General features: G+C 50.1%; 1 protein-coding gene and 1 non-coding gene across 6 annotated transcripts; both read left to right on the forward strand.

Moving 5' to 3' along the window:
• Positions 1-4,474: 4,474 nt before the first annotated feature.
• LOC133761359 (small nucleolar RNA U13) lies at positions 4,475-4,578 on the forward strand. Its single transcript, XR_009866157.1, has one exon. It is a non-coding gene; the product is annotated as a small nucleolar RNA U13 (small nucleolar RNA).
• A 4,515-nt stretch (positions 4,579-9,093) lies between these two features.
• On the forward strand, positions 9,094-72,312 carry SEC16B (SEC16 homolog B, endoplasmic reticulum export factor). Of its 5 annotated transcripts, none has more exons than XM_062192972.1 (27): positions 9,094-9,168; positions 27,369-27,478; positions 31,337-31,690; positions 33,327-33,424; positions 34,892-35,012; positions 36,012-36,123; positions 37,256-37,400; positions 38,306-38,457; positions 38,815-38,876; positions 40,509-40,644; positions 41,062-41,292; positions 47,614-47,711; positions 49,811-49,892; positions 54,095-54,212; positions 55,359-55,470; positions 56,602-56,707; positions 58,353-58,493; positions 60,249-60,362; positions 61,166-61,238; positions 62,345-62,605; positions 63,336-63,403; positions 66,111-66,263; positions 68,332-68,430; positions 68,834-68,945; positions 69,063-69,142; positions 70,396-70,494; positions 71,193-72,312. In XM_062192972.1, the coding sequence occupies exons 3-27, from the start codon at positions 31,395-31,397 to the stop codon at positions 71,262-71,264; spliced, it is 3,141 nt and encodes a 1,046-aa protein (XP_062048956.1). In that variant the 5' UTR covers positions 9,094-9,168; positions 27,369-27,478; positions 31,337-31,394; the 3' UTR covers positions 71,265-72,312. The 5 variants fall into 5 exon arrangements, with proteins under 5 accessions (XP_062048956.1, XP_062048958.1, XP_062048960.1 ...); XM_062192974.1 differs by having other exon boundaries at positions 68,837-68,945; XM_062192976.1 differs by lacking the exon at positions 68,834-68,945.
• The last annotated feature ends 69,500 nt before the right edge of the window (positions 72,313-141,812 follow it).

Genomic DNA, 141,812 nt, shown 5'->3' on the forward strand with positions numbered 1-141,812 from the left:
TTACAGAGCAGTATTTGCCAACCCAGAAATGAGACATGACGACGGACCGGGAGCAGTCTCTTGTCCAACTCCAGGAAGGCACAGTGAGCACAGACACCTCCACTCTCATCCCCAGCCCCTGTCTGGTGGGAGAGAACACAGCAAACACCTCTCCTCTCCTCTTCCTGGGATGTTTGGGGTAGCAACGTGGATGGAGAGTAATTGGGGCTTCTTGTGGATCTAGGAACCCCAAGAAGAGCCAGCACCAAGGCAGGCTGAGACCCTTACAGTGTCTCACAGGTTTCAGACGTAAGAGAGGAAGAAGAATGGGGTCTCCAGTTTCCCTTTCACGGTGGCTCTCGCGGTTCACTGTGGCAGGAAAGCTGGCGGAGAGGTGGGGTGAGAGGGTGCGCTGGCTGGAGGGCCCTCTGAGTGCCCGGAGTGTCTCCTGGGGATCTGACCTGGCACAGGGCGCTGCAGCCGCAGGAGGAGGGAACTGGAAACAGAGGACTTCCTGTATCTCCCAGAGCACGTAGGAACTGCTTCTCCTGGCTTTTGAGCTCTGCGTCCCTTGCCCTGCCCTTGGCCTTGTTATCGTGTGCTGGAGTGGAAGGAGAACAGCGCATGAGCCAGGCAGCCCTGGGTCTGAATTTTGCCTTCGCCACTAGTTATCCATGTGAGCCAGGTCCGGTTCCATAGGCTGGTGATGCTAGGCCCGCCCCCTTCTCAGTGAGGGTCAGATGGGATTGTGCAGGGCCAGTCTCTCATGACCCACCAGGTACCTGGGGCTTTAAGGAGACTGATTTCACTGTGAAGTCGTGCTACAATGGGGGCCCTGGATTAGAGATGCAATCAGGGAGCAAATTCCTTAGACCCGGGACCTACATACGGACACGTACCCCTGTTGCCTGGGGGGCCAAGGACAGGAGAGGGCGCCTCTGGCCTCGGACCGGAGAGAAAGTTCCTGCTCTCACACGGGACACGGTGGGATGCTCTGCTCAGCTTCTCACTTCCAGAGGTCCTCGGAGACCTACTCGTGGGTGCTAGAGTTCCTTGCTTGTTCCTGTGTCTTCGAGCTGATGATGAAGCAGCTGGGCAGGCATTTGTGTTATTGCTGATCTCTCCTAGAGACAGATGGCAGCCCTTGGATATCCTTCTTCTCAAGGAAAACAGCCTTCACCTGGCAGTGGGTGCTGCTCTCACGTAACAGGTTCATCACTGCGAGGTTCTCCTTCCTCTCCTTTGTTTCTCAGCTCTGCACAACCCGGTGGCAGGAACATGGATGGCTTTGCTTTCTCCTTCCTCCCGGAAGAGAGGAGCAAGGGCACTGCCTGTCCGAGGGCAGGTGTGGGGAAGTGCACCTGCACACCCGCTGCCTCCATTTCTGCTCCTGGCTCCGTCTCCTTTCTGATGGGGCCTGGAGCCACTGGGACCCCACCCTGCAGCTTCCAAGTCAAGGTCAGTAACCTAGGTCTCCCTAGGGGACAGTTCTCTTTGGACTTCAGCTCGCAGAATTTCCCGTTTATTTATTAGATTCTTGGAATTTTTATTCTCCTCTTTAAAGCTTATTTTTTTTTTTCATGTTAAAAATAATGACAGGAGGACTTGTGATCTCAGTGACCCAGATAGTTTAAGAGCAGATATTTTTAAGACATTGACAGCAGGTTCTCATCTGGGGATATAGGCCGGCTCTCCGGAGCCAAGGAGCTAAGCATAATAATAAAATATTAATCCTGTTTGCCACACGTGAAACGCTGCTCTTGCTTTTCCTTACCCGTCTAAGCCCTACTCATCCTTCAATGCATTGGAGAAGCAGCCTGGGACTTGAGGCTGGACTGCTGGGGTTCAGTTCCTGGTTTGGAAAGATACGAGCTCTCTGAGCTTGGATAAGTCACTTCACAGGACTGTCGGCTGTAGGGCAGGAAGGCAGAGAATCCCCAGGAGCCAGGGGGAGGGCTTAGGGTCTGTCAGCCTGGTGATTGCAGTGCACAGAACATGATCCCCAAAGACACACTCATCCAGCTCCAGAAATCCCAATTTGAGTCCTGGAATCATGAATCTCTTCCTCTTTTCTTTTCTTTTCTTTTTTTTTAAGACTTACTTATTTATTTTGAAAGTCAAACTTATAGAGAAGGAGGGACAGAGAGATCTTCTATCTGCTCGTTCACTCTGACAATGACCAGCACTGGGTCAGGCTGAAGCCAGAAACCAGAAACCAGGGGCTTCTTCTGGGTCTCTCACTTGGGTTGCAGGGGCCCAAACACTTGGGCCATCTTCTACTGCTTTTTCCAGGCCATTAGCAGGGAGCTGGATCAGCAGTGGAGCAGCCGGGACACCAACCAGCTCCCGTATAGGATGCTGGTGTCACAGGTGGTGGCTTACCCTGTGAAGTCGCAATGCCAGCCCCTCTTCCTTTTCTTGGAGTTCACATACTATTGAGTCTATCTCCAGCACAAACGTTAACAGTTCATTAAGCCTTGTCTTTAAGATGTGGGTCTAGTTTTTTTTTTTTTTTTTCATGTCCCGAGCAGATGGACAACTTCTTTGTGGAAGGTGCAGCACATTGAATCTTTCTTGTGTTAAACATTACAAGGCTAGGACCCTTGATCCTTGATGATTGGCTGGGGGAGTACATTATGTATTTAACTAAATGTGAGTTTTGTAGCACAGCACAGGGTTTTGTTTTTTTGGATCCTTTTCTCTCCAGTTTGACTGCTTGGTGCTGATGGTGAGATAGCGGGAAATCTTGCAGGCTTTCATTAGCTTGTCAGTTTGTGGCTTCTCATCGAGTATATACCACCTGTGTATTCAGATACTGCTGACTGGCTGCAAACACAAGTTTGGGTTCTTTATCCACTTTGAGGCTGGGTTTTCCCTGAGTTGGCTTTGTTTTCCCAGGCCCACCAAATAACTTTTTCTTATTCTTTGCACGGCTGTTCTGCAACGCGAGGACCTCTGGCCTTTTCACTCCTTAAGTGGCCTAAGTGCATTTCTGTGTCTGGACATGGACACTCGTGGTCACTCTGCCTCCCACACCTCTCCCCACCTCCTGCCCTGGGACACCCCTCCCTGGGCTCACCCTCCCCCAAGTCCTCTACCCAACATGGGCTCCTGTGCCAGCTGACATTCTGTAGCTTCAGGCTCTAACTTCATTTCTTTCTTTTTCAAAAAGATTTATTTTATTTATTGGAAAGGCCAAGTTATACACACACACACACACACATCTTCTATCCTCTGGTTTACTCCCCATTTGGGCCACGCCAAATCCAAGATCCAGGAGCTTCTTCTGGGTCTCCCATGTGGGTGGCAGGGACCCAAGGACTTGAGCCATCTTCTGCTGCTTTCCCGGGTGCAGGTTCCCCAGGTGCTTTCCCAGATTGGAAGTGGAATAGCTAGGACGCTAACCGTTGCCCGTATGGAATGCCAGTGCTGCAGGCAGTGGCTTAACCTGCTGTGCCACAGTGCCGGTCCCTAACTTTGTTTCTTTTTTAAAAGATTTACTTACTTGAAAAATGGATGGAGAGAGAAAGAGAAATGCACAGAGAGGGAGTGAGAGAGAACTTTCTTTTATCTGCTGGTTCCCTGCCCCCTAGGGCTGGGCAAGGCTGAACCTAGGAGCCAGGAACTCCACCATGGTCTCCTAAGTGCGTGGCAGAGACCCAAGGACTTCAGCCATCTTCTGTCGCTTTCCCAGGTGCATTGGTGGGAAGCTGGATTGGAAGTGGAGCAGCGATTTGAACCAGTGCTCCAGTATGGAATGCTGGGGTCACAAGGGGCAGCTTAACCTGCTGCCCCACAATGCCTGCCCCTCTAACGTACCAGCATGTGATGGGTTTGTTGGTGTTTGCTTGTCTCTGTGCCTCACTAGTGTGTGGAAGGCAGTTCCCTTTGGTCTGCCTGTTTCATCTCCACATCCCTGGCTCTATTCACATTGCTTGGCACACCCCAAGCTCTCAGTGAGTGAATGATCAAAGGAATGGGTCTATCTTGTGGATTTTGAGCTGTTTACTTGGGAGAAAGGATAAACAGTGATTCAGAATTCAAGGTCAGAGCAGGTGTTGGTCACAGCGGTCAAGTTGCCACGTGGGACCCCCACACAGCTTATCAGGGTGTCTGAGTCTGCGTCCCGGCTCTGCTTCAGACTCCAGCTTCCTGCTAATGTGCACCCTGGGAGGCAGCAGGTGCTGGCCCCATAAATGGGAGACCTGCCTGGATTGTGTTCTGGACACCCGCTTCACCCCAACTCTCGTGTGCTTTGGGGAGTGAATCAGCAGATGGGAGCCATTTGTCTCTCTGCCTCTCAGATAGTAATAATTAAAAAAAAAATTGAAGCTCTTGATCCAACTGGACCTGGATGCAAAAGTGGTAGTTTTACCCATGTTAGCAGTGGAATGTTGAACAAGCTATTCAGATCTCTGAACTTGAGTTTTCTCATCTATGAAAAAAGGAGCAGGCTATAGGAGCTACACCACAGGACATAAAATTCTGTAGCAAGCCCCTTATATGGTTCACAAGCATGGCGGCTGAGTTTGAACACCACTGTGTGAGATGTGCCTCCTTCAAACCTTGTCATGCCATTGGCACATTTCCCGTCTGGTATGAAAAGAAAAAAAAAAATTAGAAAGGAAAAACATTCAGCACACAACATGATTCACTGTAAATACTCAACAAATGTTAAATAATAGAACAACAATGATTAGAGATACAAACCATGGATTGTAGCATTTTCTTGTTTTTTGAAAAATTTTAAAAAATTATCTGAGAGATGAGAGAGTAAGACAGGCAGAGAGAGAGAGAGAGAGAGAGAGAGAGAGAGAGAGAGAGAAACACTCCTATTGGCTGGTTCACTCTACAAATGCCTGTGATGGGAGCCGGGAAGTCAGTCCTCCAGGAGTTGAACCCAGGTCCTCCAGTGTGGGGACATGGGCACCCTAACTGGTGGCTTAGCTGCCAAGCCAAGCATCACCCCCACTGCAGCATTTTCTAAGACTTTTCCCAGAGTTATTCAATTGCCCATCATCAGAACCCTCCAGGCCGATACTGTTGGCCCTGGTTTACCGATCAGGAAACCAGAATTCCGTGGTTGACCTTGTTAGGAAAACGGCACAGTTTTATCTATGGCCTGATCTACACCTTGATTTACATCCTATGCCCCGGCTCCCGCCACCGTTGTTGAAAGCCAGGTAGCCACATGGCCCAACTACCTGTGCCAAGCTCCACCCCCAACCTAATGGGATGGGCTAACTCCTACTTCCCTGCCCGCCCTCCGGCAAAGTTCTAAAAGGGCCTGTTCTTGAACATGTAGCTCTCTTGGCTCCTCTCCTCTGTTCTCCTCCTCTCGTCTCTCTTCTCTCTGCTCGCTCTCTCCTCTCCTTGCTAGCTCCTCTCCTCTCTGTCTCTCTCTCTTATACTCTCCTTCTCTCTCCTTTTTCCCTTCGTCGCCCCACTCCTCCAGTCTGCTGGGTTTTTCCCAATAAACCCTTTCCCTTACACCAGTGTTTGGTGTGTTTTGTGACGGCCTAACAGACCTGACATCAGGGAACTGGAGAGTGGCATAACCAGAGCCCCAGCCGGGCAGTGCGGCCTCGGAGTCCACGTGTGTGACTCGCTGGTACCCTGGCCCTGCTCTGAGGATGGACTGTCCACCTTTATACAGTTACTGTTTGGGAGCTCAAGACGTTTTGGTCTTGTGGTGGATAAACATGAGCTTTTTGGGTTTGTTGTAAATAAGTGACTGAGTTTAAGGAATACATTTCCTTCAAGGAGAAACGTTGTGACTTGTTATTTGTTGCTGTGGGTTTTGTTCAGCCAAGTCTGGGCTAATACTTCCAATCTGCTGATGATCTTGGAAAGGACTTGCCTATGAGACTCAGGTGTGTATCTGGGAACGTATTAGCCACTGCACTTCCCACTTTTTATTCAATTGCTTAGTTACAGCAGGCAAGTCTAGGAACTTCCTCAAGTTACCCAAGATGTCTGAGCCAAGGTAAATGCCAGGGCATGAATATGTATGTATATATGCTTTTTGTACATGGTCCAAATGTAGCTCTTTTTAAGTAAGAAAAATGTGTTGGGAATGAAATTGTGAATTGCCTTAGGAGCAAGATCACAAGTCCCTTGGGAACTAAGGCCCAGAATTGTTAATCCTGGCCTGGACAATAGGGGATTCTTGGCAAAGGTGTACTCTTCAGAGACAACATGCACCTCTCCTTTTAATTCCCTCCTCTTCCTTTCTCCATTGGCTTATTTTCTTCCCTTCTCTTCCTGAAATTAATTTGGGTTCCTCTCCGTCTCCTGACCTCTTATAGCAGTTACTGTGGACATCACACACGGAGCAATTCTTTGCACTCTGTTTTTATGGATAGCCTGTTTGTTTCCTTCATTTTTATCTGTTGAGTGGTTATTAACAAGATAAAGGAGAGACAGCAGATTGCCAGACAAGAGGGCAAATTACAGGTCGCATTTATCCTTTGTATAAATCTAAGGCTTAAGCGCTTTTTGCCCACAAAGCACGGGTATGTGTCTTTTCTAGTTATGATAAACCAGGTTCAGCAGGATCTGGTCTGAATATTTGCATTGCAATGTGAGTTGACCTCTGAGAGGCGGAAGCCCCACTGTGTGACCTTGAATTAGTTATCTAACCTCTCTGAATCTTCAGTTATTTCTATCTAAAATGATGGGCTGAAGTAGAGATCAATGCTGTGGGCTGAACATTTGTGTTCTTCCCGACTTTGTTGCAATCCTAACACCCAAGGTGACAGTGTTTGGAGGTGGAGCTCTCGTGAATGGGATCAGCGCCCTTACAGAATAGGTGGGGAGCCCCCAGCCCCACCCCCAGAGGTGCAGTGAACAGCAGCTGTCTCTGAAGGGGCTGAGCTCTTACAACACTTGGAATCTGCCAAAGCCTTGACCTAGAACTTCCAGCATCCAGGACTGTGAGAAAAAAAAAAAGATCTCTGTGGTTCATCAGCCACCCAGTCTAGGGTATTTTGTTGTAACAGCCTAAATGCACCAAGACAAGGTCCTGTTGGGATCCAAAACATGTTAGCACTCTACTTGGGGTTATTTTATAGTGGGAAGTAGAAGAGCATTTCTTTTTTAGAAAGTTGTTTTAGGAGTGCAGTGGTAAACCACCCCTGGGGACACTCACATCATGTATCAGACTTCCCGGGTCCTCTCCCACTTTGGCCCCCCACTCCAGCTTCCTGTTAATGCAGATCCCGGGAGGCAGCAGCCGAGGGCCCAAGTAGCTGGGTCCCTGCCACTCATGTAGGAGACGTGGGTAGGGTTCTTGGGTCCTGACTTTGGCCTGGTCCAGCCTCAACTGCTGTGGGCATTTGGGCATTGAAGCAGCAGATGGAAGCTTTCTGTCTGCCTGCCTCTCTTTGTCTCTCTGTGTCTGTATCTCTGCCTTTCAAAAAAAAAAAAAAAAAAAAGAAAAAGAAAAAGAAATTTTTAAAAAATGCTGCTTGAAAAGAATTATGTAATTCAGAAATTTTACTGAAGTCAGACCTTTTCCTCACTTATGTTTAAAACTGAGAGCTCCCTCTATTCCAGGGTGATAGACACATACAACATATACCTTCTGATTCACCAACCAAGGTGACTGCACATCTCAAATTTTCCCTGTCATAGTTAAAAAAATTCTCTGCTTTTTGTCCATGTGATTCAGATAATTTAACATCCAAGTATGCTCAAACATCTCTCTTCATTTTAAGTCAGAAAGTATGGCCAGGAAGTACACAGTGACCTTGCCTATATTCTACTTAGGAAAAATGTGTTGGTTACTTGGGCTTGTATTTTCCAGTCTCAGGCTGTGTTGTTGAAATGCAAATGTTGGTCGGCCAATTCCAAGTGGCTTCTTTTCCACAGTCCACATTTTCCCAGATGACTTGTGAGTCATCCCAAGAGGCACCCGCTGAGATGGAGTGGGAGGAAGTGCGCTGTCAGCACCATCCCTGTGTAGCCTGTGCCCTGGGTCCCTCCCTCCTGGGAGATGAGATGAGGTCCTGGGAGATGAGACCCACCTCTGACACAGTCTCAAAGCAGGGAGGGCTGTGGGAGGTCTGGGCTAGACGAGTGTTTACACACGGCCTGACTGTCTCAGATAAGCATAAGAACATCTTTAGAATCCTTGAGTGTGTTTGGAACAGAGAGAGGAAAAAATCCCGAGTCTATTTAAGATTCAACAGAGGGCTCAGACGCTCAAGAGCTTGGACATGTTGCCACTTGTCAGTGATTTTTTTTTTTTTTTTACATAAGAAAAACAGCTTTATTCTTTCTTCTGATTACAGGAAGTTCTTTCAGAACATTGAAATATACATCTGGAATCCCACCATTTAAGATATATAATTAACTTTTTTTAAACTTATACATAGTTATCCTGAAGCACACACACAACTCACGATGTTACAGGAATTAGATGCAGTGAATGCTATTTTATTGTGAAACCTTGAGAAAGGTTGCTTGCCTCCCTCGCTGCCGCCCTGCAAATCCTCTCCCCTCAAACAGAGGAAGTAGTATTAACTGCCAAATATGTATCTTTTATATACTTTTGGAACAGCTCGTATATAATATTATATAATTACATCTAATTGTATATACATAGGTATATGGGATAATTTAATTTTTTGCTCAACAATGTATTACAGAAACCTCTCAAACCAATTGGGGAAGCTTACATTTATTTTTTGTTATTAGATATTCTAATGTTTCACAAGGTAAATGTCTCATAGTTCATTCACCCATTTCCCTATTCATGAGCAAAAAGCTTTTCAATTTTTCACCACTCCAAAGTCCTAATATTTTCAATGAACTAATCACGCTAATAATAGTCCCTAAGTTTCCTTTTTTCTCTTTCCCAATTTCTAGTCCCGGTTTTTTCTTGGTCAATTATTAACCTGGAGTCATGATCGTTCAGAAGGTCAATGTTATGTTTGAGGTCTGCTTACACACCAGAAGGGATGTGTGTGGTTTCTTTTATTTGACCTTCCCAATATGGTGGGTAGATCATGTTTCCAGCCTCGGGACTACATACTGAACGTTCCGTTTGGAAACTCTAGCTGAAACAGAAAGGTTCCGGGAGGCTGACGTGGCATCACAGCAGCGCCTGCCAGCTCTCAGAGCAGGCTGTCACGATGGGCTGTAGCAGCAACAGCAGCAGCAGCTCCTGATGCAGGGACCAGAGATGTAAGTACTTATTTTCACCATTAACCAATTAACTCAAGCCAAACCCGAACTGGAGAATACCCAGCCAGAGTACAGTTCCCCCTGAGACCCTCCTGGCAGACTCCCTGGAGAAACATCTGGTCTCATGCAGAGTAGAAAGGCACGAAGCCAGCACATGGCTTCAGCAAACCGAAGAACTCTTGTGTGAAAAAACTAAGTTCCACGGTGACGAGGCCACTTTCAAACGCGAGCTCCTTGGAGAGCCTGTGAACCCCGGTGGGGGCTGTGCCCTGTGGGAAGGAGTGTGTTGCTAACGTGTGGGACGTCTGATTTCAACTTACGTCAAAGTTGTAGGCGCGTCGGATTGTGGTCAGATGAAAGGGGTCTGCATGACGGCAGCATTTAGGGAGAGCGGCTGTTAAATATTTCAGGGAGGACCCAAGTTGGTGAAAGCTGACGTAGAGGCAGCGTGGAAACGTCTGTTCTCAAGCTCTATGGTTGAGTAGGGGTGTGGTGCCTGCCAGCCCTACGACAAATGAAACCCTGGCCCCGGTCCCGTTAGCAGGAGATGGCTCCGTGGCTGCTGTTCCCAAGAATTCTAGGCTGGAAGTCACGTTCAGAGTGTTTTCAGGGTTCATCACCCACGTGTTTATGGGTTGGTGACTGTTTTTTCCCTTTCTGTTGAGACTTTTTACCATAAAGTTCAGCTCTCACACAGGACCAGTAGTGATCCACTCTGAGTGTGATGGACTTATCAACAGACAGACGTCTTTATGGCCACCTAAGTGGGGGTACCTAAGGGATCGAGATGGAGAAGTTGTCCCCCTGGGGAATCTTCCGCCAACAGGAAGAACAGGTGTTAGGAGAGGAGAGATGAGCACAGGCAAGTTGAGAGAAGTGGACCAGGTCCTGGCATCATTCCAGGGAACCATATGGCTCCGTGGGTTTCAGTTTATGTCTGTAAAATGAGTGCACTGGGGTGGATAAAGCTCTTCAGTCCTTGGCTCCTCACCTAGGGTGACTTCCTCCTGCTGAACAGCTTCTCCCCCAGCACTGTCTGGCTTCCCGTCAAATCAGGCCTGGTGCTTCCCGTATGAATGGATCTCACAGGGCACTGGCCAGGACTCATCAGATCCTGTAACACGGACCTGAAGGATCCTGGGTGGGTCCATGCGTGATGTAGTACTGACAGGGTGAAAGTTTGCTTTCAAGAAAGATTATTTTTTTTAAGATTTATTTATTTATTTCAAAGGCAGAGTTGCAGAGAGACAGAGGTCTTCCCATTCTGCTGGTTCACTCCTCCAGTGGCTACAACTGCCAGGGCTGGGCCAGGCAGAAGCCTGGAGCCAGGAGCTTCATCCCGGTCTCCCACGTGGGTGCAGGGGCCCAAGCACTTGTGCTATCCTCTGCTGCTTTCCCAGCAGGGAGCTGGATCAGAAGCGAAGCTGGGACAGGAACAGGTGCCCATATGGGATGCTGGTGTCACAGGCTGCAGCTTTACCTGCTGCAGTCGGTCCCCAAGAAAAGATTCATAAAGGCAGAGATTCTGGCCGGCGCCACGGCTCACTAGGCTAATCCTCTGACTGCGGCGCCGGCACCCCAGGTTCTAGTCCCGGTCGGGGTGCCGGATTCTGTCCTGGTTGCTCCTCTTCCAGTCCAGCTCTCTGCTGTGGCCCGGGAGTGCAGTGGAGGATGGCCCAGGTCCTTGGGCCCTGTATCCCCATGGGAGACCAGGAGGAAGCACCTGGCTCCTGGCTTCGGATCAGCGCCGTGCGCCGGCCGCAGCACGGCGGCCGTAGCGGCCATTAGGGGGTGAACCAATGGAAAAGGAAGACCTTTCTCTCTCTCTCTCTCTCTCACTGTCCACTCTGCTTGTAAAAAAAAAAAAAAAAAAAAAAAAAAAAAAAAAAAAAAAGCAGAGATTCTGCACAGACTCGTCCTAAATATCTGAGTTTCTGTTTTCAAATGGGACAAGTACCTTTCCAACTGCTGCTGACTTTTTGTTTTCATTTGGGGAAGAACAGAGGGAGGGAGGGTGGGAGGGAGGGAGGGAGAGAGAGAGAGAGAGAGAGAGAGAGAAATCCCATCTGCTGGTTCCCTCTCCAAATGTCCACATTGGCCCTGGGCCAGGCTGGAACCAGGAGCTGGAAACTCAGTCCGGGCCTCCCACATGGGTGTTAGAAACCGGGTTCCTTGAGCCATCAGCACTGCCCCTAGGGTCTGCATTAGCAGGAGGCTGGAGACAGGAGCTGGAGCTGGGATCTGAACTAGGCACCAATGAGGGACACAGGCGACTTAGCTGCTAGGCTCAGTGCCCACCCCTGTTGCTGTCTTTTGAGGGACAAAGACAACAGCTTGACACTAAGGAAAAGGAAATTGCTTGCAATAAGTGACCCACAGGATTATGGCTGGAAAGAACTTCAACTGAGTGGAGGAATAAGCCAGGCTGCGGTTTCAAACAGAACGGGAAACGTCCGCCATTGGTGACTGCGGCGGGTCCCAGTTTCCTGCAGCTCTTCACCATCAGCTCAGCCATTTGTGACGTTGCAAGTGTGGGAGTCTCCTAACGTGTTTGCATAGAATGGTGGATAAAATAGATTTTTAAAACATACTTAGGATATATACTTCCCGTCCATCTTGCCTAACTTCGCTCAAAAAAGTTATCTACACTGACACTGTTACATCGCTCCTGGCCTCCCTCCCTTCCCACAGTCAGGGGTGCACTTCCCGACCTGGGACCAACTTCTTCCCCTGGACTCTCCCTGTCCACCAGCCTCCTCGGGCCGCCATGGTCATCACTCAATTCCTTGATTCCCCCTGTGTCTTCAGCCTCTCTTTACTCTTTTTCCACCATGGGAAAAACGTGTTCAGGTGTCTCCTATTTTGTTCCAATCAACCGGCCCGAGACCCAACCCCATCCCTCCTCATGGCCCTCTTCGTTTTCTGATGATCCCACCCCTACGGAATCCGGTAGACACTTTTTTTTTTTTTTTAAAGATTTATTTATTTATTTGAAAGGCACAGTTTCAGAGAGAGAAAAGGACATCCGCTGGTTCACTCTCCAAATGGTTGCATGGCTGAAGCTGAGTCGATCCGAAGCCAGGAGCCAGGAGCTTCTTCCAGGTCTCCCACATGGGTGCAGGGGCCTAAGCACTTGGGCCATCTTCTGCTGCTTTCCCAGGCCATAGCAGAGAGCTGGATCAGAAGTGGAGCAACCAGAACTTGAACTGGACCCATTTGGGATGCTGGTGCTGCAGGCCGGGGCTTTGACCAGCTGCACCATAGCGCTGGCCCCCTGTAGACACTTTCCTGTTCTTCCAGTATTTGGTTCTCTCTGGCTTCCTGATACTGCTACAACCCCGCCTTCTCACTCTTCCTTTTCTCTGCCTTTTCCCTCATGCCGTTATCTTCTTTGGAAGTCCCTGTTGGGCTTGACAAACACATGCCTATGCAGGAAGTGACGACCCGTGTACTGATAACTCCCAGGCTGAAGCCCTCACTCATCTTCAGCTCTGGATAAACAAATGCACCCCGCCCACCACAGGCGCTGAGTATCTGCAGACTTTTCTGGAGGGCTCCTGACTCATAGTTGCTGCTTTCGGATCCCCCTGCGCGTTATCCGCAGGCAGCGCACCCACGTGTAGCCCAGAGGCAGCAGCCCTTTCCTTACTTTCCTTTAGTTCTCCCAGTGGAATGAATGCCTGTCTTGATCAGGAACATCACCATCCCCAGCCACCTGTTCCGGCTGTGTAAGCTTCAAGATCCTCTTCCCCTTACGTGTTGTGCCTCGTGCCTTCTCTTGAATCCGACACGCGCCCTGTGCTCACCCGCCCCTGCACCAGTGCCTCAGTTTGGCCTGCACTGTCTTGAGGACGAAGGTTCACCCTGCCTGCAGGCATACCCCCAACCGTTATCTGTATTGTGCCTTGCCTGGTTTCTAAGATGCCAACGTGGTGATGCTGTCCACTGGCTTTGAATCTTTCAGGAGCTCCTTGTGGTCTTCAGCGAAGATCCAAGGCCTGTACAAATCTCCCCAGCTTGACCGTCTCGCCTCCTCTTGCCCTCATTCCTGGATGGCACCCGCCTGCAGCGTGATTGACTATGCTGGGTCCCCAGAGCCTGCCTGCTGAGCCTCCCGCTGTGTTTCTGGAGTTACTGGTTCTCTCTGACCCTCCGCTTCCCTAAGTCACTTGGTTAAGGCCTCTGTTGAGATTCCACGAGTGCTTTCTCCCCCAGGGAGCCTTCTATGCATGGCTGTCCCTGAGCAGCCCTGGGATTCCTCCCATGCCCAAGATATGATCTGTGCGGGCTGGTGTTGTGGTGCAGTGGGTTAAGCCGCTGCCTGCGACACTGGCATCCCAAATCAGAGTACTGGTCGAGTTCTGGACACTCTGCTTCCAGTCTACATCCCTATCAATGCAGCTACGGAGGCTTGGGCCTCTGCCACACACGCGGGAAGAATACCAGGCTTCTAGCTTTGATCTGGCCTTGGCCTTTATGGTCACTTAGGCGTGAACCAGCAGATGGAAGATTTCCTTCTCTCTGTCTCTCCATCTCTCTCTGTCACTCTGCCTTTCAAACAAATAAATCAAATCCTTAAAATATATATATATATATATATATATATAATCTATATAACTTCTACCCTGACACATTTTATTGAAGTCATTATTTATTTGCCTCTCCAGTTGATAGTGAAAATCTAAGGAATAGAATCACATCTTTGAATTTTTGTTTGTGTGTTCCTAATGCTTTTCAACAATGTTATTCACTTAGTTAGTCTTATTTATTTGAAAGGCAGAGAGAGAAAGAGAGAAAATGAGATCTCTCTAGCACAATAGCTTAAGGCACATAATAGTTGTTCAATAAATTATTACTAAATGGAACAAATGATGGACAGATGGCTGCCTACAGCTCCTGGCTAATGTTCTATTATCTCAACCGACCCCCTGGAAGGCACCCTTCCTTCTCAGCAGTTCGAGCATGAGTTTTGGGTGCATGCTTCGTGGACCCATCTCTGGACATGTGCTGACTACTGAATTAACCACAGACAGAGAGATGCAAGGTTGGAGGAAGCAAGGAAGTTCATCAAAGGAAAATCAGTGTTTGTCACTAGAAGCCAGAGAACATGATGCTGGGTGGCAGACACAGCAGATGTCCATCAGCGGTGTGCACACAGCCTAGGTGTGGGGAGAGCTGGGGCCACACTCTCCTCTCTTCGGCTGGTCCAGGCAGCTGGGACTGGCTCTTCAGTCTCTCAACACGAGTCTCTGCATTCTAGGCTCAAGCCCCATTGAATGTAAAAGCCACAGTGGATGCTCTGTGTACACCAGGGCTTCCTTTCGTGTCCATCCAGCCTGGAACTCATTCTCTGTAGTTCTCCATCCCTGTTTCCAGCTCCCATGGAGACTGCTTTTCTGCTGGGCGGCCCTCTCTGCCTAGGGCTGATGGCTGTGCTGTCCATCCCATCTGCTTCTTACTGTTCTCTCCTGGCACATATCCTTGACATTGCATTTCACCTTGTCTGTGTGCCCAAGAGGCAATGAACTCCAGGAAGACAAGGAACAAGTTCACCTTGTTCACTTAGAGTGGCCTGAACTTTTAATAAATAAAATGATGCTTGGAACACAGTAGGACTCAATAAATACACAGTGAACAAAGTACACAGTGTTCCACTTTTTTTTTAATATATATTTTTTAATTTTTTTTTTTGACAGGCAGAGTGGACAGTGAGAGAGAGAGACAGAGAGAAAGGTCTTCCTTTTTGCCATTGGTTCACCCTCCAATGGCCGCCGTGGTAGGCGCACCGCGCTGATCCGATGGCAGGAGCCAGGTGCTTCTCCTGGTCTCCCATGGGGTGCAGGGCCCAAGGACTTGGGCCATCCTCCACTGCACTCCCTGGCCACAGCAGAGAGCTGGCCTGGAAGAGGGGCAACCGGGACAGGATCAGTGCCCCGACCGGGACTAGAACCCGGTGTGCCGGCTCCGCAAGGCGGAGGATTAGCCTAGTGAGCCGCAGCGCCGGCCTTTTTTTTTTTTTTTTTTTTTTTGAGATTTATTTGAAAGGCAGCATGAGAGAGAGAGAGAGAGAGAGAGAGAGAGAGAGAGAGATCTTCGATTTGCTGGTCTACTCCCCAAATTCCTGCAATGGCCAGGGCTGGGCCAGGTCAAAGCCAGGAGTCCAGAACTCCATTTGGTTGGTGGGGGCTCAAGCACTTGGGCCATCTTCTGCTGCCTTCCCAGGAACCTCAGCAGGGAGCTGGATCAGAGTGGAACAGCCGGGACTGGGATTGGAACTCATATCAGAAGCCAGCATCGTAGGTGACTGCCGAACCCTCTGTCCCATGGCACCGGCCCCCGGTGTCCCACTGCTAAACTGGAATTGTTAAGTAGGAAGATGATTTGCTTTGGGTCCCATACATACATTGCTGGGGCTTAGAACAGTGTTATTAGAGGAGCTATGGAGGGTCAGTTTATTTGGGAGAACTCCTCCCCCCCTTTATCACAATGACTAATGAATTAATATTTGTCTAAAACATTGTTAAATGAGGGAAATTGTTTTTCATCCTGGCAGGGGTGAAGTTATACCTGTCCTAGTGACATCGTTTATTCAGTGAGTGGCATCTGGACCAGCATCAGCACATGGTGCCGTAACGACATGATGTCATGGGGCGTACAAAGCATTGCATCCTTGGTGGAGAAGGGCACACCGTTAGCAAGCTTGCATAGAAACCACGTAACAGGGCCAGCGCTGTGGTGTAGCAGGTGAAGCTGCCACCTGCGGTGCCAGCATCCCATATGGGCATCGGCTCTAGTCCTGGTTGCTCCACTTCCAAATGCAGCTCTCTGCTATGGCCTGGGGAAGCAGTAGAGGATGGCACAAGTCCTTGGGCCTCTGCACCCACATGGGAGACCAGGAAGAAGCTCCTGGCTTCAGATTGGCGCAGCTCTGGCCGTTGTGGACAACTGGGGAGTGAACCAGCAGAAGGAAGACCTCTCTCTCTCTCTGCCTCTCCTTCTCTCTGTGTAACTCTGATTTTCAAATAGATAAATAATTTTTTTTTTTTAAAAGAAACCACATAACAGAAGCAGTGGTGGGAATGGCAGGGAGTGTTTACTTGGCATGCAGAGTTTGCAACACGCATTTATGGGAAGCTCCCAGCAAACAGCGAACACTGGCATCTCCCTTGTGATGACCAAGCCGTGTGTGCTGAGAGAAGCAACATCTCCGTCTTCTTGTCGTGTCCTTCCATGTCCTCCAGAACCTGAGGTTTGGACTTTGTGTTTCAGTGTCTTAATGGAATTTGTCCTGATGTGCTAAATTCAGCCTTGGAGCAGCACTCCTGGGAACTTTGCTGTATCTGCTGCCACTTATTCCAGACTGAGAGAACAAGGGATGCGAGTGCCCCTGAACACGGGGATGCATCGCACTGTGCACACGCTTGGGCTATTTCTGAACATGGAACAGTGGGCTGAGGAGCAGAACACTGCGAAGTGGGATGAGCCTTTATTGGCTGACAAATGGGACAAGGAGAAAATACAGAAAATAGTCTTTGAGTTTTTGCTACTATAATTAAATCTCTCTCTGTTCATTCTCTCCATCATCAGGTTGAATGAACCTTTTTCCTTCAAAGAGATGGTAACCTTAAAGGTGGCAGTCACTATATTCACATGGAATGGGTTTTGAAATAATTGATTTTTGTGTTAAATACGTACATGGCTATTACTAAGCAGTGTGCTTTTCTTAGCAAGGGCATTGAACTAGAGGTCCTGTGATGGATTTTGCTCCACTGGTGACTGACACTGGCACACAGTGTGAGTTTGGTGATGTCTCTTACCCTTTCTGCTCTTGCTTTTATTGCCTGTTACAGGGACAGACTCTCTGTTGATGCCACTGGTAATGAGCGCAGTGAGCCAGGGGCAGGCATCTGTGGGGGACACAAGCTGGGCATGCGGTGGATGACTGTGATGAGAAAGAGGGCAGAATGAAAATGGAGAACAAGAGTGTCGGATTAGCTTTACGCCAGTGATGAAGAACAGCTGAGGTCAAAGTTCAGGATGAGCTGATGCGGTGAGAGGTAAATAAGAACTCGAACCCTGAGCTACCTAGCAAGTAGGTCTTCTGCACGGCTCTTTTATTTATTTATTTATTTATTTTTTAAGATTTATTTTTATTTATTTGAAAGAGTTACAGAGAAAGGTAGAGACAGTGAGAGAGACAGAGAGGTCTTCCATCCGCTGGTTCACTTCCCAAAAGGTCTCAATGTCTGGAGCTGAACTGATCCAAAGCCAGGAGCTAGGAGCTTCTTCTGGGCCTCCCACGTGAGTGCAGGGGCCCATGCACTTGGGACATCCTCTGATGCCTTCCCAGGCACATTAGCAGGGAGCTGGATCGGAGTGGAGCAGCTGGGACTGGAACTGGTGCCCATCTGGGATGCCAGCACTGCAGGCCAGGGCTTTAATCCGATGCACCATAGGGCTGGCCCCATCTCAGCCCTTTTAGACAGCATTGACAACAGCTGTTTGTTGAACACCGACTACCTGCAGCCCGTGTGCCCAGTGCTTTTCCTAGATCACCCATTTATTTATTTATCAAATTGTTATTGAGTGTCCACACTCTGCCACAAACAGCGCATTATCTCTTTCATCCAACAGCAACCTCGGGAAGGTATCTGTCCCCAAGTGCACCTTTAACAAAGGGCGGTGCTCGGCTGGCGAGGAGAAATAACTTGCTCGATGGCTCACGGCTGATCGGCGGAGGCATTGGGACTCCCATCCAGTTCCAACCGCAAAGTCTGAACTCTTGGCCTCTGTACTCATTAGCCTAATAGAGGGGGCAGCTCATCCCACCTTGAAGAAAATGTAAGGGACCTGAGAGAGAAAGGCCAGTGATTTACTGAAAACCCACTCCTACACGAACAGACACTTCTGCTGGGGTTTCTCTTACCGCATCTCATTTCAGCCACATCACATTCCCAAGAGGTACTCTGCAGAGTTCATTTTAAAGCTGTGGCGTCTGTGGCTCGGAGAGAGTGGGTGATTTTTTCCAAAGGCACGTGGCTAGGGAATAGCACAGCTAAAACTCAATCCAGGTTTCAATTTCTGTTTTTCTTTCCCCTGGGCTTTTGCTAGTCCCCAAAATGATTAAGGGAGGGAAATTTTATATGGAAGCATAAACAAGATGGAGACTGCGCACCCTGGAGAGGAGGGGCTGGTGCCGAGGGCTGTTCTGCAGCTCGAAGAGTTGACGTGAGAGTCTGGGGCACTTATGTGTGTTATCCTAAGGGAAGGACAGCTTGACCCTGCAATACCAGGGTGGGTGTTCCGCAAAGGTGTCTGAGCAGCTAGCCTCACTCAGAACAGTCTCCGTCCCAGGTCAGCTGCGAGTCCCTGGACTCCTGGGGGACCCGTAGGGCCTTACATAATAGTGGATTTTATCTTTCAGAGGAGAGCCTGAAGTGCTGCGTGGGGGTCTGTGAATGAAAGCCAAATGCACACAAGGCCTTGGCTTCCGTCTTGCTGGCTCAGCCGCTGCTTCACCTGCAGGGTGGATTCTTGCCAAGATTCTTTGCAGCCCATCGTCGCTGAGTGTCTGAATGCCTGCTGGTGTTCACACTGTGTCTCAAACTCTGCCACTGAATGATGGGAGTGACGTTTGGGGGTGCAGGGTGTGTGTGTGTGTGCATCCATCCTGTGGCAAGTAGGGACAATGAATGCGGTGGGGGGTAGATGGAAACTCTTTGCACTACTTCAAAAATTTTGTTTTGTGAATTTAAAACTATTCCGAAATAAGAAGCTAAGGCAAATTTGAATTTCACTCCAAAATATGTGTTTGTTCAAATTAAATAAGATGTTGCTTGGGATATCTCTAAGCCATACTGGAGTGCCTGGGGTCAAGCCCCAGCTCCGCTTCCAATTCTAGTTTCCCACAACTTGCACCCTGGGAGGCAACAGGTGATGGCTTAAGTAGTTGGGTTCCTGCCAATGTGTGGGAGACCCGCATGGAGTTCCTGGCTCCTGGCTTTGTCCTGGTCATTGTGGGCATTTGGGGGGTGAACCAGCAGGTGAGAGATTTTTGTCTTTCTCTCTTCCTGAAACCTTATGAGAATTAGCTAATAAAAGAACATTGCTGCTCATGCAGGGATGACCTTCCTTGTCCTGAGGCTGCAAGTATTCCAAGGTGAGAAGAAAGCTTTAGGCTGTGCTATCTTAGTCTTCCTAATTCTGAGGTTCTCAATCATTCTTTGAAGTTATCATTATTACTATTGTTAGTTTTTACTTGAGAGGCAGAGAGACAAAGAGTTCCCATCCACTGGTTTACTCTCCAGATGTCCACAAGGGGTGAGACTGAGCTGGGTCAGAACCAGGGACTGAGGACTGAGTCGAGGTCTCCATGTGGGTGGCAGGAACCCGATTACTCGACCCGTCACCACTGCCTTCCCGGGTCTACATTAGCAGCAAGCTGGAACCAGGAGCCAGAGACAGCGATTGAAACCAGGTTCTCTGGTTCGGTACATGGGTGTCTGAACTGGAGTCCACTAGGCTGAGCACCTGCCCTAAGTCATTGCTTTTTTCTCCCTGTGTAGTCCTGTGACCCAGTTTCCCCTGGGTTTCCTGGCTGATGGTAGCACTGGATTATGTGTCAAGTGGAGTCATGGGTTGCCCAGGAGAAATGGATAATCAGTCAATCCCTTGCTGATACTGGCGCAGAATACCTTGTAAGCGCTTGGCTGTATTTCCAGGAACATGGCCACTGACATTTACTGAGCATTTATTATAGGCCAAGTAGTTTGTAGGTTTTAAATCTGGTTTTGCCCTTACAATAAGTTTGAAGTAGAAGGTTCCATTGTTATCCTTATTTCACAGAGGAAGCAAAGGAGACACAAAAGAACTTCCTTAAGTTCACACAGCCAGCAGATGGCGAGGCTGGGATCCATTCCCAGGTCTCCAAGTGGCATTGCTCCTCTGGGGGAACTTGCATCCCACTGGCGTGCAGCTGGGAGAGGGCTCCAAGCGCACTGCTGTCCTTTGTCTCGTTCCGGGGCGTGTGAGTCACCTCTGCCTGGCGGAGCTGGATGAGGAGTCGGAAGTCACAGCCGTCTGCCACTCTGCTCCTCCTGACTCGGGCTGTCACAGATGGAAGGCAGGGCCGCTGCTGCCAGGCCAGGCTCGTGGGGACGCCGGGAGCCCTTCTTCTTGGATGGTGTCTGTTGTGTGCCTTGGTGGCAGAGGTGGGAAGTAGGCAGATCTGCAGGCAGCCAGGTCAGTAGCCTTTTGGTCCGATAGGAAACTTGCACTGGGTTTAGATTCTCCATTCCGAAGGCTGAGGCTAGAGTAGCAATCACAGAACTGGCACTGGTGGCTTCTGGTGCTGCGCCAGGCTGATTGTCTCTGGCACAGGTACTGTTTTCCTGGCACTCCTCCTCCTGATGACTGGCACTGCCATCCAGGGCGTGCTGCCCTGCCTCATAGAGCCCGCACCGCTCCCCTGAAGGGAGGGGTCAGGCCGCCGGTGGCCAATCCCTGGCTGAAGCCACAAGTTGCAGATCCCCGAGGATGGCTCCAGGGGGCGGCGTTGTTGGACTTAAGTGACTGCTGTGCACTTAACCTCCAGCCCTTGACTCTCTCCGAGGCGGCGATGGCCAGGCCTGCGGCTAGCAGAGCCCCCGTGCGTCAGGTGTGCGCAGAGTATCCAGCCATCCCTATGTTGACTCGATTTATGGTGATGATTACCATGATTTAATGCTTCCTTTCTCTGTCCTGTTGGAGTGCGTCTGTAAGGTATAGTTAGGGACCTCAGTTTAATAAGGTAGGCAGAGAGTTTGTGTCTTCTGTCTCATTTATGTCCCATACGGCAGGCATCCTTTTTTTTTTTAATTTTTTTTTTTAATTTGAAAGGTGGAGTTACAGAGAAAGAGGAAGAGATGTGTGTGTGTGTGTATGTGTGTCCATATACAATCTTGCATTTACTGGTTCACTGTTCAGATTTTAAAATAAATTTATTTATTTATTTGAGAGGTAGAGTTTCAGAGAGGCAGAAAGAGGGAGAGACAGAGAGGAAGATCTTCCATCACTGGTTCACGCCCCAAACGGCTGCAACAGCCAGAGCTGAGCCAATCCGAAGCCAGGAGCCAGGAGCTTCTTCGTGTCTCCCACATGGGTGCAGAGGCCCAAGCACCTGAGTCGTCTTCTACTGCCTTCCCAAGCACAAATTAGGGAGCTGGATCAGAAGTGGAGCAACTGGGACTCAAACTGGCACCCATATGGGATGTTGGCACCGCAGGCGGCGGCGGCGGCTTTAGTGGCTGTGCCACAGCACCGGCCCAGGCAGGCCTTCTTTTATCTTTGATGCCCCCTTGATTCACTCTGTTCATTTGCGCAGGCAGACGCGCCTCTGGCATCGCAGGAGGAAAGCTCCAGGCTGCCTTCTTTCAGAGAGGAGGCCTGGCACTGCTGTAGACACTGCAGGCCTCGCTCAGACAGCACGAAGGTCAATGTCTCTGCAACCATTCAAGTCAGTCTCAGTGTGCAAAGAAGACACCTGCCCAGAGTCCACTCCCACTTTCCGTGCTGGCCGTTCCTAACTTCACCGAGTTGCTCTTAGCAAGTGCTTGCCCTGGGGGGAGGCAGTAGTAGGCAGAAAATTCTCAGGCCTCACCCCTGCCCGTCTTCGCCTCCTTCACCCCTTTCTCCAAGGACAAGGAGGCCCTTTCTCATAGTGAGGGGTAAACGTTGCTCCTCCACTTGCACTGAACCATCTCTTCCGAGGCTTGCCTCTTCCATAATCAGGTTTCTCTTCTCCATCTCCAGTCTCTTCATGGGGATCCGCGTGTGACTCTCTGGTCTTGCCCACCCCACGCCAGTTCTTCAGACCTGAGGGTCTCGCCACAGCCCCAGTCCTGTCTTCTCAGTTAGGCTTTCAGGACACTCACTGCTGTCTGCCTTTCCTTCCTCTCCCTTCGCTGTGGCGCTCGGGTCCACTGCCTCACTTCCTTGACCATCTTTCCTCTGCCGTGTCCAAGTTAAGGCCATCAAACCTCTTGTCAGACGCAGTGACCCAGAGAACATTCACTTGTTCTTGTTAGCCTGTGAAGAGTCCTCCTAAGTCTGGCATGGTTGACCACCTCCACTTTCTGGTTTCTTTTTTCTTTCTTTCTTTCTTTTTTTTTGACAGGCAGAGTAGACAGTGAGAGAGAGAGACAGAGAGAAAGGTCTTCCTTTACTGTTGGTTCACCCTCCAATGGCCGCTGCGGCTGGCACGCTGTGGCCGGCACGCTGTGGCTGGTGCACCGCGCTGATCCAAAGCCAGGAGCCAAGTGCTTCCTCCTGGTCTCGCATGGGGTGCAGGGCCCAAGCACTTGGGCCATCCTCCAGTGCACTCCAGGGCCACAGCAGAGAGCTGGCCTGGAAGAGGGGCAACCGGGACAGAATCCGGCGCCCCAACCGGGACTAGAACCCAAGGTGCTGGCACTGCAGGCAGAGGATTAGCCTAGTGAGCCGTGGCGCCGGCCCCACTCTCTGGGACAGCCTCCTCCCCTGGTCCTCCATCTATCTTTCTGGTACCTTCTTCATGTCTTTCATAAGGCTCATTTTTCGGCTGCTAAATGTTGGTGCCCTTCAGGGCTCCTTCCTCAGACTTGTAATTCTAAGCTTTTCTTCTGCAGTACTGTCCATGCCAGTGGCTTTGGCCATCACGTTTCTCTTCTCAGAGCTCTGGACAGTTGGAGCCAACTACTTATTGGCCATAGTTATGCATATGTCCCACAGGTTCCAAATTGACTTCACCATCTTCTCCACCAAACTGGCTCCTTTCCCAAGGTTCCTAACCCTGAAAAGGCAGTGTGGTTTCATCCCTACAGTCTGAACGTTTGGAATTGTCTTTGACTTCCCTTCTGCCTAATTTTCTACAGTTAACAGAGTATAAAATAGCATTTATTCTATTATATAAGTACATATGTCTACATATACATGCATGTATATGTGTGTATCTTCCTATCTACTGATCATCTATTTATCATCTGTCTATATCATCAGCCCACCTATCTCTATCATCTGTGTCTATCATCATCATCATCATCATCATCATCATCATCTGTCCATCCACCCATCCATCCATCCATCCCTCTATCCTACCTCCCGCAGTGCTGCTGTGGCTCAGCATCCATCTGTCTGGCCTGATCTGTGGAACAGTCTTGTCTTGAACAGCAGCTTCCCCATTTCTAGTCTTGTGCTTTCCCCTGCGCTTCCTTCCACCACAAATCAGTGATCTCCCCATTGGAATCATGAGTGCTATTGCAGTGTCTGGTGGTCCACTGGATTGGGAGATTCTTTAGGTAGGCCTAGGATAGTATGCTATCTTTGCATCCCATTGCATGTGATAATGCTGGGCAGAGAGTAGGTGTTCAATAAACCTGGCTTCATGAATGAATGATTTGAACTCTACCCAGAATAGTTAATTAGTATTGAAAGCTTTGGGGAGTCATTGCCCCATATTACCAACTGGATGCCTAATTAATTATTGATGTGACAACATACTTGGATATATTATTGATTAAAAACCAATGTTAGTTTGTTAAATCAACAACAGGAGTCACTGTGCAGTTGCTCCCTATGTAGAACCTCTGTCCTTAATGAGCTGTACTATGAGAATTAATGGTATAACTAGTCTTCATGTGTGTCTGAGTGGGTGCAAACTGTTGAAATCCTTATTTAGTATAGAGCTGATCTTCAGTATATAAAGATAATCAAAATTGAATCTTAATGAAAAATGGGGTAGGAGAGGGAGTAAGAGGTGGGATGGGAGTAGGGGTGGGAGGATGGGTATAGAGGAAGAACCGCTATATTCCAAAAGCTGTACCTCTGAAATTTATATTTATTAAATAAAAACTTTCTTTTTTTTTTTTGACAGGCAGAGTGGATAGTGTGAGAGAGAGACAGAGAGAAAGGTCTTCCTTTTTGCCATTGGTTCACCCTCCAATGGCCACTGTAGCCAGCGCATCTCGCTGATCCGAAGCCAGGAGCCAGGTGCTTCTCCTGGTCTCCCATGGGGTGCAGGGCCCAAAGACTTGGGCCATCCTCCACTGCCTTCCCGGGCCATAGCAGAGAGCTGGCCTGGAAGAGGGGCAACCGGGATAGAATCCGGCGCCCCAACCGGGACTAGAACCTGGTGTGCCGGCGCCGCAAGGCGGAGGATTAGCCTGTTAAGCCACGGTGCCGGCCCTAAATAAAAACTTTCTAAAAATAATATTAGTTGGGATGGGTACTATGGCATAGCAGGTGAAGCCACTGCTTGGGAGGCTGCAACCCATATAGCGGTGCCTAGAACTGAATCCTGACCCTACTTCTCATCCAGCTTCCTGCTAATGCACACTCTGAGGGGTATGAGATGATGGCCAAGTATTTGTGTCTGTGTCACCCATGTGCAAGACCCAGGTGGAATTCTTGGCTTCAGCCTGACACAGTCCTGGATGCCGCAGGCATCTGGGGAGTGAGACAGCAGATTCAAGATCTCTCTCTTTCTCTGTCTCTGCTTTCAAGTCAGTAAAAGTAAATCGACATTAAAAAGTAATGTATGTTGATTTTAATTTATAATTGTTGAAAACTTAGAAAAGTTAGAAAAGATGAACAAGCTAGAAGAGGAAACTAAAATCCCCCAAAGCTGCATTACGCAGGAGTTGGAACTACTGCCGACGCGTTGACGCAGAGCTTCTCAGTTTATTGTCTAAATCTTTACTTTCAGTAAAGGAATTGGGTCAAGCCCTGGGACGTCTCGTCTGCTGATGTGTCCCTTGCCAGAGTAGCCAGGCTTTACAGGGCAGTGCTCAAGGACTCAAGGCCAACCTGCCTGGATCTTAGTGCGTGTTCATATCCACCAGCATTAATCTACTGGCTAAAGATTGGGCAGTGATACAAGTTTTGCTAGATGTCAAATGAAGGCAATGTCTTAGTCCAGGCTGCCATAACAGAAAACCATAGACTGGGGCCTTACACAACAGACCTTTACTTCATACACTTCTGGAGGCTGGGAGATGCAAATCAAGGTGCTGTGGGATCTGGTATCTGAATGGGGTTTGCTGCCTGGTTTGTAGATGGCTTTCTTCTGCTCTATTCTTACATGGTGGAGAAGAGGGAAGGGGAGAGGAGAGGAGCATGGGAGAGGAGAGGAGAGGGGAGAGGAGGAGAGGAGAGGGGAGGGGAGGGGAGGAGAGGGGAGAAGAGGGGAGGGGAGGAGAAGAGGAGAAAGAGAGCGAGCGAGTTCTGTGTCTTTTTGTATGGGCACTAATCCCATACATGAGGGCCCTACTCTTGCGACCTAACAACCTCCCCAAAGTCCTGATCCTTAACACCATTGAATTGAGAATTGGGAATTCGGACATATGCATTCTGGGGGGACACACACTCAGTCCACAGCAGGAAGTTTCTCCTGTTTGAAGGAAGATCCTAGGCAGTGGTTGGGCACCTGTGGAGGAGGACAGGGACTGGGCCAGGAACTCGCGTGGGTTCGCAGGCTGCTGGGAGCCAATGCCGCGGCCAATTGGGAGGCAGAGCGGCAGTGAGGGGTGAGGAGGGCACTTGGGGCAGGGATTCTGTGAAGACTACAGCCGCTGGGGCATGAGGGAGTCTACAGGACTATCTGAGGGTGCCGCAACAGAACACAGTGTGGCGAGATGAGAATTGAGCTCCTCATATACTGTCTAGCTGGTTGAATTTGGTTTAGAAACCAGGAGGAGTTGAGCTGTCATGTTGAAAGACTTAGTAACTCTAGGTATGGGGGCTGGGGAAGGGAGGGACTGAGGGGTCCCAAACCCTTTGGGGTGGTGAGATCCCACCACAATCTATTTCATTCCGTGACCCATATAACTGCTGTATGCCATATGTCTATGAAAATAATTAAAGCTAATTAAAATTAATTTTGGTTGGTGAGTATTTGAAAAGTTTCTTAATAACTCTGGAGATAATTAGAGATGCTTTGGGATGTCTCAAAACAAGCATTTTGAGGGACAGAGAGAGATGTTTAAACCAGAGATGCGCAGTGCCGGCTGGTAACGGAACAACAATGCTGCAACTGAAGGAACAAGACGTGAGGAACTAAGAGTTTGGGTCTGAAGCAAGTAGGTTAGGAAACTGACTCTGAAACCAACCAACCAACCAACCACTGTGCTCTGCGTTTGCCATTTCTATGGTGTAAATTCCCTCACCATGGTGGACTTCAGATTACCCATGGCTTAACAACTAGTGCGCACAATTCCTGAACACTTATTTATTTTTAAGATTTATTGATTTATTCAAGAGGCAGAGTTGCAAACAGAGAGGGAGAGACAGAGGTCCTCCATCCACTGGTCTACTCCCCAAATGGCCACAATGGCTGGAGCTGGGCTGATCTGAAGCCAGGAGCCAGGAGCTTCCTCCGAGTTCCCCACGTGGGTGCTATCCTCCACTGCTCTCCCAGGCCATCAGCAGGGAACTGGATCAGAAGTGGAGCCGTCGGGACTCTGACTGGTGCCCATGTGGGATGCTGGCACCACAGGCAGAGGCCTAACCCACCATACCACAGTGCCAGCCCCAATTCCTGAACATTTAACAACAGCTCTTATAAGTCCCATGCAAGACAGCTAAAGCACACCATCTGTATTCCTCCCGGAACTTCTAGTTAGCTTTGCGATCTTGGGCAGATCATTTTAAATTCTGAATTTTAGTTTTATCATCAAAACATCCAATTGCTAGAGCTCTAGGGTCCTTTCTTTTTTTGTTTTTTTTTATTTTATTTTTGACAGGCAGAGTGGACAGTGAGAGAGAGACAGAGAGAAAGGTCTTCCTTTTGCCGTTGGTTCACCCTCCAATGGCCACCACGGTAGGCGTGCTGCGGCTGGCGCACCGCGCTGATCCGATGGCAGGAGCCAGGTGCTTCTCCTGGTCTCCCATGGGGTGCAGGGCCCAAGCACTTGGGCCATCCTCCACTGCACTCCCTGGCCACAGCAGAGAGCTGGCCTGGAAGAGGGGCAACCGGGACAGGATCCGGCTCCCCAACCGGGACTAGAACCCGGTGTGCTGGCGCCGCAAGGCGGAGGATTAGCCTAGTGAGCCGCAGCGCCGGCCTAGGGTCCTTTCTAAAGTTACCATTCCAGGAGCGAAGCTGGGTGAAGGGCAAGACTGATGTCATCTAACCGTCCAAGGGTGACACAGCAGAACACACAACTGGTATGGATTGTGTCTTCCTCCAGGTTCTCAATCCTGCTGGCCATGTGCGTGTCCTTCTCCACGGCCTTTTCTTGGGAAGACTGAAGACGACGGTGCAGCCGCCGTGAGCCGCGCTTCATGGAGCATTGGTGAGGTAAGAAGGCATTACCCACAGCCAAAACATCCCACAGTCAACTGTGAGGTCCCAGAACCCAGCCTAGAGAAAATTGTACAGCTTTAGAACATGACCCTACCCAAGCACAAGACCCAAAAGTGGTGGCCTTCCTTGCACTGGTAACCACAGGAGAGGATCATTTGCTTTAAGCGCTTTGAAACAGTAAGGACTGGTTCTGGCACTGTAGTACAGTGGGTGAAGCCCTTGCTTGTAGGGCCAGCATCCCTTTTGGACACTGGCTCGAGTCCCAGCTGCCCCACTTTCAATACAGCTCCCTGTTAATGCACCTTGGAAAGCAGTGGAAGATGGCCTCTATTGTTGTGGTCATTTGGGGAGTGAACCAGCAGATGGAAGATTTCTCTGTCTCTCCCTCTCTCTCTGTAGCTCTTTCAAATAAATAAACAAATCTTTAAAAAAAGAGAGATAATGCAGGGTCTGTGTATTTAAGATTTTTTTTAAAAAGATTTATTTTATTTACTTAAAAGACAGAATTACAGAAAAAGAGGGAGAGACAGAAGGAGAATCTTCCATCTGCTGGTTCACTCTCCAAATGGCTACAATGGCTGGGGCTGGGTGAGGCCAAAGCCAGGATCCAGGAGCTTCTTCCAGGTTTCCCACGTGGGTGCAGAGGCCCAAGCACTTTGGCCATCTTCTGCTGCTTTCCCAGTCGCATTAGCAGGGAGCCGGAGCAGAAGTGGAGCAGCCAGGACTTGAACCAGTGCTCATCTGGGATACCAGTACTGCAAGCAGAGACTTATCCTCCTACACCACAGAGCCAGCCCCCACGTCTTTCATATTGATGTGTGTCAGATCCTGGGACACATAGGAACTCAGCAAGCCTTTGCTGAAAGTAAGAGTTGGGATTTTTATAGAGCAAATGCTGAATTGTAGAATATTAATTCAAAGGAAAGACATGATTACCTTAACAATGGCCAAAGACGTATTTTCCAATGTGAGAGATTAGTTTTCTGTTGTAACAGAACCCATTTCCGTGCCTTCAGTTTAATGCTGGGCTTTTCAGTCTGTCTTCCAGCTGGAGAAGAGAATTGACGACACCCCCAGAGCCCAGTGGAGAGGAAACTGAAGGAGAAAACCCACACAGGCAGCTCGGGGTCCCTCCCCACCCGTGAGCACACCCCTTGCAGGGCAGTGGCCTGTATTGGTGCCTATCTTTGGAAAAGAAAAGATTGTTTATAGAGCATACTTATTTCTATATCATGTGTTACATGACCAACACTTAATCCTCATAATGACCCACCTGAGCTGGGTGTTGGCATTCCCATTTTAAAGAAAGAGAAACTGAGACTCAGAGAGGCTTGGCCACAGAGCCAGGCAGGGGCGGAGCCAGCAGTGCACACTATGGAGGTGGTGCTGCTTCAGGCCCGTGGGGCTGCCTCTCCCTCGTGCCTCTCTTCCGTGTTGGCAGTCGGGCTTTGGCTGCCTTGTGTGAGTGAACCTGGCTCGGCCCGCGGCCAGGCAAACAGAAGCACCGGCCTCCGACAGGGTTCTGAGCAAACACACCAAGTCAGAGCTGTCCCGGCCGAGGGAGCCGGCCTGTACTTTGTCCCAGTGAATCAGCTGCACGGAGGCCGGGCGGCTGCAAAGAGCAGCACCGGGCTGGAAGTGAGGGCCAGGTGAGCTGGTACATGTGGCACCTGGACTTTGGCAGCGTCCCGGGGGCCCGGAGGCAGTGCTGGGCCAGCTCCCCGGAGCAGCGCTGAAGGAAGGTGGAAGCCGTCCGAGCAGGTGTGTGGGGGCGCGAGTGCCCGTCTTTCCCTGCTTTGCACTGTGCTTGCTACGCTGTAGTTAGGAAAGGCAGCATGGCCCCTGCCTGGGGCCAGGGGAGCTCGTGCCTGGGATTTGGTGCCGTGGATGTCATCCTGGCCCTTGGGGAATCTTCAGTGCTGTCCTTAATTGTAACCTGAGCTCGGGCCGACTGGAGAGGGTGTCTCTTGGCCACAGAATGATCTGATTTTAGCGAAGGGCTTGGGTGCCGCGCTCTGTGCTGGGGGACGGGCTGCCCCCCAGCCGGGAAGTGCTCTGGGGACAACGTGACAGTGGCTCTGTTCCTGCTCGGCTTCGTTTGTGTCAGAGGCTGATGTTTCACGAGCTGTCCCAAAGGCCCTTCCACGGTGTCCGGGGCACCTGGCTTTCCTGGGAGTCGCTGGCAATGGTTCTCTTTGCAGCTGGCTTTTTCGGGGAAGTGAGCAGACTGTAGTGTAGGGGAAGGCCTGTCTTCCCCCAAGTGGAGACTGACTTAGAGGTCGAAGGCCCCTCTGTGCCCTGCTCGTCACGTCCATTCTGCTGTCTCACAGCTCCTGGCCCAGAGCTGTGATCTGGCCCCTTGACGTTCGAGCCGTGTGACATCCTGGTTTCGAAACACACACCCCTTTGACCTTTTGTCTGATATGAATATTCAGATGAAGCTGGGAGCTTCGGAGGTGGGGCTGGTTAAGGATGCAATCAGCATTTACAGCCTAAAATAGCTCCCAAGGAAGAACAAAGGTGGAGGCGGACATGGCCAGGGCGCTGGTGTCACAGGAGACTCCGTGGAGGGGAGTCAGGGCCAACGTGTGCTGTCCCTGAGCAGGCGCGCCTCGGTGCGGTGGGCAGAGGAGCGATTTTCCATTTTGAGGAATAAGCGGTGACAATGAGTGTGATGCAAGAGAGATGTTTAGGTTTTAAAATCTCTAGCCAGGAAGAACCTGGAGACCCGGCTCCCTGTATCCTCCTGTCAGCCACTCCAAATGTATATCTTCTTGGCTTGCTGGGAGGAGGGGTAGGCATGGGCACATCATAGGTCTAGTTCTTACCGAAGGTTAAGGTAAGGATTCAGCAAAAGTGGCTCTTTCTCTCTGTCTAAGAATTATTTATTTAAAAGCTAGGGTTACAGTGAGGAAGAAAGAGAAAGAGAGAGGGAGGGAGAGAGAGATCTTCCATCTTCTGGTTTACTCCTCGAATGGCCACAACAGCTGGGGCTGGGCCAAGCCAAAGCCAGGAGCCAGGAGCCAGGAGCCAGGAACTCTATCCCATATGTTTTCTGTGACTGCCAGATGGTAGCAATGGCCTCCAAATTACAGGTGGGAACCTAGGGCTGACACCTGTATCTGGTAAGTGGCAAAGTTAGGATTCGAACTCTGATCTAGCTCCCTCCAACGCCTGCTCTATCCATGTTGTTTTTAAGATTAGTTAATTTATTGGAAAGACAGATGACAGAGAGAGAGTGAGAGGGAGAGGGAAAGGGAGGGAGATCCTCCATCTGCTAGTTCATTTTCCAAATTGTCACATTGGCCGGGGCTAGCCCACACCAAAGCCAGGAGCCCAGAGCTCAATCCAGGTCTCCTGCGTGGGTGACAGGGAGCTGGATCAGAAGCAGAGCAGCTGGGACTTGAACCCATGCTCTGATACGGGAAGCCACGTCACAGCAGTGACCTAACCCATGGCACCACAGTGCCAGCCCTGCCCTGTACCATTTCTATGACGCCACGGGGGCATCCATAGTTGGTGTGAAATAAATATTTGCTGGTGGAATAAATAAACTGTAATTGGGATTCCTTATAGCATCTTGGCCACATCTATTGCTTTTATCTGTCTCCCACATCTGCTGTCCCATATGTGCTTCCTAGTTTTTAAAGCAGCATCAATATAATTGTCTAGCCTGTTATTAAGGTCACGTTTCTGCTGGAGATTTTAGACTTCTCTAGGCTGGGGCCCATTTGGTTGGTTTTAGATCGATTTGTGACGACCACCACTGCTCTTTTCATTGAACCAATTCAACCACTGTGTGTGCTCAGAGGCTTAAAATGCTGAGTTTTCCTTTTTTTGTTTGGTCTGCAGGAAGCTAAAATACCTACATAACTGACTCAAAACCCAAGGGAAATTCAGAGGGGCAGGAATGGAGCCGTGGGTTCCTCAGTGGCCCCCTCCATCACGGGGAAGGCCCAGGTCGCCAGCGCAGGACTCAGAGCGAGGACTTCAGAGAGACGGATACCATCGGCCTGCTCCACACTCTCGGCACAATGGAGAGGGGCTCCCCCAATGGCAAGACGTCCAGGGGAGCCCCCAGCCACAGCAGGACCCCAGGGCAGGTCCCCAGCGGCCCCAGCACGTGCCCAGGCTGGGGGCATGGCAGCAGCGTGCACCTGCGGTTGACTATTACGAAGGTGGTCATCGCGCTCAGTTGTATTCAAGGTATGGTTTTAGGGTCTGGCCTGAACGCGACTCTCCTTCACGCTTACAGACTCTCTTCCTTCTTCCTTCCTTTTCCTTTTATTTATCTTTCCTTCTCTACACTACTGCCCTGCCTTAGCTATAACCTATCCTTATCCATCCCAAAATGGTTTCTAGCAACCAAAGGCCATGTTTTCCTCCCCCGAATCTCTCCATGAAGCCTCCTAAAGAAGCCATCACAGTGGGAGCGGGTGTGAGGGAGGGGTGGGGGTAGAGAATCAGGAGCGCCAGGGAGGCAGACTATAGGAAAGCTTTGCTTAATGATTCCTGGAAGGAGTTCCTCACTATCACTGGCCCAGTCTGACCCAGAGTTAGCGTGACAACCACAGCTCCAAGAACAGTCTTTGTGCCTTGAGTAGCACCTGGTGTGCAGCAGGAGCCAACAGCCTGCACTGCGTGAAAGGGGGTTTCTGAAAGGGAAAGGGTTTCCCAAAAGGGAAAGCAGGTGTAGACTCGCAGGCTCCAAGCCCAGGAGGAAAAGGTCACGGCGAGGCCATTCTAGGCTGCAGAATCTGGAATTCCTGCTCCCTGGCGTTCTCATCGACAGGAACTCAACATTTGGAACGCTGGAAGCCATCCGTGTTCTCTTTAGCTTTTCCAGTTTGGATGACATTCACCGGCCTACAGATTGAAGGTTCAAATGGTGATAATTATTGCGAAGAATTTTGCCTGTATGAAGTATGAGCTATTATTGATAAAAATATTAACAATGTGATACTTCTTTCCCCAGTCTTTTTTGGATTGTTGAATTCTCAAGAGGATTTGTGTTAAGGACAGAGGCTGTAACGGTGATCAGATTCAAGATAGTCCAACTTGAGTTTTCTCATCTCATTTCTATCTGTAATGTGCATGAGAGTTAAAAATAATGTAATGGATCCTTACACAGCTATATAGGAAGGGCTTTTCTCTGCTGATGTTAAGATAGGGTTTTCTTTTTGTAGTATATTATTTATGTATTTATTTGAAAGGCAGAGAGAAAGAGAGCGAGAGAGAGAACACTCCCACCTGTTGGTTTACTCCCCAAATGCCTGCAACAAATAGGATTGGGCCAGGAACTCAATCCAGGTTTTCCAGGTTTGTGGGCGGCAAGGGCCCTGGCAACAGAGACATCACCTACTGCCTCCCAGGGTGTGCAGGATCAGCAGCTGAGCTGGGACGGGAAGCCCAGTACACTCCAACTTGGGGGGTGGACACCCCAAGCAGGGTCTTAATCATTGTGCCGAATGCCCACCCCCAGCACAGCACTTTCTAAGACAGCATCTTCTTGTACTGTTGTGTTGAGTGTATTTGGCAGTAAGAGTTTTACTCTAAATTTTTTTTTAAAAAATGTAATTAAAAAAGAACTTTCTGGAAAGTTTTTTTTTTTTAAACTGCTTTACTATAAAAATCCCAGCCGTGTTATGTAATAAAGGCCCTACTGCTGCTCTGATTCTCTGATCTGGATTTCCTGTGTATAGGATCTAGAATTAGCTGGGACTTTCCGGGCAGATTCTAGACTGGGGATGCAGCTCTGTCCTCAAGTCTTTACTTGTCAGGTCTCACCCTGGAGTCTCTTTGCACACTCCCCTCCAACGACTGGCTCTTTGTGATGCTTTAGGCCGAGTTATGAGAGCCTCTATCCAGCCCTGACGGAAGACTATGCTTACGGAAGCCATTACTACCACGGACACCCGCAGTGGCTGCAGGAAGGAAGAGGTACGGGATGATCTCCAAGGAAGCCTTAGAGCCTCTCCTTGGGCAGGCGGGACCCCCTCAGAAACACTGCTCCGAGCAGCCTTGAGAAGGGAGAAGGGCATTAACTGTCCTTATGTTCCCAGTGCTGGGGAGAGTTTGTCCTCCATCCTAACCACCAGGATTATGGGTTCTGACCAGGTAACAGTATAGTCAGCTCTTTAGGGTATCCAGTGTGTGTGGACTGTAATAGGGGCATGAGCACCACTTCACCTGGCTGCAGCAATAGGAGTTGTTGTTGTTGTTGTTTAAATATTTATTTATTTGAAAGGCAGAGTTACAGAGAAACGGGGGTGGGGGAGGGAGAGAGAGAGAGAGAGAGGTCTTCCATCTGCTTGTTCACTCTCCAAATGACTGCAATGGCCAGAGCTGGCCCCAACTGAAGCCAGGAGCCAGGAGCTTCTTCCGGGTCTCCCATGTGGGTTCAGGGGCCCAAGGACTTGGGCCATCTTCTACTGCTTTCCCAGGCCATAGCAGAGAGCTGGATCGGAAGTGGAGCAGCTGAGACTTGAACTTGCACCTATATATGGGATACTGGCACTGCATGTGGTGGCTTTACCTGCTATGCCACAGCGCTGGCCCCACCAATAGGAGTTTTATCAACCGCACTCATAGCTTTAGGGTGTGAGCTAGTGGCAGAATCTTTTTTTTTTTTTTTAAGATCTATTTATTTGACAGAGAGAGAGAGAGAGAAAAGAAAGAAAGAAAGAAAGGAGGAAGGAAAGAAAGGGAGAGACAGCGAGCGAGAGAGACAGAAAGAGAAAGAAAGAAAGGGAGAGACAGACAGAGAGAGAAACAAAGGGAGAGACAGAGAGAGAGAGAGAGAGATTGGTCTTGCATTCCCTAGTTCACTCCCCAAATGGCCTCAACGGCTGGGACTGGCCCAGACCGAAGCCAGGAGCCTGGAACTCCATCTGGGTCTCCCATGTGGGTAGCAGGGGCTCAGATACTTGGACCTTCCTCTGCTGCCTCCTTAGGCACACTAGCAAGGAGCTGGATCAGAAATGGAGCAACTGGGACACGATTTAGCGCTTCTGTGTGGGATGCTGGTGTTGTGGGCGGCAGCTTAACCCACTGCATTACCTGCTGGCCCCTAGTGGCAGTTCCTGACCACATAGAAAAGAGAAGTTTGTTTCAGTGTTGAAAACACACACACACCCACACACACACCCACACACACACACCCCGTCTCCACCATATGCAGTTGTGCAGACTCATGCCATCAGCTGGGTTCAGGGAGGACCAAAGGGCATCTTAGGGACTTTGGTTGTTAGCTCTCACCCATCAATTTAATTCCACTGGGCTAATAAGGTTTTGAATGGACTGTGCTCCAGGAACTTGGGTTCACAGTTCGCTAGGGTCTTTCTGAAGGAAGTTGAGAAACAAGATGTGACTGCATTTTTTTTTTTTTTGTTTTCTCTGAGGGTACAGTGCCAAGGCAAGGGAGTCCTTATCTGTGGCGCGAAAATTACCGAGATCAGAAACACCTCAGCGAACATCGTCCTGAAAACCAAAGCAGGACGTTCAGAAGAAATAGTGAAACTCAGTTCCAGTAAGTGTGAAAGGAGGGGCCCGTCTGACGTGATGCAGCCCAACATAGACTATGTCAGGCACATTTCTTTTTAATGTAAAATATTTCCTTATGTATTTGAAAGGCAGAATGACAGGGAGACACATAGAGCTAAAGATGTCCCATCCACTGGTTCACTCCCCAAATAGCAGCAGTGGTCAGCGCTAGGGCAGGTGTAAGCCAAAAGCCAGGGACTCCATCTGGGTCTCCCACGTGGGTGGCAGGGGCCCAAGCACTTGAGTCACCTTCCGCTGCCTTCCCAGGACATGAGCCGGGAACTGGATTGGAAATGGAGCAGCTGGGACTCGAACTGACACTCCTCTATGGGATGCAGGCATCGCAAGTGGTGGCTGAACCAGTTGCACCCCAAGGCTGGCCCCAGTGTCAGGCAAATCTTAGGGATTCTGATGCAGGTCCTCTGTTCTAGCCACAGGGCTATGTGAGTAGCCCTGGATGGGCTGGCCAGCTGTTAAGAGGACCCTGGGAGGAGAGGCTCTGGGCTGAGCTCTGTGAAGTCAACTGAGGTCGGTGTAAAGGACAGCCTGTTCTCTGGGGCCTCAGAACACAGGTGGCCTTGGAAAAGTGCTCCTGATTGGGTCCTCCTGTGGCTGCTCCTCTGCCCAGTCCTGGGTTCTGAGAACGGCACGTCCACCTGTTAAGGCTGGGCAGGGAAGACACTTTGAGCATCTACCTTGGAAGTGACCGACCCAAGTGCTCTGCTTTTTGGCATACCAGGACGTCAGACTGCAGAGAGCAACCCTGCTCCCTGGGGCCCGAGGTCACTTCCAGTGCCCGCACTGTGGAACCCTGGTGCCCCTGTTTTTCTGACTGAGGAAGCGAATTGGGGTGGGGGTGGGGGTGGGGGTCGAGCACTGATTTTCCCTGTGGCACTCGGGTCTCCGACACCCACCTGTACTCGGAGCAGGGCAGACTCGCTGTGTGCCCAGGCCCCTCTCACCATTTCTGTTGTGTTTCTAATAGGCGATCTAACAGGCAAAACCCTCATAAAGATGGCCCTGCCTCCAGCTCTGGGCAGGAGAGGCCCGGAGAGCTGTTTGCAGAGGGTCGGCTCAGCTGGGGCCCGACGAGTCAGGTGAGCTGCAATGGTGTGGGGGCTGCAAGCCCGTGGCCGGGCGTCACAGCAGCTCTGTCCACGGAGGCTGGCAGGGCCCTTGAGGACGGGGTTTCCAATGTCTGTGGTCTGCGGGGCCCATCCCCCCCATCTTGGCAGCGCTCCACTCACACCTGCTCATCTCCTGGCCTGCCTGCCTCGGGCTTATGGGTCTGAAGCCCTGGGGGCCCCAAGTCACCTCAAGTCACCTCAAGGGGCTAAAGAAGGCACCTGGAGCCACTGGTGTTAGGTGTTAGGGACCCCAGGAGGCTGGCCAGGTCAGCTTGGCAGGAGGTGGGAAGTTGCTAGAACCTTCCAATTCAGGTCGAAAAGCAGGGCTTTTTAAGACTTTCCTGGCTTTTTAAATCTCTTTTCACCAAAATCTTCCCGTGTGTACCAGCTGGGCCACAAAATAGAACTCTTTATTTTTAAACCAGAGACCTTACTTTTGGAATAAGTGTAGATTGATGGAAAAGTTGCAAAGATACTGTAGAGACAAACCATTAAATTTTGGCAGTCTTGTGTTCATTTTTTAGCCCTGGCTAGATTCGTTTGAGTTTTGAGGACACTGTCTCTGTACAGCTAGTGCCCAGTGACGCAGGGCACATAGTATTATGCCTAAGGCTAACAACACAGTAACAGTAGCCACACACAAGCTGTTAGCACTTGGCAGTGCACAAAGAGCTCATGAATCTATTATTTTACTCACAGCCTCTAAAAATCTAAGTTTAAAGATTTTTTTTTTTTGGTATGAGGGAATGCATAGCACATAGTAGATATTCATTAAATAGTTGACAAATCCATGAGTAAGGACTTGAAGCATACAGGGCAGATATGTTCATCTGTGTTACAGATGAGGGATTGAGCTCAGAGAGCCCAGGTTCAAGGTCATGGCAGCAGGGTACTGGAGTTCAAAGCTGAGGTTTGCAGCCCGCTGCCTCCAGGGCCCTAATGCATCCTTTATCAAACACCTGTCCGCTGAATGATCCCTTCTTCTTGCAACATACCCATTTTTACTATATTTACTGCAAAGTTTGAACTTGTTTCTTCGAAGAAACACTCAGGAGGCGCCTGACACCCCTTCCCACGTGTTTCCCTCGGTTTGGATTTTCAGCCGTCGCTGGGCAGCAAGTCCAACCTTCTCCAGCTGCGCGAGGCTGGTCTCAGCTCCAGCAGCTACGAGCTCAGTCAGTACATGGCGGACGCCCCCGAGCTGTACGATCCTGCGGCTGCAGCAGGCTGGAGGCCAGTCCCAGCCGGTGGGTACGCAGGTGTTCACAGGAGCTGGTTGAGTGCGATGGGGGAAGGCTGGGTGGAGAGTCGTCCTTACCTTGCATTTCCAAGAAGGGGTCAGCATATGCCTATTTCGGTCTTCCCGGCAGAAAGGCCAACTTTGGCTCCATTTCCCACTTTTTCTCCTAGAATAGAGATCGCATCTTGGCGGGTTCTTGGAAGCGAATGCTGCCTTTGGCCATGGTCAGGCTGGGAGCTTTTAAGCTGGGCTTTTAAGTAACAGGTGACGACCAGGAAGAATTGAGCAAAGCGAAAACAGGACCCAAAAGCTAACTGCTCGTCTAGAAGTAGGAGACTTGCTGTGAGTGGAGCAGCTCTGAGAACCAGAGACTCCTGGGCCTCTCCGTGTTGCTGAGAGGCTGGGCTGGGTGCGTCATCCTTGGGACCAAATTGCCAAGTCCTTACATTTTATTCTGACATGTTCTTGGAGGCTTAAAGCTGCCTGATGCATGGAGCATAGCCCACCCAGAGTCTTATCTGGATTCCAAGTGGCATTTTCTAAAGAAAAGCAGTAGGAGAGATTTTAAGATTTATTTATTTGAAAATCAGAGTTACAGAGACAGAGAGATCTACCATCTGCTTGTTCACTCCCCAAATGGCCGCAATGGCTGGAGCTGGGCCAGTCTGAAGCCAGGAGCCAGGAGCTTCTTCCGGGTGTCCTACATGAGTGGCAGGGGCCCAAGCAGTCGGGCCATTCTCTGTTGCTTTCCCAGGCCATAGCAGGGAGCTGTATTGGAAGTGGAGCGGCTGGGACTCAAACTGGTCCCCATATGGGATGCTGGTGTTGCAGGCAGTGGCTCTACTCGCCATGCCATAGCACCGGCCCCAAGGGGAGCATTGCTAATAATGTCCATCTGTGTCTGTTGGTCAGAGGACATCCCAGTGGCTGGTCCCAAGGCGCCCAAGAAGTTCTACGTCCCTCATGTGTCTGTGAGTTTTGGGCCAGGAGGTCAGCTGGTGTGTGTGAGTCCCAGCTCTCCCATGGATGGCCAAACCGCCCTTGTTGAAGTGCACAGCATGGAGGTAAACAAGATCCCGCATCTCTGGGGTGTCGGCACACTGCTCGCCCAGCTCCTCCCGATGCATGTCCCCTGCTTGCCTTGCCTGGATCTCGGCAGTCCGGGAATGAGTGCTCTGGTGGGGCGCTGGGCTGGAGGCTGCGGGAAGGGGTGGGCTCTTCTCAGGGAAGTGATGCTGGGGTTCTGTTTCTCCTGCGATGCGAGCGGCTCATCTTCGGCATTCAGATAATTCGTGTTTGTCCTGCCCTCGCCCGAGACACTGAGCCGTGTCCTGGGACCAAGGCCTTGGGACCTGACACTGGGCGTGACTGACGGGCCCTTGGGTGGAACAGTCCTGAAGGCCAGATCTTATGTTCTCCAGGTGATTCTTAACGATTCGGAGGAACAAGAGGAGATGAGAAGTTTCCCGGGACCTCTGATCAGGTCAGTTATGTAAGACCCGTGAGGTAAGGTACGTGAGCATAAGCATTTTTGAAATCTGGAAAGTCTTCCTGTCCTGGGTCAGCATTTTGGGAACTTGGTGCAGAGTCATTTCAACAAGGCGTTTTGATGGAGGAAGGACAGAAAGAAAAGTTAGCATAGCTGTCAGGAAACTTGAAATCCGTCCCGTGTTGCGGCGGCGGCGTGGTAGGAGCTGTGGTGTCCCGTGTGCTTTATAGAGATGGGTAGGAAAGTGGTGTGCAGCCTGGGAGATGACCGAGAGGTGGAGAGACTGACGACAGCGGATTTTTCTCTGGAGACAAGGATTCAGATGCTGTGCAAGGCTTCCCTCTGCAGGAGGGAATTGGAACTGTTCACCAGGCATTCGGTGGTTGCTGGCACCGGTCAGGGTGACTGTTGTGGAGAGTCCTGGCTGGGCGGCAGAGCTCCTGACCCCCAGGTCCCGGCGTCCTACTGACCAGTGGCACCAGGGTGGGCTGCTCAGTTGGGCCTCTCGCAGCCTTCGTTTTCGCTCTGAGAAGCAGTGGAGCACCTGCCCGATGGCAGGCGGTGCCTGTGAGGCTCATGTGAGGTCAGGTGCAGGAAGACTTTCAGGATGGTTGTCACTACACAAATGTGTTTTTACCCCAAAGCTCCTCGCCAAGAAAATCCCCTGTGGGTGTGGGACAGCTTCTTCAAGTGGAAATGAGCGCTGTCCCCGCACAGCTATGCAGCTGTGGGGCCGAGAGCCAAATTGGGTATTCAGACTTGGGTATTGATCCCAACCTGGCTTTAATTTATAGCAAGACCTCAAGAAAATGACTATGCTCATGTATTGAATGTGTAATATATGTCACACAGTTGCTAATTCCTTTATGTGTGGAATCAGATTCTTTTATTATTTTTTTAAAGATTTATTTATTTGAAAGGCAGTTACAGAGAGGCAGAGGTAGAGAGGTAGAGGTAGAGAGAGAGAGAGAAAGAGAGAGAGAAAGAGAGTGAGAGGGAGAGGTCTTCCATATGACGGTTAACTCCCCAGTGGCTGCTATAGCTGGAGCTGTGCCGATCCAAAGCCAGGAGCCAGGAGCCTCCTCCAGGTCTCCCACATGGGTGCAGGGGCCCAAGGACCTGGGCCATCTTCCACTGCTTTCCCAGGCCTTAGCAGAGAGCTGGATCAGAAGTGGAGCAGCCAGGACTTGAACCTGCACCCATATGGGATGCCGGCACTGTAGGCGGCGGCTTTATCCACCACGCCACAGCGCCAGCCCCCAGATTCTTTTATTGTCACTATTTTAGGGAACAAGCTAAGGCTCAGAGGAGGTCAGAGACATGCCTAAACTGAGCAGTGGGCGAGCAGGTTTAGATCCAGGGTTATCTGTCTCCAACGTCTGGGCCACTGGCTGCTCTCCTGTGCGGTCACTGCAGGTCTCTGGCCTCAGTTTCCTCATTTGTAAAATGGGTAGCCCTCCTTTCTGCTCTACAAGGAAGCGCTCTCCTGGAGATACAGACTTTGCATCGTCAGGCTTCTGCCTCAGCCCCAGCCCAAGCACACCTGCACGGCTCAAGGGGCGCCTGCGGTCCTGAACAGCGTGGTGTCCTCCGGCTCATGCACTGCCCCCTGAAATCTCTCCGCAGGGAGGACGTGCACAAAATAGACGTCATGACGTTCTGCCAGCAGAAGGCAGCTCAGAGCCGCAAGTCTGGGACGCCGGGCGGCAGAGACTTGGCTCTTCTGTGGCAACTGTTGGTTCTCCTTTGTCGCCAGAATGGGGTAAGTTCTTGTGCTGATGGGGCAGCAAGCTCAGGCCATGCTGAAATTTGGGTCTTCCTGCGCTAGATCAGATCTGGCATGATTCTGACAAGCAGGTGTGAGGAAGCAACGCATTTCCCAAGGGAAAAACCGCTCGGGTGGCAACATCAGGTTCAGCCTCCGACACTTCCACTGGTGCCCTTCTACCCTGGCCTGGGATCCTCGTACATTTCCCGAATTACCGCGTAGCCAGATGGTACACCTGTGACGCCACCAGTGTCTCCAGTGACCTGTGTGGCTCCTGACAGGCAGGAAAGAACCATGATAGTGAAGCCAAAGTCTGAAATAGAGCAACCCAAGGAACAGTGTTGACATGACTGGCCTGTAGCACCAGGATTCCCAGGGTTGGCCCCCAGGATGCACCTGTTTGCCTTACAGTCCATGGCGGGGTCTGACATCGCTGAGCTGCTGCTGCAAGACTGTAAGAAACTGGAGAAGTACAAGAGGCAGCCCCCTGTGGGCAACCTCATCAACCTGGCCGATGAGGACTGGCCGGTGCTGAGCTCCGGGCCGCAGAACCTGCTCACCGGGGAGACCCCTCCCAGTGTGGAGACACCTGCGCAGATTGTGGAAAAGTTCACTAAGCTGCTCTACTATGGAAGGAAGAAGGCAAGTACACCCCTCCTCCAGCCTCCATCTAGAAAGGGAAGCACCACTCCTCTCCCTCAGCCCCGCCCCTACTTACAGGAATAGCACACACTCATTTTGGAGCATGTGAGAGGTTCACGCAGAGGAAAATAAAAACACACCTACCATTGTTTTTAACCGCTGATACTACACTGTAGTCCCAGCGTTAAAAGATAACACCTGTTAACATTTTAAAAAAATATTATGTATTTATTTGAAAGTCAGAGTTACACACAGAGAGAAGGAGAGGCAGAGTGAGAGAGAGAGAGGAGGGAGGCAGAGACAGAGAGAGAGAGAGAGAGACAGAGGAGAGAGACACACAGAGAGAGGTCTTCCATCCATGGTTACTCCCCAATGGGCCACAATGGCCAGAGCTGTGCTGTTGTGAAGCCAGGAGCCAAGAACTTCCTTCGGATTTTCCCATGTGGATGTAGGGGCCCAAGGACTTGGGCCATCTTCTACTGCTTTCCCAGACCATGGCAGAGAGCTGGATCAGAAGAGGAGCAGCTGGGACTAGAACTGGCATCCATATGGGATGCTGGCACTGCAGGTGGTGGTTTTACTGGCACAGCGCCGGCCCCGTTAACATTTTAATACATTTACTTCTAGCATTTCTAATGTATACATGAGAAAACAAGTGGCATTCACTGTAGTTCCCCTTTACATCTATTTTTTTTGCTTTCTGTGGTTTCAGTCACTCAACCACTGTCTGAAAATATTAATACTTGTCTTGATTCTTTTGAGACCACATTCATATAGGTTTTATTACAGTATGTTGTCATAATTGTTCTATATTATTATTAGTTATTTTGCCAATCTTTCATGGCAGCTAATTTGTAAATTAAACTTTACTATAGATATGAATGCACAGGAGAAGATACTTGAGGTTTTGGTCCCATCCATGTTTGCAGGCACCCACTAGGGCCTTGGGATGTGTCCTCTGTGGAACGAGACTACAGGACAATCACAGTTGTTTACCACTCCCTTTTCACGTACGAGTATACCTGGATGGTGAAATACCCCAAGGCATTAAATATACTCCAACAGCATCACGTCAAATAACCATGTTTTATTTAATCATCTACTGTAGTTGAGTATAACTATTTATAATTTGTCACCCATTATAAATTATACTATTTGAACATCTTGTTATATAAGTCTCTGGCTGATCTAATTATTATTATTATTTTTTCAGAATAGATTCCAGGAAGTTTAATTACTGGGTTATAGAATGTGTGCTTTTTAAAAATATATTTATTTTATTTATTTGAAAGAGTTACAGAGAGAGAGAGAGTGAGCTTCCATCTACTGATTCACTCCCCAAATGGCAATAACAGCCAGGGATGGGCCAGGCTACAGTCAGGAGCCAGGAGCTTCATCCGGGTCTCCCATGTGGTTGCAGGTGTCCAAAGACTTCAGTCATTTTTCGCTGCTTTCCCAAGCTTATTAGCAGGGAGCTGGATTGGAAGTGGAGCAGCCAAGACACGAACCAGTGCCCGTATGGGATGGCAGCATTGCAGGAGGCAGCTTCACCTGCTATGCCACAATGCTGGTCCCAAGTCTTGTTTAATTTGGAAGTTGTGCTTATGCTTTTCAAAACTCATAAAGTAGATGAAATTTCCAGAGATCTTTCATTGCACATACAATTATTTTGTCCTTGTGCTTCTCAGGGCATACCTGATACTATTCCTGCAGCTTCCGTTTGGTATTTATCAGACTACCTTAGAGAACATCGTTGGGGTTGGTAAACTCTATCTATGAGGGGACAGATTGTAAATCTTTGGGCTTTGCTGGCCATTGGGTCTTTTTGCAACCCCTCAGCTCTGTGAAAGCAGTCAAAGACAGTATGTATGTGAATAGGTGTGGTGGTGATGCGCTAACACTTTATTTATGGTCATAGAAATTTGAGTCACGTATAATTTCCGTGTACAACTAAATAGTACTTTTCTTTGGATTTTCCCCCCACCATTTAAAAAAGGAAAACTTGAGTTCCAGATGGTTTTTGCTGCCCTTGCTCTTTTTTTTTTTTTTTTAAAGATTGTATTTATTTATTTGAGAGGTAGAGTTACAGAAAGAGGGAGAGACAGAGAGAGAGAGGTCTTCCATCCACTGGTTCACTTCCCAGATGGCTGCAATGGCCAGAGCTGGGCCGATCTAAAGGCAGGAGCTTCTTCCAGGTCTCCCACGTGCGTGCAGGGGCCCAAGCAGTTGGGCCATCTTTTACTGCTTTCCCAGGCCATAGCAGAGAGCTGGATCAGAAGTGGAGCAGCCGAGACTCAAACCGGTGCCTATATGGGATTCTGGCGCCGCAGGCGGAGGCTTAGCCCACTACGCCACAGCGCCGGCCCTGCCCTTGCTCTTTACTGTCACCTTTTGACCACAAAGCATCTGCATCACTGTCGCTATCAGCTGTTGCTCGTTGTTTCCTATGCTGCAGGATTTCCTGTGGATACACTACAGTTCAGTTAAAGTCCTGTAGCCTGACTTTTAGGTAATTCTCAACTGTTGGCTGTCAGGCAAAGCTGAATGAATCAGCATTGTCATTATGCTCAGGATGGCAGTGTATGTATTTCTAGATGTGGAAATGTTGGGTCAAAGGGTAAAAGGTTTACAATTTTGAGAGAGAATGAAAATTGCCTTTTAGAGGTTACAGTGATTCATTCTACGAGCAATCTACAAATGCGCCTGTCCCCCCACGTTCTCACCAACCAAACATGTTGTTCAGCTGTTTTCTTATGTGCCAATCTGAGAGAGAAAAGTATAATTTGGTGTAGTTATTTGCTGTTATGAATGAAGTTTTGTATATTTTATATCTGTAAAGTTTTTTGTTTTTTTCCCATGAATTTTACATATTTTTCTGCTGGGTCTTTTTTCCTCACTTGTTGATTTGTTGGAACACTTCATTTTTTAGGACTTGCCATCCAAAATCAGATTATTTTGGGTGGGGGATCATATTTAGAAAGGCTCCTCATACTTCAAAATCAGATATAAAAATGAAGTTAAAGTCCTTTTGTGACTTCATCTTTGTACTTAAATGTTTCTTCTCTTGAGATCTTTGTATATGGTATTTTTAAAATGAGTGACAGACATGATACTCAGTAAAAGTTAGTAGGATCAATTATAACATATATACATATATATAAACACTCACTATATAGGAAGAACTTGTGATTTCACCAATGATTCATTTATTTAGTCAATATTTATTAGTAGTTATTACTTATTCTTTTAAAGAAACCTATCTTTTAATTCCATCTTCCATAAGTTTTTTAAGAAATATATTTATTTGAAAGGCAAAGAGAGACAGAGGGATTTTCCATTCACTGGTTTGTTTCTCAAATGCTTGTATCATCTGAGGCTGGGCCAGGCCAAAGCCAGGAGCTGGGAACACAATGCAGGTCTCCCATGTGGGTAACAGGGACCTGAGTACTTGGGCAACCACCTGTTGCTTCCCAACGGGTGCATTAGCTGGAAGCTGGAATTGTAACTGGGGCTGGGACTTGAACCCAGGTACTTTAACATGGGATCCCAACCAATGTCTTAACTGCTGTACCAAACACTTGTTCAGCAGCTACCATTTCTAAGGCATTGAACCCAGTGGAGGATACAGAGCTAAATTTAGGATGAACTCTTCTTCTTAAAAATTTATTTGAAAGATAGAGGTACAGAGAGAGGTAGAGACAGAGAGAGAGAGAGAAAGAGAGATAGACAGAGAGGTCTTCCATATGCTGGTTCACTTCCCAAATGAATGGCTGGAGCTGGGCTGATCCAAAGCCAGGAGCTAGGAGCTTCTTCCGGGTCTCCCACATGGGTGCAGGGGCCCAAGTACTTGGGTCATCTTCTGCTGCTTTCCCAGGCTGTAGCAGAGAGCGGGATTGGAAGTGGAGCAGCTGGGTCTTGAATCGGTGCCCATATGGGATGCTAGCACTGTAGGACTTTAACCCGCTGCACCATAGGGCCAACGCCTGAACTCTTCCTCTATGAAAAATAAATATTGACCCTATCCACAATAATAACAAAGCTAAGATTTAAACAATACCTTCTATATGCCAAGCATTTGCTTACCATCTCTCATGTGTTATCTCATTCATCTCCATAGAAATCTTGTAAGTCAGGGTCTAGTCTTGATTTAATGTATTTGTAGGGCAGTTGGTTGGTCGTGGAGCTGGCACGTAGAGCTTGGCAGCCTCTTACCTGAGCCTCAGTTCTAAGCACCCCACAACTCACCCTTGACCAAAGGTAAACAGGGGTGGATGGAGTTCCATGAGTTCAGAGTGACTTGGGATGAGTTGGATACCAACATACCTTTAAAACCTTTATTCATATTTACAAGGGTCTTATTTCTGGCATTGTCTACTATTGATGCCCTCAATATAAGTTCTTGATATCTTCACTTATTCTAAAATTATGATTTTGGAAGGGCAGATTTCTGAGTAAGCTGGTGATTCCCAAACCACACATTAGTAAGTCCTTTTAAAAATAAAAAATCACAGCGTGAGCATTTGGCATAGTAGTTCAGATGCCACTTGGAACACATTCTGCCCATATCACAGCGACTGAGTTTGAGTCCCGGCTCCTCTCCTGATTCCAGCTTCCTGCTAGTGTGCGCCCTGGGAGGCAGCTGGTGATGGCTCAAGCAGTTGGATCCGGCCACCCATGTGGGAAAACTGGACTGAGTTCTTGGTTCTTGGCTTTGGCCCCAGGTCTTGTGGGCATTGGGAAGTGAATCAGCAGGTAGATTTCTCTTTCTGTCTCTAAAATAAAACATATAAGGGGCCGGTGCCGTGGCACAGTAGGTTAATCTTCCGCCTGCAGCGCCAGCATCCCATGTGGGCGCCGGTTCTAGTCTGGGCTGCCCCCTTCCAGTCCAGCTCTCTGCTATGGCCTGGGAAAGCAGTAGAAGATGGCCCAAGTCCTTGGGCCCCTGTACCCATGTGGGAGACCAGGAAGAAGCACCTGGTTCCTGGCTTCAGACCGGCGCAGCTCCAACCGTTGCAGCCATTTGGGGAGTGAACCAACGGAAGGAAGACATTTCTCTCTGTCTCTTCCTCTCACTGTCTGTCACTCTAACTCTCAAATAAAATAAATAATAAAATCTTTAAAAAAACATGCGAAAAACAACTCTAGACACTATTTTTTTTTCACTTGTAGTGGATGTGAGGCTGAGTTCCTTAACTGTGGCTATTATCTCTTTCTCTCTCTGTGTGTGTCTGTCTGTTTTCAATAGGATTATATGGGGGAGACATTGGGATGACCAAGGAACTTGTCACTTGGACGTAGAATGACCTCATTAGTAGTTTCCTCTCCAAAATCACAGTATTATTTTTTGGTACCAAGGAAGTCATTAATACCAGCTAAAAACCTCACATACAAACTATACCCTTAGGAAACTATTCAGAAAATTGAATGAAAAGGTAAATGTATGTGTTTTAAAATTTGCGGCACTGACCCATCTCACCTAGTGAGTGATGTCATTTACTTGGCATATGCAGGTGTTTGATAGCTAACAAGCGATTAGTTACAGCATTAGGTGGGCAGGTTAGCTGCTACATATATCGACAAAATGATCCGATTCCTATGTGAGTGCAGGGCAGGGGAGCCACTGCCTGGCCCTGGTTAGGGACTCAGGAGGTTGGACCCTCTCCCATCTCCAATCTAGAGTTCTAAGGCTTCTAGGGATCATCTGCATGCCTGCCATGTGGCTGGAGAACTGCATTTGGAGCCCTGGGTGTGTGTGGTTGTGTAGGCCTTACCTGGAGGTGGCCTATGGCATTTCCACTTCCATCCCATGACCTAGAACTTGGCCACATCCAGGTGTCAGGGAGGAGGGGGGAATGTATCCTACCTCTTTGCCCAAGGAGAACAATATGGATTTGGGTGAGCAGCTCTCGGTCTCTGCCACAGCTGCTTAAAACACACCCTGAGAGAGAGCCTTCTTGTCCCTTTGGCTACTCACACTTTGAGATCAATCCTTGAGGTGAGGTGCTTCTCTCACTTTGGGTACTTAGGTTCTTACAAGTGTTCTGCTGTCTTTTTTTAAAGAGATAAACCTAACTGGCAACCATGCTTGAGGGAAGCTAATGAAATAGCTTAATGGATTTTGATAAGGTGAGGGCTGGAGAAGGGGACAGCCTAGAGAAAAATACAGAGCAGGTTAGCACCTGCGTCCCTGCCACTTCTTCTTTGTGAACCTGTGGGAGGCTCCGGGCGGTGTCCCGACTGCTCTGGGTGGGCGGCGGTGCTGAGTGCAGACATCTGTGGCTGCTGTTGGAGGCTCTGCTGAATGTGACGCTTTGGTTTCAGGAGGCCCTGGAGTGGGCCATGAAGAACCACCTGTGGGGCCATGCTTTGTTCCTATCCAGCAAGATGGAGCCAAGGACCTACAATTGGGTCATGAGTGGGTGAGTCTGGGCTTACCATGGAGTGGGGGCACCTCCTTTACCAGGGTCTGAAGTGGGGCTGGGGGGGGCATAAGATGCGCCGAGGAGGCCCACACTGCAAGTGGCCTTCCAGTTTCTCTTCCAAGCTGCACAGAGTATCTCTCGCCTCCAAGACTTACATCTGAGGCACAGAGACATCCTTCCTACCTGCTACCCCCATGGTCACAGTGTCTGCTTTGTCAGCGTCTTCTCTCTTTGGGAGGGGCTGTTCCTGCTCCTTCTACTTTGTGAGGGAACAGGTGATCACTTAGATTGACCCAAGGGAGCCTCCTGCTGGAGGATTTGGATGCGAGTAGTTGTCAGCTGCTTAGCCTCACAGTGGGGTTCTGGGGGCTGAGAAGCGCGAAGGGACATGGGGTGCCAGGAAAATGGGGTTACCAGGACTGGGGATGAGACCCAACAGTGGTGGTGTTGAGATGAGGGGGTGCACTTAGTAAGAAATCACGTCAGCACCCCACAATCTGAGCGCCGTGGGTGGACCTCATAGCAGGTCCAGACTAGAACAAGATAGAGGAAAGATGGTCCACAGGTCTGTGTGTGGGAGAAAGGGTATGAAATAGGGGGAAAGAGAACCAGGATCGAGCGGAGGCGGTGGTATGGGCATGCTGGAGAAGTGATCTGAGCGAGTCCTCCAGGCTCTGGCTAGCATGTGTGGGAGGCAAGAACCATGTGGGGCAGGGCGACCCTCCTGGACGGGGCTGGCTTCGGTGGACCGTGAGGAGGATGTTCCCTCTGAATGCCCATCTCCCAGCATTGGCTAAAGCTGGGCTGTGGCTCTCTCAGCTTAGCTTCCACTCGAGTTGGCTGGGAATCCTTTCGGGCAGAGAGTCGATGAGATGGCCACCTCCACTTTGAATTCCTTCCGTGGACCTAGGAACTGGCCCCTTACTTGGGAGCCCATTCTTCCTGATTCTGGAATCCTCAGTCTTCCCAGGGATTAGAAACACTGCCCTGTACTTTTTTTTTTTTTTTTGGACAGGCAGAGTGGATAGTGTGAGAGAGAGACAGAGAGAAAGATCTTCCTTTTTGCCGTTGGTTCACCCTCCAATGGCCGCTGCGGCCGGCACATCTCGCTGATCCGAAGCCAGGAGCCAGGTGCTTCTCCTGGTCTCCCATGGGGTGCAGGGCCCAAGTACTTGGGCCATCCTCCACTGCCATCCCGGGCCATAGCAGAGAGCTGGCCTGGAAGAGAGGCAACCGGGATAGAATCCGGCACCCCAAATGGGACTAGAACCCGGTGTGCCGGCGCTGCAAGGCGGAGGATTAGCCTGTTAAGCCACGGCGCTGGCCAGAAACACTGCCCTGTACTTTGTCATGCCCAGAGCTGGATGGCAAGTGCCCTGAGCTTGTGTGGCAAGAGTGCTGTTCTGAGCGATGATCTTCCTTTGGGTTTTGGAAGCGAACATTCCAGCCATACACGGCAGCATACATCTCTGCAGGGGAGTTTTGCTTTGGGCCATTGATTTTTGATGGGGCCCAGTGAATTGTGAGAAATCTCCCTAACCGTGTATGCTTAAGTCTCAAATCAACTGCGGAGCATATTATGTCCTTGTTAAGCACATCCCGTGGATCATCACCAGCAGGATCACTTCTGGTTCCTGTCCCACGCCTCTTTGCTTATTGAAAATGGCCAGTTAGTGGTTGTGAGTAAAAAAAAGCACTCCAGACCCGAGCTTGTTATGAGCCACAGATATGACACCGAGAGCTGCAGGCTTTGGCGTGGAGGAGGTCAGTGGCAAGTAGGAGCACAGGGCGGCTGGGACGGAGGGGAGCTTCCAAGCCAACTTCCGCAGCTCCCCCAGGAGCTGAGATGGCCCTGCGTCATCTCGGCGATAGAAGAAGGCCGACAGAAATGGATACTCCAGAGCTGGGGTGTCAGTGTCAAAGTGTAGAAAATACCCGCCAACCACGAGATGGGTGTGGGACGTGTGCTGAAATGCCAATCTCCCCCAGGAGGGTGGAGCAGAGACTGAGCAGGAACGCCCAAGGCCTGGAACCTCATGGCGTGGGCCAGGAGGCTCTCCGGGCCTGGTCCCCACTCATCGCCCCTCTCTTTGCAGCTTCACCAGCACGCTGGCACTCAACGACCCCCTGCAAACCCTCTTCCAGCTCCTGTCCGGGAGGATTCCACAAGCAGCCACGGTGAGCATTGTCCCACTGTTCCCTCCGCCCACAGCCAGCAGAGGGACAGCTCAGGAAGGCAGCAGAGTTTCCAGGATGCGACACGAGTAACAGAAGTCCACCAATCCCCTCCTAGGTGCCCAGCCCTGTGCTAAGTGCTTCGATGAGAATCATTTTGCTTCACACATCGGGGTGGGCCACGGAACCTCAGGTGCAAAGGTGTGGAGTGAGCCATGCTCTCAGTTAGCGGGTAGTGGGGTGGGCACACACCCGGGTCTGTCTCAGTGCAAAGACCATGCCATTCCCCATGCTCTCGCAGCTGCCGGCTTTGCTGTCTGGCACGAGCTGGTGGGCTCCAGACTTACCCAGCAGGCTGCCCTTCTTCCCCCACCCCCCAACCAAGGACAGCTGTCCCCTGTGACACCCCAATCCTTCAGAGCTGGACGGGGATGATCGTACATGCTCCAGAGCTGACTGTGGCTGAGGGAAAGCCTGGGGCCGGCTTCACAGCTTTCCCACCTTGAGAGACTTGATCTCTGGGTTCCGAGGAATTCCTTTCTTGTCTCTGAAGTCTCGTAGCTTCTAGGACAGATGGTGTTGAGTGTCTGGGCCTGCTTTTTCTTGGGGCATCCCATGCCCTTTTAATATGTACATTTGCATTGCAGAGTTCCAGAGAAGTCTCCTGGATTACACCCTCAGTATTTTTTTTGTTCCATTATTTTGACTTTCTTTTCAGAAACTCGAGGCATACATATTTCATAGGTAAAAAATATGTGCACACTTGTATGTTTAGCTAATGAAACTTGCTGTTCTTTCTCTCCCTCCCTCCATTCCTAGTTTCCATCTTTCTTCTCTTTTTTCCTCTTTCTTCCTTCCTTTCTCTTTCAGATTTGCTTGTTTGCTAATTTGAAAGGCAGAGAGACAGACAGACACAGATATCTCCCAGCTGCCTGTTCACCCCCAAATGCCCCACAATACTCAGGACTGGATCAGGTGTCAGGCAGAAGCCGAGAGCCGAGAGCTGTTTCTCGGGCCTCTGAGATGGGATGTAAGCATCCCAGGTTGCATGTCAGCTGTCATCAGTCACCCACCCTTCTCTCCTCCCTTCATTTCTTCTCTTCCCTCCATCCTTTCTGTGCCTGACTGGGTTTTCACCAGTGTCTCTGGCTTCTGTGCCCTTCCATGTTTGTCTGATCCTGGGCTTCTTCCCTTACTTCTTTCCTGAGCTGTGCAGGCCAGGTTGTCTCCCCTGCTGTTCTCCCTGGATTTCCTGAGTTTTTAGGACCCAGCTTCATGCACTTGCTGCCTAGCAGTGATTGTTTTCACTATTGATCCTTCCACCCACCACTTCCCGTTTGGCTGTGGGTGCGTGGCTGTGTGCAACGTTCTCTCACCCGCCGTTTATTTATTTTCTGTGTTACTTTCCTCCTCCTGCCTTGTAGGAGTTTTGTATTTTTTTTTTCTTTTTGACAGGCAGAGTGGATAGTGAGAGAGAGAGACAGGGAGAAAGGTCTTCCTTTTTGCCATTGGTTCACTCTCCAATGGCCGCTGTGGCCGGCGCATCGCGCTGATCCAAAGCCAGGAGCCAGGTGCTTCTCCTGGTCTCCCATGCGGGTGCAGGGCCCAAGCACCTGGGCCATCCTCCACTGCACTCCCGGGCCATAGCAGAGAGCTGGCCTGGAAGAGGGGCAACCGGGACAGAATCCGGTGCCCCGACCGGGATTAGAACCCGGTGTGCCGGCGCTGCAAGGCGGAGGATTAGCCTGTTAAGCCACGGCGCCGGCCGGAGTTTTGTATTTTATTCTGGGCTTGTTCCTTAGAATTATGCACCTGTACAGGAGTTGAATCTTTCTGGGACTGGTGTTGCTGGGAGGTCTGAGCTGGGCGGAAGCAGCTTGTCTGGCATTTCCCACAGGCCTGGGGTTTCCAGGGTAGGCCTGGTAGGGTCTGCTTCCGCCTAGCCCACAGAGAGACCTTTGACCTCTCCCACCCGTGTCCGTGCTCTGCTTCCTCCTGGGTATTCTTTGGTATTTCTTGTATCTTGAGAGTATTTATTTATTTATTTATTTTTGCCGACAACTGACTTGAATGAAAATGGACTTCATCCACACTTCTGCTTTTCTGTCATTATTGCTTGTGATAATGCTGAGAAAAGGAGAGAGAAATGATGGCGTTCACACCCCATCACTAAACCCCTCAGTGGTTGTGGGTCACCGTGTGCTACCCAGCTCAGCACAGCAGCACCACGGCCCCAGGCACTGCACGCAGCCACCTAGGGAATCAGCCTGGGCCCCTGGCTCACCCTGCAGTCGGAAACTTAGCTTTCTGGGGAGAAAGCTGAGAAGCCATTGGCGCTGTGGCAATGCAGTACTTGATCTGAGAGCTGGCAGTTTCCTGGCCTCCCCACACCTCGTCAAAGGCCAGATTTCAGTCACCTGTGATGAGCAGTGCATGGGCCCTGGACACCCAGGCGTGTGTTTCATCACAGGTGTAACCTAGAGTTTCTCCTAACCGCTGTCTGAATTTGGTTTTGCGGCTTCCTCTCACAGAGCCTGCCTCTTTGCAGGGGTTTTGGTGCCTAACCAGTAGAGTTATTATGAACAATTAAAGGAGAAAGAATATCTGAGCATATCAACCACGGAGCCTGGCCCGTTGAAGTTAGTTAATAAAGGACTACTCTTTCTCTGGCCTCCTAGATCTGCTTTATGCCATTTTTTCCCCTCAAATCACCTAAGGAAGAGACAGAATAATGGCTTCCAAGGGTGCCTCCTTCCGAGGGATTTTCTTCTCTTTGGCTTGTTCCTTTCAATCCAGCAAGAAGAGGCCTGGCTTACATGTTCAAGTGAGGGTGATACTCAGACGAAGCCCATGTGGTGCTGGTAGGAGGAATGCCTGGCAGAAGGTGAGGCTCATGGTCTGAGCCAGGTGATGAATGAGAACTGTTGTAATCATCTGATGTCCCCCCCCCCCCCCCACTGCATTGCCCCAGTCTGGGTGGAGCAGGTGTGATGTGTAGCTGGATAGAGCGTGTTTTATTCTCTGGGGTCGTTGCAAGTGCCAGGTGACTGTGAGAAGCTTTGATCTCAGGGCTTAGTTATTATGACCCTCCCACGCGACAGCTTGGAGTTAGACCAGCCTGCAAGCCACCCCTTTTTTTCCCTCTGTTGAGCTTCCCGCTGTATGTGTGTGTTTGTGTTCACATGTGTGAGGCACTTCAACAGATATGGGAAAAATAGAATGAAAAGATGTTTATTTTGATAAAAAGTGCTGAACTCCACGCATAGCTTCTTTTCCCAGTGTTTATCATGAACTTTGTAACAAGCCCTTTATTCACACCTACATGTAATTCATAAAGTGAGAGCCAAGTGTGGCACACTATTCTGTGTTCCACATAGCTGTTTTCTCCCTAAATTGCAGCCCTGTACATGATCTCCATTCTAGAGACGAGGAAACAAAGGTTTAAAGCCAGTTGAAATTTTGCACAGGTCACACAGCTAAGAGGCAGGGAGTGGTGAGGGGAACGCTGGGCCTGTGTTGTTTTAGGACATCATGTTGTTTACTGATATCCGACCCCCACCCAGCCCCCCTCCTGCACCAGGACCAGACTCTACAGGGAAAGCGCCCGTGGACAGGGCTCTCTTCCCACTTCCCCTTCGTTTGCTCTCTGCTGCCCCTGGTGGAGGCTGCTGCCTCTGCTTGGCCACTGCGGGGATGGGCACTGCCCTTGGCTGGGAGGGAAATGAATGGGGACTGACTGTAGGCTGGGCCACTTGGCTTGATTTTCTCATTCTAGAGGGCTGATAGGAATTAGAATACATGAGGTGGCTGTGAAGATGACATAAGATGATCTGTGTGAAACTCTTAGTTGATGGGCTAATATGATTTCTACTTATGAAGCGAGGGTGTTTTTTTTTTTTTTTTTCTCCCCCTTTGACTTGACTCTAGCTATTTGGGATGGGGCACTGGAAAGAAATTTGATAATTAGTAAAACTCTTATTATGTGTCTATTTGTATTTATCTATCTTTCCATTGCTTGTAGGAATTTTAATTTTTTTTTTTTTTTTGTAAATAAGAGAACTTGAAATCAATGAATGGAAGCATTGCAGGTGGTGTGATGGACTTGCATGAACTCCTCCTAACCAGAAAACAGCAGTCCTCTTACCAACACTCGTGTCACCATAAGTTCTTCTGTAAGGTGTCATTATTTTTCTGCTGTTTTTCAGTGCTGTGGGGACACACAGTGGGGAGACTGGAGGCCTCACTTGGCTGTCATTCTGTCGAATCAGGCTGGGGACCCGGAGCTGCGTCGACGTGTGATTGTCTCCATGGGGGACACCCTGGGTGAGCAGGAACCCGCACCACCCCCCTCCCCACCCCATAAGATCTTTAGGCCAGCCTTTAACTTCGGGTCCTTAGTTTCTTAGATTCAGTGTAGGGCCAGAGTCTGGACCCCAGGGCATCTGTGTTTTGAGGGAAGAAACTCCAGGGAAAGGAATGTCCTTCCTGCAGTTCGCTGGCATCTCTGCTGAGAGCCAGCTCAGGCCAGGGCCCCGAGACTTGGTGCTCAGCTGCTGAACTTCTTCCTTGGGAGAGATTCCCTTGCAGATGGACTGGACGCCTGGGGACCTGGCCTCTAGCACCATCCGTCCCTCAGTGACCGCACCATCCGTCCCTCAGTGACCTTGCTCAATCAGGGAGCAAGTTCTGTTTTTGCCTTAACTACCCTTCAGAATCCTGTTGCCTTTGTTTCTTTCATCTCTCTATGACTGTGGCCTTATAAACACACACCGGGTATTGAATGTTCCAGGTCAGTGGCTCTCAAATTTGGTCAAGAGGCAGAACATGCAGAGTTCATAGTGTTCTTTGAGGGACTTTGTAAAACCTTGCTGTGTTCAACTTAAAACAGCCATGCATCAGACTGTGCCATGTCAGGTGGCAGGTTCTTGGGCATCTTGGAACTCCGGACCAAAGGGATGAACATCTGCTGAGCCCTTCTTGGGTGCTAGGCACTGTGCTAGTGGTGTATCTATTTTAGTTAATTCAGTTTTCAGCCAATGGAAAATGTATGGGAATACCTTTTAACATCGGGAGCAATTTGGTTATTGATTTGATTTTTATGAGCCTGGGGAAAGTCTTCTATTGTTTGCTGTTAGCACCCTGGGAATCCTCAGCTAAGGACCCTCGTTCCTGAGGGTCCGCTTCTCTGCGGAGGTATGGGCCTCTCTTCTCACCTCTCACCCTCAGGAAGAACTCCAAGGCTTGGAAAGGTTCCTAGTTACTTGTCTGTTATACAGGATATGAAATAGCCTCCTTTTCTGGCAGAAGAGAATTGAGATCAAATGTTTGAGGCCCAAAATCCAAGTGGGAGAGAGGGTGAGCTCTGGGGCCCATGACTCAAGCGTGTGAGAAGTTCATGTGTTCATTCATGCACTCCCATGTGGCTTCTCCCCTGACCCGTGGCTCTGCCCTGTCTCTGTCTTCCTGTAGCCGGCAAGGGGCTGGTGGAGGCAGCCCACTTCTGCTACCTCATGGCTCAGGTGCCCTTCGGACACTACACTGTGAACACAGACCGTCTGGCCTTGCTGGGCAGTAGCCACAGGTGTGTGACCTTCTAGGGGACGGAGAATGGCCAGGGATGCTTCCCGGGGGGAACTGTGTCCACCTCTGCTGGGTTTCACAGCTCCTATTTGCCATCTTCCTGTGTGCTTTCGGCTCTCGCTGGTGCCCTCCTCTGGTTAAATGCAGAATCTGCAGGCTTGGACCAGCAGATGCTCCGCGGGTGCCACCTCACACCGCCAGGTTCTGTTCTAAGACGCTGCGAGCTGTGGCCGTCAGGCTGCATTGAGCCGCTCTGGCCACTGGGTGGCACTCTGGCTCTGCAACCAGGGATCAATTAAAAACCAATCAAACAAAAATAAGGTTTTAGTTGTGAGGCTTCCGCTCTGTGTCAGGCCGCCCTGGGTTCTTTCTGAGAGTCCACTCTGAGCAAAACTAGGAAGCAGCAGAAGCGCGTGTTGAGGCCTTCTATTGGGGGGTGCCCAGCGCCCTACTTGTTGCACGTTACTCTCTGCGGGCCATACGCACCTCTCATCACACAGGAAAACCCGATGGGCCCCAGGGAGAATGAATGGTTGACAGGCAGTTGGCTCCCTGGGGCCCTCCTGAGCGCTCCACCCCTTTTCCCCCATATTTGAGATTTCCTAAGCTTGCAGGTGGTGCCAGGCCTGTCTTTGCTCAGTTTCCCTTGTTACACATTGCCCCTAGGAAGAAGGCATTTTTAAGAAGGGAAACTGAGGCACAGCAAGGTGAAAAGTCGTGTGGAAGACAGGGCAGCTGGAGTGTCCCAGCCCTCTGGTGACCGCGGCGCCAAGCTGCCCAGCCCGGCCGCCGGGGGCCTCATGTCCCACACGAGGAACGCCTGGGTCCCATGGGGACCCTCAGCGTGTGGGTGACTACGAGGGCTCTTCAAAAAGTTCACAGGAGGAGCCTTTTATGGAAAAAAAAAAATTCATGGATTTCAAAAAAAAAATTTTTGTTTTGCACCCAAATATTTCGCTTCTATTTTCCAAGTTTTTGACGCCTCCAGGAACAACACGGTGCCTGGATCTGCGACCCCCGGCAGGCAGGCTGGTGAGGGCAGGGGGCGCCCCCTCCCAGGCCCCCCGCGTGAGCCCAGTCAGAGCCGGCGGGGAAGGCCGCCTCACGCGCCCTGTTGCTCTTCCGGTTCCAGTCAGGAGTTTTCGAGGTTCGCCTCCGCGGAGGCTGTCCAGAGGACGGAGGTCTTGGAGTACTGCCAGACGCTGGGCGGCCGCCCGGGCCTCATCGCTTCCTTCCAGGTAGGCGACGCCGCCGCGCGCCGTTGCCATCTGACGCCTCGGCCGACTTCCCCTCAGCAGTGCGAGCGCGGGAAGGGGCCGCATCTCGTCCCGCGTCCCCTGAGGCCTTGTCTTTCCGGCCGTGACAGCCGGACCTCGCGGGGGCCTCTCTGCCGGAGGCCCCGGCCCCTGCGGCCGCCCCGGCCCCTCCGGCCGGCCCCGGCCCTGCGCTGCCCCAGCGCCCCAGCCCCTTGTGCGCCTGCGCAGCCGCCCCGCCCCGCCCCGCCCCGCCCCCGCTGCCGCCGCCGCCGCCGAGGCTGGGGTCTCTCTGGCGACCCCGGCGACTTCTGCCCCTGCAGCTTGCTCCCTGCTCCGGGCCAGGTCCCTCGCAGCGCTTCAGCTGCACGTTCTCCTGGCCTCTCTCAGCCTCCCGAGCTGTGGCCCACGCCACCCACGCTTCTCACCTTTGTCACGAGTGTGACAGTGGGCTCGGCTGAGGCGGGGTGGCCCCCGGGTCTGCTGCAGGCGCCCCCGCGGGAGCCAGCGAGCTCCTGCCTGGAGCAGGGCAGTGGTGGCTGGCACGAAGCCTGCTGTCCACGCTGGACACTGCCTCCCACGGCTGGCTCCGTGGCCCCATTTGACACGGAGCTCTGCTGCCCTGTATTTGCTTTCCATGTGCAGGTAACTCATCTTCCTGTGCACATTACCTTCTGATTCTCTTTAAAAAAGAGATTGGTTTATTTATTTGGAAATCAGAGTTAGAGAGAGAGAGAGAGAGATTTTCCGTCGGCTGGTCACTCCCTAGGTGGCTGCAATGGCCAGGACTGAGCAGTTGGAAGCCAGGAGCGGGGAGCTTCCTCCAGGTCTCCCACGCAGGTGCAGGGGCCCAAGGACTTGGACCATCTTCCACTGCTTTCCCAGGCCACAGCAGAGAGCTGGATCGGAAGTGGAGCAGCCAGGACTCGAACCAGTGCACATATGGGATGCCGGCGCTTCAGGCCACGGCTTTACCAGCTACTACACAGCGCCGGCCCCTACCATGTTTTCTAAATACTTTTTCTGGATGATTTCATGTAATCGTTACAGCAGAAGAGGCAGTAGGCGGTGTTACTATAAAAATCCGTGTTGCCGTGGGTACACTGAGGTCAGTTGTCCATTTGTGCCACACTAGGATGGTGCTCAGGTTTGAACCAGAGTCTGTCTGCCACCGGAGCCCTCACGCCTGGCCTCGCCTGGTCCCTCAGGCTTCGGCAGGAGCTTACTTGTATTCATCTGTACTCTCCACAGGGCTTGCACCAGGGCCTGTTTTTGCTTGTTTGATATGTGCCCTGTCGCCTGGTCTCTGCCCCAAACAGAACAGCAGGCTCTCTCGTACCGCAGCCTGATGGATAGGGAGTAAGCACTTAGTACATTTCCACGGTGACCAAAGCCCAGAGCTGATGGGTCGTCTGTGCTGCTCTCTATAACTCAGGAAGCGCGGGCTGGGTTTGGAGTTGTGCCTGTGCACAGATAAAATGCCCCAGATGGCACAAAGCCGTGGATATGTGGATGCCAGTGCTGGAGGAAGCTGGTGGTCATCTGACTTGCAAGAAGTCTTATCTGCATCCCCGCCTCTCCCTCCAGCCCTGTCTGGTGGACTCACCCCTGGCCCGGTTCCTCTCCGCAGGTGTATAAGCTCCTTTATGCTTCCCGCCTGGCGGACTACGGCCTGGCGTCCCAGGCCTTCCATTACTGCGAAGCCATTGGCACGGCCGTCCTGAGCCAGGCAGAGAGCAGCCACCCTGTGCTATTAGTGGAACTCATCAAGGTGAGCGTCTCAAAGGGTTTTCTGCAGGTGGTTTATCTTCAGTGTTCAGAGCAGACCATTGGAGAGCAGCTGAGGCTCCGTGTTTCATCTTTTTGAACACGCTGTAAAATTGGAGCCCACGGCTGTCTTTGGCCACGGCTGCGTGCCCAGATGTGATAAGCAGAGTCCGAAACGCACAAGGGAGGAGGCTGGGGGTGGGGGCGGTGGGACTGGGGGCCTGGGAACACCATGCATGTACTTCTTGAGAAATTCAGTCTTGCACCTGCCTCTCTGGTACAGTAAAACGGCATGCAGCGGTAAACCGTTCTGTTTGTAAAAGCTGGGCTTGGAAAATGTAGTTAGTGATTAAAACAGGAAATGATCCTTATTAAAATACTTTTAAGTGCATGGAATATTTTATCACATGTGGGATACATTTAAAAAAGAAAACAAAAACATATCAACTTTTAGTTTCTGGGGAAGAAAACAATAATCAGGCAAATACTTGTTTCAGTTAATTGAAGAAAAAGTCCATTAGAGAGCAAAAAGGCAGCCTGCCCTTACATTTTCATTTTGGTGTGGATGAGGCCCAAGTGCTGGATTCTGTAGGCAATAACATTAGTGGTGTTCAGGCCCCACGCACTGAGATTTCTGCCCACAGGTTAATGTTTGCAAGGAACCCAGGGAGCCAGCATGGTTGACTGGGGAAGTTCTGGGACTTAATAATGGAATAAGGCGGAGCCAGTGTTATGGTGTAAGCCACTGCCAGCTGTCAGCATCGCATACCAGAGCACATGTCCAAGTCCCCGCTGCTCCAGTTCTGATACAGCTGCCTGCTAATGAGCCTGGGAAAGCCATGGATGATGGCCCACGTGTTTGGGGGCCCTGCCACCCACATGGGAGACCAGGATGGAGCTCTTGGCTCCTGGCTTTGGTCTGGCCCAGCTCTGGTTGTTGTGGCCATTTGGGGAAAGAACTGAAGATAGAAGATCTCTCTGTTTCTCCCTCCCTCTCTTTTGCTCTGCCTTTCAAATGAATTAATAAATCCATTGGTTCACTCCCTAGATGGTGGCAATGGTGAGGGGTAGGCCAGGCCAAAGTCAGGAGCCAGGAGCTTCATCGAGGTCTCCCATGTGGATGCAGGGGCCCATACACTTGGACTATCTTCTGCATTTCCCCAGGCCATTAGCAGGGAGCTGGATTGGAAGTGGAGCATCTGTGACACAAACCAGTGCTCATATGAGATACAGTGTTGAAGGTGGCAGCTTTACCTCTATACCACAGTGCTCTCCCCAGTTAAAAAGTATTTTAAGATTTATTTATTTATTTGAAAGAGTTATACACAGAGAGGAGAGGCAGAGAGAGAGAGAGAGAGAGAGAGAGAGGTCTTCCATATGATGATTCACTCCCCAGATGGCAGCAATGGCCAGTGCTGTGCTGATCCGAAGCTGGAGCCAGGAGCTTCCTCCAGGTCTCTCACATGGGTGCCGGGGCCCAAGCACTTGGGCCATCTTCCACTGCTTTCCCAGGCCATAGCAGAGAGCTGGATTGGAAGAGGAGCAGCCAGGACTAGAACTGGCGCCCCTATGGGATGCCAGCACTGCAGGTGGACGCTTAGCCTACTACACCACAGCATAGGCCCCCTCAATTATTCTTTATAATCCAATTTACAAGGCAGTTGCGGCTCTTTCTGCTTCCTGTCATTGCCTCCTCGCCCTGTTGTTGTTCCGTCGCTCTGATTGCCCTCTCTGTCCCTCTCCCACTGACTCGGCCCAGCTGGCTGAGAGGCTGAAGCTGGTAGACCCGTTGGTTCTCGAGAGGCACGGGGGAGGTGAGGCCTGGGAGCCTGACTGGCTGCAGCGGCTCCGGCGGCGGCACCAGGAGATGCAGGTGAGCGGGTGGAGCAGGGGTGGTGGGCTGGGCCTCAGTTTCCCTCCACTCTCCCTGAGCTGCAGAGGGGCACGGACATCAGCGAGTCTTGGCCCCATGCTTCCCTGTGGTGTCCCTATCACCCACGAGCTGGGCCCTGTGTCCCAGGAAAGGGTGGGACTCTGAGCTTCTCGCCTGCTTGGCTCTCATTTTGAAACCATTTCCTCTGTGTGTATGTGACCCAGGTGGGTGGAGGGGCTCTCCCAAACCCCTTGCCGCCCTTCTCTGAGGTCCCAGGGTGTGTGTTTGATGGCCAAGAAAGCTTCCCGATCTCTGCTGTGAACAAAGGATCAGAGAGGAGCGCGGTACTTTCATGTAATGTAGGCCAGGCAATCGCTTAAAAGCCGTCCGGGCCTTTCCTCTCTGTTCTCACGATTGCCCAAGCTGCCAGTCATCATCAGGACAGTAAGAGCATCAGGGCCTCCTCCCTTCCCTTCCTCCCATTATGCCTGAAGAAAGGACCAAGTGGATGTCTCGAGCTCAGCCCTCCCCCTACCCTCACTGCCTCCCTCTGCCACGGCCTCTAAGGCCTGTGGTTTCCCTCCTTCCATGGGCCCTGACCTGCGGCCAGTGCTGCCGGCTCCGAGCACAGCTGGGAGCCCTGGAGCCAGTCCCTGCTCAGGTCACTGGGCGCTCAGCGGAGGTTCCCTTACCTTGCCACTCCCACCGGAGATTCCTGTCTGATTTAATTTCAGAGTCACCCTGTTCCCTACTCTTGTTTCTCCCTGTGCCATGGCTAAAGGAGTGTACTTTGTCTTAAACAGCAAAAGGCAGCTGGAGACGCTGGGGAGCCTCGTTCTGCGAACTTGGATATTCCAGGAGCTACAGGAACAACAGGTGCTTGGGACAACAGCTGACGCTCAGGGTCTGATTGCACAGCACAGAATTTTCCAGGGAATTCCGGTCCCTCCCTCCCCCGAGTGCCTTCCTTGCCTGTGTCTGTGTGACCCGCCCGCTGGGCCAGGTACCTCCTGCGCACAGCTCCTGCCATCCTCAGCACCCTCTTTTCCCCCGGTTACACCGGGTCCTCACCTCTTCCCTTCCAGCCATTTCCCAGCCTCTTGTGCGTCCTTCAGGGGTGAGCAAAGGGAAGGGGAGGGGGGACAGGCCTTGCTTCTGGTCTCAGTGAAGGGTGCAGCAGCACCAGACCACTGCCTCTTGAGGCTGCTTCCTCACAGCCCTGTCCGCTGGTGCCCACACAGCCCTGGGACCTTGGGCCAATCGTGCTTGTCCCCACCTGGCTTTATCTCATCAGCAAAGCCATCGCCTCTCAGATCTGGTCTGGGCTTTTAATGAGAAGTTTTCTTTCTTTTTGATTTTTAAGATTTGAGAGGTGGTGGTGAGAGGGAGGGGGTGAGAGTGAGAAAGAGAGAGAGAGGGAAGGAGGGAGAGAGAAAGAGAGGGAGGCAGGCTCTGGTTCATCAGTTCCACTCCCCAAATGGCCTCAGTGGTTAGGGCTGGGCCAGGACCAAAACTGGGAGCTGGGAATTCAACCCAGGTCTCCCATGTAGTGCCAGGGATCCAACTACTCGAGCCATCACCACTGCCTCCCAGGGTCTGCACTGGCAGGAAGCTGGAACCAAATCCAGGCATCTTAACTGCTAGCGCAGATGCCTTTTCCTAAACTGGAGGTCTTCCAAGTTTCAAATACCCAAGTCTGTTAGGAACTCCTTAAAGGAGAAAGAGTTGATCCAAAAATACAAAGGTGTGGAGTCGGATGGGGTGGTCGTTTCTCTCCTCCCAACCCACTGCTGGAAGCTGTGGAGACGGCACGAGGATGTGAGCCACTGGTGCTAGGATCACCGTGCTTTGCGAGGCCTCGGGGGCAGGAGCTGCACCCAGCAGCCGGTCTTTGTGACTGCTTTCCCCAGAGGAACGTTTCTTGTCTGATTCGTCTGCAGATGCCACAGTTCGGGCCTCACTCCTTCCTCTTATGTCCTCAGAACGCACTTCCTACCAGGATCTTCCCGGATCTCAGAGCTACTCAGACGCCCCCGGGTGCGAGCCAGCGCCATGGCCAACACCTGAGCAGACGGGCCTGCCCCAGCCCTTTGCCCTCCAGCCGGGCCCCACTGCAGGGCAGGCAGGGGCACCTGTGCCTCTTTACTCGGTGCCTGAGACCCACTTCCCGGCCAGCACGGAGGAACCACAGGCTGTCGGAGGACAGGTCTGGGAGGACACGTGGCAGACACACTCAGCCCCTGGTAAGACTTGCTGGCCAGACTGGATGCCTGGGGTACCAAGTCTTGGGGGAGCAGAAGCAGGGGAGGGAGGTGCAGGCAGCAGTGGGAGCCGGCGGGCTGGAACCAGTGCAGACTTGAGTGGTGGGGTGTGCACGTTGCTGCGGCTGCTTTGTTGCACCGAAGGAGGCGTGCTCTCTTCCTGTCTGTCCTGCCCTCGCCGTGGGTTGCATACTCTCTGGCCAGTGGGAAGACTGCAGGGTGGAGAAGGGGAAATGTCACCTGCACCACAGCATAGGCCTCTTTCTGCACCCCAGAGCTCACTGTCAGGGGCCGCGGCAGGAGCCCGTGTGTCTGTCCTGGCCCCTCGGACTTGGGACAGCAGGGGCAGACATGGGTCAGCGGTGCTGAGCTGTGCCAGGGGAGAGCTGGGCACTCTGAGAAGGATTAGATCTCAGACCCAAGACAAGGTCCTGTCCAGGCTGGAGACTCAAACGGGGGGTGCCTGTGATGCAGACAGACATTGTGTGGAAAGCACCACTGTGCTTTTGGGGGACCCGTGCGTCCTGGGGCGGCTGGAGCTGAGAGAAGCCGTGCATCTGGGTTTGGATTTGCTGTGATCTCAGAGAACAATGGGCTCTGACTCCAGCCACTTTGCAGCTGGGAAAGTCTCTGTGTCTCCCACCACCTTTCTTCAGGGTGGGTGGAGGAAGCACAGCTCTGAAGCACTTTCTGTGTTTGTTTGGTGCTGCAGGAGAGAACACAGCGTCTCCAGAGACCTTCCAGCAGCCTGAGGGTCTAGAGGTCATTTCCACGCCCCAGGTGAGAGGACGGAGCCCAAGAGCGGCAGGTGCCTGCTGCTGGGCTCCCCGTGCGTACAGGTGCCCTGGTTTCTTAGTTCCCTGCAGACTGCTTCCCACCACGGCGCCAGCTGTCTCTCCCGCTCTGTGCCTGTTCCTCACTGTTTCTTTCTAGCACCAATCCTGGGGGGCGGGGAGGAGCCTGTGTTCTTATTTACACTCAGTCCGACCCCATGTGTCCTGGGTGGTGGAGTGGAGGGAGCAGAAAAGCTGGTTTAGTTTTGGCCTTATGGATCTTTGCCCCTCGGCATCCTATCTATCTATCTATCTATCTATCTATCTATCTATCTATGGGAAAGAGACAGAGGTCTTTCATCTACTGATTGATGCCCCAAATACAGGCCTAGGCCAGGAGCCAGGAACTCCATCCAGGTCTCCCACATGGATAGCAGGGACCCAAGTTTTTGGACCATTGTCTGCTGCCTCTCAGGTCCATTAGCAGGAGGCTGGATCAGAAATAGAGTAGCTGGGACTAAAACCAGCACTCCAGGATGGAATGCAGATGTCCCAAGCACTGTCTCAACCCACTGCATCACAATGCCTACCTTCTCTTCTTTTTTAAAACTTATGTATGTATATGTTTATTTTTCTTTCTTTGAAAGGAAGAGATACACAGAGAGATAGAGATAAAAAGATCTTCCATCTGTTGATGCACTTTTCAAACACCTGCAACAAGAGGTGCTGGGCTGGGCTAAAGCTAGGAGCCAGGGACTCAGCCTGGGTCTCTCACGTTGGTGGCAGCTGACCCAAGGACTGCAGCCATCATCTGCTGTCTCCCAGGGTATGCGTTAGCAGCAAGCTGGAACTGGTAGTAGAGCCAGGACTTGAACCCAAGCACCAGTGAATGAGTGGAGGGGAGCTCTTACTCTCTCTGCCTTTCTCATGTTCTCTGCCTCTCAAATAAAAAAACACTAAGTTTAGGGGCTGGCACCAGTAGTAGGTTAAGCCTCTGCGGTGCTGGCATTCCAACTTGGAGTGCTGGTTGCTCCACTTCTGATCCAGCTCTCTGCTAATGGCCGGCAAAAGCAGTGGAAGATAATCCAAGTACCTGGGCCCCTGTACCCATGTGGGAGACCCGGAAGAAGCTCCTGGCTCCTGGCTTCTGATTGGCCCAGCTCCAACTGTTGTAGCTATTTGGGGAGTGAACCAGCAGATGGAAGACCTCTCTCTATGTCTCTCCCTATCTCTATCTGTAACTCTGCCTCTCAAGTAAATAAATAGAGCTTTAAAAAAAGATAAATTTATTTTGAAATCTATGTATAAATTTTCATAATATACATTTCCACGAACTTCTTGAAAAATCATTGTCTATGTACATATATACTTAAGTGTATATATGTGTATGAATAGATGTGCATAAGACATATATATGCATGTATGTTTTTAAATGGTGAAGAAAATGTCCATGTAGAGTTTTATTTCTTATTTTTAAAAATATTTATTTATTTGGAAGACAGAGTGACAAAGAGGGAGAAACAAAGCAAAAGAGAATTTTCTTTTTTTTTCTTTTATTCTATTTTTTTTTCAATTTTCTCCCTTGTTTCTTCTTTTTTTTTTGACAGGCAGAGTTAGACAGTGAGAGACCGAGAGAAAGGTCTTCCTTCTGTTGGTTCCCCCCTCCCCCCCCCACAAATGGCTGCTACAGCCGGCGCGCTGCGCCTATCCGAAGCCAGGAGCCAGGTGCTTCCTCCTGGTCTCCCATGCGGCTGCAGGGCCCAAACACTTGGGCCATCCTGCACTGCCTTCCCAGACCACAACAGAGAGCTGGACCAGAAGAGGAGCAACCGAGATAGAATCCAGCACCACAACCAGGACTAGAACCCGGGGTGCCGGCGCCGCAGGTGGAGAATTAGCCTAGTGAGCCACAGTGCCAGCCGAGAATTTTCATCTGCTGGTTCACTCCCCAAATAGTCACAGTGGCTGGGGCTGAAACCAGGAGGCCAGAACTCCATCTGGGTCTCCCATATGGGTGGCAGGGGCCCTAACAAGGGGCCTCCTGGTGCCTGTGGTCAGGGAAGGTGTGAGCAGAGCAGCTCTGGTGCCAGTGGTCAGGGAAGGTGTGAGCAGAGCAGCCCTGGTGCCTGTGGTCAGGGAAGGTGTGAGCACCTGGTGCCTGTGGTCAGGGAAGGTGTGAGCAGAGCAGCTCTGGTGCCAGTGGTCAGGGAAGGTGTGAGCAGAGCAGCCCTGGTGCCTGTGGTCAGGGAAGGTGTGAGCACCTGGTGCCTGTGGTCAGGGAAGGTGTGAGCAGAGCAGCTCTGGTGCCAGTGGTCAGGGAAGGTGTGAGCAGAGCAGCCCTGGTGCCTGTGGTCAGGGAAGGTGTGAGCACCTGGTGCCTGTGGTCAGGGAAGGTGTGAGCAGAGCAGCTCTGGTGCCAGTGGTCAGGGAAGGTGTGAGCAGAGCAGCCCTGGTGCCTGTGGTCAGGGAAGGTGTGAGCACCTGGTGCCTGTGGTCAGGGAAGGTGTGAGCAGAGCAGCTCTGGTGCCAGTGGTCAGGAAGGTGTGAGCACAGGGACTGAGCTCCGGCCTTGTCCTGACCCCTCAGCCGTCACTGAGGTCAGCCCTGTGGGAGCATGCTGTGGTGTATGGCGTGCTGGGTTGGAGAGGGAGCCACATGATGCTCTTCATCTACTGTCATTGCTAAATCGATGGGCGCGTTTCCTTTCATCCCAGGAGCCGCTGTCTCCCAGAGCACAGAGCTTCTCTGAGAGCTGCCCTGGGTCCGTCAAGGAGGCCGACGAGGAGTCCTCTGAAGAGGCAGACGGGAAATCTGCCCGCACTCCCGCACACACGGGGAAGCCGGCTGATGCCAAAGGGAGCGCTAAGGTGGAGTCCTTGCTCTGCTCTTCCCGCCCTTCCTTCCCCTTCCAGACCCTGGGGTGGGGGTGGGGGTGGGGGTGATGGGGCTCACGTCTCCGTCAGCAGGGAGCACTACCCCACAGCTGTGAAGACTCCTCGTCCCCTTCCAGACCCTGGGGTGGGGGTGGGGTGATGGGGCTCACGTCTCCGTCAGCAGGGAGCACTACCCCACAGCTGTGAAGACTCCTCTTCCCCTTCCAGACCCTGGGGTGGGGGTGGGGGTGATGGGGCTCACGTCTCCGTCAGCAGGGAGCACTACCCCACAGCTGTGAAGACTCCTTGTCCCCTTCCAGACCCTGGGGTGGGGGTGGGGTGATGGGGCTCACGTCTCCGTCAGCAGGGAGCACTACCCCACAGCTGTGAAGACTCCTCGTCCCCTTCCAGACCCTGGGGTGAGGATGAGGGTGGGGGTGATGGGGCTCACGTCTCCGTCAGCAGGGAGCACTACCCCACAGCTGTGAAGACTCCTCTTCCCCTTCCAGACCCTGGGGTGGGGGTGGGGTGATGGGGCTCATGTCTCCGTCAGCAGGGAGCACTACCCCACAGCTGTGAAGACTCCTCGTCCCCTTCCAGACCCTGGGGTGGGGGTGGGGTGATGGGGCTCACGTCTCCGTCAGCAGGGAGCACTACCCCACAGCTGTGAAGACTCCTCGTCCCCTTCCAGACCCTGGGGTGGGGGTGGGGTGATGGGGCTCACGTCTCCGTCAGCAGGGAGCACTACCCCACAGCTGTGAAGACTCCTCGTCCCCTTCCAGACCCTGGGGTGAGGATGAGGGTGGGGGTGATGGGGCTCACGTCTCCATCAGCAGGGAGCACTACCCCACAGCTGTGAAGACTCCTCTTCCCCTTCCAGACCCTGGGGTGGGGGTGGGGTGATGGGGCTCATGTCTCCGTCAGCAGGGAGCACTACCCCACAGCTGTGAAGACTCCTCGTCCCCTTCCAGACCCTGGGGTGGGGGTGGGGTGATGGGGCTCACGTCTCCGTCAGCAGGGAGCACTACCCCACAGCTGTGAAGACTCCTCGTCCCCTTCCAGACCCTGGGGTGGGGGTGGGGTGATGGGGCTCACGTCTCCGTCAGCAGGGAGCACTACCCCACAGCTGTGAAGACTCCTCGTCCCCTTCCAGACCCTGGGGTGAGGATGAGGGTGGGGGTGATGGGGCTCACGTCTCCATCAGCAGGGAGCACTACCCCACAGCTGTGAAGACTCCTCTTCCCCTTCCAGACCCTGGGGTGGGGGTGGGGTGATGGGGCTCATGTCTCCGTCAGCAGGGAGCACTACCCCACAGCTGTGAAGACTCCTCGTCCCCTTCCAGACCCTGGGGTGGGGGTGGGGTGATGGGGCTCACGTCTCCGTCAGCAGGGAGCACTACCCCACAGCTGTGAAGACTCCTCGTCCCCTTCCAGACCCTGGGGTGGGGGTGGGGTGATGGGGCTCACGTCTCCGTCAGCAGGGAGCACTACCCCACAGCTGTGAAGACTCCTCGTCCCCTTCCAGACCCTGGGGTGGGGGTGGGGGTGATGGGGCTCACGTCTCCGTCAGCAGGGAGCACTACCCCACAGCTGTGAAGACTCCTCTTCCCCTTCCAGACCCTGGGGTGGGGGTGGGGTGATGGGGCTCACGTGTCCGTCAGCAGGGAGCACTACCCCACAGCTGTGAAGACTCCTCTTCCCCTTCCAGACCCTGGGGTAGGGGTGGGGGTGATGGGGCTCACGTCTCCGTCAGCAGGGAGCACTACCCCACAGCTGTGAAGACTCCTCGTCCCCTTCCAGACCCTGGGGTGGGGGTGGGGTGATGGGGCTCACCTCTCCGTCAGCATGGAGCACTACCCCACAGCTGTGAAGACTCCTCGTCCCCTTCCAGACCCTGGGGTGGGGGTGATGGGGCTCACGTCTCCGTCAGCAGGGAGCACTACCCCACAGCTGTGAAGACTCCTTGTCCCCTTCCAGACCCTGGGGTGGGGGTGATGGGGCTCACCTCTCCGTCAGCAGGGAGCACTACCCCACAGCTGTGAAGACCTCTCTTGCCCTTCCAGAGGTCAGGATTTGGCTGGTTCAGCTGGTTTCGCTCGAAGCCCACCGAGAATGCCCCCCACTCCGGAGACGAAGACTCATCTGACAGCCCTGACTCAGAGGTACTTCTGTGGGTGGAGAACGCCTCCTCTCCTGTGCACCTGCCACAGGGAACTTGCTCAGCTCCTGTGGGCACCTGGGGCTGGCACCTGACTCCACCTCTCTCTGAATGAAACAAGTTTTGTGTTGGGAGATGGCAAGGAAATAAATCTGTCTTGGGAGGGCAAAAGCAGATGGAGAAAAACCTTAAAAAGTTAGCCTGAAGGGTTTTAGCTTCCAAGGGTGAGCGGCGGGAGCGGGTCGGGGTTACTGAGCAGAGGTAGGCACGTGCAGAGCAGGGTTCGGGGAGTGCTCCAGCTCCAGGTTGCACGTGGAGGCTGCCACCGTGGCTGTGGGGACACAGCAGGCTGGCCTGAACCTGCGAATGACCAGTGTCGCCCATGCTGCCCCTATTTCTCCCTCCAGCAGGAGAACCCCAGAGCATCTTCTCCCCGGGAGGCTGGCCTGGGCCCCTCACCACCACCCTTCCTTGAGTCCCCGCCCCTGCCAGGGGCCAGCGCTTTCAGCAGGGGCACAGGTACCAGCAGCCTCACATCCTTGGGACCATCTCTGAGCCTCTCGGTGCCCCCCAGGAGTGAGGGGGGGCTCCCTCCATCCTGAGCAGAGGACACAGCTCTGACTCATTGCTCTCCAGGAAGGGATGAAGCCCCAGGAGCCGTGTCCTCTCAGGAGACAGCTGCAGGCACTGGGACCGGAGGCTTGTCTGGGCCTGAGGTGAGCAGTCTGCGGGCTGCGGCCTGTGGATCCCAATGAGGGTCGTGTGTGAGGTTGGTCTGAACTTCCAGCCTGGGCTGCAGGTGCTGCCGGCTCCTGGGGAATGCGGGGCAAGCTCTCATGTCCAGTTACACAGGCCACCATCCCGGGGTCCTGCAGACTTACAGGGCTTCCTTAGCAGACGTTTATCACAGCTCTGGGGGCTACAAGCGGAAGATCTGGGTACAGAGTCTTGTTTCTCCTGAAGCCTCTCTCCGTGGCTCGTAGCTGGCCGTCCCCTCCCTGTGTGTACAGTGATCTTCTCTGTGTGTGTGTCTGTGCTCACGTTTCCTCCTGGTGTATGGACACCTGGCAGATGGCACCACACACCTGTGGGACCTCAGCTTCCCCATGACGAGCCTCTGGAAGTTAGGGCTTCAGGATACGGATTTGGGGCAGGATGCAATGCAGCCCCCTATCAGCTTCCTTGGGTGAGATCCACAGAACTGCCTCTTGCCCTGTCTTGGGGGAGCCAGAGTTCAGCATTTCTCTGGATTGGGCTGTAATAGATTTTTTTTTTAAAGATTTATTTAAGAGGTAGAGTTACAGACAGAGAGGGAGAGGCAGAGAGATATGTCTTCCATCTGCTGGTTCACTTCCCAGATGGCTGCAACAGCTGGAACTGGACCGATCCAAAGCCAGGAGCTTCCTCTAGGTCTCCCATGTGGGTGCTGGGGCCCAAGCATTTGGACCATTTTTTGCTGCTTTCCCAGGTGCATCAGCAGGGAGCTGGATTAGAAGTGGAGCGGCTGGAACTCAAACTGGTGCCCATATGGGGTGCCGGTACTGCAGATGGCAGCTTTACCTACTGTGCCACAGCGCCGGCCCCCTGTAATAGAGTCTAGATGACTTTTTCACATCAGCACGGATTACATGCCTATTTCTGTGAAAAGCATACTTAATTCCTGAAGATGTTTGAGTACTCTTGTTGTATGTGATGTCTGGGGAAGAGTGTGATGTTGCCTCTTATGACGCTGCCAGTGTTACTGTGGCTCTTTCTTGCATCCAAGCCACTGTGTTATTGCCATAGAGCCAGGGGCTGGTTATGTGCAACCTGGACCGTGTTTGCTTGCGATTTCCTGAATTGTATGAAGAAACCCTTCCCATGTACCCATGTGCTTCTCTTAACCAAAGTTGACGCTCAGGGGAGCCCTCGCCATTCGGGAATCTGGGAAGCGGCTGCTGATAGGATTTCCCGTTATTTTCCATCACAGAGTGTGTCATCTGAGCTCTACTCCAACCCCAGTGTTCTGCTTCCTCCGCCTTCCGTGAAAGGGGCTGTTCCTCTCTACAACCCATCTCAGGTCCCGCAGGTAAGGAGCTTAGGGGTCAGGGGAAGGGGTAGGGGACCACCGGCCTTGGATTAAGGAGATTTGGGGTTATAATTCGAGTTTACTGCTTACTAGATGAGCTGCGGCCATGAGCAGTTGTTTAACCTGAAGCTTAGTGTCTGTGTCTGCACAATGGGTCTGGTAGTAGCTGCCTCTTAGGTCCATGGAAGGCCTGGCACCTAGCCAGTGCTTCATAAATGCAACTGTCATTCATATCACTTCTGGTATTGAGATGAGAGAGACCCGGATGTTGTTGGTATCAGTGGCATGGGAGCACCACCCTGTCCTGGCATGAGGGGCTCCTGGCAGACTTGGAGAGAATCCAAGCTCCCTGTTACGTGTCATGCAGTCTCGCTTTACCGTTTGCATATATAAGAGGCGAAGGTATTAGGGAAAGGTGCAGAATTAGAACGGAACCCTGGGAAGCCCACTGCTGCTGAAGTATTCTACGCAGACACAGAAGGTCCAAGAGCTGGAAGCTCAATCTGGGTCCCCACATGGGCGGCAGGGGCCCAGCCACGTGAGCCCCCACTTCTGCTTCGTGGCGTACACACGAGCAGGAAGATAGAAACAGGAGTGGAGTCAGGACGCACACCCAGGCACTGCAGTGAGGGATAGGGGTGTCCCGAGTGGCCAACACCTGGCTCTCCTCTGGTGTAACGTTTGTTCTGCTTTTCCAGCTCCCCACGGCTGCTGGCCTCAGTCGGCCAAATCGCCTGGCTCAGCGCCGCTACCCCACACAGCCCTGCTGAGAATACTGCCTGTCCCAGGCTCGTCGCCGGGGAGTGTGACATTGACACAGCTCTGCTTTTCTCAATCCCCCAGCCCTCCCAGAGGTCTGCACTGGTCTGTCGCCTCTGCTGGGCTCCCAGGAGCCAAGGGGACGGCGTCTCCCTCAACATGGCTCAGTGCAGTCTCTTGAGATTCGCTTCAGAGTGGTAGAAATGATTTCATCGGAAGGCGAGGCTGGGCGTGGTAGCGGACAGACAGGAAGCGGTAGAGTGCCATGGTGGCGGCGTGTGAAGTGGTGGCTGAGAGCCTGAGGAGCAATGTTGGGGCCCTTAGAGTCCACAGCCAGACTCCGCTGGGCTCTTACGGGTGTGGCAGAGCAGCAGGGGCACAGAACAACATTCTCGACTCGCTGCTGCTCCTCCTTCAGTCTTCGCTATAGATCAGTACATGGCTCTTGGTCCTGAAGCTTTGTTCCCGGAACTCGGTTGTCTCTGCCCTTCCCCACTGCCTCCTTAGTGACAGCTCAGCCGTTTTCCCCCTGGTCCCGGTTCTGCGCTCATCCTCCGTGTGGTTCAGATTAATTATATCTCCTCTCACTTCCTAGCTGGTCCTATTTTTTTTTCTTTCACATTCTGGCATCTGGCTATCACGTTAGATTGCTGAAGGCATCCCATTGTCATGGTAACTACTGAACCTAATGATGCAGATGGATGGAACATCAGTGTATTAAATGATGGAAGATGTCTCCTAAAAACTCATCCCTTCCGGAAGAGGGAAGAAATGAGTGCCTGATATATTGTTAATACCTCCCTCCTACCCCAGGCCTCTGCAAATTGATGCTTGCGGGTCTTGGGAGCCGGAGGGAGGTGGGGTCATCTTGGAAATTTCCATTTCTCCTTTCAAACCCAAAATAGGAATGACTCTTACTGTTTGTCAGATTTGCTGAAAATTGCTGCTCACAAAGAACATTTTTTTTTGGTACTTGTAATTGTACATACAGGTTTTTTACTTTGATGTACTACGGTTCTGATGTTGATAGCGATTAAACCCAGATAATTTTATAGCAAATGCGTGTCTCTGACTGATTTCTGTGGAGGGAGAGAATGTCTTCCCTGGGTTGTTCTAAGAGACGGCTTCATTGTGGGATCAGGTGTGAGGAGCTGGAAAAGCTCTTTGTTCATGAAGAATCCGGGGACTGACCCTCTTAGCTTTCCAAGTCTACTGTCAAGTCATCATCTTTTCAATTAAACAGTGCGGACAAAACGTCCACGGACACAAGTCAGACATGTCACTGGATGTTGTGTAATGTTCCCCAAGTTTTTTCCCCCCACTTCTTAGATTTAATGATAAAATTCATGCATAAGTGCTTTGCACCTAGCGGCCTCACTGGGTGCTGTGTAACTTCCTCCTCAAAGGCTGCCACCCTCTGCTATGGCACGCTGTCGCCCAGTGGCAGTAGTCTGGCAGGGCAGTGTGAGGCTTGCTGGAACCCACTGCACCCTGGTTCACTTTGTAACCCCAGGCAACTTCATCATCCCATGCTGCATTTTTCTCTCTATAAAATGAGGATAATCGTCCTAACAGTACTTACCCTATAGGGACATTGCAAGAAATGAGTGGGTCAGGCTCTCCAAAAAGTGCCTGGTACATGCTGAGTATTTTATAAAAAAATTTTTAAAAATTACTAGTATGCAGTCTAATAAGATCTCGGCTATTTTTTTTAATCCCTACCAGATTTAACTGCGGATTTTTCTTTCTTGATATACGTGTATTGTGGGAATAATAGTTTAAAAACACGTTTCAATAGGTGTCCTTATTGCTCAGCCGGTTTTGCTTTCTCTGTCCCGGCTGCCACCAGCGCTAGGCCCTGAGGCTTAGTTCTCCTGAGAACAGTGACTGGGGGCCGTCCTAGCCAGAAGGCAGAAGCCCCCTGCAGGAGGAGGGTGAGGGTCAGGGAGGCAGGCTGAGACGTCAGATGCCTGTGTCTTACTTCCTCCCCCTGGGAATAGTCCTGGAACGCCCATAACTACCGCAGGGCTCAGCAAAGGGAGCACTGAGCCTAGTTCCTGCTAAAGCAAAATGGTACAGAGCACATTTTCTGAGGATGAAATGCGAGATTTTGTATGCACTGGAAGGGGGGGTGGGTGGCACTGTCGCTGTGTCTGTTAACTCCTGACTGCACGTTTTCACTCTGGCACATTCACAGTGTGTCCGTTAGCCTGGGGGTGCTTGGTTAAAACGCATCCCGTTGCTCACTGCTCGGGAAAGCCCGGTCCAGGGAAGGGTGTGATGAACGGAGGGGCCGCTCCAAGGTCTCGGCTGTTTACTGGCTTTGGCTGGGCAGTGCTGCGGTGTCGCGAAAAGTGGCGGTCATTTTAAAGCTTCAGCTGGTTAAAGCCAGTTGTGGGGAACAGAGCACCGGCCAGAGAGCAAGGTTTCCCCTCCTTTTGTCGGGTGGAAGTGTGGAGAATAGAGCAGGCTGTGATGGGGTGGGAGAGGGTTAGGGCCAGTGGTTCCTGTCGACCTCTGCAGCCTGGAAGAGAGAGCCTGCGAGGCAGGAGGGGAAGTGGCCACGCCTTGGCACTGTGTCCCACGTGTCTCTGAAGCCATCCCAGCATGGTCTTCGGGGTGACCGGGTCCACGATCCACAGCAGAGCCCCTGCTCCCTGTAGCCTGCTGTGGTGTAGACTCTAGAAGGGAATAATCACCGTGTCCCAAAGGCTGCATGAGACCAGATGTGCTCCAGGTTTGGGCCAAGCCAGCCACCAGTAGGGACAGGGCATACACGTGGTCACGTGCCCTCTTTCCCTTCATCACGAGCTCTTAGGGAGATGGAAGGAGCAGAGTTCTCTCTCTCTTTTAAAAAAGAATGACCCAAAGGCCGGCGCCGCGGCTCACTAGGCTAATCCTCCGCCTTGCGGCGCCGGCACACCGGGTTCTAGTCCCGGTTGGGGCACCGATCCTGTCCCGGTTGCCCCTCTTCCAGGCCAGCTCTCTGCTGTGGCTAGGGAGTGCAGTGGAGGATGGCCCAAGTGCTTGGGCCCTGCACCCCATGGGAGACCAGGAGAAGCACCTGGCTCCTGCCATCGGATCAGCGCGGTGCGCCGGCCGCAGCGTGCTACCGCGGCGGCCATTGGAGGGTGAACCAACGGCAAAAAGGAAGACCTTTCTCTCTGTCTCTCTCTCACTGTCCACTCTGCCTGTAAAAAAAAAAAAAAAAAAAAAGAATGACCCAAAGGCACTGTTTCAAAGGGAAACACCTGAGATATTCCTAACAGGCAGGTTTACTGTTCCCCCCAGGTCCTCAACTGGGTGCACGCTTGGAGGAGGAATGGATTGGTGATAGGAAATAAAGGAGCCCAATTTTCCTTGGGAAAAAAAGCTGAGTGTTAGTGTGCAAATTTGCGATTCCGCTGTACTCATAAAATTTAATATTTATATGAAAACAGTTAAGCTTAATGTTCAATAATTTGAAAGAGAACAAACCGCTAAGTTCCATTTAAGCGTCTTTATCACATATCACCATTCCAGCCCTGTCTAATCCCCTTATATGGCTGTAGAACTGCGAATCCCTCACCTGCACGGACTCCTCTTTCAGTGCTATCCAGACTTCGGGTTGCCTGGGATCAAAGCTTCTGTGAGCTTTGTTTCACCCTAGAAACCTGCTTGGTTTTTGGCTCTTCCTCTGAGCAGTCATGAAGAAGAGCAGGAGACTGCCTCCACCTCTCACTAAAACAGAACATTTTCTACCCAAGAGGGACTATGCAAAGTACTCTCTTGCTTGAAAAGAATAATGGGTGTGTAATTTGGGCCTCTCCACACACATGAGTTTCCCTGACACCTTTTCCCCTGAGAGAGAGGGAAGAAAGTGACTTTCTCTTCTTCTATTTTCCATCTTAAGCTGGAAATTGCATGTGCAGTAATATGATCAGTAAGTAGGAGGGTATGGAGTATTTAGCTGGGGTCTTGGGTGCTGGCTGTGATGAAGTGCTTAGACCATTGTATTATTCATTCAGGTCCTTCAGAATGGGTTGTTAATGAGACAGTTCTTCTGATTGAGGATTAACACTGTATTCAAATGTTTTCATTGTAATCTCACTAAGTGGGAGAATTTCGTTTTTTTTTTTTTTTTTTTTGTACATTTGTGTCTCTGGGTATAGCACTTGTCAGGAACAAGGTCAACAGCAAATGAACTTGAACTTCACTGTACAGACTGCTTTTTTTTTTTTTTTTAAAAACATGTTATCTATTTGAGAGACAGAGTTAAGAGAGAGAAGGAGAGAGAGAGAGAGGTTTTCCATCTGTTGGTTCACTCCCCAAATGGTCTCAATGGCCAGAGCTGGGCTGATCCTAAGCCAGGAGCTTCTACTGGGTCTCACACATGGGTGCAGGGGCCCAAGAACTTGAGCCATCCTCTGCTGCTTTCCCAAGCCATATGCAGAGAGCTATGAAGTGGAGCAGCCGGGGCTCGAACTGGTGCCCATAGGAGATGTCAGCACTGCAGGTGGAGTCTTAGCCCACGACGCCACAGCATCAGCCCCAGCTGCTTGTCCTTTTCACATCAGATGCTTTCCTGGGCCCTACCCATCTCAGAGAAAGCTTGTTCACTGACTCATTTCTTCAGAATTTCGACAGAAGGGGTTCTGTGGCTTCTCTTGAGAGTTCCACACCTTCAAACATTAGGGAGCTGTCCTTATACTTTATCCCCACAGCACTCATGTGGCCCTTTAAGACTCTCACCCAGTCCTTATAGGAGAGGGAAGACAGCAGCTCACCTCCCCTAGGGCCTCGACTCCTTCTCATTCAGGAAGGCTATGAACTCATATCTCACCTCTGAAATGGAATCTTTTTTTTTAAAAAAATCTTATTTATTTATTTGAGAGGTAGAGGTAGCGTGACAGTGAGAGGGAGAGACAGAGAGAGAGAGAGGTCTTTCTTCCGTTGGTTCACTCCCCAATGGCTGAAACGGCTGGAGCTGTGCCGATCTGAAGCCAGGAGCCAGGAGCTTCTTTCGGGTCTCCCACATGGGTGCAGGGGCCTAAGGACTTGGGCTATCCTCTACCACTATCCCAGACCATAGCAGAGAGCTGGATTGGAAGAGGAGCAGCCAGGCCTACAACTGGCGCCCATATGGGATGCTGGCACCACAGGCGGACGATTAACCTACTGCGCCATGGCGCCAGCCTCTGAAATGGGATCTTATAAATTGGGTTTTTCCTCACTAGTGCCAGAGACTAAGCTTGATAAAATTTGATATCTTTTGGTAGCGGCAGTGGCCAATAGTGGTAATAATGGTAATAACACTTGGTATGGTCTTTGTGTCCAGTATCACGGTGTGTGTTCTGTAAATAGTATCACTATTTCAACATAGAATATGTGAGGAATCAAACACTGAAGCTAGAGGTTGTGTTGCCTGGGCTTCACACAGTAAGGATGGAGCTGCAATTAGGTTCCAAGCCATATTGTCCCTGAACATAGGCACATGTGTTCAGTTATTGGGTTAACTTATTGTTTTTTTTTTTTTTTTTGACAGGCAGAGTGGATAGTGAGAGAGAGAGAGACAGAGAGAAAGGTCTTCCTTTTTGCTGTTGGTTCACCCTCCAATAGCTGCTGCGGCTGGCGCACTGCGGCTGGCGCATCGTGCTGATCCGAAGCCAGGAGCCAGGTGCTTCTCCTGGTCTCCCATGCGGGTGCAGGGCCCAAGGACTTGGGCCATCCTCCACTGCCTTCCCGGGCCATAGCAGAGAGCTGGCCTGGAAGAGGGGCAACCAGGATAGAATCCGGTGCCCCAACCCGGACTAGAACCCTGTGTGCTGGCGCCGCAAGGCAGGGTTAACTTATTGTTAACCTAATGGTGTGTCCGGCATGGCACTGTTGTCTCAACAAAGATGAACTTGACTCTTAAAATCATCTAGTGGTGGAGACAGAACTGTAAACACAGAAATCCCTGCTGAGGTAGGAGCCATGTTACTGAAGATATGGACAAGGAACTCCTCTGTACCTGGATATCTTTAAAAACACAGAGATTTTATTTATTTATTTGAGAGGTAGGAGGAGATAGAGAGGAACAGAGCACTTCCAGCCACTGGATCATTCCCCAAATGGCAAAAACAGCCACGGCTGGGCCAGACTGAGGCCAGGAGCCGGGAGCTCCATCAGGTATCCCACAGGGCAGGAGCTCAAGTACTTGGCACTTGGGCCAGGATCTTTTGAGTTCCAAGGCACATTAACAGGGAGGTGCAAGTTCAGCATCTGGGACTCAAAACCGTGCTCCATACAGGACGCTGAGTCCCAAGTGGTGAGTTAACCCACTGTGCCACAATGCCTGCCCAAATATAGGGATTTTAGATACCTGTATAATTTGGGGGGGATACATAATATGTCCAAGTTGTATCACCCCTTGCAGGTTAGGATCAAAGTGCACTTTCCTGCTAGCTGTGCAGAGTAGCACACCTGTTGGCCAGCATTAAGATAGGGTGGATGTCCATGGAGTTGGAGGGAACAAGGGTAACCATGGCCTGTGATCACTAGTGATCAGGCTGAGACTGGCTTCCTCTGCCCTTCCCAGGGAAAGAGTGTGAACGCTGCAGTGGCACCCCCTGGAGGCGAGGCCAGCGTGGAGGGTGTAGGGGGCCATATGCGTGTGTGGGTGCACCTAGGTACTGGCGCATGAGGGAGGTGCCTTTTGGAATGTGTCTCTTTTCATTTCATCTCCTCCCCAGCCCTCATATTTTCTTTCTCACCAGTGAATGTTTACTCCCAAGAGTCGACGACCCAAGGGGCTGAGACTCGGGACACCCGTGGGTCCCACTTTCCAGAGAAGATGTCATAGAACCCGTGTCAGTAAATCCAAACGTTGGGCTAGAAAACTCGTGCTAATTTTTGTTTTTATGTTTCCCAAAATGGCGTTCATGGAAATCAAAGACCTCGTCTTTTAGATTTTTTAAGAGCCCATTTTTGGTTGTAAAAGACATTCGTTGACAATTTTTGTTGTTTTTGTGTTGTGTTCTGCAATCATGATTTGGGATCAGGAGGAAACCTCACTTTCCTGGAGTGGAAGTAATTTGGGTTTGATTCTTCTTCTAGATTTCATTCCCACTTCTGAATATCCCTGAATTAAGAACAAACCAGAGCCTATAGTCATAACTTCATTGTATAATTTCTCAGCTTCTTTTCTTTATAAAAACAACAAACTAACCCCCAGGCCCTCCGAAGGCATCAGTCGTCCTGATGATGTGCGTCCATTAACTCCTGGGTCATGATCCAGCTACATACGCTTAGTACAACGGGTATGTTGCAGAGACATTGAAGTTTACTAAATCAAATTGATTTTTGAATGCCCTGCAGTGACTTACAACTTAAAGGCAATTGATGTTAAACCCCTAAAATAAAGTATTATTTGCAAAGGAAACAATCACTTCCAGTTTATCCCTTTGTGGAAACTGACTTTGTAGTCGTGGAGAAGACGTGATGAAAAGAATGAGAGAGGTTTCTGATCCAGGCACACGTCTCCCTCTAGCTAATCTGGTGGTTTTAGCAGCTTTAATGGGGTCTCTCAGGGCTCCCAGAATGCTCAGCTGTAACTTGGGATTTGCTCATGCAACAAACATTTTCTTAAGACCCTCAGTGGGACACATAGGGGAGAGCAAAGCCTTAGCCCTCGGAAAGTTCACACATAAATCGGGAGGCTAATGAGTAGCCAGGTCCCAGGCAGGGTCATTGCTGCTCCAGGTGCCGTTGGTAGATGTGTGATGGTGGTCTCGACTGCCTCTCGGGGAGGGGGTGATCTGGAAGGTTCTGAGAGGGTAACTTTATAGATGGAAAAACCATGGCCAGGAGAGGTTAATCAATTTTGTTAAATCTCCTTAATTAAAGTTCTGATTTCCAGGCTGTTGGTCTTTTCCTTTGAACATGAGAACATAATTTAGATGGTAAAGGTTTTTTGTTATTACATGGAGGGTGTGTTTGTAGTAATAAACACTTCAAATAGTAATAGCTAGGATTTTGTTGTAGGCATTGAGGTGCAGGTTGATGCATGTTCATTCATTGAATTCTCTTAACCCAGTGAAGTACTTTGCAGAAGGTAAGGCAGAGTTCAAATAACTCGCCCCACATCACACAACTAATGAAGGCTGCCGGGAAGCCATCTAAGTGCTCTGCGTGTTCTCTTCCTTGAGCCTTAGGACAACTCAGCGAGGTGACTGTATTGACTTTTTAAAAATAAAACTCTTATTTATTTATTTCAAAGACACACACACACACACACAGAGAGAGAGAGAGAGAGAGAGAGAGAGAATATCTTCCATTTGCTAGTCCATCCCCCAAGTGCCTGCAAAAGTGAGGCTAAGCTAGGATGCAGACAGGAGCTAGGAACTCCATTCGGGTCTCCCATGTGGGGGACAGGAACCCAAGTACTTGGGCCATCATTTGCTGCTCCGCAGGTGCATTGGCAGGGAGCTGAATAGGCAACATGGAATAATCGGGCATCCCAAGCAGTGGCTTAACCCAGAGTGCCACAAGCCTGCCCCTGTTACGTTTTTTTTCTTTCACTTTTAGAAGATTTATTGGGGCCAGCGTTGTGGCATAGTAGGTAAAGCCACTGCCTGTAATGCCGGCATCCCATATGGACACCAGTTCCAGTCCCTGCTGCTCCACTTCCGATTCAGCTCGCTGTTGATATGCCTGTGAAAGCAGTGGAAGATGACCCTAGGACTTGGGTTCCTGGTACCCACGTGGTGTTCCAGACTCCTGGCTTTGGCCTGGCCCAGCCCTGACCATTTGTAGTCATTTGGGGAGTGAACCAGCAGATGGAAGATCTCGGTCTCTTCCTCTCTCTTTGTAACTCTGCCTTTCAAAAAAAAATCTTAAAGAAAAAATTTACTTATTTGAAAAGCAGGGTGATAGAGAGGAAGGGACAGATACATCAGTTTTTTTCCCACTGAACTTGTGACTTCTCAGGGTCCAGGATGACATGACGACTTATTTTTGTATTCCAGCTCCTTGTACCATGCTTTTTGTCTAATAAGGGCTCTATATCGCAGCAACTGGAATGAATAATTTCTCATCATGAGAACCTCATAACCGTTTACAAGAACATCAGATCTGTTCTAGAGATCGTCACATGGGGTTAAACTTGATCCATCTTTGCTTCTGTAGAGGCGGAGATGGGTCTTGGTATATAGTGAGTGCTCACCCCACACCTGTGAGTGAATGAGTGTTTTAGTGAGGGAGACGAGGGCTCTGCTTCTGAGAAACTGTTTGGAAGAGACACCATCAAGCTCTCAGGAAGAGGGATCCAGTGCAGCCCCTGGGCTCCCCAGGCCAGCAGCCTCAGTGGCAGCTGATGGAGGGGAAGCGCTCAGCCTGAGGTCAAGGCCAGAGATGTTCGCATTTGCAACTCCTCCTCCTCTGACCTCAGGGTCCTTATTTCTGGCAGAAGCATCTCTTGGTTTTAAAAGGCACTTCACCCCTTTATAACCTGTGTAATTGCCGTTGGGATGCTTTGCCCATGTACTGTCTTAATCAGGTCAAGTTTTATACCAAGAGCTTTAACTTTATGCCGCATTTGCAGCTCCAAGGCATCTTACCTGGGCACTTCCATAAAACATTCACATTTCCTGGGGGAGGGGGTGGTGGTCACTCCCACCCAGAGCCACAGCAGGATTCTTCTAGGGGGTGGAATGAGGAAAGGGATCCAGGGGAGGGAAGCCACGGGAGGAGTGTGTGTGTGTGTGTGTGCGTGTGCGCACGCCTGCATGAACCAGGAGAATCATCTTGATGCTTCTGGGAAGAACATCCTGTCTCTAAGCTACCCTGTTCCAAGTACTGTTTGGATAATTGCAGGATCCAGAGCTCTTCCCATTTAGGTAAATTATACAGTTTTGCTCTCCATGTGTTAAAAAAAAATCCCACCTTTGTGTTATCTGCCTTTCACCAAGCAGAACACAGTCCTACAATTCCACCCTTCCTCTCTCCACCACGCCACCCCAATAATAAGCAAGCCATCTGCCAAGAAAACAAACATCATATACAAATTACACAAATGCATAATCCCCAACCCAGAAGGAAGGGAGCAGCTGCCACCTGGAGCCCAGCGAAACAGTTTACTCTGTATCTGGAGGAGAAGGTCCTCTGGCAGGCTGGGATTCCTCGGTGGGGTGCAGTGGGGGTCACAGAGGGGAGCAGTGATGGAGACACAGACCCCCGCTGGATAGAGGCCTGCTGGAGAGCAATTGTGCCAACTCGGTGCTGTGTGCCCTGCTGTGGGGCGCACGCAGAGGCGTCCCAGGAAGCCATCAATCTGTCATCAGCCAAGGGAGGGGGGAGGAAGGAGCACACCAGGTTTGAGCTCCCACGGACTTTTCCTCCAGCTGGGAGCAGGGCTGGAGAGAGAGCAAGGCAGGTGATCCCCAGGAAAGGTCAACTGGGCCTTGTGCTCCTGGACCAGGGATGGGTGCCTGTAAGGTTTGCAACTCCACTCCAGCCATCACGTTTCAGAGAAACCCCTTTTCTAACTCCTGGTCTGGGATAAAACTGTGCTCCCTTCACCTACGAAATGCACTTTCCCTTTTCTCCTCCAGCTCTGGGCTTGCACTGATTTATATATAACTCACATCTAATTTCTTAATCAACTGCTCTCCGAGCGAGTAGAAACTCAGTTGTTAGAGACTGTGCCATGCATAGAAGCTAGTCAATCTTGCGTTTTATTGATAAATTGGAATGTTAAAACAACGATGCCAGTAGACCTGACAGCTCTTTCTAAGAACGAGGTGGTTTACGGAGCTGTGTAAGTCAGAAGTGTCCTTAAACTGTGGCTGGGGAGAGATGCTGTGGTGGGATATGCACCAATAAAGTGGAGCATTACAGCAAATTACCCCATTTACACATGCAGGCAAAGCCGTGCTCCTCACGCCATGCTGGAGAGCCAATAAAACTTGCAAATGTGATGGAGCCGCTATTGCTGCCTCTGCCTCCGTGCAGCTGTTTATCTGCAGCTTTTTAACACGATTTCCCATATTAATGAGGCGGCGTCGCGGTTCCAGAATTAGAACAGTGGGACGATCAGTGTCTGCCTCATCTGATGACTCGCCGGTTGTCAGCATTGCTGCCGGGGACGCAGAGCAGGGAGGATGAGCGGTTGGGTGCTGGCCGCGTATTCCTGCCACCACACCTTCCTCGCGCCTCTTTCTCGCCTCCTGACCACCCTGGAAGGGCCCTGGCATTGCTCTGGGCCGGTCTCGCTGCAACTTTGCTTCATGGCTTGTGTGTCACGAGAGCTATTTCCTAAAACAGTGCCTGGCATTCAGTAGGTGTCTCATAAGTGCGGAGTGAATGAATGAATGAATGAATGAACCAGCACACAGGTTGGGGGAGACTGCCCTCTGCAGGACAGTCTTCCCCACACTGCAGCTTCAGGGAACCAAACGGAGGGAAGCATGGCTGGTCTTGACTTAGGCCACAGAGGTGCAAATGGCAAGTGGGATCCTAGGAACTGTAGACCTGGTGGCTTCCAAGTGCAGGCCTGTAGCTCATGACAGAACATTGCGACGCTTGTTCCAGTCTGCAGTGGGATGGGAAAAGTAAGGCCAATGTTGTGTTTTTCATGGGGCTAGATGTATTTTCTGAATCCCAAAAGGAGGTCCCTCTGCTTCATTTGATATTAAAATGCCCCTTCTTTTTTTTTAAATAAAAGATTATTTATTTGAAAGGCAGAGTTAGAGAGGGAGAGAGAGAGAGGGAGGAAGAGGTCTTCCATCTGCTGGTTCACTCCCCAAATGGCCACAAGGGTTGGGGCTGGGCCAGGCCAAAGCCAGGGGCCTGGAACTCCATCTGGGTCTGCTGTGTGGATGCAGGTACCCAAGGACTCGGACCGTCTTCCGGGGCTTTCCCAGGAGAAATGCCCTTTTCAAAACAAAATGTCAGGCCGGCGCTGCGGCTCACTTGGCTAATCCTCCGCCTGCAGCGCTGGCACCCCGGGTTCTAGTCCCAGTTGGGGTGCCGGATTCTGTCATGGTAGCTCTTCTTCCAGTCCAGCTCTCTGCTGTGGCCCAGGAAGGCAGTGGAGGATGGCCCAAGTGCTTGGGCCCTGCACCCACATGGGAGGCCAGGAGGAAGCGCGCTGGCCGTAGCAGCCATTTGTTGGGGGTGAACCAATGGAAAAGGAAGATCTTTCTCTCTGTTTCTCTCTCTCTCACTGTCTAACTCTGCCTGTCAAAAAAAAAAAAAAAAATGTCGGTACTAGTAATTGAGAGTTCTATTTTTCCCTCAGATGCTTTAAAACTTGGCAAAACATATTCCTTACTTTTTGTTGATCCTAGAATCTCCCACATTGCTGGGGGGAGGTGGGGAGAGACTATTTTATTGGTCAGTGAAATTTGAAAATCTGTAGCTACCACCCTAACTCATGCCTGTCCTTTGGAGAAAGATTCCCTGAAGTCACTTGTTGGCCTTCAGCAAGGCACTGGGCAGCCCAAGAGGATCCACTCATTTCAGTAACCGGTGAGCGGCTCCGAGCCTTACCCATGCCTCTTCGTGTGCCCCAAGCCTCAGCCACCCTCAGAGCAGGGGCGTTCCCAGCCTTGCCATGATGCTGCACCTGCGACAGAGGGCACTTCTGCAATCCAGGTGCCTGTGGGTGATACAGGAGCACAGAGGCCCGATGAGCCAGTGTGTGACGCCCCCTCCTCTGCGGGGCCTGCACTTGCTGTAGGGCTCCAGGTGGACATACGCGTGCTCGAACAGAGCGGTGCCTGTCTGGGCTGCGAGGATTCTACTCGGTGTGAAACTCTGAGCAGTAACGCCTCCCCGGTCTTGTCTCCTTTCTCCCAATTCCTGCCTTCCCATTGTCCTCTGTTCCCCTGGGTGTTACCCACAAGTGGTGTGTCCCTAAAGAACAGGAGCAGTCCATTTGAAAAGCTCCCCCTCCCCGCCATAGACTCCATCTTTTCTCCAGGCCGTTGGCCCATGCTAATTCTCCACGTGGTGGGAAGAGCTGAGATTCCGGCCACCTGGTTTTAAGCCGTGGCCCTGTGACTGACGGAAGACAAGCTTTGGGGGATCTCCCGGCACCTGCATCCCCATTGCTAAGAGAACAGCGCTGGCCAGCCTTGCCGGGAGAAGTGTCATGCATTAACTGCCTGAAGACGCCGAGGCGCTCTGTGAACATTAACCTGCAGCGTTATCGCTCTGGTTCGTGCCAGTCTTGGGTTGGAAATGTCATTTCTCCGGCCGACACCGCAGCTCACTAGGCTAATCCTCTGCCTGCGGCACCGGCACACTGGGTTCTAGTCCTGGTTGGGGCGCCAGATTCTATCCCGGTTGCTCCTCTTCCAGTCCAGCTCTCTGCTGTGGCCCAGGAAGGCAGTGGAGGATGGCCCAAGTCCTTGGGCCCTGCACCCGCATGGGAAACCAGGAGAAGCACCTGGCTCCTGGCTTGGGATCAGTGCAGTGCGCCGGCCGTAGCGGCTGTTAGGGGAGTGAACCAACGGAAGGAAGACCTTTCTGTCTCTCCCTCTCACTGTCTAACTCTGCCTGTAAAAAAAAAAAAAAAAAAAAAAAAAAGCCGTTTCTCCAAGAAGAGAGGCGGCAAGATTATTTAAAGAAACGGTGACGAGCCGGCTGCGGTGTGCTCTTACGTCGTGGCTGACTTTGATCAGAGTGCAGCAGCGGTGGGAACACGGTCTTAAAGTCTGCAAAGTAATTATTTCTACTTCGGGGCATGAAGTCTTCTTTCTCCTCCCCCCACTGGGGAATGAAGAAAGAAAGAAAAAGCGAGGTGAGCCGAGGCTCTGAAACAATGAGGCGGTTTCTGTCTTTCAGCTCAGGAAATCCTAATCCCCAAAGCTACTGGCTTCTTCCATGGCAAACTGTCTGAGACAGAGGCCAGCCCTGGGCCGGTTCGTGTCGCCTCCGTGTGGCTCCTTTGACCGCAGTAGCTATTGGTTCGCTCTCCGCATGGCTGTAATGGCCAGGGCTGAGCCAGGCCAAAGCCGGAGCCTGGCCCTTCATCCAGGTCTCCCACATGGATGGCAGGGGTCCAAGCACTTGGGCCATCTTCTGCTGCTTTCCCAGGTGCATTAGCAGGGAGCTGGATCAGAAGCAGAGCAGTGGGACTCAAGCCACTGTGCCACACAGCCGGTCCCCATGTGCCTTTCTGATGGAGTCCCATTCACTGCCCTCATCCGTGTCCCTGCCCCGGCTCCAGGAGCATCCCCCTGGAAAGGTGCAAACCTTTTATCCTGAGAGGCAGCTGGCAGAGGCCAAGGGACTCTCCGGTCAATAATGATTTTTGCTTTAATATCTGATTAATTCAGTGTCCTCATCCCCCAGATTCCAGCGTCAACAACTCCTGTCATATTCTGAATTTCAAGAGGGGGATTGACTTTTGGAATTAGAAAAAAAAAAAATCGATGCATTCAGGCTTGTCTTCTTTGAACCGTATGAGATGGATCAGTGGGAATCTTTTATTTCCCATGATAGATTTCACAGAAGAATATTCATTCAACAAATGTTCAGTAAGTGTATGTTAGGGCAAGGCCCAGTTCTAGCCATTAAAGGGGGGGATATAAGCTATGCCAACTGTCTGTGCTCTTTCCACACATACTACAGCTCACGCTTCTGCAGGGGATGCAAGCCCTGTGCAAAGTGGACGCAATGGCAGTTACCGTGAGGGGCAGCCAAGTCGCAGGAATAATAATGGGATCGGGTGTGTTGCTGTTTGCTTGTGCATCCGGGTCTCTGCCTGGCTCCCTCTGGGCCCAGGCATCACGGGCACTGCTGTTCCAAGCCCATGGGGCCTCAGCTGCACGATCAGAACTGGCCTCAGCATGTGCTCCGAGCAGGGCGCTGGGCTTGGGCTTCATCTTGAGCGATGTCTCTTGGTTGAGACACAGCAGGGTCCTGCGTAGGTCTCAGAGCACTTGACTTCTAGCCCTGCTGTGCCAATAATGAGACAGGATGACCCTGGGTGAGTCACTTCCTGCTGTGTCCTCTTTGGCAAAGGAGGTTTCCTTCAAAAAGAGCAAAGATGCTCCTGCTCCTAGAGGCCTGGGGTTCTCTGTGGCAGGCTCTGTGGACAGGCCCGCTAGGCCGGTGCTCCCAGACGTTCTGAGCCTCAGGGCGGGAGCACCATGGGCGCCGCTGTGGAGCTGGGGCCCTGCTGGCCTTGGGATGGCTCTGACCCAGCTTCAGCTGGAGCTGTCGCCAACAGCTCTCTTTTCTGCTCTGCCTCGCTCCTAGCTCCCCGCCATTCTCTACTTCGCTTACCTTGTCCTCTTGCATGGTGGCTGTTTGGGCTAAGTCCTTCTCCACTTTCCAGGAAGGAGAATGAGTTAGATGCTCTGGTCTGGAGCCCGGAGATCTCTTCCCTTGTGCGAGGACCCCTTTCTCGCGTGTTCTTGTTCAGAAGGGCGCCCCCTGGTGGGCTCTTCCGAGGCGCTCCTGCGCGTCACCCACGCAGCCCTTTGGCACGGACTGGGTGTCGGGCTGCAGGGTCCCCTGCCGTCGTGTGAGAGGAGGCAGACCCAGGTTCCAGTTGCAGCTCTTGCTGTGTGCTTTTGCAAATCTGAACCTCAATGTCGTCATCAACAAGACAGCTGACAGCATGTAGAAAGTAAAATGTCGTATATAGAAAGTAAAATGCAAGCCATGTATGCAATGCATGTAGTACATAGAATATGTGCAGTCACTGTAAACCCCCCGCCCCTTTTAAAGATGTATTTACTCATAATTTGCAAGGCAGAGTTAGAGAGATAGATGAGCTGAAGAGACCTTCCAACTTTTGCTTCACTCCCCAAATGGCTGCAATGGCCAGGGCTGGGTCAGGCTGAAGCCAGGACTCTGGAACTCCATCCGGGTCTCCCTCATGGGTGCAGGGGCCCAAGTACTTGAGCCATCTTTTTTTTTTTTTCGCTTCCCAGGTGCATTAGCAGGGAGCTGGTTCAGAAGTGGAGCAGCTGGGACTCGAACCTGCTGCTGCACAAAGCTGACCTCTCCCTTCTCTCCTGTCTCTCCTCGCCCCTCCTCTTTCCCCCCGCCCCCGCCCCCTCCTCCCCTGTCGTGGGGGTAAAGCCCAAGGTGCTTCCATCCACCCTGCCAGGTTCCAGGCACATTTCAGATTGATGTCAGCTGGGACCTGAGCATCATTAAGAAGCCCTAGCTCCTCGTGGTGACATGGGGACAGCGTGAGGGACTTCTCTCAGAGCTAGGTGATGCTAATTATTATCTGATCTGAAGCCAGAGTTGCTTTCCTTTGTTTAATAATTGATACCTTCTCTGAGAACACTGAGCTAAAGTTCAAAATTACAGAAAGGGGTGATTGATCTCGATGCCAACAAAGCGAACCTGCAGTAAAATCCCCCAAATTGCCTTTGTGGGCTGCCACTCACTCATCACCCAAAACACCAGGTGGCACTGGAGATGGCAGCAGAGTCAAGTTCCAGAGAAGTTAGGTTTCCGTGGAGCCAGGCCCTGTGGGTGTCCCCAGTCTCTGCAGGCAGAGAGGCACGGCAGGGCTCACAGCTCCAGGTGCTAACAGCAGTGGGGCCCAGTGTATAGCGCTGTACTGAGCTCTCCCTGTCTCCTTCTATAGGCATTTACTGATTCTCTACCGTGTGCGGGGCACTCTGCTGCCCAGTGTGCATGGTCCCTGGCCTCTAGGCTGTGTCTCTGTCCGGTGCAGAACGCACAGTCCAAGGGTCACTGGGGTCCTTCCTCCCTCTCCCCCTCCCCAGTCCCCAGGTACCAACAAAGCCACAACCTCCTGTGGCATGTTGCTCCGTGGTAGTGTTTCAGAAGGATGGGGTTTGGGAGAGGCTGAGAGAGCAAGACGGAAACAACAGGGACAACCACGTACAACAGTGCGAATGCACCTGCTCTGCTCCCAGGCGTTTTCTGTATAGCATCTCATGCAGCTGGTGTCTCTGGGAGAAAAAGGTGTGTGTGGCCGACGGACGGAGAAAGCCAGTTTTGCTGTACAAACACACTCTCCCTACTGTTGCGGCTGTTGGATTGTGCTTTTGACTTCGGGGAAGGATCCGAGCCCCAGGCTGACCTCACTCGCCAGGTGCTGGAGGGGAACCCTCTTCCCTCACCGCTCTGTGTGCAACTAAGCATCCTGCCCCACCTGCCCCAGTGCAGCCCCCGTAGAAGGGAAGCTGTGCAAGGCCTGGGCGTTTTGTCATTTCCATTCCCCTGCTGTCTCTTCAGCTCTCAGAGCACCTGGCACAGAGAGACCAGGACTAGAGCGTCCCAGGCGTTTATTGGGTGCCTACCTTTTGCCTGCCACACGGCTGGGCCCCCAGGTAACAGATAACGAGACACAGTCCCTGCTTTGTGAGAAGCCAGTCCGCTGAGTAAGACACACCAGTGATGCTAATAGTAACAAGGGGAGCTCCCATTGAAGGGGGTGTATTGTGTGCCAGGCACTGTTCTAATCACGTCTGTGTGTATTACTCTAGCTTTTCACATTGTATCTATCTATTTTATTTGAAAGGGAGAGAGAGAAAGAGAGAGAGAGAGAGAGCGAGCAAGTGTTCCCATTCCTGTAAGTTTATTCCTCAGATGGCCACAACAGCCAGGCTGGGCCAGGAGACAAAGCCAGGAGCCCTGAACTCCATCCAGGTTTCCTATGTGAGCGGCAGGGGCCCAACACCTTGAGCCATTGCCTGCTGCCTCCCAGACTGTGCATCAGTGGGAAGCTGGATTGAAGAAGCCAGGACTTGAAGCTGGGCACGCTGCTGTGGATGTGGGCATCTTAGCTGCCGTGCCAGGTGCCCGCCCCTGTCTATTACCCTCCTAACTCTCACAATAAAATGAGGTCTTACTCTTTTTTTTTTTTGACAGGCAGAGTGGACAGTGAGAGAGAGAGACAGAGAGAAAGGTCTTCCTTTTTGCCGTTGGTTCACCCTCCAATGGCCGCTGCGGCTGGCGCATCTCACTGATCCGAAGCCAGGAGCCAGGTGCTTCTCCTGGTCTCCCATGGGGTGCAGGGCCCAAGCACTTGGGCCATCCTCCACTGCACTCCCGGGCCATAGCAGAGAGCTGGACTGGAAGAGGGGCAACCGGGACAGAATCCGGTGCCCCGACTGGGACTAGAACCAGGTGTGCCGGCACCGCAGGCGGAGGATTGGCCTGTTGAGCCGTGGTGCCGGCCCCGTGGTTTTGCTCTTATACCCATTTTGCAGATGAGGAAACAGAGGCACAGAGGCCTCACACCTCACTGGAATGCAGTGTGATGCTGTTTGAGAATATGTAAAAGCAGCTGACATTTTCACTGGGCACCTGCTTAACTCTTCAGAGTGGGGAGAGGGAGGTGGCAGCTTTGGGGGGCCTGTTGGAACTCATGGTGTCCCTGCGCCCACCCTCACCCACTCACTTTTGTAGGGGCGGCACCCGCCACCTCCCTGTCTCTAAGCACTGCTGCTCAAGACCTGAGCCCTGCAAATGTTTGTACCCATGATTCCCTGATGTTTTGTTTTATTCTCAATTGACACATAACAATTGTACACATTTGTGGCATGCAGTGGGATAATTTGATCCAAGTATACAGTGTGGAATGATCAAGTCAGGGTAATTAGCACTTCCATCACCTCAAACGTTCATCATTTCTGTCTGTTGGAAACATTCAATTTCTCTCTTCTAACTATTCTGAAATGCACAGTAAGTTGTTGTTAACTAGAGTCACCCCATTGTACCACAGAACGCTAGAAGCTGTTCTGTCTACCTGGTTGCATTTTGGTACCTGTTATCCTTGGCTTCTCTGGTCTATTTGGCATCTCCCACCCCCTACAGCCTCATTGTGATCCCTGTTCTTCTAGTCTCTACTTCTGTGAGATCATCTTCCCTGCCCACCCCCCCCCCCTTTAAATTCATTCGAGAGGCAGAGTTACAGAGAGAGGGAGAGACAGAGAGAGAGGTCTTCCATCTGCTGGCTCACTTTCCAAATGGCCACAACAGCTGGAGCTGGGCCCATCTGAAGCCAGGAGCTTCATCCAGATCTCCCATGTGGGTGCAGGGACCCAAGACCTTGGGCCACCTTTCACTGCTTTCCAAAGCCGTAGCAGAGAGATGCATCAGAAGTGGAGTGGGGCTGGCGCTGTGGCGCAATAGGTTAATCCTCCTCCTTGGGCGCCGGCATCCCATATGGGTGCCAGTTTGAGTCCCGGCTGCTTCACTTCACTTCCAATCCAGCTCTCTGCTATAGCCTGGGAAAGCAGTGGAAGATGGCCCAAATCCTTGGGCCCCTGCACCTGTGTGGGAGACCCAGAAGAAGCTCCTGGCTCCTGGCTTCAGATTGGTGCAGCTCTGGCCATTGTGGCCATTTGGGGAGTGAACCAGTGGATGGAAGACCTTTCTCTCTGTCTCTCCCTCTCACTGTCTGTAGCTATGCCTCTCAAATAAATAAATAAAATCTTAAAAAAAAAAAGTGGAGCTGGAGCAGCCTGGACTTGAACCAGATGCTGGGGCTTCAGGCCAGGGCTTTGACCGCAGCACCATAGCACCGGCCCCTATGCCTTGTCTTTTTGACAATAGAATTTCCAAAGGGACCCTGTGCATTAGATCTTAGGTCCCTCCAACGTTCTAGAGGCAGGCAGGCTGGCTCAGCTCAGACACCCAAATTGCCCACGTGGCGCCCCCTGCTGTCCCTTGAGGACAACTCCTATTTCCACAGCTGCTCACTTCGGTGGCACCCACGAGACCTGCATCACCGGGAGGCTGTTTCATGAGTCTCCACGAGGAGACTTCAACCTTGCAACCCTCTCGCCTTGACTGCTCCTCCCTCAGTCCCTTCTGCGTCTTGGCTGAGCAACTTCTGTCCACCAAACTCTAGGAGGTGGCTTGTCTTCCTCGCTGAGCTTCCTTGCGGGGGCGTGCGGGGAACAGGAGCAGTCACAACCCCCAGGCTGCCCTGCAAGCATTCGTCACCATGGCTTAGAAGACTTGCTTGCCACGGGGGTCACTGCTAGGCAGAGCCACACGGAAGCATTCGTGGCCCCATCTTTGGCAGAACCCTTCCTGCGGCTTTGAACTCCAGGGCTGCGGGCGGGGAGGGTGCACGGGCTCTCCCTGCCTGGGTTCCTATGGGAAGATGTATGCCTTTGGTGGTAGATCTGCAGGACCCCGCGGAGCTGGAGGAGCGATCCCGGTCATTAGGAAGAACGTTCTCGCTGGTGGTAGTGTCTTGGTGGTCAGGTGCATTAGCTCCCAGGACAAGTCATACCGGGGTGATGCTGGAATCCGAGGCTGGAGACCTGGTCCGGCACAGAATCCCAGAACTCAGGGCTCACAGGTTCTCGTCCTCTGGGTAAACTGGAGGCACACAGGCTGAAGAGTAGTACTAACACCTAAGGAGCGATGGGACCTGGAGGTGAGAATGGGGAGGTGACGGAAAACGCTAGGTCAAGGGACACTAGGACAATGCTGCCCTTGTCCCTTACGTGGGGTTTTGACTGGAATCTGTGGGTGCTGTCTTCCCTTTTTCTCCTGGAAACCTCCCGTTACCTGACGTTTCTGCCCCGTGGGTCTCAGGGTCCCACACGCTCCACCCAGGTGCGGTCGAAGTCAGACTCTCATAGCATTCCCCATCTTAGGCAGTGCTGTCCCCGTAAGGACGGCCCCAGGATCAGAAGGACATTCCTGGAAGGGCTTCAGCGTGGACAGATACGAGAGGATGGCAGCCCCTAGGTGGAGCCGCGTGGCGCTCCTGAATCTTGGGTTCTGGTGCTCCAGGGACCCCGTGGGATCTGGGGGGTTGGACTCTTGGTTTGGCTGTTCAGGAACATAAACATGACAGCCTAGGGCCCTTAGCCAAAAGCCAGTGCCGAAATTCATTTTTTTTTCCTGTTTACAATGAGAAATATGTGTATCTCAAGCTCACCAAAATAAAAATAAATAGAATACACATCTTTTGTGCTTTTAAGAGAAAAATATTTTATTAGTTAATTTCAACCTAATCAAGGTGGTGTCTTCTCCCTGAACTTCGGGGCGTTCATTAAAGCTGTGGGCCGGTGCCACAGCTCAATAGGCTAATCCTCCGCCTATCGGCGCTGGCACACCGGGTTCTAGTCCCGGTCGGGGCGCCAGATTCTGTCCTGGTTGCCCCTCTTCCAGGCCAGCTCTCTGCTATGGCCCGGGAGTGCAGTGGAGGATGGCCCAAGTGCTTGGGCCCTGCACCCCATGGGAGACCAGGAGAAGCATTGGAGGGTGAACCAACGGCAAAAAGGAAGACCTTTCTCTCTGTCTCTCTCTCTCACTGTCCACTCTGCCTGTAAAAAAAAAAATAAAAATAAAAATAAAGCCGTGCTAGGCACCGCAGATGCTCATTTTCTTGGGCAGCAGCACGCAAAATCCCTCTGTTGCACAATGGACAGTGGTGGGAGGGCGGTGCTGCCTGCTCTAGCTGCCAGATTCTCTCGTCATTGGAATTCCAGCATCCTGCATCAGAGCAGACCATGCAGATGGGTCACTGGAACTCTCCTGGCTTTCTCCCTAAAGCACTTTATTGCCTGAGGTCAACTTCTACCCTGCCACCACCCCAGAGTTCTGAAGGAAGCCAGCCAGGAGACCTGCAAAGTGGAACCTGACCTTGGCCTTGGCCCTGACATTTGCTGGCTTTGTGATTCTGCCTGTCTGAGTTCTAGTTGTTTCATCTGTAACAGGAAACTGCAAACAATAACTACCCTTTCTATTGTACAGGGCTATCTCGAGGATAACAGGAAACCCTTTGTGGGAAATAATTGTAAAGACCCCAGGTGCATTCCTTAAGGGTTGTTGTCTTTGTTGGATATTTATAAAAAACAGAGTTTTCAAGTTTTCTCTAAGGGTACCAGAAATGTTCTAAGAAAAATATCTTTAAAAGTTATTGATTATTGGTTTTTGCAACCGAGGTTTTTAATTCTGGACGTCTCTTTTTCTAGTCTAAGGGGAAGACTGAGAGTGATTGATTGTGACACAGTGTAGGCTACCTTCTCAACATCTACTCTGCCACGAAAGAACTTTGCTGAAAGAACCCCGCTTTTTAAAAAAATATTTTATTTATTTATTTGAGAGGTAGTTACAGACAGTGAGAGGGAGAGACAAAGAGAGAGGTCTTCCTTCCGTTGGCTCACTCCCCAGATGGCTGCGCCGATCCGAAGCCAGGAGCCAGGAGCTTCCTCTGGGTTTCCCACGCAGGTGCAGGAACCCAAGCACTTGGACCATCTTCCACTGCTTTCCCAGGTCATAGCAGAGAGCTGGATTGGAAGAGGGGCAGCCAGGCCTACAACTGGCGCCCATATGGGATGCTGGCACCACAGGCGGACGATTAACCTACTGCGCCATGGCGCCAGCCTCTGAAATGGGATCTTATAAATTGGGTTTTTCCTCACTAGTGCCAGAGACTAAGCTTGATAAAATTTGATATCTTTTGGTAGCGGCAGTGGCCAATAGTGATAATAATGGTAATAACACTTGGTATGGTCTTTGTGTCCGGTATCACGGTGTGTGTTCTGTAAATAGTATCACTATTTCAACATAGAATATGTGAGGAATCAAACACTGAAGCTAGAGGTTACATTGCCATGGGGCTTCCCACCTCTTGTTTGTTGATCCAGTTAGAGCTGGAGCTCTCTGGTGTTTTCAAAGGTAGTCTAATAGATAAAGTGACAATGTGAAGCTTTATTTTCCTTCTTGGGAACATGAGGGTAGGTTGTGTGACAGGAGCCCCAAGCCTTACTAGAGTAATGGGAGATTGAGCTCAGCCAATAAACTGTGTCCTGAAATCAAGACCTAACTAACAGGAAATCCAGGAAAGGACCCGTGTTAGGATTGGCTGGAGGTGGTGAGCAGAGTTCACAACATTAGAAGAAGTTGGAAGCCCTGGGTGGGTGGAAAATACATTAAGCGACTTAAGAACAAACTTTGGAGGTGTTTACTGTCTATGTGGGACACGCTGAGTGGTAAGGTGAACTCACAGTGGAAAGAACAGCCAAGGAAAGGCAGGCCAAGGGCATCGGAATCGGAAAGTGGAAAATCAAAGTATGGAGAGGAGACCAGGGAGCTGTAGGCTGAGCGAGGTGCAACACCCCCTGGTGATAGTGTTGTTAAAAGACAACATGGCGTCCAGAAGTGGTCTTTATCTGGGGGTATATATACCATCAGGGGCAGCCAATGCTTTCATGGTAATGACAGAGAATTCACTTTTCCTTGAGGCCGGTGACTTGTTAGAAGTGTCGTCTTCCATCACCTGGAGGCCTTATCTGTGCCCTCCCAGGGTTCGTCTCACATCCTTCCTCTTGCATTCCTGAGTTTCTTCCATGGGCCGATGCCTACCAACCTTGCCTGTAAGCATTACCTACCATGGTTCTGACCCAGGTTCTCTCCCAGCCCCAGGTTCTGAGGGGGCACTTCCTCAGTGCTGGTGATGCCACAGGGAAGAAGGGTGAGCCCCCCAAGACAGAGAAGTCCCTGACCCCAAGATGCCAGCAGCACTGAGGTTGGGAGAGTCTGACTTAACCCAATATATCAAAAACATGATCATCTCAACAGCGGTCTTGTATTGTATCAATGTGATTGATTGCAGTTTCTCCATTCTAATTTTTAGAGATCCGATGTGTATTTTACCTTTATGTTGCACCTCCATTCAGGTTACCATGTTTCAACTGCCAAATTGCCACCTGTGCTTAGCAGTTTCTGTACTGGACACCACAGGTGGACAGAGTGCATAGTTAAAGTCCAGGAAGCTCCCCAGGACCCCACATTTTCTAGGCAAAGAAAATATGTGAGACACAAAGTCCTCTGCGTGAGATGCAAAGTTCTACCTCATTTGAGAGACCTACACGATAAGGACTTGGATTAAAAGGACTGCTCTGGGTTTCTGTGATGATTAAACTAGGTAGGAATATATGTATATTTAGGACAATATCTGTACACCCTTTGCATTATTTTCCTGCAAAATGCCATCAAGAGGTGGCAGTTTCTTATTTCCAGAGGCAAAGGTCAATGTCCCCTTATGGGAAGATTACGGAGAGAGTTGGAGGGTAGGTGTCCATGTAGTGCAGAGGATTTACTGATTGGTCACTAAAACTTAGATGTAGTTAAAACAACAACCAGGCTGGCGCCGTGGCTCAACAGGCTAATCCTCTGCCTGCGGCGCCGGCACTCCGGGTTCTAGTCCTGGTCAGGGCGCCGGATTCTGTCCTGGTTGCCCCTCTTCCAGGCCAGCTCTCTACTATGGCCCAGGAGTGCAGTGGAGGATGGCCCAAGTGCTTGGGCCCTGCACCCCATGGGAGACCAGGAGAAGCACCTGGCTCCTGCCATCGGATCAGCGCGGTGCGCAGGCCGCAGCGCGCCTACCACGGCGGCCATTGGAGGGTGAACCAATGGCAAAGGAAGACCTTTCTCTCTGTCTCTCTCTCACTGTCCCCTCTGCCTGTCAAAAAACAAAACAAAACAAAAAAACAGGGCAGCACCCTTTGTCTCCTGCAAAACGCTCTACGGTGTTTTCCTTTTGCCAAATGAGCCATAGAGGGTTTCAGATAAGAAAGAAGGAGATCACACAGTCCTCAGGACGTCAGAACAATGCACACCGACTTGGGTGCACCACACCGCAGTGTGTAATCCCCACTCGCAGGCTTCTCAGCATCTCATTAGCCTGAAGTCTCGGTGCAGATGATGCTGTATCGAGTGAGTAATTAAATGTGACATAGAAGCAGGCGAATGGATTAGTGTCGCACCTAGGGGCTCCTCCGAGAAGCCATCCTGTCTCTCTGCGCATGGAGGAAGGCAGAGAGAGGCTTAGCAGAGCTCCTACAAGGCGGAGTGATGGTGACAGAGTTAGCGCACTACCTGCTGGTCCCGGCAGTGTGCTGGTGAGTGTGGGGACGAGGACATGATGGAGGACGGGATAGAAGCAGGGAGGGTCCCCCTACCTCCCCTCTCCCACCGTGTGCTCTGATCCCATCTCGTGTGAGAGCTGGAGTTGTCTTCAGCTTCCCCCAGTGGTTGGCTCCTGCTGTCCTCAGCAGAATGAGTACCCGTGTGTGTGTTTCCTTAAAGTCGGAGTGGAGAGTGCTGCCCATTAATGCAGAATCCTCCGAGACCCGAGCTGATCTGACAAAGCCAGGCTTTGTCTAAGACGACGGGAAACAAAACAGCGTTGTCTGATTTTCACAGGGTGGAGGGCTTGGACAGGGCCTCGCGTGATTTACCAGCTTGGTTCCAGAAAGGCTGTCTCTCCCGCAGCTTTCCAGACACCTGAAAATCTACACGTTTTCCAAAGTCTGCCAGGGAAGGGGTTTATGAAGTCTTTTTAGAAGCAAATTCAATTTCTTGTGAGCTTTCAGTCACCCTCTACTAAGCACCGACTGCAAGGATTAGGGGCTGAGAGATTCAAAGAAAAAAGACCGTTTTTTTTTCCCTAAAGAGTTCATGAGAAAGACATAAGAAGGCAATGTGACAAAGCCATGACCACCAATGCCTGCAGGATTTGAGGCCACACTGAGTTGGTCTACGGTTGGGTAGAAGGAAGGCCTGGCGTGAGAAAAATCCCATCTCATAGTCTCCTATCTATCTATCTATCTATCTATCTATCTATCTATCTATCTATCATCTATCTTTTTTAGAGAGAGAGGCTTTTCATCCCCTGGTTCATTCCCCAGATGGCTGCAACAGCCGGAGCTGGACCAATGCAAAGCCAGGAGCCGGTGCTGCAGGCGGAGGCTTAGCTCACTACACCACAGTGCCGGGCCCTCATGGTCTCCTTTTTAATGTACAGTAACTGCAATGTTGCAGGCGCCATAGCTACGCAGATGAAGCAGGCTTGCTCCTGGCTCCTAGGACCTCACAGTGGACAAATGCAAATTTCCAGGCACTTGTTCTTCCACAGAGATGTGGCTCGTGGCCCACTTCTTACTCACTCAACAGACATTTATTCAGCATTTGCTACACACTCAGTGCTGCTTTAAAAAAAATTTGTTAACTCCATTTTCATTTTTTTTTGAGAGGCAGAGAGATAGAGACATACAGAACGAGATCTTTTATCCACTGGTTTAATCCCCAAATGGCCCCAACAGCCAGGACTGGGCCAGGCTGAAGCCAGAATTCTGGATCTCCATCTGGGTCTCCCATGTGAGTGGCAGGGACCTAAGTAGTTGGGCCGTCACCTGGTTGTGTATTGGCAGGAAGCTGGATCAAAAGTGGAGTAGCTGGGACTCATACCAGCCACTCTATATGGGACGTGGTGTCCCCAGTGGCAAGTTACCAGCTGCACCACACACCCACACCTCCACTGGCTCTGAAGTCCCCTCATTCATGACTGTGAGCTCTTCAATAGCAGGAGCCTGTCTTCCTTGCCTTCACTCGCTCAGCCTTAGGACAATGCCTGGTGTCCAGGGTGCTCCATGCACCCATGCCGCTGCATTGCCAGGAGAGATGCCTGGCGTTCATTTCCATCTCGTGGTGCACTGAGCCATGAATGCCCAAGGAGGCTCTAAGAGGCAGGTCTTTTTAGGTGCCACTAGGGTGGTTCACAACTGGGCTCCTGACTCAGTTTCCCTGCTTAATATTCCAGTGTTCGTCCGAGGCTATAAATCTTCCTGGAAGCCCTAGCCAACATGCTTGGGGGTCCTGCTGGGTATTGAGACTGTCGGATACCGTGGAAGTACAAAATAAACACAGCAGAAGGCATGGCCCTGATCATTGCATTTGTGCGTCTGTAATAATTCAATGTGCCGGATTATCATTAGTATTTTGAAAATGTGAAAATCATCTTGTTGCATTACTTCAAAGGAAAAGATTTTGTTAGAAATATGACACTTAAGTAATCCCATTCTTTTAAAAAATGTTGGTCTTTGTAGTTGCCAACCATTGTGTCTTCGTTTTCCCAGTTAGAGACCTATTTTCACATACACTCCGTGTTTATGTTATAAAGAATCCACACGAGGTACAAAGTAGCAGTGGCTTAGGAGGTGGAATGGAGGCCAGAGTTCCTAGTGGGACCCGGCGAGCCTTGGCCATCTTCCCCCAACCTCCTGTCCTGCTTCCCTCTCGTGTTCTCTCCCATTAAGATGACTTCTCCATGTCCATTTCCCCTCCCTCTTCTTCCTCCTCCTCTGATGCTTTCCTCTGTCCCTGGCTCATCATTTTGCATTTTATTCTTTTTAAAAATATCTATCTATTTACTTGAGAGGGAGGAGGAGAAGCAAGAGGAAGAGAGAGAGAGAAAGAGAGAGAGAGAGAGAGAGAGAGAGAGAGAGAGGAGAGTGTTCCTGTCTGCTGGTTCACCCTCCACATGCCTGGGATGGCTGGGGTGGGCTGGGGCTGAATTTGAGGAGCCAGGATCTCAACCAGGTCCCCCACGTGGGTGGCAGGAGCCCAGTCACTTGAGCTAGTGCTGGCTTCTCTCCCAGAGTCTGCAATGGCAGGAAGCTGGAGTCAGGAGCCAGAGGCAGGAATCAAATCCAGGCACTCTGGTCATGGGATGCTTATGTCTTCCTTTCTTTTTAAAAAAGATTTATTCATTTATTTGAAAGTCTGGCTGCAATGGCCAGAGCTGTGCCGACCTCAAGCCAGAAGCCAGGAGCCTCTTCCAGGTCTCCCATGTGGGTGCAGGGGCCCAAGCACTTGGGCCATCTTCTACTGCTTTCCTAGGCCATAGCCGAGAGCTGGATTGGAAGTGAAGCAGCCGGGACTTGAACTGGCACCCATATGGGATGCCGGTGCTGCAGGCGGCGGCTTTACCAGCTATGCCACAGCGCCGGCCCCTGCCTTTGTCTTTCTTAACCATCGTCTTAACCACTAGGCTAAATGCCCACCCCTTCCTATTCTTCTTTCTCATCATTCACTTGGTTTCCTTCCCAGAGTTACGAAGAGTGTCACTTGTGTGTGGCTAACCTTGATTTTTGCGGGATGGCTTAGACAATGAACCACAAAATGCCCTTCTTATTGTAGGGTTGAAGGTTTTCATTTTCAAATTTGGGAAATATGGGAAGTATGAAGAGCAGAAGGGTCCCAGAACTGTGTGGGAGGGGCAAAAGCATAGGTTTCAATCCTCATTTTGTGGTTTTGGGTGTAGGGGCATGGTAGGAGCCTCTCTGAGCCCCACTATTATTGTCCGCGAGGCAGCAATGACAAACCCTGTCTCAAGGGCTTCCTGTGAGCCTCACATGTAAAATGCACAGCGCAGTTTCTGGTGGCTAATAAGTATCAAAACTGGATGCCTATTGGTGTTATAATAACCACTATAACATTTTCAAATGACCATCTATAGTTTCTGTTAAGGACACTTGGCCAGTGCCAATCGGTAATCTTGCAAGCAAAATTTGCAAATTTGGACCCGTTCTGTTGCCAACCTGCAGACTCTTTCCTCCTCTCAGAGCGGAGAAGTGATTCGCCTTACCTCTCGGAGCCATTCACAAGTGTCACCAGGAAATGGGACAAAGGCACTTGACTCCCTTGTCTGTGCCTTCAGACCGTGGTGAGCAGCCGAATGCAGCCATTTGAGCGTGAAGCCAGCAGGAGGTGGGAATCGAGGGTTCAGTCACTTGATTCGGCAACAGCTGCTCTTTATGGCACGCAGGTTCTTTCCTGGAACCTCTTCATATTTGTGACATGGACCGTGTGCTAGGAGGGCAGGCCATATTTTGTCACAATCTGATACCCTGAAGGCAATTGCCGCTTTGGGGTAGACAATGCAGAGGAAACTCTGCTTGAGCACTGGCTCCTCCTCTTCCCTTTCCACCTGCCACCAAGACTGTCAAGCTAACAGGCTCGCATCCCGCTCGGGAGAATTACCATGATCACTAATGGGTAGTTAGGGACAGCGTTCCAGTTTAAAGGCTTTCATGGACCGTGCAAGCTAGTGAGTGAATAACCATTTATCAGCCAGTCACTTAGAGGGCGCGGGATGGTGTTCTAGGACTTCCACCCACACTGGAGCTGTATATCACAAGGGAGCATAAAAGTTCTGTGTGAACAGGCTGTAAAGCGGGACAAGTGTTTACCTAAGTGAAGGTTTTATTTACATGCCTCGCAGCGGATATCCAAGCGCGCTTCCTACAGAGGCTGCCGATCCCAGCTTCAGGCAGAGCTTGGCTGATGCAGGGGCATCAGGTGGATGCCAACTGCAGTGCGATTTTGGTGCCCAGGCAAGGCCTCACTGCCTCGCTCCCAAACTCAGCTGGCCCGACTGCGGCTGAAGATTTCTTGAATGAGAAACTCAAGTTGTATTTCTGCAAGTCAGGAAAACCCAATGTGATAGTTTGAACAATGGATTTCCCATGAGCTTCTGCTTAACCCAGGGATGATCAACACAGAGAGGGCAATATTCTTTTTTTTTTTTTTTTTTTTTGACAGGCAGAGTGGACAGTGAGAGAGAGAGACAGAGAGAAAGGTCTTCCTTTTACTGTTGGTTCACCCTCCAATGGCCGCTGCGGCCAGTGCATCTCGTTGATCCGATGGCAGGAGCCAGGTGCTTCTCCTGGTCTCCCATGGGGTGCAGGGCCCAAGCACTTGGGCCATCCTCCACTGCACTCCCTGGCCACAGCGGAGAGCTGGCCTGGAAGAGGGGCAACCGGGACAGGATCGGTGCCCCGACCGGGACTAGAACCCGGTGTGCCGGCTCCGCAAGGCGGAGGATTAGCCTAGTGAGCCACGGCGCCGGCCGGGCAATATTCTTGAGGGAGCATTTCCATATGCCCAGATGTGTAACCATTGCCCTCAGGGACCAGCGACTGGGATTTGGAGAGGCTGACTGATCTGTCTGAGGTTATGTTCCCGTCACGGCATGGCTGGGATCTGGTGTCACTGGGGCAGGCTCCTACATGAATTACCCTGCAGGAACCAGTTGGGGAAGTGAGGGGGCATGACCTGGAGACTGGGCTCGGCAATCTAGGGGGCGGGCTAGGGGGCGGGCTCGGAGCCGCTCTCCTCTGCAGTGGCCTCTCCCACGCCTGGTGGAGCCCACCCAAGGCCAGAGCGTGCGCGTGCTTCCTCTGAGCTTGCAGAGCTGCTGGGACGGGAGCTCTGTCCTGATTCCCAGTGCTCTCGGCGGTGGTCCTGGAGACTGGCCACTCTGGAAGCGGAGCTCTGTCCCCTGCGTCTCCACCCCTACCTGGGGCTTTGCTTCTCTGGACAGACCTGCCCAAATTGTCATACTGATTGTCATGTCTTCCCTTGGAATCTTTCTACCTTAGTTATGCCTTCATTCACTGGAACTCCAGAGTTGCTCCCCCGAGGCCCTCAGGGTACCCCGAGTGAGACAGGAGTTTGCCACCTTAATATAGGAATTGAACTCAGTGCCACTGTCATCTAACCCAGAAAATGCTTCAAAGCTGAGCTTGGATTCCCTACAGCTCCCTCTCCTGGTGAAACCCAGGAACTGACAGCTTATTCAGGGGGCATGAAGAGGCAGGAGGTGACAGTGGGTCATTGTTGGGGACAGAATATGGAAAGAGGGTCCTGGGAGACCTTTAAGACAATATGGGGGATTTGTTAACATTACCAAGGCCTGGTTGGTCCCGGTGAGCCAGCGACCCTGTTGAGTGATAGTCCCTGAATCAGAGAAGTGGGGTCATTTCTAGCACAGGGGAACGTGGAATGACCTTCAGAGCCATTGTTTAATGGCATTACTGGCCCAAGCCTCGGTCCTGTCGTGCTACAAGTAGCACTGGCCATACTTGAATGAATGTTGTCTGAATTTCTACTCTATTTCCTCGCTAGCTTCATTTCTAAAATCACCTTTTCTGAATGACAACTCAATCAATTCAGTAACGTGCAATTTTACACGGTGGGAAACTATTCCCATATCCCTCCTATCCTTGTAATTGTCGGTTGCTTTTCTCAATAGCCTGTGTGTGTTTCAAAGCCGAGTTATTTTCATCTCCGGACCCCTGAGGTGGGATGACCCTGTGAGACGGACACTGTTCCACTCCAGGCTGAGTTCTCTCTCTCTCTTTTTTTTTTTCTTTTTTATTTATTTATTTATTTTTTTAATTTTTGACAGGCAGAGTGGATAGTGAGAGAGAGAGAGACAGAGAGAAAGGTCTTCCTTTTACCGTTGGTTCACCCTCCAATGGCCACTGCGTCCGGTGCGCTACGGTCAGCCCACCGCGCTGATCCAAAGGCAGGAACCAGGTGCCTCTCCTGGTCTCCCATGGGGTGCAGGGCCCAACACTTGGGCCATCCTCCACTGCACTCCCGGGCTACAGCAGAGAGCTGGACTGGAAGAGGAGCAACCGGGACAGAATCCAGTGCCCTGACCAGGACTATAACCCGGTGTGCCGGCACCGCAGGCAGAGGATTAGCCTATTGAGCCACGGCACCGGCCCAGGCTGAGTTATCTTGTCATACCCAAACTGCAGGATCAGTTCAGTTCATCAGTTAGGGAATGTAGGGAGTCATTGGCTTGATCGGCTCACTTAAAGAGCTTTCTGAGATGCTGGGTTTTCCTTCCTTCCTTCCTTCCTTCCTTCCTTCCTTCCTTCCTTCCTTCCTTCCTTCCTTCCTCCCCTCTGAAAAGTCACAGTTACACAGAGAGAGAAGGAGAGACAGAGAGAGAGAGAGCGAGAGCGAGCGAGCGAGCGAGCGAGAGAGGCCTTCCATCTGCTGGTTCACTCCCCAGTTGGTCACAATGGTTGGAGCTGCTCCAATCAGAATCCAGGAGCCAGGAGCTTCCTCCAGGTCTCCCAGCAGGAGCCCAAGGACTTGGGCCATCCTCTACTGCTTTCCCAGGCCATAGCAGAGAGCTGGATCGGAAGTGGAGCAGCCAGGACACAAACCGGCGCCCCAAAGGGATGCCAGCACTGCAGGTGGCGGCCTTACCCGCTACACTACAGTGCCGGTCCCCAAGAACATGTATATTTTGACTTTATTTTCTAGTACTAGGTGAAGTGAGGGACAGGATTGTATTACTAGAGGAATTAAGAGGAGATGGTGACACATATTGGTTGATCCACAGAGTTTGTGGGTAATGAACTAGAAAAAGAATCCTGCTGATTGAAAATGTGAATCAGAATCAACGGCTTCTTTCAGAATTTCCGTCTTTTGTGATTTGCTTAGTGTCAGTGCTGAGTGGTTGGAGCCACAGGCCAAATTGTCAATCAAAATGAGCAGGGCTGGCTCATGGCCTCCGATGTTTCAGAGACGGTATTAAATACTTTGGAAGGCTGCAGTAGCTCTTCCAGGGCGCTGGAGTGGTCATCATGGTGCACTCCTCCCTGGGCTTCCATTGCTTTACAATTTGCATTTCTCATTATTTGCAAATGACCCACTAGGTTCTGAATATATTGTCATTTGTGTTTTTGCCGGGGCGTGAGTTGGAATTGCTCTTGCTGGCTGGGATGCTGGAGTATGGTGGGGGGCTACATGGCTAGAAATGGGCCTGACACTCTGCCCCCGGTCTCCGAGAGAAAAACTGTTGTTTTCCACTCACGGCTCATGGGCAGCTTGTGTGACATCGAGGTTCTTTGTGAACTGGGGGGCTCATCACCGTCTTGGGAAGAGTTACTGGAGAGCGTCAGGCTGTGCTGGAGGTGTCTCTTATGGTAATGAAACCAGTACTGCAGCGCCGTTCTTCTGCGAGGATGACTTATCTGGCCATTAGGAAATAACTTATTTTCTAATCAGTATCTAAAGAAAAAGGGCCATCAGGCAGACAATATAGATCTTTTCACTTTATCCACACACACACTCACGGCTTCAGCTCCAAGGTGATCTTCTCAGGCCTCGTCCAGAAATACCCTGTCCGCTGTGGTCCTGAGTTTGGACCCCAGGAGCAAATGGAAACCATCACCCCAAGGTGCCCAAGGGAGTTACCTGGACATGGTTTCTCCCATGTGTTAGTTTATGTTAGTATTTTCCCTCTCCATGTTATTCCTATGCCTAGCCTCTCCCTTGATGTATTGTAAACATGCACACTGATGGGTTTAGAATATTCCCTTTAAATAGATGGTATTAAAATTAATGTAAATGGTAGTTTAGTATTTCTTTTTTTAAATGTTTTTTTTAAAAGGTTTTATTTATTTATTTGAGAGGTAGAGTTACAGACAGAGAGAGGGAGAGACAGAGAGAAAGGTCTTCTACCTACTGGTTCACTCCCCAAATGGCTGCAATGGCGAGAGCTGGGCGGATCAGAAGCCAGGAGCCAGGAGCCAGGAGCTTCTTCTGGGTCTCCCACGTGGGTGCAGGGGCCTGAGTACTTGAACCATCCTCTACTGCTTTCCCAGGCCATAAGCAGAGCTGGACTGGAAGTGGGGCAGCCGGGACACAAGCCAGCGCCCACATGGGACATGGGCCCTGCAGGCAGAGGGAGACCTAGCCCGCTACGCCACAGCCCTGCAGGCACAGGGAGACCTAGCCCGCTACGCCACAGCCCTGCAGGCACAGGGAGACCTAGCCCGCTACGCCACAGCCCTGCAGGCAGAGGGAGACCTAGCCCGCTACGCCACAGCCCTGCAGGCACAGGGAGACCTAGCCCGCTACGCCACAGCCCTGCAGGCACAGGGAGACCTAGCCCGCTACGCCACAGCCCTGCAGGCAGAGGGAGACCTCGCCCACTATGCCACCGTCCTGCAGGCACAGGGAGACCTAGCCCGCTACGCCACAGCACCAGCCCCTCTTTTCTTTTCACTGTTTTCATTTGGTATCAATTCCAGGATGTGTCTGTTATTCACTGTGCTTCTGGTTAACTCTTCTGCCACGTCTTGTCCCCGGATGCACGCGTCCACCACGTTTTGCTGTAACTCCTGTTTCAGATACCACTGCCTCCTCAGTGCTTCGCTGGGCTGGTCATTCTTTTCTTGTGAGGTCCTGGGTAAGTTTTCTGGGGTGTTAGCCCTACAGTGGGATTATAGGTTGTGGGACAGTCACATGTTTATCTCACTTGGTGCTGCCAAGTGACTCCCCAGAATGCTGTCCCACTTTCCTTTCTGGCTGGTTTTCCTATTTCTCATCAATATAAATTTTTTTGACAGTTGATTCACCTACATATATTTCTTTGATTTTAGTTAGCATATTTCTGGTTATTTGCAAGGCACAGCATCTCTTCATATATTTATTGGTCATTGGGATTTTCCATTCTGGAAACTGTATTCATAACCTTGTGTATTATGGATGGGTTTCTTGTCTTATTAATTTGTTGGAGTTTTATGTATATTTTAGACAATCTCCTTTGTCAGTTTTATTTGGTGCAAGTTTCCCTTGTAATTTTTTTTTAAAGACTTATTTATTTGAAAGGCAGAGCATGGGGTGAGAGAGAGAAGATAGAGAGAGAGAACCATCTGCTGGTTCAGCCCCCAGTTGGCTACCTCAGCTTGTTCCATTATTGGTAACTTAGTTTAAGTGTTGTAAAAGTGTATTTTTTCCCACTTCAAAATCAGTAAGTAGTGGAATGATTTTTTTTTAAAGATTTATTTAATTACTTGAAAGTCAGAGTTACACAGAGAGAGAAAGAAAGGCAGAGAGAGAGAGAGAGAGAGAGAGAGAGAGAGGTCTTCCATCCACTAGTTCACTTCCCAGATGGCTACAATGGCCAGAGCTTTGCCGAGCCGAAGTCAGCAGCCAGGAGCTTCTCCCAGGTCTCCCATGCAGGTGCAGGGGCCCAAAGAGTTGGGCCATCTTCTACTGCTTTCCCAGGCCATAGCAGAGAGCTGGATCAGAAGTGGAGCAGCCGGGTCTCGATCTGGCGCCCATATGGGATGCCGGTGCTTCAGGCCAGGGCATTAACCCTCTGTGCCACAGCACTGGCCTCAGAATATTTTTTAAAGTTTTATTTATTTATTTGAAAGTCAGAGAGATGAATTAAAAAAATTTAATTACATTTGTTTTATTGATTTGTTTTTCTTTGTAGCTTTTAAAGTTATTGTTTAGTTACTTAGTTATTGTTTTCTATTTCAAGATTTTCTTGGGGCTGGCACTATGTGTAGCGCATGAAGTCACTGCCTGTAGTCCTGGTATCCCATATGGGCACCGGTTCTAGTCCCGGCTGCTCCACTTCTGATCCAGCTCTCTGCCATGGCCTGGGAAAGCAGTGGAAGATGGCCCAACTCTTTGGGCCCCTGCACCTGCATGGGAGACCTGGGAGAAGCTCCTGGCTCCTGGCTTGAGATCAGTGCAGCTCCGGCCATTGCAGCCAGCTGGGGAGTGAACCAGCAGATGGAAGCCCCCCCCCCCCCCCCGCCTCTGCCTCTCTTTAACTCTGCCTTTCAAATAAATATTAGATGACATAGATGCATGCCTTAGTTGCTTCATATGTAAACGGTGTTAATAATATAGTTTATCTCATAGGCTTGCTGTGAAGGTTGAAGGAGTCAACACATTGAACGATCTTAGATTAGGACTTACAATGGTACCCAGACTTCAGTAAATGGTGTAACTCTTTGTAATAAAGTTGTAAATTTGCATCCATTGCTTCTTTTACCAATTTGTAACTTTCTTTGTCCCTTACTGTATCTTATTTTTTTATTTCTAATTTGTCTGAAATGCAGATTGCTATTCCAGTTCTGTTTGGTTCATAATTGCCTGGCATATTTTTAAAAACTTTTTTTTTTTTTTACTTTCAGAAAATTTGTCTTTAAAATGTTGTCCTTACAAATGTATTACTCCATGGTGATTATGTTCTCATCTAATCTTGGAGTTTCTTTTCTTTCAGTGAGTTTAACCCATTTACATTTATTTTTGATTTTTCTTCAAGTATTTGATATCTACAGATTTAGGAACATAGTGATACTTCCCATCCTAACCTCCCTCCCGCTCACGCTCCAACCCTTTTTTCTCCTCCCTCTCCTATTCCCATTCTTAATTTTTATAAACATCTATTTTCAGTTTACTTAATACTAGTAAGATTAACCCTACGTTAAGAGTTCAACAAATAGTATGAAGAAAAAAACCACTCTTCCTCTACAAAGGCTGTAGGCAGTCATCGAATCTCAGAATCGTGGCATCTCAGCTGCAGGGGGCGTGAGTGTCCACACCTGCCACAAAGACCCACAGTGCCCTCCAGTTTGCATAGAGTTTCCCCTAACTCTTCCTGAAGACTGCACCCTCTTCACGTTTTTTAAAGCTATCTTCCCCTAGAAAAGAGTGGTCAGCTCCCTCCCTATTCTGCCACGTGGGTGCCTCACATATATGAGTTAAAATTCTTTCTGGCACACTAGTTCTACTAACCCTGTACTGTAAGCCATAGGTTGATCAGTTTGTTGTATTTCTTTTGCAGTTGTACCTGACTGATTTGTTGTTTTCAACTAGAAAAGTTGATATTCTCTGGGGTGGTTTTCTATCTCAGCTGAGAACACATCTTTGGGGAGAGAAATAAATCCGTGTTCCTTCTTCATGTGTGTTTTCCTCAGGGCAGAATATTTCTGGTGTTACAGTCACTCAGTGTCTTTAATTTGGGAGACTAAAAAATATCACAAATATGGTTAAATGGCGTGGCAGTCCAGAGTGGATTGGAAACAGTGAAGAGTTTGTAGGGACAAGCACACCCACAGTACCTAGAAATGACAGACGACACCTTTTTTCATTTTTTTAGACAACTAAGTTTTTTATTTTTAATTGACATATAATGATTATATATATTTATAGGTTACAATGGTGATATTTCAATACCTATATATAGTGTGTAATAATCAGATTAGGGTAACTGGCAAAACCATCTTCTTTTTTTATTAATTGGGAACATTAAAAATATTCTCTTCTAGTGATTTTGAAATACATATTTGTTGGGGGCCAGCGCTGTGGCGTAGCAGGTAAAGCTGCTGTCTGCAGTGCCAGCCTCCCATGTGGGCGCCAGTTTGTGTCCTGGCTGCTCTACTTCTGATCCCGCTCTCTGCTATGGCCTGGGAAAGCAGTAGAAGATGGCCCAAGTCCTTGGGTCCCTGCACTGTGTGAGAGACCTGGAGGAAGCTCCTGACTCCTGGCTTCAGATTGGCACAGCTCCAGCCATTGCGGCCATCTGGAGAGTGAACCAGTGGATGGAAGACCTCTCTCTCTCTCTCTGTCTCTGTCTCTCTCTCTCTGCCTCTCCTTCTCTCTCTGTGTAACTCTGACTTTCAAATAAATAAATACATATTAAAATAAAGAAGTACACATTTGTTGTCCATGGTGTTCATGCCTCTGCGTTACAGATCATTAGACATAACTCCTCCTGTCACACAGCACATCTGTAGCCATTGGCCATGCTCTGTCTCTTCCCCCAGCCTCCTCTGCTAGCCTCTGCTAACCACTGTCTACTCTCTACTTCTGTGAGATCACCTTTTTTTTCTTTTTTCTTTTAGCTTCCAATGCAAGTGAGAACATGTGACACTTGCCTTTCTGTGTTTGACTTATTCCACTTAATATAATGTCATGTTGCTACAGATGACAGGATCTCATTCCTTTTAATGGAAGGGAACAGCTTTGAGGGTCCGTACAGGAAGGGGCGGGAGGGCGATTACTTTGTCTTGTCTCTTCCCTTCAGTTATCTCGTGCATGCTCTCCATTCATTGGCCAAGTTCAGTTGGGAGCAAGGGAAAAACAAATTAAAACTAGAACTACCACATGACTGAGCAGTCCCACTTCTGGGCATATAGCCATAGGAATTATCAAATCAGTGTCTTCAGGCAATCTCTTCACTCCTGCATTCATTGCAGTATTATTTGCAGTAACCAGGGCAGGAAACAATCTAAATTTCCATTGATAAAGGAATGGATAAGGAAAATGTGGCATATATATGTACATATATATATATATATATATATATATATATATGCAGTGGAATATTATTCAGCCTTTAAAAAGAAGGAAAGCCTGCCATTAATGACAATGTAGATTAAACTAGAGCACACTTTTCTAAGTGACATAAAAGTGGACATAGAAAGACAAACTTAAGTGTGATAAAAATTACAGAGGTGTCGGAGGTAACCAAACTGGAGTCAGAGTACAATGATGATTGTGAGAGGTTTGGGGGAGGAGGAGCAGGGAGGAGTTGTCTAAGCCAGGGTACAAAGACGAGTAAGTCCTAGACATCTCTCCAGCATACTCTTACAGTACACTGATGTCATGTGATAAACATGTGTTTAATTAAATAAACTCATGGAAAAATGAAAAAAATGAAATTATCCCTAAACAAGTGAAATTTCGATGTGTCTTGGCATGGGAAAGTACATAACTTATGAAATATGTACATTTCAGAAGCAGAAAATTTTTTTTGCTGCATACATATGGCTGTGAATCCTACTTCAGTAATTTTAGAAAGCACTTGAAGAGTTTGCTCTTAAGGGTTTAATGTAAACCACTAAAATCAAGAAAATGCTAAGCTCAACTGGACTTGGTATTGTTTGCATATATTTCTATCTGTGGTATAAAGGACCCAATGAATTGGACTCAGACTGATAGTTGCCAGGTTTCCATTTCCTAAGAGAGTTGTTTATTTTACCCTTTGCCTTGGAACCTAAGATTTCCCAAGTTTAATCGACATAAATAACGTTACTTATCACTTTTATAATAAATAATATTTTATCACCATTTAAGAAAAACTATTTGTTAAGGAGTTGAGGGATGAAAAAGTAATGGATATAGTATCTTCCAAGAAAGAAATGGGCTGTGCCGAAGTACTAAATAGCTTACTTAGCTACCCTAAATATAGTAGAATTGGGCTAATGAGTCAGATTATGGTTTTTGAATGTTTTTATGGTTTTGAAAATTTTTGTATTTATTAAGATTACATGGAGGGGCCAGTGCTGTGGCTCACTTGGTTAATCCTCTGCCTGTGGCGCTGGCATTCCATATGGGCACTGAGTTCTAGTCCCGATTGCTCCTCTTCCAGTCCAGCTCTCTGCTGTGGCCCAGGAGGGCAGTGGAGGATGGCCCAAGTGCTTGGGCCCTGCACCCGCATGGGAGACCAGGAGGAAGCACCTGGCTCCTGGCTTTAGATCGGTGCAGCACTGGCCGTGGCGGCCATTTGGGGAGTGAACCAACGGAAGGAAGACCTTTCTCTCTGTCTCTGTCTCTCTCACTGTCTGTAACTCTACCTGTCAAAAAAAAAAAAAAAAAAAAAAACACCAAAAAAAAAAAAAAAAAAAAGAAAGATTACATAGAACACCTTCTTGAGGGTAGTTCAAAAGTTCATGGAAAATAGAATGGAAAGCTAAGTTTATTTTGGTGCAAAAACTTCTGACGTCCATGCACAGCGTTTGCTAAATATACATCTCCAAGAACTTTTTGAAGATCTCTTGTGTGTCTCAAACCCTGAACTAGCCTGAGGTTACAGTGACATTGAAGGTTGAATCCCTGCTCTTCTAAGGAGGAGACAGCCACAGGAGTCAGCAGTGAAACCACCGTGTGTACAAAACCTACACACATGAAAAATGAACACACACAAGCGAAGACACACTCTCTTACAGATTAATCCTAATACACTGTGTTACATCAACCTGCTGTTGGCATCCTCACAGTTCTGGGACATTCCAGGGTGATTATGGGGAATTGAGGCACTTTTTTGTTGGAGTCAGTGGCTTTGGGTAGTTTAGCATATCATCACAAATAAGGGTCTGCAATTTTTTATTATAGAAAGCTTTTATTTAATACATCCAAATTTCATAAGTACAACTTTTGGATTATAGCAGTTCTTCCCCCTATACCCGCCCTCCCACCCTCAAACCATCCCACCTCCTACTCCCTCTCCCATCCCATTCTTCATTAAGATTCATTTTTAATTATCTTTAAATACAGAAGATCAACTCTATACCAAGTAAAGATTTCAACAGTTTGCACAAAGGGTCTGCAATTTTAACTCAAATGTGCCTCCCGCTCCTCAGAATTTCTTTCTTCTCAAACTCTCTCCCCTAATTGGAGGATACACTTCCTAACCTCTGTTCCATCCTGCTTACTCACTGCAATCCACCTTCTCCCCCACTACCCTGAAAGGTCTTGAGTCCCCAGTGCCCTTTTGTGATGAATTTCAGTAGATTTTTCTTGGTCGGTGCCACAGTTTGATTTCCCTGTTCAGGTTCAAGTTCATTCCCACTTCTGTATGCCAGGCTGCACCAGGAGATTGGTCTATTTGGACAGACGATATCTTAAAGGTTAATGAGGTACCTCCTGAATGTGTATATTCATAACTGTGAATACAGAAAGTAAAACTGGGACCATCCAGTATAGAGGCAAATTGTCTCAAACACTTGAGTGCTCCTCAATGTCTTCACTGTGTAATAGTTTAGGATAGAGGCCGGCGTTGTGGCATAGCAGGTAAAGCCGCTGCCTACGGTGCCGGCATCCCATGTGGGTGCCGTTTCAAGTCCCAGCTGCTCCATTTCTGATCCAGGTCTCTGCTGTGGCCTGGGAAAGCAGTGGAAGATGGCCCAAGTCCTTGGGCCCCTGCACCCATGTGGGAGACCCGGAAGAAGCTCCGGGCTACTGGCTTTGGATTGGTGCAGTTCTAGCCATTGCAGCCAATTGGAGAGTGAACCAGCGGATGGAGGATTTCTCTCTCTCTCTCTCTCTCTCTCTCTCTCTCTCTCTCCATCTGCCTCTTTGTCATTCTGCCTTTGAAATAAATAAATACATCTTTAAAAAAAGAGTTTAGGACAGCATCTTTAGTTGTAATGCAGTCAAGAGAAAGTTAAGTACAGAATTCTGATATTATTTTGATGCATATAGCTTAGATATATGTATATATGTATATTTAATATATTTAGCTTAGATATAATGAAGTTTACAAATATCACCATAGAAATGGTGATATTAAATAAAATGTTTTATGTTTTAAGGGATAAAAATAAATTAGCTGAAAAATTAGTTATGCATTTTAGCTTACTCTTTGATGATACTGGATAAATGGAAGAAGACAATGAGCATATTGGCTGATATAATCTAAAAGGCTTAAATTAAGCAACTTCTATTAAATTTGAACATGGTTAAAAAGATCCATTTTTAGATATGAGGATACTTCAAAATTTGTGGAAAATGGAATTAAAAGGTAATTTTATTTTGGAGAATTTTTAAAAATTCATATATAGTTTTTTCATAATATTCATTTTTTATGAATGTTTGGATGATCCCTTTTATTCATTGTCTAGACAATGCTGTGCAACAAACCATTCCAAAACCTGATCTTGTGCGTTAAAACGATAACGGTGAGTCTATTGGCAGCTGGGGGCTCTGCTGATTTGGAACAGATACCTGCTTGGGTATCTGTTGACAGCTGGAAGGTCAACGAGGGGATGGCCGGGCTAGGAGGTCTCCCTGACATGTCTGGCAGGTGATTGCTAGTGGCACAGGTGTTAGGGAAAACTGGGCTCTTGAGTCTTATCATCCAGCTTGCTAAGTGGGCATGTTTGTCCTGTTCCTGACTGGGCAAGTTTCCATGAGAATAAGTAAAACATTCACGTTCCTTGGAGACTTTTGGAACTGGCACGTGATCATATCTGACATCTTCTAATGGCCAGTGTAAGTCAAGGGTGTAAGAAAACAGAGGCCTCAACTTGATGGGATGGGAAGTAAAGAGACACTGTAAAAGTCCAGGACATGTGGAGGAGTGGAGGGTTGTATGGATGCAGTCTATCTGCTGCATTCATACTGGGCAAGTCATCTGTTCTATTTGGCACAGTAAATTTCTGGGTGGAAAATAAATGAAGGGTGTGGCATGTGTGGGGTCCGAGACCCCTTATCCTGGGAGAAGTAGTCATGGCTTAGAGATGAGTGTTGATGAACGGAAGCAGTTACAACAGAGGTGAGTCAGCAGCTAGATACTGCAAAGCACAGGAATGTTTGGTGAACACGTTTTCCAAAGAGGAACCTGCTGGGTGGAGACTATCATTCCCAACAAGACACACCTTGTATGCCATAGAACTGGCCATCAACCGGATCATCAGTCCATCAGCAAATATTACTAGGTACTTATCCTTGGCCAAGCACTGTCCTAGTGCCTGGAGGAATATAAAGAATAAACTTGGCCGGCGCCGCGGCTCAATAGGCTAATCCTCCGCCTTGCGGCGCTGGCACACCGGGTTCTAGTCCCAGTCGGGGTGCTGGATTCTGTCCCGGTTGCCCCTCTTCCAGGCCAGCTCTCCGCTGTGGCCCGGGAGTGCAGTGGAGGATGGCCCAAGTGCTTGGGCCCTGCACCCCATGGGAGACCAGGAGAAGCACCTGGCTCCTGGCTTTGGATCAGTGTGGAGGGTGAACCAACGGCAAAGGAAGACCTTTCTCTCTGTTTCTCTTTCTCACTGTCCACTCTGCCTGTCAAAAAAAAAAAAAAAAAAAAAAAGAAAAAAGAATAAACTAGCTTGCCTTCAAGACACTTTCAATCCATTAGGAAGATATGATATTCCCCAAAAGAGGGCTGCTAATACGAGTAACAAAGTGGGACATACTTCAAAAACAGTCTCTAGAGATTGCAATAAAATGTTCAGTTCTTTTAAAGGATTTAAAAATATGTGACTATATCCTAAAGAATATGATTAAAAAAAATCCAGTGGGGAGAGAGGCTCATTTTTCATAAGTAGGCCACCAAAGTCTTTAAATTCCATAAAGGAAGAGATGCTTATATTCAAATTCAGCCACAAATGGCACTGTATTAAGTGAATTTCCTAGAGATTTGAAAGAATTATTGTGACTTCGAAAATAGCTTACCAAAATCTGAGTCTATGAATTAAACATCAGAGACAAACTGCTTGCCAAGTCTTCTGTACTGGAGCCTCTCCTCTTGCAAGCCACTAATAACCAAGCTCACTCAATTCATGTGTTGACGTGAAAATTAGCCAATAGAAGCCATTCCATAGCACTGTGGCAATCTCTAGTGCTGTGGATCTAGGTCTAGGTCAATAATGGACGGTGGTTTTCTTCCAACGGCTCCTGAAAGGGAGCAGGAGTTTGATGACAGTGGAGTGACCATTTAACCTGCTAATCAGGCAGCTGGCAAGATGCCCGGTGATAAATAGAAGATGGAAATTTGTACCAGATAAAGATAAAAGAGATCAGATACCATCTTTTTTTTTTAATTTAATGAATGCATTTTTTCATAGATACAACTTTAGGAATATAGTGGTTCTTTCCCCCTTTCCCCGCCCCCCACTCCTCTCCCACCTGCCTCTCCCTCTCCCATCTCCTTCTTTATTATGGTTCATTTTTAGTCTGTCTTTATACACAGAGGACCAACTCCATGCTAAGCATAGACTTCTACAATTTGCACCCTCGCACACACACAACATATAGAGTACAGTTTGGGGAGAAAATTTGCAGTGGATTCTCATATTACAATTCATTAGGTTCAGAGGTCCTACATGAGGAGCAAGTGCATAGTGACTACTGTTGTTCCTTTAAAGATTAACACTCATTTTTATGACGTCAGTGATCATCTGAGGCTCTTGCCATGGGTTACCAAGGCTATGGAAGCCTTTTGTGACCATAGACTCCATCGGTATTTTCAACAGGGGCACTGCTGGAATTTTGGGGTGTGTGTGTGTGTGAATCTTTGTTGTTAGGAATATTTGGTGTCACTGGCCCTTGTGGAACTAAATCCCAGTACTCCCTCCCCCGACTTGTGAAAATACCAACGTTGATACTGCCAATTCCAAACCCTGGGCTTCCAGCAAATAACAATGCCAAGGATTTTGAGGGAGCAGAGTTTGAAGACAATGGGGGAAAAGCGAAAGGTCTAATTAGAATGACATCAATACTTTAGTATTCATGTAGGTTTCAGCCAAGTTAATCGGTTTTGCACAAGGATGTCAGATTATTCTTCTTAAACATTTGCTTTTATCTCATGATGGCTTGCTTAAAAGCCTTCAATGGTTCCCTGCTGCTTACAAATGTAGACCACATTCCTAGGGCTAAATACTTTCCCTCCAATACTCACTCCAATCCTTTGCCTTCCATTTTCGTCTATGGACTTTTCTGGTTCCAGTTAATGAGGCCTGACTAAAGAATCCTGAATGATCCAGAATGACCAAGATGGAAAATGAATAAATGTGAAACTCTTTGCAACTGAAAATTGCAGTGCAGAATTTCAAATGGAGTCAACTCCAAAACATGGTCCTTTTTTGCTCTGAAAGTACTAGCTAGCAAGAGTACCCCGCAAGCTGCAGCCTTCCCTTTGCTATTGTGGTACTTAAAATTACCCCCGCTGTTCTTCTTTAAATGTTTATTTTATTTATTTGAAAGGCTGAGTTGAGAGAGAAAGAGATAAATCTTTCATTTACTGTTTCACTTCCCAAATGGCAGGGGCTGGACCAGACCAAAGCCAGGAGCCTGGAATCCCATCTGGGTCTCCAGTGTGGGTAACAGGTGCCTAAGCTCTTTTTTTTTTTTTTAAAGATTTATTTATTTGAAAATGAGAGTTACACAGAGAAAGAAGGAGAGGCAGAGAGAGAGAGAGAGGGAGAGAGAGAGGCAGAGGGAGAGAGAGAGAGGTCTTCTATCCTCTGGTTCACTCTGCAATTGGCTGCAATGGCCGGAGCTGCACTGATCTGAAGCCAGGAGCCAGGAACACCCTTCTGGGTCTTCCCACATGGGTGTAGGGTCCCAAGGACTTGGGCCATCTTCTACTGCTTTCCCAGGCCAGAATAGAGAGCTGGATCGGAAATGGAGCAGGCCGGGACTTGAACTGGCGCCCATATGGGATGCCGCCACAGCAGGTGGCAGCTTTATCCACTACACTAAAGTATTGGCCCCATGCCCAAGCTCTTGAGTCATCTTCTTCTGCTTTCCCAGGCGCATTAGCAAGGGGCTGGATTGAAAGTGGGGCAGTCAGTTCTTGAACCATCACTCTGATACTGGATGCTGGTGGTGCAAGTAGCAGCATAATCAGCTGGGCCACAATGCCAGCCCCCCAAACCCAACTTTCACCATGTTTCTCCCCTGCACAGAACACCTCTGTCATCCAAGGGCACAATCTAAAAGACTTAGTAAAATGTGAAATCCTCTCTTGGCCTGGTACCAGCTTATCTTCCCATACTGACTTCTGTCCCTCCTCTTCACTCCGTGTGCCCCCAGCGGAGAGAATGGACCACAGTTCCAAAATCGCAATGTATTTCGTCACCCCTGCGTGCTAGTGAAAATGCCGTTCCTTTGTTAATGACTGCTCACCCTTCAAGACTTGTCTCCGGCCTCACCTTCTCCTTCTGGCCTTTCTGATCTGCCCACCTGGGTTGGATTCCTCTGCTCCATTCTCCAAATGGTGCTTGTGTATTCTCTGACTTGGCACCTGCCACACTGCCCCGAAGCCTTCTGTCCAGTGTTCCCCTCCCGACTGTGACCTGGAAGGCAAAGTTTGTCTCTCAGCTTGATGTGTGCAGCGTCCAGCCCGCTTTCTGACATGAGAGTCATGCTCTACCATTGTTTCCTAAAAGTCTAAATCCAACTTTGTCAGCTCTGTGAGTGAGAGCAGCCAAGGATTGGACACTATTTGGTAATTCGAGTTAATAAAGAATTTCAAATATTTTAGACCAAAAGATATAAAATAAAATATTTAAATTTAAAAAATAATTTATTTGAGAGGGAGAGGGAGGGAGAGAGCAAGAACAAGAGTGATAGTTTCCTCCCATATGCTGGTTCATTCCCCAAATATCTGCAATAGCCGGGGCTGGGCCAGGCTGAAGCTGGGAGCTGGGAGCCCAGAACTCAATCCAGCAGGGAGCAAACTAGTGAGCCATCACCTGCTACCTTCCAGGGTCTGTGTTAGCAGGAAGTCGAAACTGTGAGCCAAAGTCTAAAATCAGACCCATGTAATATGATTTGGGACACAGGTGTCTTTTTTTTTTTTTTTGACAGGCAGAGTGGACAGTGAGAGAGAGAGACAGAGAGAAAGGTCTTCCTTTGCCGTTGGTTCACCCTCCACACTGATCCAAAGCCAGGAGCCAGGTGCTTATCCTGGTCTCCCATGGGGTGCAGGGCCCAAGCACTTGGGCCATCCTCCACTGCACTCCCTGGCCACAGCAGAGAGCTGGCCTGGAAGAGGGGCAACCAGGACAGAATCCGGTGCCCCGACCAGGACTAGAACCCGGTGTGCCGGTGCCGCAAGGCGGAGGATTAGCCTGTTAAGCCACGGCGCCGGCTGGGACACACGTGTCTTAACTGACATCTTAACCTCTGTACCAAATAAATGCTGTTCCCAAAAGAGCTGCAACGGGGGGAGCCTCTCCCCTCTAGCATCTACAGAGCCATGCCCTGCAGAGCAGAGCCTAACACACTGGCTGGTCAACAGGCTCCCTCCCACGCACCTCTAGACCCAGGGAGAGGTCAGATAGGACTCTGGGGGGCTGACAGAGTGCTCCTGCCCATCAGCAGAGAGCAGATTAACTCAGTGAGAATGCGTGGGGTGAAACCTGCTGGTACAAGAGTCACACACAGTCAAGTGCAGGCTGCACAGTGCTGGGACTCCACAGATGTTGGCTTTCCTTCCCACACCAGCCCAGCAAGGTGGTGCTCGCCCTGCTTACCGAGAAGGCGGCAGCCTGGGAAAGGTTATGTAAGGTGCCCAAGTTACAGCATGAGTGAGCCTCAGATAAGAGATTTGGATCCAGTTCTCCTTGGTTCCAAGGCCTATCTTTTTAACCCATACCTACTGTTTGTAACCCATACCTGTCTGTTGCTTTTGTGTGTGTGTGTGTTTTCCTATGTAAAACTTTAGTCTCAGTCACCGAGGGAGAGCTGGGACCTGTCTTGTGTATGACACAGTGGAAGTGTCAGAATCACGTTGGATTGTGAAATTGCCCATAAAAAATTAGAGTAAAATTCACTTTTATCCCCTAAATGACTGCACTAAGATTACATAGAAATTCTTTTCCTTTTGAACTTTTCCACATGCCTGGGAAGTCATTGTGAGCAAAAGCCGAGAGTCCAAGTATAGGGCACCCCTGTTTGGATGGAAGGAGGGCTTGTGGGGTGATAGTGGGGTGCATGGCCCTGGGTAAGGCCATGAAGCTTGGGAGTGGAGACCCTGCAGGTCAGTGAGGGGCCGTGAACCTGTGTTCCATGCCAAGGGCACTGGTAGAGCATTGTTGAGTTGGGCAGTGATAAAATCGAGACATGTTTTAGGGAGGTTGTTGTGGGATCCTGTCTCTAGTGGGTGTGGTGGAGGAGAGGCTGAAAGATGGGAGGTTCTGCAGGGAAAGAGACGATGAGATATGGGGCTGAAATTAGACAGCAGTGGGAATAGAAGCCAGGGACAGATGGGGAAGGCAGCGAGATGCTACAGAAAGGGACGCTAGCACCTGCTAGGTGGGGGGAGTGACAGAGAGGGCCGCGCGATGAGAAAAAGGAAAGCTTCATCCTAGAGATGGGGAAATCAGAGATGGGAGCTCATCTCTTCTGGGGGGAGGGGTTCATGTGGAACAGTGTTAGCATCTTGGATTTTTGAGGGCATTTTCAAAGAGACCAAGTGGAGGGGTCTCCACTGCAGGCACCGTGTGCCCCTTGTGTTTCAGAGGCACCACTGTCTGGGAAGTGTTAGTCTTCTCCCTGTCTCTCCAGGACGCCTGAAGTTAGAGATGAGCGTTCTGTTTCCAGTGATCTCGGGGCCCCGGGATGAAGCCAGCCTTGAGATAATAAATCAGGTAATTATCTCCACCCTTCTTCCGACAGCCATGGTGTCGAGGCAGGCAAAAATCCATCAGAGGCAGCTCCCGGAGTCCCCAGGGAGATTTGTGATAAAGGAGCTGATTGTCAGAACCCGCCTCTGCAGCGCTACGCCAGGGTGCCGTACCGACAGCCGGGGGCCACACCGAGCCTCCAGAGAAAAGAGCCGTGGAGATGAAAAGGGAGAGGCACCCCCCCCATCTCGACCGCGCACCCCACGTGCGTGGGGATGGTCTGGACCAGTAATTAGAAACGCAGAGTAATACATATTGGAAGAAGCTTCTGTAAACATTCTAGGGCACAATGAAATTAGAAATAATAAGCAGATGGGCTTTTATTCAAAGCAAATCATGCCAGATGGACCCGGTACCTCTTTCTGTTTTTGATAAAAGTACAAAGTTGGTGGATGAAGGGAAAATGGCACGCTTGATGTCATGTGTTTGAAGATTGTTAAAACATTTGAGTCTTCCAAGAAGTCTGATTTGCAGAATTTGCTCAGGATGCCTGAGATAGACACACATACCTGACCAAAAAAATGTGTGATAAATGCTGCTAATTGGGCAGTAGAAAGTGCGGGAACACCGGGCTGGTGGCACAGCCTCAGGAGGGTTCTTCCACGAGATGATAAAGTTTGGGAGCCTGAAGGGACCTTAGAGAGCACAGTGACAACCTCCTCATTTAAGAAGGAAGACACTTAATCAAAAGGAGGCCAGGGCTTCACAAAACTAGGGCTAGAGCAAGGGCTACTAGACAGTTAGTTCTGCGGGTTTCCTCTCTGCCCAGTGTGTCAATCACTGAGCAGAGTAAGTAACCATGGTCAAGTCCCGCTGGGAAAGGCTCTAAATAGACATGAAATGATCAGGTGCCATGCACACGAGGCCTGAGCTATACACCGTGTCTCCTGAACAAGGTGAGGCCTCCACAAAGCACAGATGGGGGCTGAGAAACCATCAGGCAGCTTTGCTGTCAGCCAGCTCCTGCGGTCCCAGGGCAGTTTCCAGCCACTTTCTTTTTTTTTAAGATTTTTATTTATTATTTATTTGAAAGGCAGAGTTACAGAGAGAAAGGGAAAAGAGAAGAGACAGAGAAAAAGAAATCTTCCATCTAGTGGTTCACTCCCCAAATGGCCACAAGGCTGAGCCAGGTCGAAACCAGAAGCCTGGAGTATCTTCTGGGTCTCTCACGTAGGTTGCAGGGGCTTTCCCAGGAGTATTAGCAAGGAGCTGGATTGGAAATGGAGCAGCTGGGTCTCGAACCTGCACTGCTGGTGGCAGCTTAACTTGCTATGCCGCAACACTGCCCTCTCCAGCCACCTTCAATGACGTTAATTCATTCTTGCTGCAAAGCACACATTGTCCACTTTCATCAGGGAGAGTCCACTATTTGGCCAAGATCACGAAGCCAGCATGTGGCGGAGCCAGGGCTGAAGCCCAGGCCCTCTGGTTCCAGTCAGTCTCTTCCTCACCTAATTTCTGCCTTTTGGCAAAATTCTGGTAGGGGCCAAGATGTCCCTATGCCATGTTATATCCCCGGAAGGCTCCCCTCTCCCTTTTTTTTTTTTTTTTAAATTATTTATTTATTTGAAAGTCAGAGTTACACAGAGAGAAGGAGAGAGATTGGGAGAGAGAAAGAAGAAGGGGGTGGAGAGAGATCTTCCATCCTCTGGTTCATTCCCCAATTGGCGGCAGTGGTTGGAGCTGTGCCATTCCAAAGCCAGGAGCTAGGAGGTTCCTCCACATCTCCCACGTGGGTGTAGGGGTCCAACGACTTGAGCCATCTTCCACTGCTTTCCCAGGCTACAGCAGAGAGCTGGATCAGAAGTGGAGCAGCTGGGACTCGAAACAGTGCCCTTATGGGATGCTGGTACTGCAGGTGGCAGCTTTACCCGCTACGCCATGGCACCGGCCCCTCCTCTCTTCTTTGACTTGGCTCTTAAATGGTTTCTCAGATGCTCAGTGTTTGTAAATTCTCAGCCCTATTCTTTCTGGAATCTTCCATGATTTCCTTCCACCCCCCTCCCAGCTGTTCCTGCAAACATAGGTCTCCTTTCCTCTTCGTGCCAAGCTCCAAGCTCAGCCTTTTGCCACCCTAAGAAGCAAGCACACTGTAAAAACTCACTTCCACTATTACCTTTCCAGGGGTTAACTTTACCCAGGAAATCATTTCACCTTCTGAGGCTTTAAAAAACGAAACCTAGTCATGATCCCTCATTGGTGACTTTCGGTGGATGTGTGTGTGTGTGTGTGTGTGAGAGAGAGAGAGAGAGAGAGAGAGAGAAGAGAGAGAGACAGAGACAGAGACAGAGACTGCCCCCCAGTCAATGCTAATACGAAACAGAAATTCTGTGTGTATTCATTCAGGGGAATTTAGGCTGAGACCTCTCCTCAAAGCATCTCTAAACAGTTCTTCCTTTCTAATGTAGAGCAACTAGTTGCCTCTCATCCTACTCATTAGACACAGGACCCTCTGATACCAGGAGCCAGTCTTTTGAGTGAGTGGTGTTTCAGGTGGTTGGTTAGTGAGTGATTTTGTTCCTTTCAGATGTACTTCCCACCCCTCCCACTGTCCCCCACCCCCAACAGGATGTGAAAACAGTTTTGCAACAGGCAAAGAAAAGAAGGGCTGTTGTGGTGAGGCTGGGTCCCAGTTCTTGAAGAAATACAGGGATGAGACGTACGTAAAGTCAGCAGAGATGCGAGATTTATTTACACGCAAAGTCAAAGCACACACAGAGGAATGAGTGAAGACATCTCAGAGAGGGGCCCTCAACCAGGTTCCCGGCGGCTGTGCCTTTACCCCGTCTGGAGGTGTAGCCAGTGGTTTCTAGAGTGGAGCTTATTGGAATATTCAAAGGGGGCAAGTTTGGGCGCGGCACTTGAGGACCGCCCATTTCCTTGCCTGTTTTTGGCCGTGGAAGTGTGTGGGGGTGGGATTGTTGGCCATGGTCATCTTTTCCAATGACATCATGAGCTGAAGGTCATTGCAGGGGTGCAGCTGGAAGCCATATTGGATATGCTTAGCTGGCGCTGGTTCTAAGTGGCGGAATTGCTGCATGCAAGGCTGTGGGGGTGGCAGTGCAGGCGAGGCTGCCGGGAGGTGCTGATGACCTCAGTCCTCCTTGCTAGTTACCTGCCTGCCTGTGTCATCTTCACTGAGGTATAGGACAAAACATGGCATCCCACCTGCAGTTCTTTCTACACCGTAAGCAGCTCAATTGCCTTTGCTATCCCTGGCTGTCTGTCCGTGCGCATGGGACAACACTGTTAACTGAAACTCTTAGAGTTGATTTTTACCTCTGTTTTCTTTCTGGAATCATCCTCAGTGCTTCCTAGCTACCATCTGGGGACTGTGGTATGACTGCCGTTCTTTGTCTTACCTTTCACCGAAGAGGCACGGCAGGTAAAGAATGCCGATGGGGAACAGTGGCATCCAGCAATGGCCACATTTCTGCCCCCTGGGAGCCTTGGGCAAGTGTCTTAACCTCTCTGTGCTGCGGCTGGTCCCGGGTCTGTTTAATTCCACACAGCACCACTTCCCTGCGGGTAGGAAATCGGCGTGTTCAGCGTTACAGCACTTGACACATGGAAACACGTTCAGTAAATATTTGGGACTCGTAACTCTAAATGTTGCTGAAACATCATCACACTCACGTCTATCACTAAGAGAAATCACTAAACAGAGTACCGAAACACGCCTTCCATGACCCAGTCTGCGCATCGCAGGCACACTCCACAGTGGCTGCTATTACTATCACGATTTTGCCCATAAGAAAACTGGGGCACAGAGAGACTAAGTCCACCCAGCAAGGGACTTCATTTGAGTGGGTCCTGATGTGCTCCATGGTGCAGTGGCCCTCCAGGAGGCCCATGGACAACATGGACTTCTTCCTTTGCTTGTAGGAACTCCAGCTGACAGGAGACAGATGGGTGAAAAGGCAGTTTCTACAAGGAAGTGGCTCCAGGGCGAGTGGGGGGCGCAGGCTACAGGATGGGGCCTCTGTGTGCAGACCGGGAGATGAGTAGCTTAGCTTGGGGAAGGTCGCCTCAGCACGGCCTCAGAGGCTGTGGCGAGCATTTTAGATTGCGAGACTGGATCCTGCAACTTTTTCCTTCTGACTCACACATGGAATATTCCAGAACAAAATGCACTCTCCTTCCCCACCCCTAGTGTCGTTTCAGTCAGTGAGACCACTGTCCTTACTCTCTGGCAACACCAGACACTCCACTCCCCTCCTTCTCCCTGCACCTCTGGGTAGTGTTTGCTGGCTCTGGGCCTCCCAGGTGCTGACCCTTCTAATGAGGCCAATTTAGCATTTTCCTAACTGAAAGACTCAATGCCACACTTGTTTGTGTAGAATTCATCCCGGAAACACCGCTGTATTTATCTGTATGTAGCTTCTCTCAGTGACAACTGCATATTTACTACAATTGTATGGGCTGATTGTATGTGTGTGTTTCAATTAAAGAACAACCCAAGTGGCATTTAGTTACTTAATTGTCATGTTTTTTCTTTTCTAACAGATTTATTTTATTTATTTGAAAGGCGGAGTTACCTAGAGATAAGAGGAGACACAGAGAGTCAGAGAGGTCTTCCATCTGCTGGTTCACTCCCCAGATAGCTACATCGAGAGAACCGGGCTCGACCAGGGTGATGCCAGGAGCCAAGAGCTTCATCTGGGTCTCTCATGTGGGTGCAGGAGCCCAGGGACTTGGGCCATCCTCTGTGGCTTTCCCAGGTGCATTAGCAGGGAGCTGGATTGGAAGTGGAGCAGCTGGGACTCGAACCAGCGCCCATATGGGATGCCAGCACTGCAGGCCCTGGCTTTAGCCCGCTGTGCCACAGTGCCAGCCCCTTCATGCTTTTTCTTAACCTTTTTACATTTAAGTGAGCAAATATTCATATTCATATACATATATATATATATATATGTTATATATTCTCTTACATCTTTCATTGCAATCCCAGTTGAAAGTTTTCTTTTTACGTGTGTTTGCTGCTTTGGTAGTTTGATTAATGTCTTTAGAAAACCAAAAGGTGAGTTTCTCTCACTTCGTAACTACCATTCCAGAAGCTGGACCCACGCAGGCAGACCTGGGACCATGGCTTCCTTCCCAAGTGTGTGACCTCCCCACTGTGCACGGCCACCAGTTATGGGGCGGCCTCGCTCACACTGACTCTTTAAGGCTCTCCCATTACTGTCTTTGCAGCTAAACACGGAAGCCCTTCTCTTTTCCCAAATGCTAGGCGAGGTCTTGCAGAACAGCCTGCCTATTGTCCCCAAAGCAAAAATATTCCTTCCAACGTGAAATATTGCACGCACGACTTTTTTCCTTGTCTCTTTCCTCCTCTAGGTTTTGCAAAGTCACTGCGAAACTAACTTTTGCAGTGAAGTGGATCTGCCCAAGGGATATTTTTTACTCTGAATAATAACTCCCCTAAGAACCAAGCACTTCCTCTCCGCAGAGCTGTGTTATTGTTATTTGGGACTGACGGACTGTCGGTGGCTTCTGCCAGGAGCAGAAATGCTAATCAGGGCCTTCGGAGGTCTCGCACTGCCACACTTTGCTTAGGCTCAGGAGGACGATAGTTTTGCTGAATCTTGCTTTTGCAGTCCCATCTGGAAACTCTGGCAATGGAGAGGATGTGGACCGAGCCTACTGTCGGACGTTTTCCACCACAGTGCATTAGCGTGTAAAAATGCATTCCTGATTTCTTCTCTACTTATTGTGGTTTCTTCACACAAGTCCAGTTTAAAACAAAGAGAACACACACACACACACACACATGAGTTGAAGGTAGTCTGTTTTATTTATTTTTTTAATTTTCTTTCTTTTTTATTTTCTGGAGACTGGTGACATGATCTGGAAAGGTGATGTGATTTTGTGCTCTCATTGTCTTTCCCTAATTCGTGCAGGAGGCTGCACTCAAACCCTCCACAGCACAGGCCCTGCATCTCCAACCCCATCTGGCCATGGAGCAAAGGGAAGGGACCATCTCCCAGGGCCGGCAGAGTACCTGCCCCTGGGTAAGCACCCACCGGCTGGCTGGCAGTGTGCTTGCCATATCCCCTCCTGCAGATAACAGCCTCATTTTATAGATGAGAACACTGGGGCTAAGTGAGATTAAGTGGCTTGTTCTAGATTGGCTAGAAGCAAGTGCAAGATTGGTGGCTATTTGCTTTGGAAAACCGTTCCTCCTCCAGAGGTTGAACACTGAACTGCTATATAACTCAGAAATTCGACTCCTACCCAAGAGAATTAAAGACATGTATTTACAGAAAAACTTGCACACACATATTCAGAGTAGCATTATTTATAATATCCCCAAAGTGAAACCAATCCAAATATCTATTAACTAATAAATGGGTAAATAAACTGTGGTCTATTCATGCAATGGAATAATATTTGGTAGTAAAAGAAATGAAGTATTGATACACGCTAAGCCTGGATGAACTTTGCAAACACTATGCTAAGTAAAAGAAGTCAGTCATGAAGATAATGCATTGTATGAGACAGTTGATGTGAAACACCCAGAACAAACAAAAAATAGGTTAGTTGTTGCCAGAGGCTGAGAGGAGAGAGCTTGGGGAATAACGGCTAATGGATACTCATTTTTGGGTGATGAAAAATCCCCAAGAACTTATCCTAATGTTGGTTCTAAATTGATTTGTTTATTTACTTATTTGAAAGTCAGAGTTAGGGCTGTGGCAAAGCAGGTAAAACCTGCAGTGCCAGCATCCCATATGGGCACTGGTTTGAGTCCTGGCTGCTCCACTTCTGATCCAGCTCCCTTCTATGGTCTGGGAAAGCAGCAGCAGATGGCCCAAGTGCTTGGACCTCTGCACCCACATGGGATGCCTGGAAGAAACTCCTGGCTCCTGGCTTCGGCTTGGCTAGGCTCGGCTCCGTCCGTTGGCCATTGCAGCCATCTGGGGAGTGAACCATTGGATGGAAGACCTCTCTCTCTCTCTCTCTGCTTCTCCCTCTCTGTAACTCTGCCTTTCAAATAAATAAATATACCTTAAAAAAAAAAAGAGTTACAGAGAGAGAGGGAAGAGATAGAGAAAGAGATCTTCCATCTCCTGGATCACTCCCCAGATGGCTACAACAGGCAAGGCTGGGTCAGGCCAAAGCCAGGAGCTTCTTCCAGGTCTCTTTGGTGGGTGGCAGGGGCCCAAGCACTTGGGACATCCTCCGATGCTTTTCAGGTGCATTAACAGGGAACTGGATCAGAAGTGGAGCAGTGGGGACTCAAACTTGGGATGCTGACCTTGCAGGCAGTGGCTTTACCCACTACACCACAATGCCAGCTGTGGTTCTAAATTGATTTTTTAAAAAATTCTAAATTGGGGAGCAGGCATTTGGCTCAGGGGATAAGAAGTCATGTCCAACACATGCATCCCATTTCTTAAGTTGCTTAAGTACTGGCTTTGCTTTGGACTCCAGCTTCCTTCTAACGCCGGCAGCACTCGATGGCTGAAGTGCTTGGGTCCCTGGTACCCATGTGGGAGACCCAGGTGAAGTTTCAGACTCCTGGCTTTGGTATGACACAGCCTTGCTGTTTCAGGCATTTGGGGGAGTGAACTAGTGGAAGGAAGATCTCTCTGTATCCTTCTGTGTCTTTGCTTTTCAAATAAATAAAATACTTAAAGTGTAAACTGGTTCTAAAATGGATTCTAGGCCAGCACCGCTGCTCACTAGGCTATTCCTCCGCATGCAGCGCTGGCATCCTGGGTTCTAGTCCCAGTTGAGGCACCGGTTCTGTCCTGGTTGCTCCCCTTCCAGTCCAGCTCTCTGCTGTGGCCCAGGAGGGCAGTGGAGTATGGCCCAAGTGCTTGGGCCCTGCACCCGCATGGGAGACCAGGAGGAAGCACCTGGCTCTTGGCTTCGGATCGGCGCAGCGTGCTGGCCATAGCGGCCATTTGGGGGTGAACCAACAGAAGGAAGACCTTTCTGTCTCTCTTTCTCTCACTAACTCTGCTTGCCCCCCAAAAAATTATATAAAAAAATAGATTTTAGTGATTGTTCGAGTACTCTGTGATATACTAGAAATCGTTGAGTTGTATACTTTCAATGGGTGATTGGTATGGTTTGTGGATGATACCTAAATAAAATAATAAGAAAAAGTTGGTAGTGTTGCCCATTGCTCATAATCAAGGGTACTTTGAAAAGTTCATGAAAAGTGTGCATTATCTTTAGATCCCAATTTTCCATGAACTCTTCAGAGAAGCAGTGGCTGCTCAGATTGGAATGTCAGCTAAGATGATGCTATTGATAGAAACTCAATTGTAGCAGCAGCAGCATCTAGCTTGTATCACTCATTAAATGCCCGACACTGTGCTAAACACATACCATCACAATAACTCCAGGAGCTCAGCATGGCTCTCTAATTTTCCAGAGAAGAAACTGAGGCTTGAAGAGATTGAGTAATTTTCTGGAGCTGCTGTGGCATCGCAGAGGGTTCCCGGGGAGAAAAGCCTTGATGGGAGCTGTGTGGATCTGTCTGCGCCCTGCCCCGCATGGCGATCAAGGCTCAGCCTGGTGGCCTTGTGTACACGCGAGCAAGCGGCTCCGGCTCTGTGCTCCTCATCTGAAGAGTGGGTAAAACCATTGTCCAGAAGTGAGGGGCACAGCAGGTGCTCAACCCGTGTCAACTCTTAGCGTGTGGGGTCTCTATCGGAGAATGAACACACCGCAGATCGTGGACCAGCTGCTGCCCCCGGGGAAGGCAGACTTAGACGTGCCTGAAGTCAAGGACCAGGGTGGAAGCAGGAAGCAGGGCAGAGGCACAGCTGAGACCACTCTTGGGGCCCCAGACCCTCCACGGGGTGGGCCCTGTGCAAGGGCGTTCCCTGGAGCAGGCCTGTCTCCCCTGTCCCTCAGGTTTCAGGCATGGCAGGATGATGGAATCTGCTTGGGGAGTTTCACGGTTGTGTTTTCCTGACAGCTCGGTAAAGATTAAACGCTTGAGAGGACCGAGCGGAGAGAATAGGAAAGATCTTTTATTTGGGCTTCTTAAATATTTAACAGTAGTTAGATCCTTAGGCTAATGTAATAGAAACTCGATCAGGAGATGAGCAGTCCTGAGAGGAAAGTGCACGAGGTGTGTTTATTCTCTGAGTGTCTTTCATCATATGCCAAGCACCCCCAGCCTTGGCAGTATCTTGGAGAGCAGCTGTTGATGGTTAGGAACTCCAAGATGTACAGGTCGATGTGTCCATGTATATGGGCCATGTGTATTGGAAAGCTACCACTGCTAGGTCTAATGGATGTAAAAGTTGACAGAGACAGAGAGAGAGAGAGAGAGAGAGAGAGAGAGAGAGAGAGGATAAATTCAAAACAACCAGGCTTCTAAATGTGAAGGGGTAGCAGTGAACACAGGATGCAGAATTAATGAGGAAACTGATGCACCTGCTTGTGTCTTAGTCCTCGGCACAGTGTCCGGTCCATAATGGGCTTCGACAAATATTTGCTCAGTCTGAGCAAAGAGACGGTGTTTGTTCTGCCTGGGACATGGAGGGTGACTTTGGGTGACCTTCAGATTCCGGATTCCAGTTAAGCGTCTGAGAATTTAATCGTACACCAGGTAAGAGGCGAGACCGGTTTTGTCAGATATTAACTCCAAGCAGTCACCTGTCCTCGTGAAGATGGACGCCGAGGTCTCAGAGCATCCACAGAGCTCATGCTGGCTGCCTAATAGAATTCCCGGGGAACGTCCAAACCCGGGGCTGCAGGGACACCTGGCCCCAGACTGCCCAGGGATGAACTCGAGGGGCGGGGCCTGGGTGTCGTGTTTCTCCCTGTGTGACTCCCATGGGACCCAGGATGAGATCCGCTGCGTGTAGATGGGAAGTCTTATGGCACTGGGCACATGGTTGGCTGCAGTAAGCCATGGTGTCACCTGAATGAGTGTGGAAATGTGTCAGTACTCTTAGATGTCAAAGGTCATCTTTTTTTTTTTAAAAAAAAAGATTTATTTATTTGAAAGGCAGAGCTATAGAGAGGCAGAGGCAGATTGAGAGAGAGAGAGAGAGAGAGAGAGAGAGAGAGAATCGAGTCTTTCATCCGTGGGTTGACTCACCAGATGGCCACAACAGCCAGAGCTGGGCCGATCCAAAGCCAGGAACCAGGAGCTTCTTCTGGGCCTCCCACATGGGTGCAGGGGCCCAAGGACTTGGGCCATCTTTCACTGCTTTCCCAGGCCATTGCAGAGAGCTGGATCGGAAGTGGAGCAGCCAGGACTCGAACCAGCGTCCATAGGGGATGCCGGCATTGCAGGCGGCAGCTTTACCCGCAGCACCGGCCCCCAAGGTCATCTTCTGAGTGACCTCTCTGAACTTGGATGAGAGCTGCCCTGGCACAGGGGGCAGGGAATGGCTGGAGGGTGACTGCAGGAGGAGGTAGCTTTAGTGGCTGGGAGGGACACTGCACTTGGAACTCTTTAGTTGCTCTCCTTTTGAAATTTCCGAAAGCCTGAGATTAGGGGAGGGAGGAGAGGTCTCAAGGGATCCTGGAGCCCCCAGGTCTGGGCCGGGTCAGCAGGAGGTTCAACCCTCTACCACAGAGGCTGCAGGATCCTCCAGAGACCCAGCTTGCCTTGGCAGGGCTGGATGCATGGCACCCGCACTGTCACCCACTCCATGGTGAGAGCGTCACGATGATCAGAGTCCCCGGAGAGCCCATGGAGCGTGACTGTGACCCTGGAGAACCCGTGGAGCCTGACAGTGACCCTGGAGCTTGTTTTATTTGGTCCCACACCACATAACTGTTGAAGGAAGATTCTGTTACGTTTCCAACAGTCTGAAGAGATCTGGCAGCCAAATAGCTCGGCGCACATTTTGAGTTCACAAACAGCCTCCCAGAAAAATGCACCTGAGGTTTCTGCAAGCAGCCCGTTTCTTTGGAGATGTGACTCTCCCCCAGCGAGGGGTGGTGTTGACATGGTCAAGATTAGGTAGGCCGGCGCCACGGCTCACTAGGCTAATCCTCCACCTGCGGCACCGGCACCCCAGGTTCTAGTCCCGGTTGGGGTGCCGGATTCTGTCCCTGCTGCTCCTCTTCCAGTCCAGCTCTCTGCTGTGGCCTGGGAGGGCAGTGGAGGATGGCCCAAGTGCTTGGGCCCTGCACCCGCATGGGAGACCAGGAGGAAGCACCTGGCTCTTGGCTTTGGATCGGCGCAGCGTCGGCCGTAGTGGCCATTTGGGGGGTGAACCAACGGAAGGAAGACCTTTCTCTCTGTCTCTCTCTCTCACTGTCTAACTCTGCCTGTCAAATTAAAAAAAAAAAAAAAGATTAGGTAGACAATTCTAAGTTCATGAGCTGGAAGCGGCATCTAGACCGCTTTGCATTGTCATGTTCATCTACCTGTCAATCAGGGGACCCCCTCCCAGGAAGTACCTCCTCTCACCAGGATGGGACATGGGGGTGGTACCACACAAACACTTCTGTTTTCCCAAGTGCATAAAAGCTAGGAAGAGTGGACGCTTGCGCTCTTCTCCCCGTGGACTCTGGACGAGCAGAGGTGGGTATGTGAATTCCCTTCCCTTGGTCCCCTAGTCCCTTAAAGCCCTGATGGGCCTGTGTGTTTTCTCACTTTATCAGTGAGGTTTATCACACTGCGTGCCGTGTTTGGGCCTGTATTTAGAATTCTTCTCTAAGTAAAAGGCAAGAACCTGGAAAATTATTTTAGGCCTAATTCCCAGCCCATAACAGTGTGGGGTTCCATACTGAGTCTGGGGAGACCAGCGACACATCCGGGTCAGATAAGGCAAAACATTGTCAGTGTGCCTGAACCAGGAGGATGGTACTAGTTAACAAAAACCCCTTCTCTGGATTACACTGGAGCTAACAGGCCCTGGGCTTCCTGCCACCTGCCTCCTTCAGAATCTTCCAGAAACTGCCCGTGCCCCTTTCCCTCCCCCCACCCCCCAAGGTTCTATCTCAATCGTTATGTCCTTGATAGAGGCTCACCCGGGGCTGGCTTATGGCTGAGCAGATCCTTTGTCGTGGACAGTGTCGCACTTGAAGACACAGGTTAAGATAAAGAAAATGTATCCACATGGTTCGGCAGTTGAGGAAGTCTGGTAGGCAAGCCCACAGCAAACCCAGGGCCACTGGAGAGTGGGGTTTTGCTCGCTGGAGCTGGCTTGGACTTTGGATATGAGGGCTTTGGTGTCTGGTTCCTACTTCACTCTAGTCAACCTCTCTGCTTACCCTTCCTGGAAGGTCAAATGGGTTCTCTAGCTTAAGCTAGCTGTTCAAATTCAGTTCACATTCAAGGAAAAGGGCTCTTGTTACCATATTCCCATTTTAATTCTGATTTTTCCCCCGGCATCATTTTAACAGGTGTAACTCAAGGCCTGCGAGGAGTGATTTCTAATAATCAGTTCTTAAACCTGTCCTCGCCCCTCCAACTAAAGTGATCGCCACGTGGATGAGATGAAACGGAGAACGGAGCGATTACCCGGTGAGCCTCCACCACTGGTGTGGAGTCAGCAGTCAGAGTTCAATTACAGAAATCCCTGTTTTCTCCTTTCTTATCTCTGCAGCAGGATCACCTTAACTCTGCCTGCTCCTCCTACCCTGTCTGGAAGCCCCGGTTCTCATCCTGCCTCCGCTGACCCCAGTGCCTTCGTTACTGAAGGGTCTTGGGGCTTGTGGTGGCCTTGCTCTCCTTTCCACCCCACTGGGGCGAGGCCTCTGATGGCTCCTCCCCCAACCAGGCAGGCTCAGGACTAAGCACCACCTCGTGTCAGGATGAACTGCTTCCTCTCCCGTATCCTTTCCCAGGAGTCTCCGCTCATTTTGAGGGCCTGCACCTGCAGGGCTGAGCCCACGCTGCCCATGGCCGTCCGGGCCTCGAGCCTGGGCTGCTGCTCCTCCCTCCCTCTGATGTTCCCCTGGCACACCCTGTTGGCTCGCCAGACCTATTTGCCTCTGAGGACTCAGCTGCTTCCTGGGAAGGCCTGCCCCAGGGACTGATGCTAACTCTAGGCCGGTGTGGTGAAGGGGGACCTCCTCCAGGATAAAACCTCACACCTGTGAGCACCCAGCACTACGGATCTCTGAGCAGGCTATGCCCCCTGCCGGCTGCAACTCCAAGGACTTCCTCTCCAGCCAGTGTCAGGTACTTGTCTGGGCCTTGATTAGAGGGAGCCAAGCCCATAATTGGCAGATCCCTCACTGTCAGCTGGGGTTTTGTTTTTAAATTTAGTTGAGAGCCAGGGAGAGAGAGAACACCTGTTGCTCACTCGCAAATGTCAGCAATGCCTAAGGATATGCGGGGCCAAACCCGGGAGCTAGGATCACCATCCATGCATCAAGAACCCAAGGACTTGAGCCACCACTGCTGCCCCCCAGGGTCTGTATTTGTAGGAAGCTGAAGCCAGGAACTGCCCCTGCCCCTTGGTGCTCCGATGGGGGGTGTGAGCTTCCTCCCCTGTCAGCTACGTCACAGGCCCTTTGTGGAGGATTCCTACCTGGGCGCTCCAAGAAGTCCATGGAAAAATGGAATGAAAAGATAAACTCATTTTGGTGCCGGAAGTTTTTGGAATCCGTGCTGAGTTTTTTCATAATACACATTTTCCATGAACTTTTTGAAGACACTGTGTGTGTGTGCACGCGCGCGCGCGTGTGTGGGGGTGGGGGGCTCTGGGTTGGGTCTCAAGTCTCCTGATCCTCCGGGTCCCACCTGGGCCCCCATGCATTCTTTTCTTTCTTCTTTTTTTAAAGATGTTTTTGTTTATTTGAAAATCAGAGTTACACACACATACACAGATCTTCCATCCACTGGTTCGCTCCCCAATTTGCTGCAACGGCCAAGGCTGGGCCAGGCTGTTCAGGCTGAAGCCAGGAACTAAGAGCTTTGTCCAGATCTCCCACCTGGGTGCGGGGGCCCAAGCACTTGAGCCATCCTCTGCTCTCCCAGACATATTTGCAGGGAGCTGATTGGAAGTGGAACAGCTGGGATTCGAACCTGTGCCCATAGGGGAATGCTGGCTCTGCAGGTGAAACTTCACCTGCTGTGCCACAGTGCCGCTTCCTCTTTGCACTCTTAGAATAGGCATCTCCCAGTCTCCCTCGGGTCTTAGTTGTTCTCACTGTATCTTTCACATACCATTCCTTGTTCATTTAACTTGTCTGTCTGTCCTACTAGCGTTTGAGCCCTGGGAAGGCAGCAACGCCTATTGTGCCTCACCACGGAGACATTCCAGAGAGCCTTCCCGGTAAGTGGACAGTGCTACAGATGAAGCAGATGTCTTTTGGGTCTTCGCAAAAATGAGATTTTTTTTAAAAGAAGCTCCAGGTGCAAAATAGCCCTAGGAACTCATGCATTAAATAACAGAGTGAAAACAAGGCATTTGGAGCACCCTGGCTGGTGCCCAGCATGGCTGTGCAGGACGCTGGAGACGTGGCTCTGTTCACTGAAGTCGTATGACAGCATGTATCGATAATTATCACCCAAAGCGGAGCAAAGAACCCTTACACGGTTCTCCTGGCGTCGCTCCAGACTTCCCACCGAGGCCTGGTTGGCAGCTTCTGCTCTAACAGTGGTCTCTTCTCCCCTGCTTTGGAGACCACAGGCTGCCTATGCAGGCCAGGCTGGCAACCGGACTGCTGCAAGTTCAGAGTGGGGCGGGTGTTTCTGAACTGCGGCGGGGAGATTGGTAGCAACCTTACAGGGTGGTGAGAGTTAACGAAATGATATTTGAAAAGCTCTTGGTAATTGTAGGTACGGTGGTCGTGGAAAAGTACTTGACACATTTCATGAAAAAAATGGGATTAAATGTTTGGTGCAAACATTTTGGAATTCATGTGTGATTTTTCAGAACATACATTTTCCATGAACTTTTTGAAGGCCCTCATAGGCATGAATTTCAATTTTTTTTGCACCCAAACTAAACATTTAACTCCATTTTCCAACGATTTTTTTTTCAAGTACCCTTGTATTTTTGCCACTCATTTTACTTTGCTACTTGATTGTTTTCTATTACTGCCATAAAAATTGATGACATTTTTTGTGGCTCAACAAAGGTATTATCTCATAGATCCACCAGTCAGAAGTCCCCTAGGCATGGCTGGCTTCTCTGCCTCTCTCCCAAAGCCAACATCCAGCCTGACACGTGGACAGGCGCTGGGGCAGAATCTGCAGCCAGGCCCGTGCAGGTGCCGGCAGAGTGGAGTTGCTGTGTTGGTGGCACTGAGGTCCCCCGCTTTCCTTGTTGCCCAGGTTTTAGATTGGTCTGTCCATCTTGGAAATCAGCAGTGGCAGCCTGTGGCCTTTGAATGTGAAATGCCTATGATGTCTCCTCTGCCTCTCTCTTCCCTTTAAGGGCCCTGGGATTGCACAGAACTGGTGGGTAATCCAGGCTCTTCCAGAGCCCTATCCTACGGCCTGTAACCTTGATTGCACCTGCTAGCTTGTGGTGTAACCATATTGTCTCTGTGTAATATGTTCCCAAGTTCCAGGGCTCAGAATGTGGGTAACTTTGGGAGGACCACTGTTCTTCCTGCCACAGTCATATGTTGGCATCTTGATGTTTAGATGTCTCCTTAACAAGACCACATTTTTTTTTATTTCAATATTTTTGTTATTGGCTATACTTTGGATTTATAATACTATTGGATATTTCTTCTTTTTTTTTTTGACAGGCAGAGTGGACAGTGAGAGAGAGAGAGACAGAGAGAAAGGTCTTCCTTTACCATTTACCCTCCAATGTCCGCTGTGGCCGGTGCGCTGAGGCTGGCGCACCGCGCTGATCCGAAGCCAGGAGCCAGGTGCTTCTCCTGGTCTCCCATGCAGGTGCAGGGCCCAAGCACTTGGGCCATCCTCCACTGCCTTCCCGGGCCACAGCAGAGAGCTGGACTGGAAGAGGAGCAGCAGGGACAGAATCCGGTGCCCCGACCGGGACTAGAACCCGGGGTGCCGGCGCCGCAGGCGGAGGATTAGCCTAGTGAGCTGCGGCGCTGGCCAATATTGGATATTTCTAACCCATATTTTATCCAGATTGTTATCATTTCAACATGTAATTACTAGAAAATTATTAACAATATATTTTACATCTTTTGATAAGTCTTTGAAATCCCGCGGGTATCTTACATTGAGAGCACAGCTTAATTTAGACTAACAGCCTTTCAGGAGCTCAATAATCGATTACATGAGGCCAAAGCCTTCCACACTGGTTAGGGCAACATAGGAAGTTTACTTGGTGACAAGACCAACTTTTTAAAAAAAATTAGCTCAATGCCTGGCCCAAGGTAAGCTGCTGACCAATATTGGTTTCTGTTCTCGCAGTTGACGGCAAATGATTCTAAGTCTCTTGTTTTCCACATGCATCCTAGCAAACCCTCCTGGCTGCGGGATATTCCCTTTGCTACACCCCTAGTTCTCTCCAGGAACCCCCGACCCCAGTGCTCTCCTGTAGGCTGGTTCCAGTGCCAGTCCACTGTGTTTGTGAATGACGGCACCTACTACCTACCTCGCTCCGTTGTCCATGTCCATCTCCTTCTAACTCTGCCTCCAGACTCTGAGCTTTTTGAATCTGAAACGGACACTTTTCCTGGAATTGTTTAGCAGTAGTTTTGGTACACAGTAGACGCTCAATAAATGTTAACTGAATGAATAAATGCTGAAAAGATCGATTGCTTCAAAGTAATTGATGAAATGATGACTGGTTGGAGCCCAGTACTCTAGTCATTCAGGAAGGGGAAAATGTATGCGTATTGATAGGCTTTTCCAGCCAATTGTCTTTACCCAGCGGTTTCTGAAAAAGTAGATCAGGTTGTGCTTGTGTCTTGTGCAGCTGTTGGGAGGTAGTTGCAGACGCCTGGTAACTCTCGTACTTGGAATGCACTGAGTGACTTTGTCACCTTTTTCTCTGAATGCATGAGGGAACAAACACAGTGATGGAAGCAAGCCACCTCAGCTTGGCTTACATCTCATTTGCGTACTTCCTGGGACGACTTATATCTCACAGCAAAATTGGCCCAGAGTGTTACTCCTCTTGGGAAGTCACAAGCAGCTCTTCCTTCTGCCTGTTGGTTGTTTAATTATTTTTTTTCCCCTACACATGGAATGCGCATTTTCTGTGCATTTTCTGAAGTGCCCTGACAATAATGTCGGTAGTTAGTGGTCAATAATGATCATACAAGCAGTGTTCAGAGGGCAGTATCTTCGCTGTTGCTGTGTGTACATTTGAAAATGTTCTCCAGTGTGATTTGTCAATCTGCCCATGTGGTTCCTGATTGAGCCAGGAGGCCAGGCTCTTCTTGTCTGGGCCAGGATCCCTTAACAGTTGGCTTGGGCCTGGCTGGTCCTCTTGCAATAATTGCTCCCACACAGAGACTTTGCTGTTTTCATATTTATTTTTAGATTCAAGATAGCCTCCATTATTTTAAAGGAACACTTTCATTATCTGAAACGAACAACCACAAATGAAAAATTGAAGCCGAATCGCAGACCTCAGGACCCAGATGAGGAATAAAGAGAAGTTGTTTGTGGCCATCAACACTTTCTTTGCAGCTGTACTTCTGTCTGTCGGGCTGGGGCACATTTTCTCCCGTCGTAGACGACAGCAGATCGTGTCTGATGGTACATCTGTGCTGCCCTCCGTCGAAAGTCTGGGAGCCCTGATTTCCTTGGGACTCAGGGCTCTATTTTGCAGTCAGAGTCCCCCTCATGCATGAGGCTCACGTGTTCCATTGGGGGGTTTCCATGAAGCCACTTCTCAGTAGCCACCTCTGGTTGACCTTCCTTGTGCAATGACTTAGAATTCAGCAAAGATTTACGGACTAGCCATGGTGTGCCAGGCTTTGTGCAAGGTACCTGGATAGGTCCAGAAGTGCCTAAAATGTAGTTCCTGATTTCAAGAACCTTGTGGCCTGGTGAAAGAGAGACTAAACACACAGAAGAAGCAGGTTTATTAATGCAAGCTGCAACATTATTTGACACTGATTTTTATTTTTTAAAATTTTAAGAATTATATTTTATTTCAAGGGCAGTGTCATAAAAGAGAGAGGGAGAGATAAGACAGAGAGGTCTTCTAGCCACTGGTCCACTCTCCAGATGGTCGCTATGGCTGGGGCTGTGGCAGGCTGAAGCCAGGGTCCAGGAGCTTCTTCATGGTCTCCTACATGGGTGCAGGGACCAAAACACTTGGGCCATCTTGTGTTGCTTTTCCAGGGGCATTAGCAGGGAGCTGGATCCAGAATTAGAGCAGCGGGGACTTGAACTGGTGTTCATATGGGATGTTGGTGCTGTGGGCAGCAGCTTAACCAGCTATGCTTCTGGGCCAGTCCTGATTATAATTTTTTAAAGATATTTATATGAAGGGCAGAGTGAGAAAGGAAAGGATAAAGAAAGAGGAATCTTCCATCTACCGCTTTACTCTGCAGATGCCTGCAACAGCTTGGGCTGGGCCAGGTTGATGGCAGGACCTAGGCACTTCATCCAGGTCCCTCACACATGGGTGGCAGGGACTCAACCATTTGAGCATCGTCTGCTGCCTTACCAGGCACAGCAGCAGGAACCCGGATTAGAAGCAGAGAAGCCAAGACTCGAACTGGCATCCTGATACGGGATGTGGGCATCCCAAGCAGGGGCTTAATTTGCACCACAACACCTGCCCTTTTTGTTTTTCACTGCGTTTGAATTTTCTTTTTAAAGGCAGAGTTAGAGGATCGATCTATCTATCTATCTATCTATAGATCTCTCTCTCTCTCTCTCTCTCTATATATATATATATAGAGAGAGAGAGAGAGAGAATGTTCCATCTGCTGGTTCACTCTGCAAATGGCCACAATAGCCAGGGCTGGACCAGGCTGCAGCCAGGAACCTGGAGCTTCTTCCAAGTCTCCCATGTAGGTGCAGGGACCCAAGCACCAGGTCCATTTCCCACTGTTGTCCCAGGTGCATTAGCAGGGAGCTGGGTTGTAAGTTGAACAGCTGGGACTCAAAGCGTGCCCATGTGGGATACCGGCATTGCAGGTGCTGGCTTTACCCACTACGCTACAGCACCACACCCCTCAGTTTTGATGAAGATAATTTGAATTCACTTAATGCTCAGGCAAGGGTGCCTCTCATTTGTATTATTCGTAAGGTCCTATTAGTTTTTATTGATGCAAAAGTATTTCAAAGTGGTACTAGAGTGAGCGTGATGGACTGCTTGAATGTGCCCAGGATTGTGATGGTTTTTGCTTTACATTAATAGTCGTATTTTGGCACTGATATGTTCTAATCTTTTATATGCCGAGGGTAGATTTAAAAAGAAGACAGGTAGAACCGACTAGAACGCGTTCATAGTGGGTGGTTTGAAGACCTTGGATATATACTTAGGACTTGATCTCCAGCATTGGGAGTAGGTGTGAGACATTCCTGACCTTGCGTGTTTGGGGTTTCCTGTATGTGGAATGCTGTCTCAGAAGTGCCGAATTCCCTGTGGTTACTTGAGGGACCCCGGATGGAAAGTGCATTTCTTCAGGGTAGTTGTGAAGTGTGCCCAGCCTTTTGCCCTTTCCAGTGGCCTCTTGCCGGAAGAGCTCAGATTCCAAACAAACACTGAAGCAAATTGTTGAGGGTCTGTGCTTGGTGCAAATGACCGCGTCTTTATGATTTATGAAGTGCACAGGAAAGACTTTGAGTTGGAAATCTAATGAATTCTCAAGAAAAAAAAGTCAACAGGTTTTGGTAATAAATATTGATTGTGCTTGGAAATATTGCTGATCTGCTTCCTGCCAGGCATACGGTAGGATTGAGCTTCCCATCTGTAATATGTAAAGTGGGCACATGACTGCTTTGGCTGAGGAAATCAAGTGGAAATAACCTCTCGGCATGAGGACCATGGAGAGCCAGTGTGTGGCCTGGCACCGGCACCCGTGGTGCAGATGGGGGCACCGTGACTTTTTGTTCCTGGGTGGGGTGATGAGGGGATGAGTCCTCGCTGACTTGCAGGCAACTTGCAACATAAGTGAGAAACAAACCTTTTTCCGCTCAAGCCACCTGGCTCTGGGGGGCTTGTTTGTTATAAGGCCCATCCTGACTAAGGGGCTTCTAACCTTGGGTTTATGCTTTTAAAAACATTGCTTATATTTGCTGATCACCAAGTGATCATTGTGGGAAATTTTTATTTTTTTTATTTTATTTTTTTTTTATTTTTTGACAGGCAGAGTGGACAGTGAGAGAGACAGAGAGAAAGGTCTTCCTTTGCCGTTGGTTCACCCTCCAATGGCCACCGCGGCCAGCGCGCTGCGGACGGTGCACTGCTGATCCGATGGCAGGAGCCAGGTGCTTCTCCTGGTCTCCCATGCGGGTGCAGGGCCCAAGCACTTGGGCCATCTTCCACTGCACTCCCTGGCCACAGCAGAGAGCTGGCCTGGAAGAGGGGCAACCGGGACAGAATCTGGCTCCCCGACCAGGACTAGAACCCAGTGTGCCGGCGCCGCTAGGCGGAGGATTAGCCTATTGAGCCATGGCGCCGGCTCATTGTGGGAGATTTTGAAAAGTATGAAAGAAATCCACTGAAATCACTGACAGAGAAATGATTTCTCATAATGTTGTCATCTCTGCCCCCCATTAAAAAAGTTAGACTCACATTATATATACATATGTGTGTGTAGATGTATACATAGATATATGTATGTAAAATCTTTGTTTTTCATTTCGTGTTATAATAGTCTTAATGTATAAATGTGCTGCATAATGCTAACTGGTGAGGGGATGTTAGTCTATTTTAACATTTATATAATTTATAACCAAGGCATTTGATTTTTGTACTTACTGTTTATAACATCCCAATGCAACCTTTGCACCCAACTATTTGCTCCAATTGCCTCTTGTGTTCTCTGGGTGGACCCCTAGAAGGGGCGCCGCTTTACCAAGCAGGGCCTGTATTTTAAAGATTTTGCTACCTCTTGCTGGGAGAAAGGTGGTGCCAATTACCGCGGCAGCAGTGAGAGATGGGCCGTCTCACCACTCCCGCTGAGTATCAGAACTCCTTTCAATCTCTGTTAATTTGCTAGGTGAAGATGCTATCTTGTTGTTTTCCCTTTGCATTTCTTTGATTACAAGTGATGTTGAACATTTATTTCATATGTTTATAAGCCATTTGCATTTTTTCTTCTGGGAATTCTCAGAACGGATTCTCAGAGCCCCCGAACACCAAACCGCTAAGCAGACAGCAACACAGGAGGCGGGCAGTGCGGTTTGAAGTGTGCGTTGCTCTGGCTCCGCGCATTCCCTCTCATCTGCCTTGTTTTGATTTTCTCTCCAGTCACCTGCCTCCACAGCCTGCGTCTCCCTCACGCCCTGGTCTCCTTCTAAGCATTTCTTTGCACCGGGCTGCAGTTGAGGCTGAACCCCAGGCATAGAGAGAAAAGGACAAGGGTGATCAAAGTGGGTTTGTGTGCAATGGTGTTATTGTGGGAAACTCCACAAAGTCTCTCCCTGGTGATGGATCCTCCACACCCGGGGCAAAGAGGCGGTGGGCACGGCCTTTCCTGGGGTGTCGTGATTAAGTGCACACCTGACTTCTCTGGCTTTAAGCTTCAATCTTGGGTCTGGAATTACTCTTCCCAGAAGCATTTTTATTTATTTCACAAGACACCGCATTACCCCTGATTGTCTATTTGGTGCTTCTAAGAGGGGAGAAGAAAGAATCTAAATTTCCCCAAAGTGTGACTTTCCATCTAGTGCGAGATAAAAGACAGATTGAAAGGGAGCCAGAGGGAGCTGCCCTTCACCCTCCATCTCCACCGGAGCCGGGCGCGCTCTCCGGTATGTCAGGCAGCAGCTGGAGGGCTCTTTTATCATCATTAATTGTCCACGGAGTTGTCACAAGGAGAGGCTAGTGTTCAGGTTTAATTACATCTGCATCATCTCTGATAAAGTTCAGGAGATTCTGGGGGTGCAAAGCAGGCGTAGCCAGTGATACGCCAAGGATCCTCCATGAAGCAGAGCCCAGTGCATCCTTGGGCAGGGAGGGGAGGAGAAGTGGGGTTGCTAGCAGAATTCTGCAGGAAATAAGGTGTTATCAAAGCTGGGCAACTCTCAAGAGATGATGGTGGAAGGGAGGCTGCTGGAGGCGTGTTCAGGCTGATGTGGTTTAGGTGGGCACCACAGGTAGTACAACTTCACAAGATCCGCTTCAGGAAATTTTTAATTTTTTTTAGGGTGATAACCTACTGCCCAGAGAGGAAGCAAAGAAATATATTTGGTCTTAGACAAAGCAATAGTCTCCTTATCCCCTTTCCTCTATGAGACAGCCTCTTTGGACGGTCTCTGATAAAGTCTGGAAATGCTCCTGCTGAAGGAGGCTTAATCTGGTGTCGACTAAAGTCAGAACTAAGGTTCAGCTTAATGACAAGGGGCATGTGCTGTGGGGCCGGGTGCTTCAGTAGCTCATTGTTTTATGTAAATAGGTCGGTAAGTGTCACCACTGGTGACAGTGACCCTCCTGCCAGCCTGGCTCTACAGGCCTCATTCTGAGCTTTCCTCAGTGCCCAGGGAGTTCCTGGTTTGCTGCCCATCCCTCGGTTTTTGACCAACACCTGAACCTTGCACTTCAGAACAAAGCTTGGGCCCTCCCTCTTCCGTTTCCGGTCACTAGGCCACAGATCTTGTGCTCAAGAACACTGACCATCTGGCTTGAACTTGACGTTCACCGCCGGAAGGAAGCTCTGAAACCGTCTTGTGAGCTACCTTCTGTAGAATTAAGTGTCTTCAAAGAATCGTAGAAATCGGCCGTGTGGCCCTCTGCTTTGCAGAAGAATAATTGTAGGGCTACTCCTGTTATCTCAGGAAGAGCAAGTTATTGTAGGTCTTAGGCCTGTTCAACATTTAAAATAATGGTTTGTGTCTCTTGGTTTGTGGTCTCTTGGTTTGTGTCTCTGTACATTAGGTAGAACAGAAGGTGTTTGCCCACATTCTAAATCTCTAGTAGAGAAAGCTCACTCTCCTCAAGTGCATGGGTCCTCAAGGCACCCAGCGTCGGCCTTCTTGGCCTTGGTAGATGTTGAAACCAGGCTCTTGCCTCTGTGTGCGTTGCTTTGGATTCT

Source organism: Lepus europaeus, chromosome 5 (genome assembly GCF_033115175.1).
Source record: "Lepus europaeus isolate LE1 chromosome 5, mLepTim1.pri, whole genome shotgun sequence".
NCBI lineage: Eukaryota > Metazoa > Chordata > Mammalia > Lagomorpha > Leporidae > Lepus > Lepus europaeus.

Bases quoted from the DNA above. Each gene is read 5' to 3' on its own strand.
- SEC16B (XM_062192972.1), top strand. From the start codon at position 31,395: ATGGAGCCGTGGGTTCCTCAGTGGCCCCCTCCATCACGGGGAAGGCCC. The intron at 66,264-68,331 runs GTGGAGTCCTTG...TTGCCCTTCCAG, and splicing joins ATGCCAAAGGGAGCGCTAAG to AGGTCAGGATTTGGCTGGTT. The intron at 70,495-71,192 runs GTAAGGAGCTTA...CTGCTTTTCCAG, and splicing joins ACCCATCTCAGGTCCCGCAG to CTCCCCACGGCTGCTGGCCT.